Source organism: Phaseolus vulgaris, chromosome 8 (assembly GCF_051622355.1).
Source record: "Phaseolus vulgaris cultivar YP4 chromosome 8, ASM5162235v1, whole genome shotgun sequence".
Lineage (NCBI taxonomy): Eukaryota > Viridiplantae > Streptophyta > Magnoliopsida > Fabales > Fabaceae > Phaseolus > Phaseolus vulgaris.
Genome location: NC_143505.1, coordinates 62075897 through 62196345, shown reverse-complemented (window position 1 = coordinate 62196345; position 120449 = coordinate 62075897). Strand labels below are relative to the sequence as shown.

At 33.1% G+C, this 120449-nt stretch overlaps 17 protein-coding genes and 2 non-coding genes across 30 annotated transcripts; 7 read left to right on the top strand and 12 right to left on the bottom strand.

Moving 5' to 3' along the window:
* Window positions 1–10756: 10756 nt before the first annotated feature.
* On the bottom strand, window positions 10757–11957 carry LOC137826391 (Ribosomal L18p/L5e family protein). The gene is made up of 2 exons (XM_068632349.2): window positions 11833–11957; window positions 10757–11266 (listed from the first exon to the last, which is right to left on the bottom strand). Exon 2 carries the CDS (start codon window positions 11262–11264, stop codon window positions 10920–10922), a length of 345 nt encoding a protein of 114 aa, XP_068488450.1. The 5' UTR covers window positions 11265–11266; window positions 11833–11957; the 3' UTR covers window positions 10757–10919.
* A 1965-nt stretch (window positions 11958–13922) lies between these two features.
* LOC137826554 (putative MO25-like protein At5g47540) lies at window positions 13923–17356 on the top strand. The gene is made up of 11 exons (XM_068632556.2): window positions 13923–14155; window positions 14316–14477; window positions 14655–14773; window positions 14865–14942; window positions 15089–15182; window positions 15697–15756; window positions 16233–16301; window positions 16591–16689; window positions 16778–16822; window positions 16915–17017; window positions 17102–17356. Exons 1-11 carry the CDS (start codon window positions 14033–14035, stop codon window positions 17209–17211), a joined length of 1062 nt encoding a protein of 353 aa, XP_068488657.1. The 5' UTR covers window positions 13923–14032; the 3' UTR covers window positions 17212–17356.
* Window positions 17357–17743: 387 nt separating this feature from the next.
* Window positions 17744–19663, top strand: LOC137826553 (Auxin-responsive family protein). Its single transcript, XM_068632555.1, has 2 exons — window positions 17744–18678; window positions 19045–19663. Exons 1-2 carry the CDS (start codon window positions 17931–17933, stop codon window positions 19497–19499), a joined length of 1203 nt encoding a protein of 400 aa, XP_068488656.1. The 5' UTR covers window positions 17744–17930; the 3' UTR covers window positions 19500–19663.
* Window positions 19664–22223: 2560 nt separating this feature from the next.
* On the bottom strand, window positions 22224–27181 carry LOC137823979 (RNA-binding (RRM/RBD/RNP motifs) family protein). Of its 3 annotated transcripts, none has more exons than XM_068629381.1 (5): window positions 26859–27181; window positions 26630–26753; window positions 26043–26269; window positions 24540–25743; window positions 22224–22783 (listed from the first exon to the last, which is right to left on the bottom strand). In XM_068629381.1, exons 3-5 carry the CDS (start codon window positions 26262–26264, stop codon window positions 22770–22772), a joined length of 1440 nt encoding a protein of 479 aa, XP_068485482.1. In that variant the 5' UTR covers window positions 26265–26269; window positions 26630–26753; window positions 26859–27181; the 3' UTR covers window positions 22224–22769. The 3 variants fall into 3 exon arrangements, with proteins under 3 accessions (XP_068485482.1, XP_068485483.1, XP_068485484.1); XM_068629382.1 differs by having other exon boundaries at window positions 26043–26426; window positions 26859–27113; XM_068629383.1 differs by having other exon boundaries at window positions 26043–26374; window positions 26859–27113.
* A 5851-nt stretch (window positions 27182–33032) lies between these two features.
* On the bottom strand, window positions 33033–36382 carry LOC137826902 (Phototropic-responsive NPH3 family protein). The gene is made up of 4 exons (XM_068633058.1): window positions 35985–36382; window positions 35642–35711; window positions 34315–35466; window positions 33033–33799 (listed from the first exon to the last, which is right to left on the bottom strand). Exons 1-4 carry the CDS (start codon window positions 36077–36079, stop codon window positions 33107–33109), a joined length of 2010 nt encoding a protein of 669 aa, XP_068489159.1. The 5' UTR covers window positions 36080–36382; the 3' UTR covers window positions 33033–33106.
* A 2377-nt stretch (window positions 36383–38759) lies between these two features.
* LOC137826276 (putative serine/threonine-protein kinase WNK11) lies at window positions 38760–41180 on the bottom strand. Of its 3 annotated transcripts, none has more exons than XM_068632183.2 (4): window positions 40743–41180; window positions 40018–40545; window positions 39477–39543; window positions 38760–39314 (listed from the first exon to the last, which is right to left on the bottom strand). In XM_068632183.2, the coding sequence occupies exons 2-4, from the start codon at window positions 40519–40521 to the stop codon at window positions 38992–38994; spliced, it is 894 nt and encodes a 297-aa protein (XP_068488284.1). In that variant the 5' UTR covers window positions 40522–40545; window positions 40743–41180; the 3' UTR covers window positions 38760–38991. The 3 variants fall into 3 exon arrangements, with proteins under 3 accessions (XP_068488284.1, XP_068488286.1, XP_068488285.1); XM_068632185.2 differs by having other exon boundaries at window positions 40018–40535; XM_068632184.2 differs by having other exon boundaries at window positions 40018–40540; window positions 40743–41177.
* A 1157-nt stretch (window positions 41181–42337) lies between these two features.
* LOC137823787 (DGCR14-like protein) lies at window positions 42338–44183 on the bottom strand. The gene has a single exon (XM_068629057.2). The coding sequence runs from the start codon at window positions 43967–43969 to the stop codon at window positions 42461–42463; it is 1509 nt and encodes a 502-aa protein (XP_068485158.1). The 5' UTR covers window positions 43970–44183; the 3' UTR covers window positions 42338–42460.
* Window positions 44184–46026: 1843 nt separating this feature from the next.
* On the top strand, window positions 46027–49867 carry LOC137824226 (WRKY transcription factor 1). 2 transcript variants are annotated; one of them, XM_068629761.1, is made up of 5 exons: window positions 46027–46320; window positions 47127–47835; window positions 47920–48085; window positions 48168–48326; window positions 49021–49867. In XM_068629761.1, the coding sequence occupies exons 2-5, from the start codon at window positions 47235–47237 to the stop codon at window positions 49610–49612; spliced, it is 1518 nt and encodes a 505-aa protein (XP_068485862.1). In that variant the 5' UTR covers window positions 46027–46320; window positions 47127–47234; the 3' UTR covers window positions 49613–49867. The 2 variants fall into 2 exon arrangements, with proteins under 2 accessions (XP_068485862.1, XP_068485863.1); XM_068629762.2 differs by having other exon boundaries at window positions 46200–46320; window positions 47110–47835.
* Window positions 49420–49481, top strand: LOC150025713 (small nucleolar RNA SNORD36). The gene has a single exon (XR_016515257.1). It is a non-coding gene; the product is annotated as a small nucleolar RNA SNORD36 (small nucleolar RNA).
* A 1046-nt stretch (window positions 49868–50913) lies between the features above and the next one.
* PAT1 (GRAS family transcription factor) lies at window positions 50914–54333 on the bottom strand. The gene is made up of 2 exons (XM_068629759.1): window positions 53967–54333; window positions 50914–52850 (listed from the first exon to the last, which is right to left on the bottom strand). Exon 2 carries the CDS (start codon window positions 52665–52667, stop codon window positions 51036–51038), a length of 1632 nt encoding a protein of 543 aa, XP_068485860.1. The 5' UTR covers window positions 52668–52850; window positions 53967–54333; the 3' UTR covers window positions 50914–51035.
* Window positions 54334–64795: 10462 nt separating this feature from the next.
* Window positions 64796–66992, bottom strand: LOC137824224 (Carbohydrate-binding X8 domain superfamily protein). Its single transcript, XM_068629757.2, has 3 exons — window positions 66306–66992; window positions 65962–66216; window positions 64796–65325 (listed from the first exon to the last, which is right to left on the bottom strand). The coding sequence occupies exons 1-3, from the start codon at window positions 66370–66372 to the stop codon at window positions 65288–65290; spliced, it is 360 nt and encodes a 119-aa protein (XP_068485858.1). The 5' UTR covers window positions 66373–66992; the 3' UTR covers window positions 64796–65287.
* A 64-nt stretch (window positions 66993–67056) lies between these two features.
* On the bottom strand, window positions 67057–77488 carry HK2 (histidine kinase 2). 3 transcript variants are annotated; one of them, XM_068629754.1, is made up of 14 exons: window positions 76044–77488; window positions 75338–75610; window positions 74193–74651; window positions 73026–73301; window positions 72334–72503; window positions 71991–72203; window positions 71721–71907; window positions 71455–71506; window positions 71144–71367; window positions 70950–71048; window positions 69803–70458; window positions 68797–69291; window positions 67590–68199; window positions 67057–67402 (listed from the first exon to the last, which is right to left on the bottom strand). In XM_068629754.1, the coding sequence occupies exons 1-13, from the start codon at window positions 76353–76355 to the stop codon at window positions 67947–67949; spliced, it is 3669 nt and encodes a 1222-aa protein (XP_068485855.1). In that variant the 5' UTR covers window positions 76356–77488; the 3' UTR covers window positions 67057–67402; window positions 67590–67946. The 3 variants fall into 3 exon arrangements, with proteins under 3 accessions (XP_068485855.1, XP_068485857.1, XP_068485856.1); XM_068629756.1 differs by having other exon boundaries at window positions 75437–75610; window positions 76044–77384; XM_068629755.1 differs by having other exon boundaries at window positions 75362–75610; window positions 76044–77383.
* An 8060-nt stretch (window positions 77489–85548) lies between these two features.
* LOC137825458 (fasciclin-like arabinogalactan protein 19) lies at window positions 85549–86291 on the top strand. The gene is given in 2 exon segments (XM_068631121.2): window positions 85549–86156; window positions 86159–86291. Coding segments are annotated over 2 exon segments (582 nt in total). The 5' UTR covers window positions 85549–85640; the 3' UTR covers window positions 86225–86291.
* A 57-nt stretch (window positions 86292–86348) lies between these two features.
* On the bottom strand, window positions 86349–89072 carry LOC137827048 (OBERON-like protein). The gene is made up of 3 exons (XM_068633247.2): window positions 88864–89072; window positions 87314–88387; window positions 86349–87181 (listed from the first exon to the last, which is right to left on the bottom strand). The coding sequence occupies exons 2-3, from the start codon at window positions 88347–88349 to the stop codon at window positions 86568–86570; spliced, it is 1650 nt and encodes a 549-aa protein (XP_068489348.1). The 5' UTR covers window positions 88350–88387; window positions 88864–89072; the 3' UTR covers window positions 86349–86567.
* Window positions 89073–89931: 859 nt separating this feature from the next.
* LOC137827050 (LOW protein: PPR containing protein) lies at window positions 89932–94029 on the top strand. 5 transcript variants are annotated; one of them, XM_068633250.2, is made up of 5 exons: window positions 89932–90285; window positions 91195–92290; window positions 92670–92784; window positions 93060–93162; window positions 93506–94029. In XM_068633250.2, exons 1-3 carry the CDS (start codon window positions 89980–89982, stop codon window positions 92690–92692), a joined length of 1425 nt encoding a protein of 474 aa, XP_068489351.1. In that variant the 5' UTR covers window positions 89932–89979; the 3' UTR covers window positions 92693–92784; window positions 93060–93162; window positions 93506–94029. The 5 variants fall into 5 exon arrangements, with proteins under 5 accessions (XP_068489351.1, XP_068489350.1, XP_068489352.1 ...); XM_068633249.2 differs by having other exon boundaries at window positions 89938–90285; window positions 93070–93162; XM_068633251.2 differs by having other exon boundaries at window positions 89946–90285; window positions 93070–93124.
* Window positions 94030–94978: 949 nt separating this feature from the next.
* HSP89.1 (HEAT SHOCK PROTEIN 89.1) lies at window positions 94979–100299 on the bottom strand. The gene is made up of 20 exons (XM_068629291.2): window positions 99989–100299; window positions 99540–99728; window positions 99384–99457; window positions 99067–99192; window positions 98896–98989; window positions 98713–98796; window positions 98487–98630; window positions 98270–98383; window positions 98069–98131; window positions 97873–97947; window positions 97679–97783; window positions 97362–97502; window positions 97174–97266; window positions 96995–97072; window positions 96530–96784; window positions 96323–96425; window positions 95982–96156; window positions 95793–95898; window positions 95611–95700; window positions 94979–95519 (listed from the first exon to the last, which is right to left on the bottom strand). The coding sequence occupies exons 1-20, from the start codon at window positions 100283–100285 to the stop codon at window positions 95352–95354; spliced, it is 2574 nt and encodes an 857-aa protein (XP_068485392.2). The 5' UTR covers window positions 100286–100299; the 3' UTR covers window positions 94979–95351.
* A 2231-nt stretch (window positions 100300–102530) lies between these two features.
* Window positions 102531–110423, top strand: LOC137823935 (putative disease resistance protein At4g10780). Its single transcript, XR_016514508.1, has 7 exons — window positions 102531–102650; window positions 102746–102814; window positions 104159–106960; window positions 107322–107895; window positions 108125–108634; window positions 109471–109774; window positions 109853–110423. It is a non-coding gene; the product is annotated as a putative disease resistance protein At4g10780 (transcript).
* Window positions 110424–112362: 1939 nt separating this feature from the next.
* On the bottom strand, window positions 112363–115506 carry LOC150025712 (uncharacterized). The gene has a single exon (XM_090293609.1). The coding sequence runs from the start codon at window positions 113015–113017 to the stop codon at window positions 112646–112648; it is 372 nt and encodes a 123-aa protein (XP_090149735.1). The 5' UTR covers window positions 113018–115506; the 3' UTR covers window positions 112363–112645.
* Window positions 115507–116174: 668 nt separating this feature from the next.
* Window positions 116175–117535, bottom strand: LOC137824221 (chlorophyll a-b binding protein 215, chloroplastic). The gene is made up of 2 exons (XM_068629753.2): window positions 117336–117535; window positions 116175–116928 (listed from the first exon to the last, which is right to left on the bottom strand). Exons 1-2 carry the CDS (start codon window positions 117479–117481, stop codon window positions 116277–116279), a joined length of 798 nt encoding a protein of 265 aa, XP_068485854.1. The 5' UTR covers window positions 117482–117535; the 3' UTR covers window positions 116175–116276.
* Window positions 117536–120449: the final 2914 nt, after the last annotated feature.

Sequence of the window (120449 nt, the reverse complement as noted above, 5' to 3'; positions counted from 1 at the left end):
CTCCTTTCAGCCCGGACACTGATGAAAAATTTTTTTATTGCGGACCTTGTGGGACGTGTCTGGGGCTCAAATCTCAGCCAAAACTCAATAGACACAATGACGAATGTCTGGTAAAAATTTCAGTGCAAATTACCCAAGGGGTAAGCCCCAGTAAGTCCCAGACCGAGAGTGAACAAAACCGATTTTCCGAAAACAAAACGTCCTGGCTTTTCTTTCCCGTATCTTCTTTCTGTGATTTGTTTATGGCCGTCCCTCCTCACCTGGATATAGACAACATACGAAAGTACTTGTGTGAATTTTTTCAGCGCAATACGGAAGCGAATTTTTTTTTTCAGAAAGTAGGGCGAAATTTCACAAGTTTTGCTAGAGGATAACCTTGGTTTGCACAAAATTTCAGAAAAAATCTCCCGAAATGGGTTTTTCCTAAAATTCCGCGTAAGAATCTCCACTGAGTTTGGGACAAAACGCGACAGATTTCAGGTCAAACGGATGAGTATTCACCCAGGAAAAAAATCAAACAGTTTCACACACAAGCGAATCTCCTTTCAGCCCGGACACTGATGAATAACAAATTTATTGCGAATCTTGTGGGATGAGTCTGGGGATCAAATCTTAGCCAAAACTCAGTAGACACAATGACGAATGTCTGGTCAAAATTTCAGACCAAAATACCCAAGGGGTAAGGCGCAGTAAGTCCCAGACCGAGAGTGAACAAAACCTTTTTTCCGAAAACAAAATGTCCTGGCTTTTCTTCCCCGTATCTTCTTTCTGTGATTTGTTTATGGCCCTGCCTCCTCATCTTGGTGCAAACAACATACAAAAGTACTTGTGCGAATTTTTTCAGCGCAATACGGACGCGAAATTTTTTTTTTTCAGAAAGTAGGGTGAAATTTCACAAGTTTTGCTAGAGGATAGCCTTGATTTGCACAAAATTTCTGAAAAAATCTTCAGAAATAGTTTTTTCCTGAAATTCAGCGTAAGAATCTCCATTGAGTTTGGGACAAAACGCGACAGATTTCAGGTCAAACGGATGAGTATTCACCCAGGAAAAAAATCAAACAGTTTCACACACATGCAAACCTCATGTCAGCCCGGACACTGGTGAATTAAAAATTTATTGCGAATCTTGTGGGACGAGTCTGGGGATCAAATCTCAACCAAAACTCAATAGACACAATGACGAATGTCTGGTAAAAATTTCAGACCAAAATACCCAAGGGGTAAGGCGCAGTAAGTCCCAGACCGAGAGTGAACAAAACCGGTTTTCCGAAAACAAAACGTCCTGGCTTTTCTTCCCCGTACCTTCTTTCCGTGATTTGTTCATGGCCATGCGTCCTCACCTGGGTGCAAACAACATAAGAAAGTACTTGTGCGAATCTTTTCAGCGCAATACGGACGCAGAATTTTTTTTTCAGAAAGTAGGGCGAAATTTCACAAGTTTTGCTAGAGGATAGCCTTGATTTGTACAAAATTTATGAAAAAATCTCCCGAAATGGTTTTTTCCTGAAATTCCGCGTAAGAATCTCCACTGAGTTTGGGACAAAACGCGACAGATTTCAGGTCAAACGGATGAGCATGCACAAAGGAAAAAAATCAAACAGTTTTACACAGAAGCGAACCTTCCTTTCAGCCCGGACACTGTTGAATAAAAAATTTATTGTGAATCTTGTGGGACGAGTCTGGGGCTCTAATCTCAGCCAGAACTCTGTAGACACAATGACGAATGTCTGGTAAAAATTTCAGACCAAAATACCCAAGGGGTAAGGCGCAGTAAGTCCCAGACCGAGAGTGAACAAAACCGATTTTCCGAAAACAAAACGTCCTGTCTTTTCTTCCCCGTATCTTCTTTCTGTGATTTGTTTATGGCCGTGCCTTCTCACCTGGGTGCAAACAACATACGAAAGTACTTGTGAGAATTTTTTCAGCGCAATACGGACGCCGAAAAAAATTTCATAAAGTAGGGCGAAATTTCACAAGTTTTGCTAGAAGATAGCCTTGGTTTGCACAAAATTTCTGAAAAAATCTCCCGAAATGGTTTTTTCCTGAAATTCCGCGTAAGAATCTCCACTGAGTTTGGGAAAAAACGCGACAGATTTCCGGTCAAAATGATTAGTATTCACCCAGGAAAAAAATGAAACAGTTTGACACACAAGCGAACCTTCCTTTCAGCCCGGACACTGATGAATAAAAAATTTATTGCGAATCTTGTGAGAGGAGTCTGGGGCTCAAATCTCAGCCAAAACTCAGTAGACACAATGACGAATGTCTGGTAAAAATTTCAGACCAAAATATCCAAGGGGTAAGGCGCAGTAAGTCCCAGACCGAGAGTGAACAAAACCGGTTTTGTGACAACAAAACGTCCTAGCTTTTCATCCCTGTATCTTCTTTCTGTGATTTATTTATGACCGTGCCTCCTCACCTGGGTGCAAACAACATACGAAAGTACTTGTGCGAATTTTTTCAGCACAATTCGGACGCGAAATTTTTTTTTCAAAAGTAGGGCGAAATTTCACAAGTTTTGCTAGAGGAGATAACCTTGGTTTGCACAAAATTTTTGTAAAAATCTCTTGAAATGGTTTTTTCCTGAAATTCCGCGTAAGAATCTCCACTGAGTTTGGGACAAAACGCGACAGATTTCAGGTCAAACGGATGAGTATTCACCCAAGAAAAAAATCAAACAGTTTCACACACAAGTGAATCTCCTTTCAGCCCGGACACTGATGAAAAAAAAATTTATTGCGGACCTTGTGGGACGTGTCTGGGGCTCAAATCTCAGCCAAAACTCAGTAGACACAATGACGAATGTCTGGTAAAAATTTCAGAGCAAATTACCCAAGGGGTAAACCCTAGTAAGTCCCAGACCGAGAGTGAACAAAACCGATTTTCCGAAAACAAAACGTCCTGGCTTTTCTTTCCCGTATCTTCTTTCTGTTATTTGTTTATGGCCGTGCCTCCTCACCTGGATGCAGACAACATACGAAAGTACTTGTGTGAATTTTTTAAGCGCAATACGGAAGCGAATTTTTTTTTTCAGAAAGTAGGGCGAAATTTCACAAGTTTTGCTAGAGGATAACCTTGGTTTGCACAAAATTTCAGAAAAAATCTCCCGAAATGGTTTTTTCCTAAAATTCCGCGTAAGAATCTCCACTGAGTTTGGGACAAAACGCGACAGATTTCAGGTCAAACGGATGAGTATTCACCCAGGAAAAAAATCAAACAGTTTCACACACAAGCGAATCTCCTTTCAGCCCGGACACTGATGAATAACAAATTTATTGCGAATCCTCTGGGACGAGTCTTGGGCTCAAATCTCAGGCAAAACTCATTAGACACAATGACGAATGTCTGGTAAAAATTTCAGACCAAAATACCAAAGGGGAAAGGCGCAGTAAGTCCCAGACCGAGAGTGAACAAAACCGGTTTTCCGAAAACAAAACGTCCTGGCTTTTCTTCCCCGTATCTTCTTTCTGTGATTTGTTTATGGCCGTGCCTCCTCACCTTGGTGCAAACAACATACGAAAGTACTTGTGCGAATTTTTTCAGCGCAATACGGACGCAAATTTTTTTTTTTCAGAAAGTAGGGCGAAATTTCACAAGTTTTGCTAGAGGATAGCCTTGATTTGCACAAAATTTCTGAAAAAATCTTCAGAAATAGTTTTTTCCTGAAATTCAGCGTAAGAATCTCCATTGAGTTTGGGACAAAACGCGACAGATTTCAGGTCAAACGGATGAGTATTCACCCAGGAAAAAAATCAAACAGTTTCACACACAAGCGAATCTCCTTTCAACCCGGACACTGATGAATAACAAATTTATTGCGAATCTTGTGGGACGAGTCTGGGGATCAAATCTCAGCCAAAACTCAATAGACACAATGACGAATGTCTGGTAAAAATTTCAAACCAAAATACCCAAGGGGTAAGGCGCAGTAAGTCCCAGACCGAGAGTGAACAAAACCTTTTTTCCGAAAACAAAACGTCCTGGCTTTTCTTCCCCGTATCTTCTTTCTGTGATTTCTTGATGGTCGTGCCTCCTCACCTGGGTGCAAACAACATACGAAAGTACTTGTGCGAATTCTTTCAGCGCAATACGGACGCGAAATTTTTTTTTTTCAGAAAGTAGGGCGAGATTTCACAAGTTTTGCCAGAAGATAGCCTTTGTTTGCACAAAATTTTTGAAAAAATCTCCCGAAATGGTTTTTTCCTGAAATTTCGCGTAAGAATATTCACTAAGTTTTGGAAAAACGCGACAGATTTCAGGTCAAACGGATGAGTATTCACCCAGGAAATAAATCAAACAAGTTCACAAACAAGCGAACCTTCCTTTCTACCCAGACACTGATGAATAAAAAATTTATTGCGAATCTTGTGGGACGAGTCTGGGGCTCAAATCTCAGCCAAAACTCAGTAGACACAATGACGAATGTCTGGTAAATATTTCAGACCAAAATACCCAAGGGGTAAGGCGCAGTAAGTCCCACACCGAGAGTGAACAAAACCTGTTTTTCGAAAAAAAAAACGACCTGGCTTTTCTTCCCCGTATCTTCTTTCTGTTATTTGTTTATGGCCGTGCCTCCTCACCTGGGTGCAAACAACATAAGAAAGTACTTGTGCGAATTTTTTCAGCGCAATACGGACGCAAAAATTTTTTTTCAGAAAGTAGGGCAAAATTTCACAAGTTTATCTAGAGGATAGCCTTGGTTTGCACAAAATATGTGAAAAAATCTCCCGAAATGGTTTTTTCCTGAAATTCCGCGTAACAATCTCCACTGAGTTTGGGACAAAACGCGACAGATTTCAGGTCAAACGGATGAGTATTCACCCAGGAAAAAAATCAAACAGTTTCACACACAAGCGAACCTTCCTTTCAGCCTGGATACTGATGAATAAAAAATTTATTGCGAATCTTGTGGGACGAGTCGGGGAATCAAATCTCAGCCAAAACTCAGTAGACACAATGACGAATATCTGGTAAAAATTTCAGACTAAAATACCCAACGGGTAAGGCGCAGTAAGTCCCACACCGAGAGTGAACAAAACCTGTTTTCTGAGAAAAAAAACGACCTGGCTTTTCTTCCCCGTATCTTCTTTCTGTGATTTGTTTATGGTCGTGCCTCCTCACCTGGGTGCAAACAACATAAGAAAGTACTTGTGCGAATTTTTTCAGCGCAATACGGACGCGAATTTCTTTTTTCAGAAAGTAGGGCGAAATTTCACAAGTTTTGCTAGAGCATAGCCTTGGTTTGCACAAAATTTCTGAAAAAAAACTCCCGAAATGGGTTTTTCCTGAAATTCCGCGTAAGAATCTCCACTGAGTTTGGGACAAAACGCGAAAGATTTCAGGTCAAACGGATGAGTATTCACCCAGAAAAAAAATCAAACAGTTTCACACACAAGCGAACCTTCCTTTCAGCCCGGATACTGATGAATAAAAAATTTATTGCGAATCTTGTAGGACGAGTCTGGGGCTCAAATCTCATTCAAAACTCAGTAGACACAATGACGAATGTCTGGTAAAAATTTCAGACCAAAATACCCAAGGGGTAAGGCGCAGTAAGTCCCAGACCGAGAGTGAACAAAACCTTTTTTCCGAAAACAAAACGTCCTGACTTTTCTTCCCCGTATCTTCTTTCTGTGATTTGTTTATGGCTGTGCCTCCTCACCTGGGTGGAAACAACATAAGAAAGTACTTGTGCGAATTTTTTCAGCGCAATACGGACGCAAAAATTTTTCTTCAAAAAGTAGGGCGAAATTTCACAAGTTTTGCTGAAGGATTGCCTTGGTTTGCACAAAATTTCTGAAAAAATCTCCCGAAATGGTTTTTTCCTGAAATTCCGCGTAAGAATCTTCACTGAGTTTTGGACAAAACGCGACAGATTTCAGGTCAAACGGATGAGTATTCACCCAGGAAAAAAATCAAACAGCATCACACACAAGCGAACCTTCCTTTCAGCCCGGACACTGACGAATAAAAGATTTATTGCGAATCTTGTAGGACGAGTCTGGGGCTCAAATCTCAGCCAAAACTCAGTAGACACAATGAAGAATGTCTGGTAAAAATTTCAGACCAAAATACCCAAGGGGTAAGGCGCAGTAAGTCCCAGACCGAGAGTGAACAAAACCGATTTTCCGAAAACAAAACGTCCTGGCTTTTCTTCCCCGTATCATCTTTCTGTGATTTGTTTACGGCCCTGCCTCCTCACCTGGGTGCAAAAAACATACGAAAGTACTTTTGCGAATTTTTTCAGCGCAATACGGACGCGAAATTTTTTTTTTTTCAGAAAGTAGGGCGAAATTTCACAAGTTTTGCTAGAGGATAGCCTTGGTTTGCAAAAAATTTCTGAAAAAAGCTCCCAAAATAGTTTTTTATTGAAATTCCGCGTAAGAATCTCCACTGAGTTTGGGACAAAACGCGACAGATTTCAGGTCAAACGGATGAGTATTCACCCAGGAAATAAATCAAACAGTTTCACACACAAGCGAACCTTCCTTTCAGCCCGGACACTGATGAATAAAAAATTTATTGCGAATCTTGTGGGACGAGTCTGGGGCTCAAATCTCACCCAAAACTCAGTAAACACAATGACGAATGTCTGGTAAAAATTTCAGACCAAAATACTTAAGGGGTAAGGCGCAGTAAGTCCCAGACCGAGAGTGAACAAAACCGGTTTTCCGAAAGTAAAACGTCCTGACTTTTCTTCCCCGTATCTTCTTTTTGTGATTTGTTTATGGACGTGCCTCCTCACCTGGGTGCAAACAACATACGAAAGTACTTGTGCGAATTCTTTCAGCGCAATACGGACGCAGAAAAAAATTTCAGAAAGTAGGGCGAAATTTCACAAGTTTTGCTAGAGGATAGCCTTGGTTTGCAAAAAATTTCTGAAAATTCTCCCGAAATGGTTTTATCTTGAAATTCCGCGTAAGAATCTCCACTGAGTTTGGGACAAAATGCGACAGATTTCAGGTCAAACGGATGAGTATTCACCCAGGATAAAAATCAAACAGTTTCACACACAAGCGAACCTTCCTTTCAGCCCGGACACTGATGAATAAAAAATTTATTGCGAATTCTCTGGGACGAGTCTGGGGCTCAAATCTCAGCCAAAACTCAGTAGACACAATGACGAATGTCTGGTAAAAATTTCAGACCTAAATACTCAAGGGGTAAGGCGTAGTAAGTCCCAGACCGAGAGTGAACAAAACTGGTTTTCCAAAAACAAAACGTCCTGGCTTTTCTTCCCCGTATCTTCTTTCTGTGATTTGTTTATGGACGTGCCTCCTAACCTGGGTGCAAACAACATACGAAAGTTAGGAACTCGACTGGATTTGGGACAAAACGCAAGAAATTTCAGGTCAAACGGATGAGTATTCACTTAGGAAAAAAATCAAATAGTTTGACATTCAAACGAACCTTCCTTTCGGCCCTGACAGTGATGAATAAAAAATTTATTGCAAATTCTGTGGGACATATTTGGGGCTCTAATCTTAGCCAAAACTCAATAGACACAATGACGAATATGTGGTAAAAATTTCAGACCAAAATACCCAAGGAGTAACGAATAGTAAGTCCCAGATCGAGAGTGAACAAAACTGGTTTTCCGAAAACAAAACGTCCTGGGTTTTCTTCCCTATATCTTTTTTTTGTGATTTGTTGATAGATGTGCCTCCTGACCTGGGAGCAAACAACATATGAAAGTACTGGTGAGAATTTTTTCAACACAATACGAACCCAGAATAAAATTACAGAAAGTATGACGAAATTTTACAAGTTTTGGTAGAGAATAGCCTTGGTTTTCAATAAAATTTCTGAAAAATTCTCCCAAAATAGTTTTTTCCTGAAATTTCACGTAAGAATCTCGACTGAATTTGGGCAAAACGCGACAAATTTCAGGTCAAACGGATGAGTATTCACCTAGAAAAAAATCAAACAATTTCGCACACAAACTAACCTTCCTTTCTAACAATTGTCTTAAATTATTATTAATAAGAAATTTATTAATTGTAATATTTTTTTTATAATTATTTTTATTTATTAATAATTTTATCATAATAATTATTATTATTATTATTAGTATCATTATTAAATTAATGTTATTTTAAATGTGATATAAGTGATTATTTATTATTAAATCAAAGTATTTTCCATAAGATATATTTTCCTCGTTAAACCACGTCATTTCTTCTGTAATAGTTATCTTATTTCTTTCTTATTCATAATCCTCCAAAAAAATTACCAATTTAAATTAAATCTTAAATTTTGTGTCGCTATACCAAATTTTGGAATATAGTTTATTCATTTTAATTTAAATGTGATTTTTCAATTTTAATACATCAGGTATCGATGGATGCATGCATGAAATATATATATATATATATATATATATATATATATATCATGAATGAGAAGATTAATTTTAAGTGGATAATTAATATTTTAATATTATGTAACTACGTAAAATATCGTATAACTTTTAACAGTCTTCTTAACATATAGAGATCATGTTAAAAAAGTAAGTTTAAAATATTTTAATTTATTCTAATAGTTTATGTTTTTGATCCAATGGTTGAAACACATGTCTTATTTATTGTATAAGGAAATAATATATTTTGTATTAACAATCAAGACATCTCTTATTATACATTTCTTAAATATGTAATTTCACCATTACTTATTACAAATTATGTTGTTCCTATGTATTTTATTTTGTAGAACTAATTATATTTAAGAAAAATCTTGCAGTATGCCTTTCTCCACGACACATGGTTTAATTAGATGGAACGTTGAATGCTGTTTAATTTAAATTATTGACACTTGACTGGTGTGATCCTTTAAAGTCTTAAGATTATTTAATCGATTCATTCAATAAAGGATAAGAAAATAAAAACATTTTTTGTATTAAAATTGATTTCAATGTGTTAAATTTGATACATTATAACATTGCTTAAGTATTGGCATGTTTTTTCAGTTTTAGTTTGATAATATTTTTTCTAATTATATGGCTATTTATTTTAACCATAATTTTATTAATATTAATTGAACTATTTACTTATAATAATATCACTTATCACTACTGCTGCAACAACAATATCAACAATATAGGCTCAAACACTCCTCTTAAATAATGTATCCATGTCAAATTCACGTATTGGACATCAACACTCGTAGAACACGTATCGATGAAGTGTCCAATTCAAAAAATAATTGTTTTATTTTTTATAATTCTAGCACGATTCTAACAAAATTTTAAAAAAGAGAAATATATTAATTTTTTAAAAACTCAAACTTATTGTATAAATTTTTAGTATGATTATAAAAATAAGGAACAAATCATTTTGAACCAGCCATGAAAAATATCTTTCTACTAGAAAAAAAAACGGACATACTTGTGTACATAAATTTTTGTTGTCAATTTATATAATTCATAATTATATAATATATAAATTTGTGTCCTCGTGTCGTACATTTTAAAGATTATACGTATTCGTGTCATATATCAGTGTCTTTGCTGCATCACCTAGTTTTACAGTCTGCACCAGTTGCTAACATTGCAAATTTTGATTCAAGAGGGAACCTAAAGAAGCTTACTACTAGTATGTAAGTACATACATCAGTAGGTGTTAACAATAGCAATATTAACTGGGTATGTTTGTGTTTAACATGTAATTTTTCAAGAACATTTAATGGTGATACAGCTACTCTATATGTATAGGATAGCTAACAATCTTCATATATGAATAATCTTGCCAGGGATTCAGTTCCTAACTACGTGTATGAAGAAAACTATATTAAGAGAAACAAAATTTGAATTGGTGATCTCTAACTATAGAAAAAAATTAATCTCCTATCATCAGCTGGGGGATATCTAAAAAATAATGTATCAAGATTCCACTAGTAGAAATCAAGCATGGTGACCCCGATAACAGGTAGTTCGCCATGGTACTTGACCAACTTCCTATACCAATGCAAAGGTCTTGGCACCTGACTCGCAGCTCTTATTTTTTAATGGTATTGAATAAAGGGTGTCTTGAATATAGGGTTTGTAACTGCAGGATTGTTGTTTTGCTAGTTTTAAGTGTGTGCCTAATTTACCATTGTTGATATTTTATGTACTGTTTGAATGAATAGCATCCTGTATGGTGGTGTAAGTGCATTGGGCAAGTCCAATGAATGGTCTGCTGGCAAATGAAAAAAGAATGCAGGGGAGGAGTTGACTATGAAACATGATATTGATTCCATTATACACGTAGCTATCTGTTTTTGTTTTTCCATTTTACATTCCAAATCTCCCTGTAATGTGTTCTAATAAACTTACCTTTGGGTTTAAGTAGGTCCAAGTAGCAGAAGAGCACTGCAACATCTTGCTGCAGAACATCTAGGTGTTAAGATCTAAACAAGAGCACTGCCCTGGTTAATCAATGTCTATCTGCTATTTTGGTGAGTGGATCACAGTTGATATATCCCTTAAAAGTAATTTTACGGTCTTAAGCAAAAGATACTAACTGTGCTTGGATTGGCATTGGAAACTGGGAAATGAATAAAATAAATCATACACACTCAACGTGTTTGTACTTCAGCTACCAATGACCATTGAGACATGGATTGGCATGGGAAACTGGAAAATGAATAAAAGCAAACTACTCCAATGTGTTAGTATTTCAGCTAGAAATGCTTCAATGCACGTCCATCTGACCTTCCTCTCACATGTTTTTCAGTTCAACTGACTTAGAATATATGCAAGCAATAAAACAAACACATATGCACATCAACACTCGTCTTATTTCTCAAAACGTAATTAACTAAGGTCATAGTGAAATATGTTCAATGATAACTTCCTGTTATGATGACAACTTAAGAATAAAAAGGAAAATAAGATCCAAACAGGACGGTCTCTGAGGTATAATTGAACACGCAATCATGACTCAAAGCAACTTAACACCAACATCCCTAAGAGAATCAATAACCGCTTTAACCTTACCATGATATTTCTGTTCTCTCTTCAAGTGAACAGAAACAGCAGGAATGTCCTTGAGCAAAAGGCGTTCGGCCAGTATCTTCCCAATCTTTGCAGCTGCAGCCACATCGCGAGTAGTTCCCAAGCTTGATCGCAAGGCTTTCTCCTGTGAGCTTGCAGAAGAGGCTACAGTAGCAGTTGGGGTGTGAATCACCTGGGCACTCACATACTTGTTGGTAAAATGCATCTTCAGAACATAAGGTTTGAGAAAATTTATAATCCTGGGAGGCCTCACTGGGGGTGGTATAACCATATCTGTTTCAAAAGATAACCCTAGCTAATATAAGCATAAAATTTATAATAAAAAAACACTTTTTTGTGTCAGTTTTTCGCATAACAAATATAACTCAAGAAACCAACACCCATAAAAAATTATCAACTCTCAGCCACATTCGAATGTTGTATATGAAACAAGAAACCAAGCATTTCAATGTATCCACAAAATACAAGTTCATTTCATGGTTTGAATATCTGGCAAATGCAGAATTCAAAATATCAACTAAATATAAACTTTTCCCCCTTTCAACCTCCGTCCATTCCCAAAAATTTGCGAGATAAAAGAGCAACAGAAAAAGGAAGGTAGGAGACGAACTTGAGGCAGTGTGCTAAAGATGAGGAACCCACAAGCGAAGCCAAAAACATTTAAACGTAAAAAATGAAAAGAAGCAATTTCTCTGAAAATATTGCATTGGGAACTTTGATCAAACAGTTGAAAGGCATAGTACTGGGTATTGCTTAACGGGTTAAACAACAATTAGAAGAAATTGAAGCAGACCCAGTAACACAAAATTTGAATTGAAAAGGAAAACGTAGAAACATACCTGAGGGGTGAGATTAATCAGATCCAAGTAAGAGACTTTAACAAAACACACAACACAAAAGTAAGAGTCAATTACCCTCGCTCGCGCTCTCAAACTAAATCCCTTCTTTTAATTCTTTGTGTTTTATATTCAAATTGGGAGATTTTTTTTTCAAAAAAATAAATACTCAATTCGTTTAAAGTATTTAAAATAGCGTAAATAATAATAATTTAAATATTCCATTTGTAGTTAAAAGAAGCATCACAGGAAAATGATCATAATAAAAATAAACATTATATATAATATAAAAACAATAATATTTTTTTTAAAAAAATTATCTTTACATAATTCAAATGTAGTTTTGTTCGTGATATATTAAATATATTTCTTTAGTAAATAAAATGTTTAGATTTTGATTATAATAATTTTTTTCTTTATTCTTCATTTCTCTTAAATTGGAAAGAGCTGTTGTTGTTCTCTAGTACATGTCCACCATAAGCATATAAAAGATATTTTATACTTTTAGAAACTATTACATAAAGTAAAGGTAATACCAATAAAAAACTTACATAAGTACACATAGTTATATTTAATCTAAATATATCAAAACAATATGGAAAATCCAACAAAAAAACTAATAAGAAAATCTTAGTTATCTTCATGATTAATCAAAACAATCACACAAAATAGTAAATTACTTAAAATTAGAAAAAAAATTAAATGAACAATAATAATAATAATAAATATGTGTTTTAATACAATTAAATATTCAATATATTATATCTCAAATATCTACTTCCAATAAACTTAAAAACACATATTAAATAACAGACCATTTATTTCAAAAAAAAAATCATAATATTAATTATATCTTATTATAAACTAACATCTAACTCAATCGAAGTTTTAAATCATCCTCACATTTCAAGAATCATATTAAGATGAGTTTATAACAATTGAAATGCATACATCATACTAAGTTTTGATCGCAAAATCTCTATCAACTTCTCACTCATTGATATCTTAATTTATGTTATTTAAATTATTCATAAATCAAATAATCTTTATAATATAACATGTTTTTTTTATTTAATATTGAAAAATACATAAATTCAATACAACATCCTCAAATATGTGACTTAATCAATTATAATTCAATTTATATCAACGGTTATTTCAATAATCTAAATACACACAATAATATGTAATTTAAACATTAAAATCTTAAATTAAAAATAATGCATAATAAAATATTAAAATTTGATCACGACTTTGACTAAAATAATGTTGAAAAAATATTATTTTAGATTGTTTTAGTAGAAATGTTTAACTTGAACAAAAATTAGGAAGAATCCAAACATTCAAACAAACATAAAACCTAACAAAATAATCATAAAACTTAAACAAAGCTTATAATTCAAATCTAGCTATTCTCAACCATTTTAATATAATTATGGCACTAGTATATGCATAATGTAAAATTCATAATATCAACCATTTGATTTAGATTCAATTCTCATCACAACTCAATTTCAAAGAACCAATTAGAGCATTAACTTATTTTACAAAACTTCCTAATCAGAATAATCTCTCCATAATTTTTTTGTAATTATACTGATGAAAATTTCTGACGACAAATATTCACTACAAGTTGACTATGTTCATTGATAAGACGAGGAGAAATTATTATTTACACGAATGATAAAAAAAATAATATTAATAATAAGAAGTGAAAGATAATGAAGAATAATGAGTTAAGAAAAAGAAAAAATTTAGTGTATTGAGACACGTGTCTTATCTGTTAGTTATGTTACATATAATGTTAATATAGTTAATATCGTTTGTAAAGGTTGAGATATTTTTAAAGGGTTTTGTTTTTATTTATTTATTTTTCAATGATAAAAAAAAAAGTGTAGTGAGAGGAAAAAAAGGGATGCTAGAAGTTTGCAGAAACAGAACATCTCTTCCTAATTATTATTACTTTCTATTTTCTGTTTTATTATTAATAATAATATAATAATATTATTATGATTTATTAATTTTCTCTACCTGTCAACAACTAACCTTCGTTTTCTGATGCCCAAAATAACGGTTTCACACATTCTACGCACGTACACAACATGCATGATAATAACATACTCCCTTCCCTCATTTCTCATGCAAAACCCTAATTCACATTAACAAATTCAAATCATTCAATCAATTTCATCAATTAAGAAAAATGAAGAAAGCCCTGTTCAAGCAAAAGCCCAAAACACCAGTGGAGCTCGTGCGCCATGCCCGAGAACTCATCATCTTCGTCGACTCCAAAACCTGCACGCGCGAAAGTAAACGCGAAGAAAAGGTAATTTCATTTCCGAATTTCGTGCCTTCTCCATATTCAACGTTCTTAATTTCGTTGTGCTTCTCATCATTGCGAAAAATTACAGACACTTCAGAATTTGCAATGTTGTGACGAAAACGATGCTGCGTTTTTTAAATTATGTGTTTGAAATGTGTTGCAGCTGTCAGATCTGAGCAAAACGATACTGGAGATACGAACGGTTCTGTACGGAAACGGTGAATCAGAGCCAAATCCCGACGCGTGCGCTCACATCACTCGCGAGTTTTTCAGAGACGATACGTTTCGGATTTTCATCCTCTATCTGGCAAAACTCAAACTCGGGGTAGCCATTTTTTTCACATTTTATGATTTTTCGTATTTTGATTCGTGTTTTGAGCTTATGGTATTGCTGGATGGTTTTTTCGGATCGGAGATTTAACGGAATTCTGTTCAATAAGGTTGAGGTATTCTGAAATATTTCTTTTTTTTTTCCTAAATTTGTAAAAATTGATTTATATAGGCTCGTCAAGATGCAACGCATGTAATTGCGAACTTGCAGCGGCAACGAGTTAATTCGCAACTAATTGCTTCTCAGTACCTGGAAAAAAACTTGGATCTTGTGGACATGCTCATATGCGGGTACCAATTCTTCAATCCACATTCAATTTTTTTTAAATTATGGTTTTGCGCGTTGGATAAATGGTTGATTGGCGAAACTTGATTTGATTAGTTACGACAATGAGTGTGACGTTGCTTTGACGTTTGGTGCGGTTGCAAGGGAGTGCATACGCCACCAGAGTGTAGCAAGGTACGAATTCCAATTCTTTGTTAATTAATTTTATACCTTTCCGGAGATTAAAAATATATAGCGAAGGATCATACATGGATGAACTTGAAATTTTACTTTCCTTTCCTCTTGTAAATTCTCACAAGTTTTATTTATGTTTTTTTCAGACATGTGTTGGAATCAGATAATATGAAGAAGTTCTTTGACTACATTCAACTACCAAATTTTGAGATAGCATCCGATGCTGTTGCCACTTTTAAAGTATGTTTATCATATCATATTTTTCAATTTTCGTCACCAAAATTCTACACATTTTTACTATTAAACTTTCATATTTATATATTTTTTTTGTCTGTTAAACGAATTTTTCATATTTCATAGAATTCCTTTAGTAAATTTTCTATAAACTTTTTCTTACAATTTTTTTCTTAAATTTTCAAAATTTCTGGAAACATTTACAGAAATAAAATATAAAAGATTCCGATAATGTTCCATGTTTATGATAAGTAGGCAGTAATATTTTGACAGCTACAATTAGGTACAGACAACTTATATAATAATTATAAATTATTTCTGAATTTGGAACTTTTAATGATTATTACTTTTTATACAGACAGGTTTGGGCAGCTAAAATCGTGTTAAAACTAGAAATCTGGTTTTAATTAAAATGTTGTTATATCATACGTTGCTACTGTATACGACTATTTTGCTCTTACGACAAATTCATTATAATGATGATAATGAACTTGATCCATTTCCCTGACTCATAACACAGGAGTTATTGACAAGACATAAATCTACAGTTGCTGAATTTCTTTCAAAAAATTATGACTGGGTAAGTCCGCTATACAAGTTTACAAATTCATTAGAATTTATGTAAGGCACAGGGTACATGTTTTTATCGTCTGCAAATATTAGACAATTTAAAAGCAATCAAAGAGGGATAGAATTTTCCCCTATTACTGTTTTATCATCCAACATGCATGTGAATTAAAAGTTTAGTTAATAACTTCAACCTGATTTACAAAGCTTCCATTGTCATGAGTTCGTGGCATTCTCGGTGGAATGTTAAGGTTCTGCACTTTGTAGTTGATGTCAACATGCGTGATTGTAAGGCATATGAGCCAAAAATTAATTCACTTGAAGTCTACATGACTAAATGAAGTCATTTTCTTTTCACTGTCAACAAATTTATTATACCATGAGTAATTTGGTTGTTTTTATCCAAAATTTCAGTAGCTTTTTAAGTTATATGTTTTCATCAACATTTTAAGAAGTATCAGTTAAACCGTTTTACTCTCTGCCTGTCAGTTCTTCAAAGAGTACAACTATCGGTTGCTTGAATCCACCAGTTATTTCACAAGACGGTACGCTATCAAGGTAAATTTCTTCTGTGATTCATTCCTTAAGTCCCAAGTTCATTTACCTCGAGCCATTTTTTTTGGTTTGTATTTGAAAGAACATCAATTGTCCATTTTAATGGTTTGCACCAGTCACAAACTTTTTTACCCATTTGCACAATTGTAATAATCTTGTATACATGAACAAATTTGAGTTCATTTCGATAAATAATTTAATTATACAATGAGAATTAAGCATAAATCATAACCAGTTTACTACGTGTTAAATTCGGGACTGTCCTAATCATGGTATATGAAATATGTTACAGTTATTGGGGGATATGTTATTGGATCGCTCGAATGCTGCTGTAATGGTTCGGTATGTGAGCTCGTTGGATAATATGAGGATCCTCATGAACCTCCTAAGAGTATGCTTTCTCCGATACTCAGATTAATTTTTCAGACCTGCAAACCCAAAATAAAACTACTTATTATTTTTGTTTTCTCAATTTGCAGGATTCAAACAAGACAATTCAATTGGACACCTTCCACGTTTTCAAGGTGTGGAATGGAGTTATTTATATTCATTTATTTGATATCTTAATTCTAAATGGAGCTTTGAATTTAATTACTGTAGTTTCTGGTATTGACAGCTATTTGTTGCAAATCAAAATAAGCCTCCTGAAGTTGTGAACATCCTTGTCACAAATAAACACAAGCTTTTGCAATTTTTGGAAAACTTCAATTGCGACAAAGGTATAAAGATCTTGCATCACTTCAATGTATGGTGTTTCTAATTTGAATTGGTGAGGCAAGTTAACTCTGTACTTAATATTTCAGCGGACGACCATTTTCAAGCAGATAAACAACAAGTAATTAGCGAGATAATCACCCTTCAATACAAGGATCATCCATGCACATCTTTGGACAATTGTGAAGTTCCATGTTGAATACTTCATCTTCTGCTTTCTCCAAGTCCCACATTTCTCTTGTGAAGTTTCTTTGTGTCGTGGTTCTTTTTTTTACCACATGTGATATTCATTTGGGAGAATTAAATATAACTTCAACGTAAATAGAAGATTGGATTTTGTCTAACTTATTATTTGAATTTCTTGTTTAATTTTTATCTTCTGTTATATTTATATTAAGCATTTTAACTTTGTATATATTGAGCATTTTAAAATTATACCACATAATTTGGTTTTACCTGTAAGCTTAGTATAAAAGATGATTTCATTTGCTTAAAACAAACTTGATGGTAAGTCAAATTTTCTGAAGTTGAATGATTATTGCATAGCTTCAAAGCCAAGCACAGTATGCAGAGATGAATCTACCGTATATCGTGAAGACAACGACTACAATCAAAATGGTCGACATCATAATATCTGGTTTGATACTATTTATCACAAATTTTAAAACCAATCACAATGTCCCATTTCTACCAAACGCACATATATATACACAACATTCTCTTCCCTTCAAAGTCAAGGAAAAAGAAAGTAAGCAGCACTAACGTTTTGCACTTATTACGTGCTCAAAATCCATAATGGCACCCTTAACACATCATTACAAAACACAGCATTGTTACCAAAAGAACTCAGCCATGAACCATTAACTCTCTCCCTATCCATCACTCATTCACTCCAATTCTCCCTCCATCAACGCCACCATGCTTTTTCTCTACCTCTCCCTTCTATGTTGCCTTCCCCACATTGCATTCTCATCCCACTGCACAGTCGAAACAGCCACCAAAACGTTCCAAAAATGCATGAACCTCCCAACCCAACAAGCCTCCATAGCATGGACCTTCCACCCTCACAACTCAACCTTGGAACTTGTCTTCTTTGGAAGCTTCATTTCACCTTCTGGGTGGGTTGGCTGGGGCATAAACCCCACATCACCTGAAATGACAGGAACACGTGCATTAATAGCCTTCCCGGACCCAAATTCAGGCCAAATAGTGCTTCTACCTTACATCTTAGACCCCACAGTGAAGCTTCAAAAATCTCCACTGCTCTCTCGCCCTCTTGACATCCACCTCCTCTCCTCCACCGCCGCCATGTACGGCGGCAAAATGGCCACCGTGCACAACGGCGCCGGCATCCAAATCTACGGCACCATGAAACTGCAAACCAACAAAACGAAGATCCACCTTGTTTGGAACAGGGGACTCTACGTGCAGGGCTACTCGCCCACCATTCATCCGACCACTTCCACCGACCTGTCTTCCATTGCCACCTTTGACGTGCTGTCGGGATCCTCTGCTCCTCAGCACACGGATCTGACTATGCTGAGAGTGATCCATGGCACCCTTAACGCCATCTCCTGGGGCATTCTCTTACCCATCGGAGCCATCACCGCCCGCTACCTCCGCCACATTCAAGCACTCGGACCTGCATGGTTCTATGCTCATGCAGGTCATCCTTACTATCATTCTTCCATTTCAATTCCACCATTCACATTTTAAATTTTACCATTCTCTTTTTCAAACAACCTTAAAATGATTCTTACATAGCCACCTATATTCTAGTACACCAAGACATAAATATAGAAACAACTTAAGAGTGCAAATATGACTACCTTTATTGGAAGGATTCAAAAGTATTTTTTGTGCACAGTTTTTTTCGTTGCAATTCTGAATTTTGTACACTACAACCTTAACTTGAACACCCATTTGCATTTCATGTTTCTTTTTATGTTGGTTTATCACAAAAACACGTTTGATGGAGAAATGCATGCACAATGAGAATTAACGTGGAGTGAGAATAATATGCATGATGCAGGAGTCCAACTGTTTGGTTTCGTTCTGGGAACTGTGGGGTTCGCCATAGGAATCCGGCTGGGGCAACTGTCGCCGGGAGTGGAGTATAGCCTTCACCGGAAGCTCGGAATCGCAGTGTTTTGCCTGGGGGCGTTGCAGAGTCTGGCACTGTTGTTCAGGCCAAACGCAAGGAACAAGTTCAGAAAGTACTGGAAATCGTACCACCACTTTGTAGGGTACTCGTGCGTGGTGCTTGGGTTTGTGAATGTGTTTCAAGGATTTGAGGTGATGGGAGCCAGCAGGTCCTACGCCAAGCTCGTATACTGCCTTGGCCTCTCCACTCTCATTGGTGTCTGCATTGCTTTGGAGGTCAATTCTTGGGTTGTTTTCTGCAGAAAATCCAAGGAAGATAAGATGAGAAGAGAAGGGTTCATTGCAGCTTCTGACAAAGGAACTTCAAGTGCCATTCACAATTAACTTTCTTCTTCTTCTTCAACCTTTTACTGATTTTTGTATCCAAACCCAATTATTTTGAATCATACATATATATATATACATACCTTTGTCACCTTCTATTTGATTGATGGTATCAATCAGGTTTTTTATTGAAAAATGATACATGTACAATTTGCTTCACTATACAACCATTTTTCTTTCTCTAAAATTTCTATTTTTTTATGAAATCACAAAAGTACCTTTTTTTATATCATTAATTAAGGATTGTAAATTAATTTTTTTTTACTATTGTGATGTAAATTTTTTTTTATTCAAGAAATTGGGGAAGACATTTTTTAAGAAAGGCAATGATACATAAACAATCCAAAATTTTTATACAACCACATTACAACTCTCACTACTATTATTTTAATATTTTTTCATATTATTTAATTATAAATTTACCCTTTATTATATATATTTATTTCTAAATTCATCACATAAAAAAATATATACTAACTTTTTGAAGTTTTCAACCTATATTTTTCTTATACTATTTATGATTTATGACATGTAAGAGTAAAATCGTACCAAAATCAAGATTTTGGAAACGTAAGATAAAATTGTGTTGAAATAACACAATGATTTTAGACACGTCAATATAAAATTGTTAAAGTAATATAATTTTTTGACACGTTAAAAGGAAGATTTGCCACCATTTTTTTGTAATTTTTTAAACTTAATTCGTGTTATATTTATGTGTATAAAAAGTAGGATTTGATTTCTACGTTAATTCAACACAAATCAATTAACAATTGATGATAAAAAAAAAAAAACTGCTTTTACTAATTAATGTGAGTTAGTATAATTTTTTTTCACAATTTTTTTTAACAGAAAAAATAATAATAAAAAGAATCATGTTCAACTCGTAAACAAATTATGAAATGTATTATCAGAAAGGAGCTCAAAATTATTAACCCTTACATATCACATTTATGTGTGCGTTTATATGTATAAATGTTTTATAATAACTTATTATATTAGTTTCTTTCAAAATAAATTATTTGTTAAATTAATTATATCATCTGTTATTGTGTGTCAAGAACCAAGCTATGTATAAGTACTCGTCACGTTACTGCTACACACAATTGTATTAATGAATTATATAACATACATATTTAAATAAAAAAATTAAAATATATATCCATATTGGTTTTCTTCGATAAATCATCATTAAAAGAATTTCAACCAATTAGTTATTGCTTTTTAAGAGTAATTTTACTGTATAATATCAAAACCATTTTAAAATTTAAAATAAACTTTCTTATAATCAATTCTTATATTGTAATAAAATTATACATCTTGCCACTCAATTAGTATCATTTCTTAAATTTTACTATGCATTTTTTTCTCATACATTTTATCATTGGATTTTTCACTTTTTGTGTGTGTGTATTTTACTAATATATTAGAGATATAAAAATTGCCAACAAGTTTTAATAAATTAGCGTTTTATTATTATTATTATTATCTTTTCTTGCAAAACCACATTGTTTTTTATTACCAATATGATAGTAAAATGTGTAAAAATTTAGAAAGTATGATAACAAAATGTATGAAAAAACGTGAATGATAAAATATGTAAAAAAAATGAAAACTAAACAAAAGTGCAAAATATATAATAAATTAGTGACCAAGTACCACAAAGAATAATAAAAAGACTGAATTTTTTTTAAAGGGTAAATATTAATAGTTAATATGTTAGTTTTTTTGTGAATAGATTCAAATTCTCTTGTTCACTTTTACCTCTAATACAAGTTAACCTAATATCTAGAAAAGCAGTACCAACCATGTCAATTCTTTTCCTTTGGAACTTGTATTTTATTCGATATTCGTTGCTCCCCACTATCCAATTTCGTGCCTTTTTTTTATTTCAGAACAGATTTATAAAGAAATAGGGAAATGAAAGGAAATGGTGTGCATGCAAATATAGAAATTAGATAAATGAAAAACGTGGGTAGGAGTAAGGGAGAAGAAAATTGGAGTTACTAATATAGAAGGTTTTCACTTTATTCCACTCCATCTCTTTAATATTACTTTCAAAATCACCCAACACAAATGCCACCATAAATCTTTCTTTAACTTTTCCTCATAAATATGTATATGTTTTCAACTATGCTTTAGAATAAAGTTTTTGTTTGACATGCAACACTAGATTCTCACAAAGTCTTCTGCTTTTTCAGTTGATAATCTCTCACAAAGTCTTCTGCTTTTTCAGTTGATAATCTCGTATAAACTAAATATTAAGATATTTCATCTTTATAAGTGGTGCAATCCTCCCCTTATAAACCGATTTTATAAAATTGAATTAGATTTAAAGTTCACTTCTTAATATGGTATCAAGGCAATTTTCGAGTCTATCTTAGCAAGTATTTATTGGACTAATCAAGTCACCCGCTAGGATCATTATCGAACCCCTCATAATATGTTGTCTCACGCACGAGTTGTCATTCTCAGCATGAGGGATGTGTTGAAAATCTCACATCAACTATAGATTGGGACATTTCATTCTTTATAAGTAGATGTAAATCTCACTTCATAAGTCAGATTTATGAAGTTGGTTTTATGATGTTGAGTTAGAGTTAAAATCTAATTCATAATATTCATGTCTCTCCTCTCCATTAAGTGAGTCAAAAGCTATAAAATGGTCCATAAAATTTGGAAAATGGAGAAAAATAAAAGCATTTATGAGATGTGGCTTGAATGTGTAGCATAAAATATTCCCCTTTAGAAAAGAATCAGAGCATATGGTAACTTATTCACGGGACCCTAGATGGGTATCCCTTCAATGTTTTCACACTAGTAATAAACAAAAACCTCAGATACAATCTGCTAAAACCAAACCAAAATGATGGATGAAGAAACAAACAATTCCAACTTTTGCAAGACATCAAAGACAAAAAAAATCTACCCCAAAAAAAGGAAAAAAAAAATGCTGTCCATCTTTTTATATTGCTGCCTCACAAGTGGTGCATGATACACTTCTGCTATATCCCGCAATCAGATTTTACATCTCACTCAAATCCCAAAACCTAAACAGTAACTCAAAAAACTCAAGCCTTAACATTCCCTTGTAATCTATCTCTATATCTGACTGAACCCTCAAAACAGGTACTCCAGTTAGCTCTAGAAAACCAAACATCTTGCTTCTTAAACCCAAATACAGTAACAACAGTGGTGTGCAAAATTCACAATTCACCTGCTTCACTGGATTATCTTCACCTACAAGTTCGTGTCATCAAATTCATCTTCCTATGTCGCGATTCCTGAAGCAGAAGACACAAGTTTGTCAGTGTTGGCATACAAAATGAATCATTGAAAGGACACATCACAAGTAAAATGTATCATCAAACTTAATAACCATCCACTTTATAAGTCCATGTGAAAAAATGGAGCATTGAAAAAAGTAGTGAATTGTAACCAAGTTTTACTGAAAGACAAATTCATATCAGACCCTGAACTTCTGAGTTACTTACCAAGACTTGAGGAATTGAGATTATATGTTAGAAGAAAGTCTCAACTAAGTATAACGTAACATAAAGAAAAAATAATGTAGAACAGATTCTCCACTGCTAGAAAGAACTTGGATTATAGCAGCCCTCTTGACTATTGAACACCAGAATTTAGGTGAGAAGGATCAAAGTAGAGCACCAGGAGAATAAGAGACAACAAAGCATTCAATTCCCATAAGGAAATGTATTGCACGCAACAGAATGTTAACAGTCCTGATTGCATACTCAAAAATCTAAACACATTCAGCAAAACAATCAAAATCAATCAGACGACTCAGAAGAAAAGGACATCGAAGAACTGGTTCTGGTCTGATGTTTAACATGGCATCTATGACGTCTAAAAGACAGTTTCAAGTTTTGTGAAAGACATACATGAAAGATGAAGCCAATACTGTTGAAAAGAGCCCAGAATATCTATTTATTTTATCTATCTATATCTATGTGTGTTTCTGCAACAAATTCTGATCCCAAATAAAAGGTCAGATTGTGCCCAAGCAATGCTAATCAAAAGTCAGATTATGGAATAATGACAACCATATTTCTATGAAGCTTAACATTACTTGTCTCAGTAATAGCCATCTTTCTGTTTGAAGCTTACTTTAAGATATGTATGGGACCTCTCAATTTTCACAGCCTAAAAGTTATACTTCCTACAAAACTAGGATAAAAAACCATATAAATATGTTGGGGAAATCCCTTCACACACAAAATAGATCACAAGGAGAAATAGAAAAAGGCACAAATTTTACGTAGTTTAACAACTCTTGCCTAAATTTATGGGAACATCTCAACAAATATTCACTGTCCCAAATCAAATTACAAGTTCTATAAACAAACCTATTAAAACCGTCCCATTACAACACGCACTCTCACTTTGGGTGGTAACCCCCTTCTCTAGGCTAGTTAGTTTTCTCGCATCACAAGGACCCCTTATATAATAAAGGTTCATGATTCCATTCATAAATGCCACTTAAACATTAACTATTCCACCACCTCTTCACCTACTTTCACATTATGTTAACGAGATTTTCCAAGAGTCAAGATACATTCACCACCTCTTATGAGGACATCACCTATGACAATGTCATCAAAATTTTGGCATCCCAATGACATTATGGCTGCCTAAAGATGTACTCGTGTAACAGAGATGTTAAGAATGGGACAAAAGTATACTGAACTCAAACATGGATAACTCTATAAATAGTAAGTGCACCTCCTTTCCATAGGAATAACAACTTAATAAAATAATGATCGTCATTGGATGTCATTAGAAACTGTTCTTAGAAACAAGACCTAACTATATAAATCTAAGTAAAAGAGAAAAGCAAAAAAATCTACTTGAAAAAATAGACAAAGAACTGATTACAATTTACAAGTGTTCCATAATAATAGTAAACTTAGCAAAGAAAAAATACATTAGTCAAAGATCAATGAAATAAGGTGCTGACATTCACTCAAAATCCAAAATATCAATAAGAAAAAAATTGTCAACAAAAATTGTAACTCTTACCCCTATTTGGCTGCCTCTTATTAACAGTATAACCACCAACATAACCTGGAGAATTCTTGGTAGAAACATCAGAAGCTGCTCCACCAAGTCCATAACCAAAGGGACCAGATCCATCCCTCTCGGAATTTGAAGAGCGCCAAGTGGGGTCCCCATAAACCGAACTATTATTGTAAAAGTCTGCAAAAGCCCCATCAACACCACCATTTGATGCAGAGTACGAAGATGTTGGTGCAAAAGCAGTACCAGTATTTCTTCCATAACCTCCAGTCCCCAAACCATAATTATTGTCACCACTTCCATATCCCAGGTTGCCACTACTTTGTGACATGTTGTTCCCTCCTCCCTGTCCAGAAATTGCGGAAGAACCACCCCAGTTGACTCCAGTGTTGCCAAATGTATTCCCACCAATACTTCCACTCCCTGATCCAATGTACGCATTGGAATTTGCAGAATTTGTCCCATAACTAAGGCCACCATTACCCCACAAATTTCGAGTCACAGAACTAAAGAAAGAATTGTTTCCACCATTGCCACTTTCAAATCCAACAGGACTGCCAAACCTGTTGGAGCTGCCAATAAAATAAGGATTTACTCCCCGCCCATAGCTAAGATTGCTGTTGAAATTTGCATTCCCCCCAAATCCAGCATTCAAACCAGGCTCAAAATTCATGCTCATTCCATAACCTGATCCAAATGGAGCAAATCCACTTCGACCACTGGCAACAGGACTGAATCTACCATCCGCTCGAAGTCCATAGCCCCCAAGAGAACTTGGACTATACCCCTGAGTGAAGCCATTTAAGAAACTATTAACCCTACTAAGACCATAGTTATATCCACCGAGTGGGGTACGGCTTGGTCCTGGTGATAATTCCTTAGGAACTGCTCGCTTGACCTCAACCATTTTACCATTCAATTCATGAAATGTCTTTAGTAAGACCTTGTCAACAGCTTCCTCAGAATCATAAGTGATAAATCCAAAACCTCTTGGCCTCTGAGTGTTGTGATCATACATAACTACAACATCTGTTATAGTCCCAAACTGATCAAAGTACTTCTTGAAATCGCTCTCCGTCACTGTTGATGCTAAACCTCCAACAAATATCTTTCTAGTGCGACCTGGACCAGGTGAACCATGGATGCTGCCACTGTTTCTATTCAATATGTTCTGATCATCCCTGGGAACAGCTTTCTTTGCCTCAACCTAGAGATAGAAGAAACAGTATTGAGTATGACCATAGATCAGAAAATAAAAAAGTTTTGAAGATCTATAATCCTTACAACAGATGCTTAGAGAAGGGAACAACAATAACAAAAAAAAATATTTTACTCCTCCATTGTAAAATCTAGATAAGAAATTTTGAGATAGTGAATCCAGCAAATTTAGCTAATCAGGGTACATTTCGATAAATAAAAAATGCTACCTTCCGATGTTTCATAATTCAAAAAGTGAACCTTAATCTCAAAAATGCAACTTAAAAGGGGGGAAATAACAAGAATTACCATCCTTCCGTCAATGTTGTGCTTCTCTTTTATGACTATTTCAGCGACAGCAGGGTCGGAAAAAACAACAAAACCAAATCCTCTGGCTCTACCTGTTGTCCGATCCTTCATTATCACTGCTTCCACAACCTCCCCATAAGTACTGAAATACTCCCTGAGTCGCTCCTCATTTGTGTCCCATGATATGCCACCAATAAATAACTTGCCATTATCTGATTGCATTTTATCTACAAGCAAAAGACACTTCATCCAATAAGCATTTCAGCTCAAAACTTACAAATGCAAGTGGAAGCAGCAGCATTGGAAATGGACAAAGCACCCTTCTTTAGCACCTAACCATAGGGTATAAGAAAAGGCATGTTCCTGACGGATCCAATCAAATTCCTTACACAACAACAGGCAAAAGCATAATTTTGATATCCTTTTTTTACTCACAAAACAATAAACAAAAAAAAATCCTAGCTGGGATGAAATGCAAATAAATCCGGGTAGGATAAAATCAAAGCATGATAGCATTATCCTTCATCAAATTGTTCAAATACAAATAGTCCCCAGCATAACAAAAACAGAAGCATTACAAACAATACCTTAAATTTAGACAAACTGAGAGACTGTATTAACGATGCAAAAATAGATATTGTCGGATTCAGTTACAAAACATCGGATCCTTCATCAACAATCATCAAGCTGCGAATCAAAGGCTAAGCAATCCTGGAAAAAAAAAAACCCACAAAAAAATTTCAATAATGAAAGATCCAAAGGCAGACCCAATTGAAGAAAGATCAAAACTTCAATCGAGATTCCTGCGAAACCCACCGATTGAAGGCGACCCAGATGGCAAATCTTAAGATCTGAGGGGAGGCACAATGAGAATAAGAACAGAGGGCAGGTTCATTATCTGGCTATGCCTCCCCACCCTTGTTTTCCTTCTTCTTTTTCAATTATTAATAATTTGATTAACAAATGAAAATTGAGTTGCTAAACCGATTGCAAAATTTTATAAAGAAAACAAAAATTTGGAGAGAGAAAGAGAAAAACACATCGGAAGTTTATATGGAGAAAGCCGAGAGAGAAGCTGCGAGATGTGGTATGACCATTATATAGGGCCTCTGCAAATCAAAGATCATCATTTTCTTTCTTTTTCTCTTTTTTTTTTCTTCCCTATTTATTATTTTTTTTCCCACTTTTATTTCAAACAAATTAGTAAAAATGGGAATCTAGTATTTCTTTTCACTTCATCCTCTTTCAATAAAACTATATTTTAAATTATAAAGTAATTTTTTTTCTTTTGGTCTGACTGCTTTTTCAATTTATATGATTGATCGATTGACTGAATCTCCATGTATAAGTAGATATTTTTAATATTAATATAATGTTAACAATTTTTTTAAAAAAATTAATTTATTTGGATTAGAATTTTAAAAGACTGTTTTATGTTAAAAAAAATTGTAAATTTAAAATACTATATGAGGATAATGGCTTGTAAAAATGTTTTAAAAGTTGTTATCAAGATTTTATATTTGAATTTCAAAGTTATTTCAATTTTTATTGAATATTTGAAATTGCCCATGAAATAACTTTATAAATTTTTCAAAATTTGAAAGTTAGAAGTTAGAATAAAAAAATGCAACAAAAACTAATGTTTAAATTAAAAAATAAAATTAATACTATTTTTTAATCTCTAATGATTGATTATGGTTTCTCCTTTGCCCTTTCCTTTATTAATTTGTTGTGAATCCTCATTTGAATTTCTAATCAATTACTTCGTAATAATAGTTCTTATATTGATAAAGAAATCAATTAACGATGATACTTATCATAAATAATATTATTTGCAGATAGAATTTTTTAATTTAGTTTTTAAAATTTCTTCATAAAGAAAAAAATACACACAATATAAGGCCATTTAAAACAGAAAAAATAGTGATCAACATCAATGTTGTAATGACATAAAAAAAACACAATAAGAAATATGTTCATATGTAATCAATCAACTTACAAAACCCTGAATATACTATATAAAGTAAAAGACTATTTTTATGTGTTTTATCTACTATTAAAAAATGGCCAAATTTACAAGTGAAAATGCAGTTTGATCCATGACATTTTAGCTCATTCTTATTTTTATTTAATTAAAATATGGCAAACTCTACAAATTTTAAAATGCTACAATTATCTTCCATCATTTTATTTGACATTAGGAGGTTCCAAGAGTGTCTATGGGTGGTGGTGGAGGCAATATTTTGGATGCAATTAGATATGTGAAAGTCGTTTGTGTATAAGTTTGGATATGATGTTTGAGGTAAATAGGTGTGTTTAAATAAAGTGTTGGAAAGAAACTACAGAAGAATATTGATTTGAATATCGGAGTTTGGATAAATATTACAAATGCAACTATTCATAATTGTTAATGTAAATGTTGTATTGAATTTTGGATAAAACTATGTGGAATGAGTAAAATCTGGGGATCTGCATCCAAAAAATAATTTAGTTTGGTGAGTGACTTTCAGATGACGATATTCATAATTGAGTTGGTTGGTTGGGTTAAGATTTATGGATGCAGGGATGTGGAAATCAAATTGGTCTATCCGGATGAGGTTATCCGGAACATATTATACATTTATTATTGATATGAATACATGGAATGAGTGAATAGCCAAACTTGTTCCGCCATAAGAAATTTGTAATCAAAGTAGCATCAAACTCATATTTCTTCAACAAATGTGTCTCCAAATAATCATCACTTATAAGCACTATAACTTGTCGCAAAATTACCACAACATACCTCAAAAAGATACACAAATGTTACTAGCCACTTAAAATGTAAAATGATTCGTCAAGACTCTACAATTATCAACAACTATCATCCAAACTCCCGCTACACATTATTATAAACCCCAAATTCAAATTCATTTAGGGCAAATTAGTAAAATCAATTTATTTATTGAATGCATGAAGTTGATTTGGTGTAAGGAGATTTTGTTCAATAACATAATAAAGTGATTGATTTATTTAAATTTTATTAGCTAGAGAGGATAAAAGAAAATAGAGAGAAGAACACATATTTTTTTTGTTGTTTTGGTGGAAAGATATGTCTAAAGTTGGAATAGAACAGGTAAAAATAATTAAAATATATGGTTTCCTTCGAATTATTCGGGTCTACATTAAATTGGATCTACAAAACCTTATCTAATATCTCATTCAATAATAACATTTGTCACTTGGTTTGGTTTGCTTTAGTTTTTCATTTAAAAGTTGTATGAACTAAACATGGATTAAATTTTAATTTAATAGAAAATCTCAACTAAATAAAACTAATATTTTATCATTTAGGTTATATTGATTTTAACAGATTTTATTATTGTAAAATAATTAAACATTTATTATAAAAAATACTTAAATATTTTATAATAAAGGTCATCGCATAAAATGATACATTATAATTTTTTTTATAACTAGTTTAATATCTATAGTTTTAAATTATTTCTTATAATTATAAAACAATTAGTATAATAATTTAAAATCATAATGCAAGTTTATTATCATATTTTGATAAACAAAAATATATTTCACTTAAAAATCTTCAAAATATGCATTTATGTCAAGAATATTAACTGCTTATTACTTAAATTTAAACATATAATGTTGTATTTAAGTATAATAAATAGTTTAATTATTATTTTTAAATTCAAAATATAAGCATTAAATAAAAAAAATCTACAAGTTTTAGTTTTTTGGATTTTCGATTATTATTTTTGGAATTGATTCGATTTTAATCACTCTTATAAATTAACCTAACCTATATTTAAACTAATTGTATCATGTTATGTTCACATTGAATATAAATGATTCCAAAAAAAGTTAAGAAAAGAAAATAAGAATATTTAATCATCGTTTGGTGTTGAAGGTTTTTTCTTTAGTTTAGTTGTTTACTTTCAAGGATAATTAATAATATAATACTATCAAAATTACACCCTTTAAAAGATCTCTACGTTTCTCATTTATTTATACTCTATCAAACAAATCATATTTATTTATTATTATTATTTTCATTTTTTTTATTGTTATTTATACTCTATCAAACAATTAAAAGTGCATCATGTCATAAATAATAAGAACATAAAGTATATTACATATTTCGTTTGATAGAAGATAGACAAATATTATCATAAGTGAAGAGAAATCAATAATGCATTTACACTTCAACATAAAAACACTTATTATTGTATAATATTTTTTCAAAACATAAAAAAAAGGTTGTTTTAAATTTAAATAATTATTTTATTTTATTTTTATGATGATTAATTTTAAATTTATTGATTTTTCACGTCAATATACTCTAATATATAAATATTATAAACCACATATATTAAATTTAAAAAAATATATTCTTAGTATTCTCAAGCTTTACTAATAAATTAAGAGACAAATTTTTGACAAATTACAAAATGTAATCATCATCAACAAAACTAAACGGTCAACATGTTTCACGAATTTTTTACGAGAATTTCACTTACTTTTCTTTTAGGTTATTTCCTCTAGATTTAAAATAAATATTTATATTTTTTAATAAAATGATATTTATATTTTATTTAGTTTTTAAAAGATACTAATCTTCATAGTATTTTTATTAAATAACACCTAACTTTCTTATATTTTTTATTTAAAAATATTACATTGATTAAATTTTAAATAAAAAGTATAAAAAGTAAAATTTTGAAATATAGAATTATATAGTTTTTAAGAATAGAAGGAAATATTATTATTTAAAAATCGTAAAAAAAATAACAATTATTATTTTATTAAAAACATAAAATATAAATATATATGTTTTAAAAGAAACTTAATCCGAAATCGTTCCCTCCCTTAATGAAAATCAAATGAAATAAAAATCCCTGTTAAAAAAATTAGGGTTATTTAAATAATGTTATACCTACCTGTTTTTTTTCTTGATGAGCCAGCAAAAGATATATATATATATATATATATATATATATATATATATTATATATATATATTTCCTTGCTTTGCATTACCAAATGTGTTGTCATGCAGAAAGATGATAACAATGGAAATTGAAAAGGTCATAGTTGACTTTCTTGTAATATGAACGGATTATATTTTTTCTAGAGTGAAAAGATGATATATATATATATATATTCATTTGATATGGGTAAATTAATCACATGCCATGAAGGAGTTTTTTGTTGCAGTGATGAAATAAACGGTGTCCATCAATTCAGATTATCATATTTGTAGGGTGGACATAACATGCAAGCAAATCAGAAACAGAGAATATAAGAATATATTGGAAACAAAAGAAATTGAGAATACCTTAAAGTGAGAAAACTCATAAAAGTATTCAGCATTAAAAAAATATGCAGAATGTAACTTTTGGTTGTGTGATGCCTGCGTTTTCTGTTCAATCATGAAGCTTGCAAGGTGGAACAATGAAAGGAATTATTCCTTGAAAAGTTACACTTGATTACTCTATTTGTATAGATAAAGTGAGTCCAGATAATATCATTGTATAATTGTTAACGTGTTAGTATTCGATAATTCTTTTACTCTTTAATATTTTAAGTGAGTATGAAGGTGCGATTTAAGGTCAATTTTTATGATGAAAAAAATTCTCTAAAGTGTCTAATAAATTGGTTTGGCCAAATCTGTGAGAAACTGAAAGTACACACTATGAATGAAGTTCGGTGATATTAACTTTTTGGTTATAATGCAGTAATGTACCGTTTCATATTGTAGTGATACTTGTGGTTCTTGGCCAAATTGCCATTGTACTAGTGTTTTGTTCTAGTGTTGCAGATAAGATCTATAACTAAATTTGTATTTATACTCTTTTGGAATTCAGAACGAGAATGAATATTTTGACAATTTAAGAGACAATTTTTGTCTGTTAGGATTTTTTTTTGTATGTTGCAATCTTATCAAGAATCCATCAATTCTTGTGATGATTATTTTTAGCCTTTATCAAACTTTGTTTGTGGTGCCTTACTCTATTCGGGTTTCATTGTTACTATTTTTAATTGATTGTATTTTAAATGCCCAATTCTGCTCTTAGTTTTATGTGATTGACACCAAGTAATTAAAAGTTAGTCATGGTGGACTGTTAAATGGATGAATCAGTCTGAGGAACCTGTTACAATAATATCAGTTAAGTACCTAAGCCAAGCTGAACTTTGTTACGTTAGTATCAGTTTTGCAAGTTATTTAGCCTAAGTTCCATGAGTCACAATCAAACTTGAAATGTTATAACTATTTTTTGCATAATCAAACAATATGCCGTATGTGTGTGATTAAACCATTCAGGTGAAGCTTTGGCTCATTGCTTCACATTACACCACTTGCTGATACTGTAACTAAGTTGACAGGCAGTAATGAATTATGAAGCAAACGTGCTTGACAAAATGACAGACAAAACTGATTTGAATAGTGGGTTGATGTCTACATGCCTGTCAGTGTCAACCACCATCACTATGTCATTGTCCAATATGCAAATCATGCAACGAAACTGCAGGTATTGTGGAATCTCACATGGCTTAGTTATGTCAATATTTTTATTTATTTATAGATGTAATGGTTGAGTTTCTTCCTGATCCTATCATGTCAAGTTAAACAAAGAGTGTTCTATACTCATATGACTAGCTGAAGCGTTCTGAACCCCAATCATTTTGTCAACTCTCCAGAATTCAATACCTTTGTATGATTTTCATAAACATATTGGAATAAAAAGTAGAGCATTTTATAGTATATAAAGTGACTGAAAACCTCACTTTTTAAGTCAGTTTTATGAGATTGAGTTAGATTTAAAGTCCATTTCATTCTATATGTTATATGTTATGAATGTTAAGGAAGCATAGTAGCCTATTGAATTGCAATTAGTACTTTCTTTGTTAGTTCCTTTTCTGTCTTCTCTCACTCCCTCTTTTCCTTGTTACTTGTTTTTGTCAATGAAATATGATAAAAGGAAAAAGAGAATTGAGTCTGCAACTTTGCATTGATTTTTCTTATCCACATTCAAACACATCAACAGTTAAGTTCACATGCTACATTTACTTGGACAGTTGACTAGGAGTTCCCGGTTTTCTCTTCAGTTTCCAACTTCCAAACAAAGTTATGCGGTGAAAGACCTTGAGTAGCCTGCTGGCATACCTTCTTTGTGAAGCAAAATTTACAGAACTGATGCAACTAGTAGCTTGTCCAATTGGGTTCCTCCTTTTGCTCAGTGATCGAGTTTCTAAGCCACAAGGCTTCATCTTCTGGCTTTTGACCAAATTTGGTTCTGCTTTTGTCACAATGTTGTGCAATTGAAGGCTTCTTTTCAAGGACATGACTTCTTGTTCTAGATTTTGAATCCTGAAGCTTGTGGACTCATATTCAGTGGTTGAGAACTTGAAATTCTGCATCACATTGTCCTTCTGCAGAAGGAAGCTTAAGGGCCTGCTGCTCAGCTCAGGTTTATCAGTGTATGGACTCTCTCCTAGATTCTGACTTGCAGAATATGGACACCTAGAGCTTGATAGGCTTCCTGATATGTCTCCACAATGTGCATATCTAAATGAATCTGAGCATTCTTTGAAGGCTTTGTGTGTGTTCAGTTGTTGAAGAAAAAGTGCTTGGACAATTAGACGTAGAGGCATCAATTCGTTTTGGACAGCTTCAATGCATGCCTCTTGTGATAATCTTTGACAGTCCAGATACTTGCACACTGCTACCTTATCGTCTTCAGATATACCCGGATGTGTCTATACAGTGAAAAAACTAAACATGTTAAAGCTGAAATTGTTTTTTCTTTGTTAATGATTTCCTTTTGTTTTTGGTATAAGATGGTGTTGGAGATCTCACTCAAATAGTATATATGTAGGTGCAAACCTCACTTCATAAGAAGTGGATTTTAAGTCTAACTCAATCTCATAAAACTAACTTATAAAGTGAGGTTTGCACCCACTTATTTACTATCTAAATGTCTTAATCTCTAGTCGACGTGGGATTTCCAATAGATGGGTAATGTACTATGATTAACTTTGCAAAGCCTGCAAATAGTATTTACTCATTATTTCTCCTTTTGCGAGGATCATGATTATTGTATCATTCTAGTTAATCATTCAGTTAGACCACCTGGTAGAGTCCTTAACATTCATTATAATATTCTTCCTAAACAGATAGTGATATTGGCATGTGTAATGAACTAGGCAATGTAGTTGAACTCAGATGTGACCTTTTTTAAGAAACTTTTGAGGAATGCTGAAAGCTTGCTTACCTTGAGAAAGCTGTTGGTTGTTTTGTAAAGTGGGTGATGGTTCTGTCTATAAGATGGTGGTACTCTTTCAATGAGTTCCATGAATCTCTTCGGTTCCATATCTGAATCTGCTGCTACATTGAATAGATATGCATCCCACAGTTCTGCAACCCTGAAACTGCTAGCTTCTGGGGCATGGTTTACATGTGAGTTAGATGCTACATATGCTGAAATTATGCTTTCCATAGTCTCCAACTCCATGCTAGAGGACTTCAACTCTGCTCCACTTTCTGGAAGAAGAAAATCCTCCACTTGGGAGAAGTGCAGAAGTGATGTAATCTGTTCTTCTAACTTTGCCTTGCTTTCAGTCCTCAACCCCAACTCAAGAGATCTAGAAAGCAAGGCAAAATAAAACCCCACTGGAATAACTTTTCTGGCCTTATCCCCCACTGGAAGAAGATCAACAACACCTTGTAGAATCACTGAAGCTTTGCTATTCATGTCACCTTCTCCAATCTCATCACAGGAACTCTCCCAAAATTGGCGAGTTTTCTTAGAGAACACCCATTTATTTGCATAGAAGACAATGATTGGACTCACATACTTCTCCTTCATTCCTTGTTTCCTTAAAGATCCTATAACCCTTTTGAAAAAGTCAAAGGGTAGAGCAATCAGATCCCTCATCCACAGGTCCTGGCTCAAAACATCCTTCATTATTTCACAGCTCCAAGCTTGAGAAGCCAACTCCTCCACTGTCACAACTGGGGTGTCTCTTCTTCTCTCTGGATCAAGCACCTCCATGCATGCCATGAAGGCAAGAGATTCAATGCAGCGACTCACTATTAACAGATATTCAGAACAAGGAAGCAGCATCTGGCACCTCTGAAGTGCAATAAGGGTGTCATCCCAACTTTGCAACACCACCTGATTCAGATAAAGATCAAACCTTTCACAAAGGTTGCCCGAACAATGATCTTCGGTCATTTCAAGAAACTCTGCTGCACACCTGAGTGCCACAACATTAAAAGGGTCAATCATGGTGGAGGATCCATAGATGAACATTGCTATCATCTCAAAGGTTTCTGGTCCTCCAGGAAATGTTTCCGGAAGCTCAACCTCAGATGTATCGCTCAACTGCTTCTTGAAGTATCCACTCTTCGAAGTCAAAGGAAACTGCAATAAACACAACATTCAAAGTCTTAGTCTCTTTTGTATATGGGTTGGATCCCTTTCTTTCTTATGTATATATTATTTCCTGTTGATAAAAAAAAAACATAACATTCAAATAATATAATTAAGGCAGTTTGCTATGTGAAACATTGTTGGATTCCAATTCTGTCAAACTCACTTTATGCAGGTTGAACATCTTGTCTTTAACTCGAACACGGACAGAAACAGGTAAACCAGTCTGTTGGCTCCTGTGACAAAAAATCGAAGTGCATGAGACAAACTGCAGGCATATAACAACACGTGGAAATGGAATGATCCATCTGTTGGGAAAATCAGAACTAATTCTCCCTTTGGTGTATATATAAAATCAGCATTTGAGGAAGCAATAATAAGATTAAAGAAAATAGAGGAAAAGAGAATAAGTTCTGATTTTTAGAACAGTGGTATCAAAGCTTGATTCTGATACAAGATGGAAGAGTTCATTACTCGTGTCAACACCATGATATGTGTACATATCTTACCACGTGATGACCTTGATCTTGAGCAAGGCTCCAATGTTAGGTGAAGAGAAAGGACTTGAAGAAACAGAATAATCTTTTGGACTCACAACCTCCATTGTTGGTGCTACTGCTCACAATGGCTGCTACCTATTATAGCTGTAACTGAACAAAAACATGTGATTCTGAGTCCTTAATTATCTGTTGAGGAACTGGAGCAGCAGCATTCAGATGTCAAAGAAATAGTGATGAATGGAAGTGAGATTTGAGGAGTTTATCCCCAAGACATTATTGCAAGCATGTACTGTACTATTTTGGTGCAGTCAAAGTCAACATGCACACGAGTGAAACTAGAAATCCAAATTTTAAGGCTTAAAAAACGTTCTTGAATGTTGGGAACTTGAATTCTTGGGCTGCAACTTGCGGCCTCGGCCAATAGAATATGGTGACTTATAAGGGTAACCATGTTACAAATTTAAAAGACAAATTCTATCATACCTTATATACTCTATATAGAACCAACACGGATACAGAAATACCTATAATCTTTAAAATGTAGAGCACGAGACACGAATTTATGTTTTATATAATTATGAATTATATAAATTAACAATAAAGAGATTTATGTGCACAAGTATGTTTCAATTTTTTTGTAGCAGATAGATGTTTCTCATAACTGGTTCAAAATAATTTGTTACTTGTCTTTACAATCATAATAAAATTAATGTATTTCACATTATTAAAATTGTGTTGGAATTGTTAGAAATCCAACAAATATTTTTTGAATTAGACATTCTAGCACTACGTGTTCTACAAGTGTCGTACGAATGTCGTGTCCGATACGAACACATTTTTTAAGAGACGTGTCCGAACTTCGTTGATTAAAATAGTATTGCCTCATATACACTGTAAAAAAAGAGTACTTTTGTAATTTTATCTGATGTTATTTTAGCATATTGAACATAATATCCAAGGGTTAGAAGTTTTGAGGGTGGATTGTTTTTGTGAAGATGAGGCCTTAATTGATGGGAGGAAACAGTTTACAGAAGTTACGTTGGATTTGGTTTAGGTTTGATAAAGAAGGTACAAAAGGGTTTACTGGGAAAGAGAAATGTAGGTATGAAATAAATGGGGAATTGAAAAGATTGGATTAAAAAAAGAGAAAGGGAAGAAGATGGTTAAGTGCATCTCAAGTTTTGTGCTTCCTTGGTAACGCCCAAGACGGCACGGCTACTCAAAATTGGGATGCATGCTTCGGTTATTGGGTTTTCCTTGCTTTCAACCCTCCCAATATTTTACCTTTTCACACCCTTTCAAAACTACATCATCTCTTGCAAAATACCACATTCTTTTGGCTTTTCTTTTATTTAATCATGATATAATTTAGTTTAATTTTACCTTTTCATATAGGATCTTCTGATAAGTTTTAACAAACTCTCAAAAAAGTGGATTTTAATTCATTTTTATAAATAAATTTTCCACTCATTTATATATTATTAAATATCTTTATTTTTAGTTAAATTATAAAAAAATAAATAAAAAATGAGTTGTGGAAATGACACAAGGTACAAACCTTTTGAGGTTGTCACAGCTGGGACTATATTGTTATTGTAGTGTTTTCTGCACACGTGTGCTTGTTTATTTTCATATTGATGAAGCTTTTTATTATTAATAAACAAATCTTGATTTGTGTTTTGTTGTGAGGTTAATACCTTGTTAAGCTTTTCTCTTAGGTGTCATTGTTGATGGCTTGGTTATTTTGTTGGGGTGATTTATGCACAAAGGTAGTAATTAAACTCCAATGAAGAAGAATTGAAGGTGTAATTATATCATAATTTGTTAAGCATACAATTATTTAAGGCATAATTATCCTCTTTGTTAATGAGTGGGTGGGTTGTATTGAAAAGTGGTTATTGCATGTGTATGATTCTCATGGTGTTTTTAATATAATTGAGTCTTACATCAAAGAGGTTGGCAATTTGATGAAGCTGTTTATATTTTGGTTTTCTATTCTTAGAAATGAAGCAATCATTTACTAAAGCTGTTCATACATGCACAACTCTAAGTTTTAATTAATATACTACATCTCTCCTCTCTCTCTCTCTTCTCTATTTTTGTAATTTGAACTGTGTATGACATTTCAACTGTTGTTCCTTTGCAACTTACTTATATTTGTATTTTTATATACCAAATAGTTGAAGGAGATTTGTGCTTCTAAAATTTGGTTAAATAGATATTTTTCTGGAAGAATTTTAAATTTAAAAGGAAAAATATATACTTTAAATTCCATTGGAAATCCCAATAGATAAAGACCAATTTACATATAAAAGTGGGGATAATTCTTACATTTCTAGGAAATTTTGTGGATGAGTTAAATTTAAAGTTATTTTTTTAACATGCTTGTATATACGTCTTGGATTATTTTACCTAAATAATTGAATGAATTGATCATTAATTTTAATTTTTGAATAATTGATTTTTTTATAAAGATAAAGTTATTGTGTGTTTTCTAGCCACTTTTTATTTTCCATGGGGATGTTGTGTATTTGTGTGTCCACTCTTTTATCATTTTTTTCAAAGTGTGAGAACAATGGGTCCATTTTATGTTTTTAATTAGTTAGTCCACTTTGACCATTGAACTATATTTTTAAAAAATAAAAATATATTTTTTATAGTATATTATTTAAAAAATATACATACCTAATAGTATTATTATTTAGATAATAATATGTAGGTACAGCTCAAGAAGTTAAGATTAGCTAGACGCAACCAATTTGATGAGAACAACATTGAAGCAGATAAAACAGAATATGGAAGAAATAAATGAGAGAATCAGCTGAAAAATGTACAAGTGGGTTGATGATTGGAACTTTCAGTGCACTGAGGAAGTTCTGTACAATACAGATATGGTGAACCTGCACCAGAAATGCATCTAGGAACCAATTATAGGAATATACTTTGATTGGAAGTAAAAAGCAGTTGAATTGGAGAAAAGGATGAAACAATGAACTCTGTGATGAAGGTAAGGGTATCAATTTATGGGCGTTGATTCTTCATCATCGTTGAGTTCATAAAAGAAAGGATCCTTAAGGAGATCCGTGGCAGAAGGTCTTGCCCTTGGCTGTGCTATGCACTTCTCAATGAATTCCTTCACCTCAGGTTCTGTCACTTTGCTCAAGGCCTGAGGCTTAATTCCCTTGGTCACCTTTTTGTATATCTTGGCCACACTGTCACATTCGCTGTAGGGTATCTCCATTGTAACCATTTCAAGCAAACACATTCCAAAAGAGTATATGTCCACCATCTCAGTGTAATCTTCCTCATACAGCTCCGGTGCCATGTATTCAGGCGTCCCTAAAATAGAAAGAAAATTATATTTTGACAATCTGAGAATTATAACAATTCTTGATGTGATGTGTTTATAAATAAATATATGTATTAAAAGGTAAGTTTGAAACTAAATGATATGAAAAAAGTGATTGGATAAAGAATGTGAGTTTTCAATATTATCATTACCCAAAATAGAATGTGCAGCATGGTTCCGTCCCACTATTGCAGCCAATCCAAGATCACCAATTTTCACCTACAAAAACCCAAGATAAAAAACCAAGGATCTGTTCATTTTCATTCTCACATTCTAGTTTCAAAAGCTACTTTCTGAAACAATTTCACAATATTTAGTAATCAATTTCGCATCCAAAGTCTATTCAGTTTTTAAAAATTGTCTCTTAAACAAGTATTCTAAAGTTAGATAACAAGAAATTAATTTGCATTTTCTTCTTCTGTTCTCGTTTTGTTAACATCTTTAATTCTAACAGTCTGTTCTATATGTATGGATAACCTTGTTTGATCACCTTTTGAAAATAGAATGCATCTTAAATTTAAAATATCTAAGCTGGGAAGGCAAACATGCACATAAATTAAAACTTGTTAAATCAGGAAAAGTAAACTTAACATGTGAAAAAGAAAAGAACTGCATGAGTTTGTAATGACAGTGTTGCATTTCTTTATATGATTTCAGTAGCATGAGAATGAACAATAAACAAAAGCAAATAACCTGGCCAATGTTGCCGTTAACAAAGATGTTGCTGCAGTTGAGATCCCTGTGAATGATGCATGGGTCATGAGTATGAAGATACTCCAACCCCTCAAGGACCTGTTTGGACCACTTCTTGAATGCCTTAATGGAGACATGGCGGTGCTTCCTGCGGTAATCCCTGAGGTTCCCGGAAGTGCAAATCTCAGTGATGAAATTGATGTTGTGGCGTTCCTCATCCTTCCAAACACTGTAACAGACGATGATGTACTTGTTGCTGAGGGTTCTGAGCAACTCAACCTCAGAATGAAGACGGTTGATGAGAACAGGATCTTCGCTGAAATTCCTGAGCCGAACCTGATTCCACGCCACCTCAATTCCTTCCTCCTGATCAAAAGCTCTGTAAACCTTCTTCACAGCTCCACAGCCGAGAAGATCGTTATAACGCCCAAACCTTCCCGTCGGATCAACCTCCACGAACGCTTCCACTTCGGCGTCGCAACTGTTCGACTTCTCCGCAGGCATTTTCAATCTCTCTCCTACACTAAACTAAACAAATTGAAAAAAATAATCATGAAACCGCATTATTATTACACCATTGGTTCCATAATTTTGAACAACCCTACTTTTTCGCCCTCTGTTTGTTGATTACATCATTTTTTTCTTGTATTGTTACAATTTCTGCTACTGCTGTGCATGAAATTTAAAATAGAACAGCGAATTTAGGCGGAAATTGGAAAGGTTACCTTAACAGGAAGCGATAGGAGAAATGCGAATTGAAGGTGTGAAATGGAGGTGTGGAGATTAAATAGGTGAGAGAAGATGGTGGTGGAATTTGTTAGAAGTGGAAACGAATGGATGAGGTGGCAGTGTGACACGAAATGGTAATCTGAAGAGAATCACTGCATCTGGATTGTGAAGGTGTTTTTCTTACATTCACGAGAAGAATGGGGAAAGAGTGGTGCACTCAGTGGTAAAGTTTTTCAGGCGAAGCCCGTGCTCGAGTACCTACAAATTACCAACACTCTCTCTCATTTTCTCGGTCTTTCAAACATTGGCTCAACAACCGCTTAATAATGCTTTTGCAAATATCACTGCCTCACCATTCTTCCAAATAATCTGTCTTCAAATACCACTCGCCCTATGTGTAATCTTTTTCTCAGATATGTAGCATAAACACCAGTGATACAACAACATCAACATGAAAATATATATAATATTTAAAATGGAAAATACAAAAAAATATAGATACAACTGTTATATAATTATAAATTTATATAATTATATAAATTGACAAATAAAAATTTATATTTAAAAATATGTTTCAATTTAAAAATATATTTTTCATGTTGAAAAAATTAAATCCTTATTTCTATAATTATAATAAAAGTTTATAAAATAAATTTAAATTTTTAGATAATTAATGCATTTTTTCCTTTAGATCAATACTAGAATTGTCAGAAATTCAACTAATATTTTTCGTTATTTTTATAATTATAATAAAAATTTATAAAAATAAATTTAAATTTTTAGATAATTAATGCATTTTTTCTTTTAGATCAATACTAGAATTGTCAGAAATTTAACAAATATTTTTCGAACACCGATACATATTCTATGAATCCGATACGTATTCTATGAATCCGATACGTATTCTATGAATCCGATACGTATTCTATGAATCCGATACGTATTCTATGAATCCGATACGTATTCTATGAATCCGATACGTATTCTATGAATCCGATACGTATTCTATGAATCCGATACGTATTCTATAACAATACCACGAACGTGAATGCATCTTAGACCTTTCCATAACATCACATTTTTCATTATACATTCATATAATATAATCTGCTGCTGGCAAATACCATTGGTCCATGCGTACAGTAAGCATTGGTGTAGATTTTAGCTACAAAAGTTTTTTAAAAAATTAAAATTTGGTTTGAATACAATTGCGCCAATTTCATTTCATTACTGATTCTCGCATATACTTAGACTCGTGCAATAAATAGCTTCAAGCGATTTCTTAGGGATCAATTGAAAAAAATGTTCATTCACACCCGCTCATCAGTTTCATGAGAGATTTGGGTACATGACAGCAACTGCACAGATGTATGGTGAAACCAGAAAGAACCTACTTTAAGCAAAAAGAGACGTGAAGAAACTATTCAATAAGAACCAAACCTATCAAATAAACAAAAAAGAGTCAGATAGTAACTTCATCGCTAATCCAATATACAGCAGTGCCTTCTGAAGAACTTTTATCAAGATTTTGGACACAGAAAACCAGTAATCAAAGAGTGAGACTATAACTAAAAGAATAAACAATCTAAGCTGGGGCTACAAAATCAGTATGCAAAGTCTATTATTCTCAGATTGTTGTTCTTTCTCTCCAAATTTATACAGTACTGCAATTTAAACACATTATCAAGGGGGAGGGGGGGGCACCTACAGCATATCACCAGAGAGGATTGGAGTCTTCTCTAACAGATGGAGACCTAGAAACCGTGCTCTCTTCTCTACCAACCCTTGACACACTTCTACCAACAGTTCTAGGAGTAGCCAATGCAGGAGTAGAACCACGGTAACTTGCTCGAAGCGTTTCATCAACAGTAGAAGAGGACTTGGCAAATGCATTCCTCATAAACTTCTGAGCAGCAGGAGACAGCATACGCATGCTTGGGCTAGCACTCCCTCCTCTGACCCGTGATGCCAATGGGGGCTTATGAAACATCTTTGACCTTTCCCTCAGCTTCCTTGCAGCCTCCCTTGAAAGAGCATGTGCCTTAGCATCTCGCACCGGTGCAGAAGGAATCTTGTAATGAGGTCCATCAGCACTGCCACCAATATCAAGCGGTGTATCCTCCTGGTCCAACCTCAATGGAGTCCCCTCAATTTCTCCCCAAGTAATGAAGGGGGATTCATCCACACCCGGTGCAGGGGATGGTGTCTTAACATAGCTATACCCATTCTCAGCTTTCTTCTCAGATTCCAAATAAAATGGATTCGGAGTCTTCCTCAGATCCTCCAAATCATACTTCTGTAACTTATCCCCATCTCTGAGACACATAGGGGCCGGTGTAGCACCCGCAACAGGCGTGTAAAACACCTCCACTGTTCCATCATCTTTCGGCCTAGAATCCATCATTTTACCAAGAAACCTAGTGTTCCCACGATTGATCTCTTTCGTGGCAGCTTTGATTCTAACAGCCATCTCCTCCTCAGTCAAGGGAACCTCACCCCGATCAGCGGGATGATACATCAACAAATTCTTGGCAGTGTAATTCCACCCTTCAAGGGTGCTCGGAGGCTGATAAGAGGTTCCATATCCATCAGTGACTCTATCCCTCTTCACATCCTCAATACCCTTCACATCCTCGTTCAAATACTCAAACTTATCCTTCCTCTTCCTATTCACTTTCTCTAAAATCTTGGAAAAGCTATGATTGTCCTCACTGGTGTACCTCCGAAGAAACTGATCGAGACCAAGCGAGGCATCAACTCCACCGTCACTGTTATCCCCCTCTTTAGCATCGGGAGCAGTGAAACGCGGCGTTTGGGGGGGCTTTCCGTCGAATTCATCCAAGGGTGTGAAATTCCTAACGAAGGTGGAACCCGGTGTGTGGGAGATGGTTCTAGAAGTATCGTTGGGATTGGTTACCTTCGATGCGCCGGCGCGGCGTTCGAGGATCTTCAACTGAGCCTCGCGAATGACGACGGGGTCGCCGGTTTTGATGGCTTCGAGCCAGTCGAGGCGGTCGCGGAGCTTCGAGATGTCGGGGAAGTAATCGCGCTCGATGATCTTCTCCAACGCCTCCACGTAGGTGTCCTCATCCAAAACCCTAGGGTTCTTCGCACTCGACGACGACGACGATGTTGGATCGTTAGGGTTTTGCGCCGACACCTGCGAAATCGAAGGAGAAGGCGACGACAAGTGCAGCGGCGAGTGCCCTGGGGATTGAAGCATTTTGCTGAGGGCAAACACAGCAATTGATTCAATGAATTTGTGATTGCAAGTTCAAAACTCGAAGCTTTTAGGTTAAGATTTGAAGGAATTGGGTAAAAGATGATTTTCTGGTTCAACAAGGAGACGAAAAGATATCGGAACTTGGAACAAATTTCCCAAAACGCAAAACGCAAAACGCGTTCTTCGTTTTATATACTTATCAATCAATATTTATCTTTTCAATCTTCACAACAACAAAAAATTAGGTTTTACTCTTTATCATAAATAATTTTAAATTGATTATAATATTCTAAATTTAGTTTTATTATATATATATATATATATATTTAAAAAATATATTTTAAATTGAACAGAGTTAATCATTTTCATAAATGTTATTCATAAAATTGAGATAATTTTATTAAGGATCACTCCCTCGTTAATAATCCGTATTAATTAAAAAAAGTTAAATGAATGTTTGATTATAGTAATTTCGTTTAAAGAATAAAAAAGTTGTGAACTACTCTTTCTTTTGACTTTGGTAACAACAATAAAAGAGTTATTACAAATATTAAAACTCTAATTAATTAATAACATTTTTTATTACAAATATCGTTTAATTAATTAATATAAACTATTTTTTAATTTCCTTTTAAGAAACAAGGCAAATGATTTCAATACATAAAAGATAATTTTATTTGTAATTTTTAAATGTTATTGACATTAATAGAAGATATTTAAATGTTGCCATAAAAAAATTAAATGAAATTTTGACAGGAAGTTGAAAGTGATTAATAAAAATGTTATTAATTAAGTAGATTTTTAATATTTGTAATAACTCTTTTAGTAGTTCATAACTGTTTATTTTTTAAATGAAATTAACTTAATCAAACATTATCACCTAACTTTTTTTTAATTAATAAAATTATCTCAATTTTATGAATAACATTTATGAAAATTATCAAACCAATTATTTACAATAAAGTATGAACTACAAAAGGAATGAAATATAATTAAATAAAATCTTAAACCAGAGATTACACGTGAATGACAAAACAAAAAGAGTTAATGTACCAAAAACAACAAAAATTCTTTTAGGCTCGTGCTATTTGCACTTGTTTTTTTCTAAATACACCGTATTTTAATTCTTTACCATGACATATATTCATTCTTAATTTTCTTTCTTGTTTCATGTGATTTAGAAAGTACATTATCTATAACATACCTTTTTTCCTTTTAGGTTTTATTATTTTTAATTTCTAGAACACGTTTTTAATTTTGTAGAAAATAAAAAAAAGTTTCAGAAAATATTTTTCAAGAAGGTAAAGAGTGTTTCAAAAAAAATATTTTTATTTCGTTAACACTGGAAACTAAACATGAATAAGAATAAATATAATATTTTAAATAAAAGAAATAACGGGGGTGCATTTAACAAAAGCAAGTAGTGTAGGCTGATTCTTCATGTACCATATCAATTCAAATTTGCATCGAAACGTAAAATATTTGTTTTACACTTAATGATTTAAAAGATTTTGTCTTTTAGATATTCATATCCATAATTCAAATCACAAATTTCAGAATTAATATGTCACTTCCAAATTTAGTCATCCGAAAGCTTACCTGAACAAGGTAAATGACTTTCCGAATGTCAAGATCTATAAACAAACATAAATGAGTTTCATATCTCGATTCTCAAAACCATTTACAACACCATTTTGAACATGAAAATCCAAAACTCATGACTCACTTCCAGAAATGACCATCTGAAAACTTAAATAAAGTATATCTTCCCGATATCTAATTTCAGAACCATCACAGCACACCATTTTATACATGAATCCAAAACCCATAACTCAATTTTAAATATAGTCATATAAAAACTTAAATAAAACATAAAAATGATCATTCAAATATCTAAATTATATAAAAACCTCTTATAATTTTCACATTCTTAAAGAAACATAAAGCCAATAACATGTTGAGTTTTAAATTTGATGTTAATGTAAAGTAGGCCCAATTGGTGAATGTAGCCCAGAGCAGAGAGAGAATAAGAACCATGGATTGAAGACTTGGCAAATGAAATGAAAGCACACAAAAGCATATTCTATGTTTGTGTGTGTCAGCGTGTCGCTTTAAAATTAATAACACAGAAAGAGAGAGAAAGAGAGAGAGAGAGAGTGGACTTTTGTTACCTTTTGCCTTGTTTTTTGGGTCAATTAAATAAGGATGTTACATTGGACTCACTCCCATTGCATTGCTTCCTTCCACCCAAACCCACACACCATCACCAACATTTTCTTCAACACTTCTTTTCTTTACTCAACTCAACTCCTTCTTCTCCAATTTCGACACCAACCCTTCTTCTTTTCAGGGTAAGTAATGTCTTCCCACGTCCACTCTTTCTCTTTATATTCATCCTTTTTAATCTCAACCCACTCAAATCGATGTGGGACTTTTTTTTTTTTTTTTTTTCTGGGTTAAGGGATGTTTCGAGAGAAGGTAGAATAGCGTTTTTCTGAGACCCTAACGAATGAATTAACCCTCTCTCCGCTCTCTTACCGCTGATTTGGTTGCGTTGGGTTGATTTCAGACACGGAATAAAGAATAAGGAATAAGCTAACTTTAAATGTTTTGTTTGCAATTGGATTGTTTAACTTGTATAATTAAGTAGAGTATGGTATGATCTCAAAGTAAGAGCTGAAAATTCAAGTTTTTTTGGGATTTGAGCTTCTGTCAATTGAAAATTAGCATGGCTTTAACTATGCGAGTGTGTGTTTTTATATGCATATTTGGCGTTAAGACTCCGATTTGGAATATTTATAGTATTTGGTTCATCATGGGTGAATGATGATTTCGCATGTTTAAAGTGAGTTTCGTGTTGCTGCTGCTTCTACTAATAAAAAGTTGTTTTTTTTTTAACATCTGCTGTTTAGCAAGTAAAAGTGGAAACAGGAAGTTTTTATTAGAAAAGAAAACATTTGTTAATTATTACATGGGAAAAACAAAAAGTGTGACTTTTCCAATGAAAACTTTCCGCATTTTTTTGCCTCAGAACAGGGTTGGCATTAACAGAACTGATAAAAAGTTCAACAGAAGTTTTCTGACCCAGTGTTCAGGCTATAGCTATTACTGATATTTCTGTCACATGGAACTTCTAATAGGTTTTCAAATGTGTCAGGTTTGAACAGTCACAAGCGCACATTGCTTAGCCATCATTGTGGACATTCATGGAAGCAGTTAATGAAAGTAGACCTATTTCCTTCTGATTTATAAGAAAGAGGTTCACATGGTTTCTTCAGACAAAAGTGTAGATCAAAATACCCCTTCTGATAAATTGCAGCATAGAGCGAGTTCTGATAGTGATGTTACATTGTCACAAGGTCATGATACTAAAAATGTTCTGTCCAAACCAGAGGGAGCAACAAGTACTCCTTCTGTTGTAGCTAAAAATGAAGAGGGGAAGGACTCTGATGCTACTGCTTGTGCCCTGGAATCAGATCAAGAAGGAAGCACGTGCTCCTTACCACTTGAGAAACATTTGCAGAGCCCTGATACTCTTTTGAATGAATTGCCTCCATTGCAATCCAGTCTGGAAAGTCCCTCTGTAATACGTGAGAAGGTATCTAAAGATGGCTATAACTGGCGAAAATATGGTCAGAAACATGTCAAGGGGAATGAATTTATACGCAGCTATTACAAGTGTACATATCCAAATTGCCAGGCAAAAAAGCAGTTGCAGCAGTCTAATAATGGGAACATCACAGATTGTGTTTCTATCGGACAGCATAATCATCCTAGGCCTCAATTGAACTCCACAGTATCAGTTGAATGTGTTTTGCCGGTTGTGGAACAAGCAGCACGCAAGCCCTTGTTAGCCAATGTGAAAGGTGAGCAGTAAACACTGTTAGTACTTTAGTTTCTATGCTTTCATAGCAAAGATCTTAATGGGTTTTATGACATCATTCATGAAGACAAAACATCCGTTGAGCAAGGATGCATTCCTCAACAGATCAAGCCTTTACAGTCCCTTCCACCTACACAAGTGTCCCCAGTCAATGAGTTGAAAGCTGCACATTCACAATTGTCTAAGGCAAGGAATCAGGTTCATGACAACGAGGATCCTGAGTCAAAGCGACTGTACGTTGTTATCACTATGTATTAAAATTTGTGTTGATATATATGGATGGCTAACCTTTACTGCCAAATTGATACCAAGCAGGAAGAAAGACAACAGTAATGCGGATACCACTGGAGTTAACATGTCAACTCGTGAATCTCGTATTGTTGTTCAGACTTCAAGTGAGGTTGATTTAGTAAATGACGGGTATCGCTGGCGCAAATATGGGCAGAAGCTTGTTAAAGGGAATGCAAACCCAAGGTACATGTTAAATTTTCATTTCAAATACAGTTTTATTTTCTGCCATTGTGTGGGTTAGAGTGTGTTTTATATTGATCCATAGTATCTCAAGTATCTCACTTTGCCCTGAATGAGCTAGCCTGAAACCTTGTCGCCGTAAATTAATTTCATTAGCTTCCAGTCTAATGATCTGTTTGAGTTATTCTTTGCCTGCTTGAAAGCAACAGGAAGTGGTTATAGTATTTTGTTCTATATTATGTTCAAAGTATGTTCCACATGCACTTTTTGTAGGATTTTAATTTGGTTAATACTTAAGTCCACACAACACAACTAGTAGTCTCAATATTATGGGCTTAACCATGATTTAGCAGTCCTAAACTGGTTTTGAAATGCAAGCCAAACTCTTGAATGTTTGAACATAGCTGAACAATTTTATGAGAAGTGCCGTGTTTCTTTAGCGTAAAAAGAAAGCAATGGAAATTGTGTCAATAATGCTCCGGTTCTGAATTAGTATATTGGGAATACCCATTCCTTCAGTCAAACTGCATCCTCTTCTCCAGCTGGTTACCCTTGTCAAGTTGCCTCTTCTCATTCTGGTTACACTGTTTTTAGATGTTTATGTGCTCTCTCTATTCCTCTATGCTCTGAGCTTTACATGGATACATCATTAAAAAATGTTTTAATTTAATGTGTTTGCATCTTCTCTCTACTGCAGAAGTTACTACCGATGCTCAAATCCTGGATGCCCTGTCAAAAAGCATGTGGAAAGGGCCTCTCATGATTCAAAAATTGTAATAACTACCTATGAGGGACAACATGATCATGAACTTCCCCCTGGAAGGACTGTCACTCATAATGCAGCTACAAATATGAACTCAACAACCATGAATGGCAAGGCAGGAACCAAATCTGAAGATACTGTTAATAGAGGGGAACAAAGTGGCTTGGACTCACCAAGCAAATTAACAGAGAAACTAAATGGCAAGTCAACTACTAAGTCAAAGGTCGGCGATATGGTTGACTTTGGCGGGTTCAGCCTTTCTAATGAGGGTCCTGAAATTAAATTAAAGGAGCAACAACAAAAAGATAACTTAGGTACTAAAGACGATTCTGTCAGCAATGATGTTGTATGCCATTCTAGTTCTGAAGTTCCATGTAGATCAAATGAACAGCTGAAAGGGGAGGTAAAACCTTTATCAGAAGGAACTAAGGATTGCCTTAGCAAGGTTGCCATTCATGATACCCCCAGTACAGAAAGCGAATTTAATAAGCAATCAGCACCTGATGCAGAACCGGTCCAAAGCTAAATTTGCAATATTTTTTGAAGCTGCTGATGGTTACAGAAGAGTATAAATATTTGACTATGACATAGGCTTGACAGATATATATTGTGGGATTATAATTCCTATTTCTACTCTAACCTTCACTTTACTCTTCTTCTAGCTCTCTCATTGTCTTTGGGCAGTTTGACTAAATATGCAAATTACAATTAATACTACATTGGATATCAAACTTGTATACCATTATTGTTAAGAGTTAAATAAGATTTACATTTTCGTACACATGTATCTAAGATTCCAATATATCGTTGAGCATACTCAGTCATTCGCATGTAATTCTTGTTTTGTGCCTACTAATCCTCCAATCTTCCTTTCTCGTTGTAATTTTAGAAGTGCGTTGCAGAATTGTAGTAGTTGAATATAGCTAAAGTTATTCCATACGCTAAAATGTGAGTGTTGGTGCAGTGGTTTAGGTTCATTCTTTAATGCCATGTTCAATGGCCTACTGGTTGGTATTTTATCATTTATCGAAAGGTGCAACAATGATTATTCTGTGTTATATAAACAGCCAATTCTGTCATACATTGTCCCATTACACGAGAAGACCAATTGGTGTCAACTTTGGAGGCTGCTAAAGAATTTTATGGGTCCATTACGTTTATGCTCATTCTTGAAGTCTATGGAGAGAATGTGAGATTTTATTCTTAGACATTCGTTTATAATTTATATTTTTTGACTTTCACCTCTCTTTCTACTGAATTGAAAACATAGAAAGACTTGCATCTTACAAGCCAGAGAAAACCTTCCTGAAAAAATTGTCAATATTTTATACGTCACGATACCCTTTCTAATTTATGCAATTCTCCCATTTGGCACTGATATTATTTTGTCAAATCCACCTTTACAAGTTATGATCGAGCAAGTCAGCTTGCAAGAAATTCGTCCTTCCTTTCACAAAGAGACACTTGCAAATGTTGAGGTCCTTAATGATGCAAGCCACATCCTCTTTTGTAGTTATGTTACTTTCTTTCAGTAAATCACTAGTTATCTTAAATGAAGCCACGTGGGGCTGTTTTATTAATTTAATCCGAACACTTAAAAGCAAAACATCTAATAAAGTATATGGACAACAATGTTTGATAACAAGACAGCATAGCTTCGAAATGGCACTCTCCTAATATTCTAGAAATTACTTTCCCCGTGACTAAGTCTAAGTATATTATTTAACCATTGGGGTGCTGAGAATTCAGGGGCCAGAAAAGAGTTTGAAATGACAGATTAATATTGCTGAAAAAGAAAATTTGTACCTACAAATTCTATTGAAATGCTTGAAACAAAGAAATGTCAGAACTTTCTCATTAACTTTTACAGTAATGGAACAGAAAATGAAGAGGGATAGGTTCTTCTTTGTACCCCCTCAAACTAGCAGGAGTCACATATTACCCAGGTCTCATTTCCATGCGCAAGAAGCAACCAAATCTCTATTCATCCAACCCAGATAAAGAGCTCCATCTCTCTCTTCAAGTCTATATCTATTACTGTAGTTCTCAAGCAATTTCTTAATGGTACCATTCACCAGTGAACTCAAAGGGTAAGGAGTGAAACCGGCCATTGCAAATCTTGACCTCCACTTCCCAAGCACCTCATGCCGTTCCACCCTCTCAACCCCTTCACAAGCTATGATGTTAACCAAATCTCTTGCCAAACAATGCTGCTCCACATTGATTCTCTCTTTATGATCTCTGGGAAGAGTCACATCTATTGACTCAAACATTGCTGTGTAATAGTCCAGAGTTTCAAGGAAACGTGGAAAGAATGCAGCAGTGTTTGTGTTAGATTCCTGCTCTACAAGTGTCACCACCTTTGGAGATAGGCTCCTAACCAACCTCAACAGCCTGTCCCTGTGATTCTGAGTACTCACACTTTCATCTGGCATGTGATGTAGCATGAAGGCAAAATTCACAGCCAGAGCTTCCCCCGGTCGAACTCCAAGGTTATGTACTTGAACATCACAACCAGAGATAGCTGCAGAATGAAATTCAAACGGCACCTTAAAATGCTCAGCAAGCTTTGATAACCTCCTTCCCACTATGTGCAGTCCACCACCCCGGGCATAAGCTGATTGTGAGTCATCAATACCTGTAATCCGAATGTGGGGTGGCCCTCCAGGTCTAGCTGCAAAAGCCTGAATTAAAGTGATCCACTGGCTTCCTTGACCAATTTGGAAATCAACTATGTGCACCCTGTCTTCATCTTTCATAGCTTCTGCAATGGCTCCATTTGCAGACATGTATCCAAATTTGAAGTAGGGGCAAACCTCATATAGTATGTGCATGTAGGAGAGAAGCTCAGCACTTTCTGGTTCTTTGCATCTTAAAGCTTTGTATATTGAACTCCCTGAAGCAGCCAATCGTGCAACTAGTCCTTCCAGCATGTATGCTCCCAATCGTTGAATTGGGTCGCCAGAAACTGACACCATCTGCCTTAATTCATCCATCAGCCACTGTGCCATGAGTAAATCATTGTCTGCAATGGCTTTGGCACATGCAACAAGGATATGCTTCAGGTTTTTGCTAGAAATTGCCACCATTGTTTGTCTCCAACTGTCCATCTCAGGTGAAGCAAAGTTGTTTCCATTGCTTATGGCACTGTCATAACTATCAAGATTATCAGAGTCAGGGCCAAGCATTATACTTTCCAACTCTCTCAGTTTGTGTTTGAAGTTGCTTAAATCATCGGTTATGCAGGAGCCACTCATTGGAGAGCCGTAGGTATTCTCAGGGGAATGATACTGGTCAGGTGGATATGAGTGAGAGTCTTGCTGAGATATGGGGCTACCATTCGGTGAGAAGTTAACAGTTGAAGGGGAGTTGTAAAGGGTGAAACTACCAGCTACAGAAGATGACTCCAATGTACAGTAAAGTTCAGAAGAACTTGGAGTTGAAAACTGAGTTCCATGGCCTCCATCATGGTAGTATAGCTGTTGATTTAGACTCCGATACCGTGGCAAACAGTAGGCTTCAATTTGTTGTAATGGTTGATAGTACATGCTTGAACTTCTATGTTGCTCTGATGCCTGCATTATAATTGTGTTGTGGTAGTTCAAGTGATCTCTTTCTTGTATCTTGAAGCAGAACAATTAACAATAGTGGCCTAGAGATATCTGTTAATTGATCGTCATGGCAACATAACAGATATGGTCCTGAATTGGTCAGGTTCTCTCTTCTGAGTGGAGATAAGCTGCAGATTTAACATGATCTTCTGTCTGCGTGGAAAAATCACAGCATCAGTTTTATCATATTCATTGCAACTTGCAACTTGCATACAATGAATAGAACAGAGAAAAAGCAACAGAATTTAAGGACAACTTTTTCATGTCTTAAAGAAATTAGGCGTTTGGAGTCAGCGCACTGTTAACATCAATCTACTTCTTCTTCTACCGTGTATTATCAACTTGACTCTCATACCAAGTCAAACAATTTATCACAAAAGAATGAAGAACTAACTGGGATCAATCAGTAGAGTTTCCAAGAAACATCATAATTGACCAATTCTGAAGATTGCTAATTTTTCTCTGCCAAAAAGAAAGAAAAATACTTTTGAAATTTCTAGAATTAAACAAAGAGAAGGGAATGATTATTCGGAAAGGGAAAGGGAATTATCTAAACATGAACATCAGATTTCCATAACAAGACGCGCAAAATGTACATGGCGCCACATATTGTTCCATTAGTTTTCAAAACAACTGCAGAATTTAAGGGAAAATCCTCAGCCAAATCTAATGAAAAATATAATGTTTATGAAACGCTGAGAAGAAAATTTCCAATTCTGCTTGTTTAATTCATTTGGGTGCTTCGGATTTGGCTGAGCTGAAAGAAAAAACCTTTGAATTTCGTCAGAACAGATGTACAAAACACAAAAGCAGAAACAGCAAACGTGAAGTATTTTCTTTTTGTAGTTTAATGAAATTACACAGATATTCTTTGGCCAATATTCACCTATACATGACAAGGTTAATCACACATAAATCATAATTTATGTCATAAGCACATAGATTAACAACAAAATGCACATCAACTCATGATTAGAACTGGAAATTAAAGTTCACATCCCATTGCATGAATTGGTTAAGAATCAATTAAAGAATAGAGAAAGAGAGAGATACATTTCTGCAAAAACCATTCACATCATGACATCAAAACAGAAATGCTAAAACACTGGAACTCAAAAAGTCCACTGCCAGAAGTATGAGCTTAATATACCTCACTTCACAAGCCCTTGTAAAATCAGAGAAGATACAAACAGAAGCAAATTTTCAAGGAAACTATGAAGCCAATGGCTTCAGTTTGAGAAGTTTTTTAACATTATAGCAGTTCCTTACCAAGATTTGATGAGAAAACTTCAGGGTTGGAAAAGCACAGTGGACTAGAATCTCACAGCATGAGGGAGTGCAGAAGACAAGGCTATTCCAATGAAGAAAAAACTAATGCAGAGGTTTATAAAATAATGAAGGATAAATCGCTCTTCCATTATTATAGAAACCACTCAGAAACCATTGATATGATGCGCAGTGACGACTCTTTTTTATTGAAATGACAAGAACACCCCCTTGTTATCAGTTTGCTTGGTCAAATACAGCCATCAATGCCACTCTTACAATTGTGTCTCACATCACACGTGGCCTTCTTTGGGTGAGCTAGCATTAGCTGCTTCACTTCACTTTCCTTTTCAATCCATCTACTTACCAATTCCTTTTTTCTTAGATCATTAATATCATTCTTTTTCAAAAGAAAAACATTATACTAAATGTAAAAAGAAACAAATACTGGTATAGTTTCTCTGATACTATAATAGTAAAATCTGAATATTTATTTGGATAGTAGTACCATAAAAATATAAATGAAACTAGTATCAAATTATCATTATCTCTGAGTATTTAACTGGATTGTAGCACCATCAAAACCATATCTTGTACATAATTTCTTGACCACACCACCTCCTATATGGTTTTCATTAATGACCTACCAACTTTGATGTCAATTTGGTGACTAAAAGGACATACACACACAGAAGCACAACTGTATCTGCAAATACCAGTTGTTTGTGTCAGTAATTTTGTCATTTAACTCTATTCAAGAATGCCATAACAAATCTATTAGCATGTTGCTCCTAGTAATAAAGTGTTAATCATTTAGTGGAAACCAATACATTTTAAGTCCTTCTCACTACTTAGACAGATGATTGACAAGATATTCATAAATTTCTCTGATTTCATATAGTGAAAATCATTGCTGAATAATAGGGTATTGAATACTTAAACAGTGTCAGTGAACTTTAATTTAATTTGTCAACTACTGATACAAGAAAACCTCCCCAACAAAATTAATAGTTATTTAAAGTAACAACCTCAAATAATAAGGATTATTATATAGATTAATGTTCAGTATTGTAGGCAAATAATATATGTAATTATGATAATGACTAGGTTTAGATGTGTATCCATCCAGGGTGGTTTAGCTGGACCTATATCTCTTGCACGACATGTATGGGCAATGACATCAGAAAAATGACATGCTCAACTCATCCTTCAATTGTAAATCACTATTATTTTAGTTACAAAAACTTGTATTGTTAGTGTTATTTATGAGAGTTTCTGTTCAAGTTTTTAAAAATTGGAGCATGAACTGCTTCATATACAATTTGCTACACAGCTGCATTAGCCCTTTGTGTGGAAAAAGATGCATCTACTTGCATTATATAGAAATTACCAGCAAAATCCAATCTTTTGATTTGGGAAATTTCAAGACTAATTGTTTAGCTGAAATACTGTTTCACTGAGTTGTTTTGAAAATCAAAGAACAAAAGCAGAGAAAAAGTTTGACATGAAATTGGTTTGCTTAATATCACATATTCAATTCCAAAGACAGATTTAACAAAAGTCTGCAAATGGAATGCAGGGGACTACAGTAGCATAGTTCTTTGCAGGATATTAGCAGATCAAAAGCAATAAATAAAATGAACCAACTTACTTTTTTTTAAACTTTAGAAGTAAAATGATTTTGACTTGTTCTATGTGATATGCAAACACACACATTGAAGTAAGAAAGAACCAAAGAGTATAGAACCTTTAGTTATGGGAAAAAACAGTGTAACACAGTAACCCCACTTGGCTGTAGATTAAATGTCTCTTCTTACTTTTTGTTTTGTGTTTTTTGCTTACCTTCCACACACAACAAACAGTGTACAAATCATGAATTTAACTTCACTCAAGTGAAAAAGTACATATGGTGAGAAAGCAAAGGTTTATCTACTCTTGATAAAAGTTGAAATACCATGTATTTCTAATCAAAACTGAGTAAATACACTCTTACTTTATCACTTTAGACACTTTTTCACTTTGGATGTCAATAATCAGAACCTGAGTTACACAAAGTGCATGTCTGCAATTGAAATCTTTAAAAGCATGCTCATCCTCCTGCCCAATCTAGGTTGGATCTTGTGTACATATTAATTTCATTTTATTAGATTCACTTTTTTATTCCAGGTGCTTCTATTATTTCTTTCCTTTATCTTAGCTTATGTCAAAGAAATAAAATTAAAAAATAAGTATGTGAGCAAATTCATAAGATGGTTTTCGTATTTTATCAAATGTTATTCTTCTAGTTAAGAAGGAGGTCTCTCAACTAAAATATTTAGTTTAGTCAGAAACAATGATTTTCAGTCGAGTTGTTGTTCTATCTTGATCAGATCATCTTCTTTGTCTTATACACAGTAGTGTTTCTCTCTCGTCTTCCTCCTTATACTTTCTAATTTGAATTATATTCTCAAATTAACTACAATCTCACATCTTCGGCTCATCCTCGTAATTAATTATATCCCCTCTTTATGAAAAGTAAATGAGATTTTGTTAAGATCGTTTCGTCCACAGTCCACGATCTCACTGTAACTTGATAAGTGCAATCAACAACAATATTTTAAATTTTTTTCATAAGTTCACATTTCACTAACATTATATTTCTTCTTCTAATTTTAAGAATGATACTAGAAAACAATTAAGTGTTGGATTATGAAGATATCATACCTCTTATACTAATTACAAGAGTAGAGATATGAGTGAATAATGGTTGAGATTGAAAAACATTGAAGAGAGAGAGAGAGAAGAGAAACTTATATTAAATTAAAAGCAATGGAATCAATGATGTAAGAAGTAGTGCCTTACACTTCAGCTAACATGCACTTGATCCCTTTCTATCTAATTTAACATTTATATTTTTTTTAAACCCTTACATTTATTTATAATATATATCTATTTTGCTTGTTGCACTTATTCTCTCTCACAATCCATTGAACTTATCTAGAAAACATCTATTAGAATCTGAAAAGCTTTAAAATAATCACTACCTCTTATCCCAATCCAATTTGAAGTTATAATGATGTAGTCCATGGAAAGTTACTAACTCAAATTATTTAAGTGTGCGCATTCTTGGACCATATCTTCATAATTGCGTCTTCAACTTATTAAACACAAAAAAGGATTGGAAGATAACTGCATTAAGATAGATAAAGTGAATTTAAATAATGGCTGATTATCATTAATTAGCTTTCAATTATTTTCTTGTTGAATACATTTTTTTAATGCAACATGAAGCCTTTTTTATATTTTTTTATCTTTGAAGTGATGTACCCAATAGAATTAATATAATAGGACTTAGGTAACTTTTTGGAAGATTGTTAATAAACAAGCTGCGTATAACTGACTTTGAATCCACGTTGTTTCGAATGCCAAATTTCAAATAAACTGACTAATTTAGAAGAAAAATAAAGCTAAAAGACAAAGCAAAGAGCTATTATTTATTAAGGTCCACCATACATAATACATATATATATATATGTTACTTTATACGCGTGCTGTTGTGATACTGTTGGATCATGTTCTCGATGAAATGCTGAAAAATCAACGGCAGGAAATGCAAGTTGGAAAATCAGAACTAATTCTGTCTTTTTGGTGTAGATATTCATCGTAGTGTGAGATCAGAAATCTTACTAAGATATTAGAGAGATTTTGTATTTCATTCTAATTATCTGAGATTAAGTGTTATCCTCACTTTTCTGGTTGTAATCCTACTTTCATATTGGAGACATTATCTGGACTAGGTTCCGTGAATTTTACTTCTTAAGTTGAGGATCACGTTAAAAAAATTCTCGGTGTCATTGTTCTCTTTTGCTTTATTTTTCTTTTATCTGTTTGTTGCAACTGTTTGTTGTTTCTGCAAGTGTACATTTTGTATCTACACCCAAAGAAAGAAAATTTGTTCTGATCTTTCTCCAAGAGCTTTATTTTTCTTTTATCTATTTGTTGTTTCTGCAAGTGTCCATTTTGTATCTACATCCAAAGAAAGAAAATTTGTTCTGATCTTTCTCCAAGAGAGCAAAATTGTTTCTCTGGAAACAGTAAATGAATAAAATCAGAAAGGGTTTTTGGAGAAACCAAGTATGAGATTGTTCTTGCAAAACGAAAACATGAAAGAGAGTGTTGATGTGATTTGGGAAGTGGTTTTCTCCTTTAAATATGCTAAGGGAATCAAATGTAGGAAAGAACTAAACAGAGAAAAGGAAGAAAAAAAGAAGGGAATCTTGGTAATACTTTGTCCACTCCAAAGTGAGTGTGCAGAATGGCCCACACCCTTATTTACTGCCTTTTATTTGCCAATTGCTCAAATTTGGAGTTTTGTGTTTATTCTGGTGTGCACCACCGATTGTGTGCAAGATCTTCTAAGAGAGCAAAATGTTGTTTATTTGGCATATTGTGGAGCATCTACTTAATTTAGCTTCTGGGTCAAGCCAACAACAAATATATTTTTTTATCAGTGAATTGATAACTCTGTATCCGATTATAATTGAAAAGAGAAATAACTGTTTATTAAAATAAATTGTTTCGTATATCCAATATAGTTTCACGTCACTTAGAAGTTAACATTAATGTCAATTTAAAAATACATATTTCTCCTTTCTAATGTTTTTTAAAAACAAAATTATGACGAAATTTTAAGTTGACAATACTTCAGATACATTGGAAAGTGATGTTTGTATTTGCTTTTATGGTTTGCATTTGTTGGACAACAAAATTGACCCCAGATGAAGTGAAAGGGACATAAGCCATTTTGCTATCATCCACTCTAATCATGTTTAGATCTTCATATCATGTCACTGATTGAATTGGCCAAAGGATTTGCATATCAACAGAGTTCAATCTTTAAAGATCCAAATTTGAATAAAAGATGTTGCAATACAAGTTTTTTCTATTGATTGAACACGTGTCACAGAGTATATAAGAACTCACACGCTTCTCAATTAAACTTTTGAGATTTGAAAATTTTGTCATTATTGAAAGAGTAAGAGAAAATGGCAGCACATAATTCATGCTGAATTGTTGGAATGGCCTTGTGATGTTAGGATGGAGTTTTGGATGTTCTTTGCTTTACGCCTTGGCTTTAGGCCATCAATCAACTTTCTTAAGTTGGGAAGTTGTTTAAGATTTGTTGGCCTTCATCTCAAAGTTTTGTTTATCAGAAAAAAAAATATGAATGATTTAATGAGTAACTTAATCTTTATACAGAATTATATATAAAAATAATGTAGAACCTCACTCTGCAGTTCATCCCAAACTTTCAAGAGAAATTACCAACAAATTCTTATCTCCAAAAAACAACTAAAGAGGTTCGTCCTTGACAGCAACGAGGGTATGTCATCACATCAAACTTCAAAATACATAAAGTAGTTCACCAAACTATAGCCTCCAACCATAAAAGATCTTTTCTTTTTTAATCCCTTATAGAAAAAACACAATACCTTAACAAATCACGAACACAAACAAAAAAAATATAATATTTGTATGATACAAATACACCTCCAAAGAGTCATATTAATCTAATGTAAGGAGCTGATGCTCCTATTGCAATGAATCTCTTTACTCCATCCAGATACTCGGACTGCCTACAATCAATCTGCAAAACACACAACATCTTTCTTCCTAAAATAAGGGTTTAGTAATACATACAAAAATAAAGCAAACAAAATTATTTAACAAAATTCATACATATCATCTTCATCTCTAATTTTCTTACCATTCATTCTAAATTTAGAACACATAATAATCTGTTTCATTCATGTGGTGGTGGAACTCTGAGTTCAAAAAGGATGAAGGTTTTAAATACTATCATAATTTTAACTTTTTCATCTTGTTAACAGTGACTTAATTTTGTTGCTTACAACATTGGTTAAAAAGATAAAAAAAGTAAAACAGTTCAACTATCCTTTTAATCCATGTAATGTACTTTAATCATAAAGTAGTACAATTCTAATCCAAAGATTAAAGTTGTCTAATAATGCCATGTTTCATCTTCTACTCATTTCACCAAGGTTCAGTGCATTTTTAACTGTTGAAGAGTTCAAATAATAATAAGGGACAGGTTTTTGGAATTTAGAATTATATCCAACACAACTTTTGAAATGTTAAATTTAACAAATCAATTACTCATCCAAACTACAGCATACCATTGTTCTTCACTTTTTTTTAATAATTTTGGACCAAACACTAATAATACCACATTATCTAGGAATTTAAATGAGTTGAAATGACAAGATTAGCAACATATATGAGAAAAAAATCCATAGATCTATTGTATTAAATTATTTGATTGAAAGGGGTGTCATGATTTCTTGTACGAAAATATTGTTTATGACTAAAAATAACATTAATCAATACCAACTAAAAAATCATCAATATTTGTATTTAGAATTATTAGAAATTATTCAATATTTAAATTATTTCTTTTGTATTTGATGGTAACCAAAATACTTTATTGAAATAAGAAAATAAAAATTTAAATTTAAATTGTCTTACTTGCCTTGTGTAGAATAAACTTGCATACATTTTTACCTATTTAATTAACATATTTATTTATCAAAATGGAATTCATATTTAACAAATCAAGGCTTTTGGTAATACAGGAGAAAAAGAAAAAGTACTTTTGTGTCCATATATTGTTGAATATTCATATTTACAATACCAAATGAGAGTATTCAAGCTTCCATTGACAATATATGTAAGACAAAACCTACATATTTGTTCATTTATAATTAAAACTATAGTTTTACTTTAGCAATTTGCTTAAAAAAAATATGTAAATTTTTAAAGTAAAATTTTAATTTTAATTTTAATTAAAGAATGGTACTAGAAACATTTACATGTTATAGTGTCCTTTTTAGTGTTATAGTATAATACTAAAGTTAAAGGACAATTAGACCTAATGAATTAATTATTCTATTAGCCACGTGACATATTAGAAATAGTTTTCAATAATTGACTTCAATTCATCCATATATGTGGGAGGGAGACATATCCCTTTATAATAAACTTCATATACTCCAATTATTCTTTTTATAATTTAAAATATCTTTAACTAAAAGATAAAGCCTTATCTTCTAATTAATGCATTGAAATCTATTTATTGATTCAACATCATTTATAATATAGTTGGTGTGATTACAATTAGAACAGAAAAATTAGAAAAATCCGTAAAAGAAAAGAAAAATAATAGTAGCAGTAAAAACTCAGAAGCTGAAACATTAATGATTACCAAACTCAAAAGCTTATGAAAATGAAGAGGAACTGAAGACATTATTAAGAGATGTATAATAAAATGTTGTTAGGTGTGATTTTTAACACATTCCTCCAACTTTTGCATCAGACTATATATTATGGGTGGTCTGATAGGTTCAACAAACTCTCGCTAGTATAAGCTCTAAATGACTCTCGTACGTGGGACTATATTTTATGAGTGATTCGATAGGTCTAACAAACTCTCACTAGTATAGACTATAAATGGTTTTCGTGCGTAAGACTAGCTCTAAATGGCTTTTGTGCGTGAGACTGTATATTATGAGTGGTCCACCAGGCCCAACAAACTCTCGCTAGTGTAGGTTCTAAATGACTCTTATACTATATTGAGAAGTGAACTTTAAGACTATAACTCAACCTTATAAAACCGGTTTATAAAGTAAGGTTTGCATCCATTTATATAGTATGAAATGTCCTTATCTCTAATCGATACGAGATCTTCAACACACACACCCCTCACACCGAGATTATTAACTCGTGCGTGAGTCTGTATATTATGGATGGTCCAATAACAGTCCTCCGGGTGACATGAGGTTATCATTGAAAAATGTTGATGAATGAACAAAAGGCTGTGGATTGTAGTACTTTAGGATGCAAATGTAGGGCTTGGTGGTAAACATTTGTCCCCCATTTCTAATACCTAGATGAAGCTGAACCTAACTTGAGTGAGCAATGTTTGATGAACAGAGTGAGAGTAGCTGGTACATGGGACAAGGCTTAAACTCGGTCCAATTATCTCTGAAAACGTTACCAAGTTTGAGGAGTGTGTTTCAAAGCTGAGAGCCATAATGAGAGATCTTGACTTTTGCATTCAGTTTCTCTGTCATGGCACCGCCCATGTAAGGGCTTTTGGGAGATACATTACCTTAATCTTCTCTCCTTTTTATCTGCACAATTTGTCCTATTCTTATTCTATCAGATACCAAAGTTGCAGGTTTTGTAAAATTTGAAAGGGTATTGTTCAACAACATGTTCTGCCAGGCATTTTAGCAAACACATGGGGCCCTCTCCCCACATGTGCCATTCTCTACTTTCGAACAAATTCTTCACACACTCCATATTTTAGGCTGCAAAATGCATTCTTGTTTCTTCATCACGCGCCAAATTCCAATTGGGAAGTGTGTGGTCCATGACTTCCCATGGATTCTTCTTCCATCTCTCATTTAGGGTTTACCCTTTTCATCACTCCTAATAATTAACACTTTTCATCATTTCCAATTAACAAATATATATACATATATCAAATAACACTTTTGTCTCTTTTTTTAAGTTAAATATGATTTTTTTTTATCATATAAAATGAAATTATTATTTTTTTAATTCAAACTTTAAACCTTTTGAGTATATGTAACAAGAAAACGATTGGAATAAATTTTTATCAAGTGTTTTTTTACGTAACAAATCAAATTTTAGCTTGACATATAGTATAATATTATAATATTTATATCAGTTATGAATTAACGTGAAATATTTTAACATTTTAATCTAATTAAAAATCGATTTTGTCACTTAAAAAAACTAACAAAAATTTATTTTAATAATTTATTTTCTCTAAATACCAAAAAAAAATCTAAATTAGGAACGAAAATTAATTTCGTATAAGAGTAAAAAAAGACATTTTTAATTTTTTTTTTATTATTATACTTGTTCTCTTGTAAAATAAAAGAATAAAGACACCATCTCCTATGAAAAGCATAGTATTGTCCAAAAAGTAAATGACACGTTTAATCCAATTTCTGAGGGATTAAGCATTTAGTACTTAATTGTAGGTTATTTTCTAGAATTTAGGTATTTGCCAATTGCAATTTAGAATTCTTCAAATATGAAGTCAGAAGTCAGGTATTTGATGAGGGCATTTCAACACATTAGACCAAGAAACATTGTGTGCCATGGTCTGTTTATTTCCTTCAAAGTTTTTAACATCTGGGAATTTCAAGTTCAAATTTTGGACTTGAAATTGTCAAACATAGTACCATGTTTTAGCTGGTAAAGCAAGCCAGTTTTAGGTTAACCTCATATTTCTTCATACTCAATTTTCTAATAAAAAGTTTCACCAAAGAGAAATAATTATTTAGGATTTGTAAGATTATGTTAAACAAGTAAAAATTATAATTTTACAAGAATGGTGTATTTAACTTGTGACATGATTAGTATTAGGGTTTAGGTGAGATTCTTGGACTAGGATTACTCCTCAATTAATGTACATTTTTTGTTTTATATGATGTCTTAATCAGAATGTCTGATTTATTTGATTTATTCAAATTGCAGAATTCAGCAATGACTTTGACTTTGGAGGAACCACTCTGTTATTCTAATTCCAAATTCAAAATAGAGACAGTAGAATGCTTCACCCCTCAAATTATTCTGGTTGACTCTTTTGTAGGGCTTCTCAATTTGGTTCCTTAAGTATTGGAGAAACCATTCAAAGTCCATAGATATAAGAGCAAAAATATTACACAGGAATATAAATGCTATATATTTTTTTTTATGTAGGTTTTATAAAATTTAGTTAAACTTAAAAATATATTTTTTAATATTTTCATATTTTTTAAATGCCAATGATGATTCTGAGAGAAAGAGAAATAATATTTAGGCAAGAACTAGTTTAGTATTGTTCTGGTACGCTCAATATAGTTTTACTTCGTTAAGGAGGTTAAAGAGTTGATGTCAAAAGCAGTTTATATACTTCTTCCTCCTTCAATTCACCAAGATGTCTATTAAAGATAAAACCGTGACAAAACACCAATCTCTAAAACAGACAATATCTTCGATACAGTAATTAACCCTAAGATGTCTCAGACTTAAAGTCAGACAAGTATAGAATGACAAGTATATAGAATGTTTAGTTTTTCTAGGGAGCCTTCTTTTTAATAGTTTTATTGTTATCAGCTTTTAAAATACTTTATTAATTGAAATGTTAAATTATTTCCACTCTTCTAATATAATAAGTATTTTTCAATAAAACTCTTCTAATTTATTTTCATAGCACCAATTTTAAATATTAGTGTTAAAAAATAATATTGAATATACTAAAAAAAATTGACCAAATGTTTCAACTGATATAATTAAATTGACCAAATAAATTGAGCTTAAACTAATTCACTTTCGTTGAGACCAGTTACTGTATGGCCCATTTACCTATTGATGGGCCGTACTTCTTCGTACGGAGGCCCATTTACCCTTTTACTTGTATTATTCTTAAAAAAGTAAAATTTATGGGGAAAAAAAGAGAGCTAAATTTGAGATATTTCTTTCAATATCTATCAGATTCTTTTGGGTTATTTTTCAAAATATAATTTTTACATTGTGAAATAAATATTTCAAAATAAAAAATGAGTGATAAAAAAAGGTTTCACACACTAAACATACATTGAAACAAATACATAATATGTGGATTTTAAATTCATAAACATAAATATTTCTAAAACATATTTCCAACTGTTATATGATTATTTTGTTGAATATTAATCCCAAGTAAGTCATGTTTTATATTTTCAAATTGCAAAATTCAAAAACATATTTCGAATTACAAATTTAAAAATACATTTTAGATTGTATAATATAGAATCTGAATATTTCATGGTCTCTAGATTACACAACTTCACTGACAGATCTACAAATTGTGCTATCCAGAATCATGGATAATTTAGACTTTTCTCCCAACTATGGAGGTGCAGGAAGAAAGTACATGGTCCTAAAAGAAATTGCCTTGTCTAGAGGTTTGACTGTTGGGCCAAATTAATTTAATTGGGCCTCAGGTCCAGTCCAGAACAATTAGTACTGTTTCACATTGTTAAAAAAAACTTGAAGTTAAACGGCACTACACATACATTAATATAGGAAAAACAAAGATTTTATGCCGTTTCAGCCTTCTACTGAGATAAAGTGCAAAGTAAAATTTCAGCTTTATCAATAGTATAAAAAAGGCCCCAAAAAAAGTGCTTAATTGGAGTTTGGGACCACAGAAAAAAGTTCGAGCTCTGGTTTTTGCTGCAGTAGTTTTAAGTCTTCATTCACAGTTGCTATCGTAGAATGAAGTCATAGTGACAAGAATCATGACCTGTGAGCAAACATTAAGCATAAAAAGGTTATAAATCACCATTATTCATACAAACATACACTTTGTTCAATGTTGCAGACTTAGAACAGTTTAAAACTAGAGCATCAGGCATAACCTATGTAGCACAGACACGGATACGGAGATACGTATAATTTCTAAAATGTAGGACACGGAACACGGATCTATATATTATATAATTATAAATTGACAATAAATATTTATGTACACAAGTATGTTTCAGATATTTTTTTGGAATAAAAAAGATGTTTTTCATGACTAGTTCAAAAGAATTTGTTCCTTATTTTTATAATCATAATAAAAATTTATACAATAAATTGAGTTTTTAGAAAATTAATGTATTTCTCCTTTTTACCGTGCTAGAATTGTCTTTTTTTAATTTGACACTTCACCAATGTGTCTTACGAATGTCATACAAGTATCGTTGTTCGATACGTGTGTCCGACACAGACATATCATTTAAGAGGAGTGTACGAGCCTCAAAATCTATACTTAACAGATTAACCTTCAAGCATCAGGTTCATTAAAACTGCACCTGTTGCCATGTGAACATGCATGTGTCCTAGTTAAACCAAAATAGGAAATCAGAGAGTGATTCATGAATCAGTTTGAACTTACTAGGATCCACTTCTGTTGTCATGGCAGCACCTCTGAAGTTGCAAGAGCCTCCACTGTGCTTGAACTTCTGATAGTAGCTGTTGAAGGCATAAGAAGCATGGTCTTTTAATGTGTTTGGAAAATAGCAAGGTTGGTTCACTTGAATTTTTCCACAATCTGCACCTCCTTTTCCACATGCCCAGTCCAAGGCTGCCTGCAATTCATTCTCAGTGGCCTGCTCATCAGCAACACACCATTGCTCAAACTCTGCATATGCTGCATGGATGCATTGCACTTTTTGAGATGAACACAATGCAACAATAAAGAGAAGGAATAAAAAGTTACAAGGAACATTTTAATGTTACCTGTTTTTGGAGGAATCATGTAAAGGAAAAGTAGAGGAAGCATCAACTTCAACATGAATGTTGCCATTTTGGAGAAAAGATAAGAGAGACTTTGGTGATTGATAGAGACTAAAGAGTGTATAGAATAAATACCAAAGACATAAGCAATGTGGCTGCTTATATAGTACACAGATAGCCAAAGAATAAGCAAGGAAGTTATGGTCTCTTTCTAACGGCTAAGAAGGAATTTTATGTTATTATTCCCTTGCAAGTGGATCATGCATGGTGGTCACATTGAAAGTGGCCTCTCCCTTCAGAATATGATTACCCTTTGACAGAAAGAACTGAGCTGTAACATGACAAGATTATTTGTTATTTCTTATGCCACTTCCAATTTTTGCGGTTATGTGATGCTTTGTCACGTGCTCAGCACTCACAGAAAGAAAAACGCACAGAAAAGACTTATATTCTTAACTTTCCCTGTGGTCAGAAGTTCTTCCAACTCAACAACCATTTACCTTTTTTCCTTCTCAATGACAAAATGATTGTTTATCTCACTTCCTTCTCTCTTCCTTACTTTCCACACACTCCTCAGCTTTAACCCCTTTTTTATCTTTTGCCCTTTTCAGTGGGAAAAAAGTCTTAGTTCGTTAGTGGTCCTCATGTTCTGCTGTCTCATCTGTCAAACCTGAGGCTTACTTGTAGCTCAATATTCAACTTTAATGAATTGGACATGTTTTAGCCTTGAGAATATTTGTGTGGAGAGAAACAGTTACAACTCAGTGACAAGTTGAAATTTCACAAGTCACGAAATATTGTTACATATGCCATTCTACCAGGGTCATGTAATGATAACTTTGCTTTACAAGTTACTTACAAAATTCAGAGGGTTCAAAGATCTTTCACCCTTTTCCATCTTGGCCACAAAAATTGAATCAATGATGCTGTCACTGTAACATTTTATCTTAATCTAATTGCTCTAGATAAATATTTACAAAGAATAATCAGAGATGGGAAGCAGGAACCAAAAACTGGTTATGTACACCAATGCAATTATGCCTTCTGTTGATCTCCTGTCCTGCAATAAGTGATAACATCTTGAACTCGAAATCAGCATCCTGGAAAAATATGAAAAAAGGAACAGAAATTATTAATGGGTGAATAGTCTTACAAGTAAACTCCTCACCATGGCTCATGATTATTGAACTTCACTGGAAATTTATAATTGTAGCACATGCATCATTACTAAGTGAATGAAAGGCACTTATAGTATAAAAATCCAGGGATGATGAACATGGTACTTACTATCACAAAACAAGACCACAGCTGAGATCCATGATGCAGAATTGATAGCTTTGATGCTGGCAAGCAGTCTTAATCAGGAACACATCATCTGGGGTATGTCCAACCATTACAATATCTGGCATAACTAGTCAAAATTAATCCACCCACTAGCTCTTTTAATGGAGAAACTGACACTTGACCTACATTGCTTGAATTCATAGTACACATCACTTGACCTACGTTGCTTGAATTCATAGTACACATCACTTGACCTACGTTGCTTGAATTCATAGTACACATCATGCTGGAGATCGGTCAACACTTGTCAGCAGGGTATATGGACTACTAATCAGTCATTTTAACCTAGGCACTTCCACACTATGAATCTGGCAAGAAGAACCGTGCCATTGCCGTATAGAGCTGCTCTTCTTCAAATGGCTTCGTCACGTAGTCATCCATTCCGCAATTTCTGCATTCTTCACTTGAACTCTGAGTTGCATCTGCTGTCATTGCTAGTACTGGAATGTGCCAATAAGAGATGTTACCATACATCTCTGCAGATGCTTGCCCACACGCAATTTTCTCATTTACCTCGCTCTCCAGTCGGCGGATTTCCCTTGTTGCTTCAAAACTGTACCATTTCAAATAAAGAAAAATACTTTTAAATTAGATCTCAGTCATGGATCCAGGTGTGTGAGATCATGTCTAGAAAAGCATTCAGAGTCTGAGATTTCTAAAATAAGTTAACTGGTCATATGTCACCCCTAAGGATAACATAATAACAGCATGCACATTGCAGGATTTATCAACTCCCTTAAATACAGTAACCGAGCCTCTGGCAAAACTGTGAAACTAATCCCAGAGGATAACCTAAAATGTGATAACATATTTTATATATTCTAATGAAATTAATTACAAGGCATGGAAATAATCTTAATATCTATTTATATAGACACAGAAACCTTAAACCCTAAACTCTAAATTATAATAGATTGAGTAGTAGACCCCCAGAAAAAATCAGTTGCGGTTAAAATATTATAGGTAGTAAGTTCTTTAGCAAAAGAAAATAAGCATAGGGGCCTGACTTTTGGCACCAGTTCTACTGATTATTATCTACTTACTAGACCAGTCATTGCTCCTTATTTCTATTCCTATAGGTGACAACAGTGTCTTAATTTGCAATAAAAATTCAGAAAACTTAAAAAATAGGAATAAGAAGATAAATTACCCATTCATTTCTGGCATTTGGAGATCCATAAAACAAGCATCAAAATTATGTGGCAGTTTAAGCACCTCCAGAGCAGCCATGCCACTCTCCACAGAAGTAACTTTTGCCTCGTATTTCTGTAGAAAACCTTTTGCAACTCTTCTGTTCACTGCATTATCATCAACCACCAAAATTTGTTTGTTCATTAATAAACTTCCAAGTTTGGATACTTTCTTCCTATTTACTTCATTTTTTTCAGTGCCAAGGGATTCTTTGTAAGATTGAACCAAAGAACTAAGCCAAAGAGGCTTCGTTAGTATATCATCTATGATACCAACTGACTTCAGCTCAGCATGTTCATCGATGCTAGGGTGGGCGTCCAGGAGATAAATCTTTGGCAAAATTGGATCCCTTTTGATGCCATTCTGTCTAAGCTTCCTGATTTTGCATAAGATAAGACATTCTTTATCCCAAGCTTCCTTGTCTATCAAAATCATGGCCAACTGGTTTGACGTACTGAAGAAAAAGCAAAAGTGGTAATTTAGTAAATCAAAACCTAATGTCCAGTACAAGTTTATGGACTAGAAATTGACAATCTTCATGTTTACTTCATGACCATTTACACCTTAAAGATGCTAGCTACTATTGAACTCGAGCAATTACCAATTTTGAGGAAATGTATATTATCTTAATGATAGAATTTATCAAACTGATTCAAAAGAACCAATAAATCCAATTTAATTAATACACAAACTGAGTTTTCCCCATAACACCAAGCACCTTAATCCTTTACAAGATCAAGCAACATTCATATTTCACGTGAAAGCAAGCATTGAGGTTCATCAGGTCAGTCTGGGAAAAAAAACTATTATTGTGAATGTCACCTATTTTTTTTTCATACTCAATTTCCCATAAAGCAGGTGATACTGATTTTTTATATTCTAAAATCCACTTTCCATTGTAAATGACTAGTACATGTGAAGTATTCTGAAGTCTAACAAGCTACACTGCCAAAATGATAAATTACCTCATGTTGCAAGTATTAGATAGACAAGAGCATGCAGAATTCAGACTATTAGTTATATCCACAGACATTCCTAATCTCTGCAGATGATATCTTGTGACCTCAGCTCGGATCTTTCTACTATCTACCACTAATGCTCTCAATCCTTGGAACTCTGAACCAAAATTATTATTCTGCCACATTGCATCTAGAGACGTGCGTTCTCCTTTTCTGAAAGTTCCAGTAAAGGAAAAAGTACTTCCAATTCCAGGCTCACTTACAAATCCAATTTCACCTCCCATGAGGTCAACTAAGCATTTACTAATGCTCAACCCAATTCCAGTTCCACCATATGTTCGGGAGGGGGAACTATCAGCCTGCATAAAAGGTGTGAATATTCGGCTTTGTGCATCTGTAGGAATTCCTGTACCTGTGTCCTCAACTATTACTAATAATTGAATAATTTCAGGATCATCTGTGCTACTTAACTTCTCAAAATTTGCCCAACTTTTCCATTTGTTGCATACAGGAAACCCGCTTAATGTATCATATGTTCTGTTTGATACGTCCTGATTGATGTTGAAGCCTTCGCTCAGCACTGCATCCATAATATGAAGTGGGTTCTTCACTTCATTTGCCAGATGAACAGAGACAAACACATGTCCTTTATCATGATTGAACTGAAATGCACCAAGTAAACTTATTAAGACATAAATAAGCAATAAGATTCATTATCTTTTATTCAGCGATAAGATACATTAATTTAATATGAAGTTAGAGAAACATATAAATCCTTTAAATTGCTTGTGTTATTACAATGTCTTATCATTGGCACGAATCACTTGCTGGTGAAAATTAAAAAAAAAATGAAGACAAAAAGGTGATACTGTAAAGAAATAGTGAATAAAGCTCAATATCACCAGGATTATGGATGAATTTACTTATTAACTCTGTTTTGATGTCTCAAAATCAATCCGAAAAGGGCACGCACACTTTCAAAAGGATAAGATCAAAAGCTGAGGGATTAATTGATAAGGTGGGTTACAATGCCTAGTATGCTTCAAAGGGAGAAAATGCAGCAGCGCCTAAAATTATGAGATGTTTCCAGCATAACAATATATGTGAAGAATAATGAATCACAGAAAAAAAAACAGCATGAAATACAGCAAACCTTGACTGAATTGCTGACAAGATTTGTAATTACTTGCCGGAATCGTTTAGGATCACCAATGACAACTTGAGGTACATGATTGGATGCATAAACAGCCAGCTGGAGTCACAAAAAAGTATAGAGAACAAAGTTCAAGTGAGACTTAATGTAAAATTGAGGTACAAAATTAAGGTAGCTGAAAGATAGAATCTCACCTCTATTACTTTAGATTTTTCAGAGAAAGGAGATAAAACTTCATCCAGAATAGCACGTGGGTCAAAAGCTACAGCTTCAAGCTCAAGCTTTCCAGCCTCAATCTTAGCCTGATCAAGAACCTCGTTTATGACTGATATGAGATCTTTACCACTATCATGTGCAGTTTGGGCATAATCCATCTGTCTTTTATCGAGCTCAGTGTCCATCAACATTTGCAGCATACCTGAAAAATGATTTTAAATGGCTGATAATTGTCACCACTTATTGACAGGTTGGGATTATCAATTAAAAGATCAATACTTTCAATTACCTAAAACACCATTCATTGGAGTCCTGATCTCATGTGAAACTGTAGCAAGAAACTACAAAAAGGGAAAGCGATTCTCAGAGGTGAAGTCCAAAATATTAATTTTAATTAAGTAAAAGAATATAAACTATTAGAAATAATTCTGATGTTGAATGATGATAATCATGATGCAATAAGCATCATAATTGTGTGAGAATTCCAAATTCTTGACACCAGGCTAACAATTATTCTGCGTAACAGAAAGTATAAACCACATAAATATACCATACCTGGGATTTTGCCACATCTGCAGCCTCAGCACGACTTTTTAGCTTACTCATTTCACTATAGCCATGCTCAACTTTTATTATTCTATTTATTGCTGCATAAAAAATATGACCCACAAGCAAAGTAATAACAAACACCCCCCCTGATGCATTGATTGCTGTCCAAGGTAATGGAGGCCTCTGCTTGAACCTGCAAAAGAAAAGGAAACGGAAATGCATTGATGATATGTCAATTATTGGACATCACACAATTATGATAGTGTGAAAGCAAACCTGCAGTGCATTTCATGTTTTCGTAGCGGATCCCCAAAATCTAGGCTGCTTATGCGTAGTAGGCCAGTGTCAGTAACATCAGTACCATACATTGTGATAGGTGCAGATGCATCAGTTGTGTCGTAAACATTTACAACAATGGTTTGCTTGCTGGCGAGTTGATGGAGAAGCTTGTCCACCAATGATGGAACATCATAAGATGCACCCAGATACCTGCATATAAATAGGTACCAATATACACATTAACACTGTTGTCATTCTCTTCTTAGGGGGAGGTATATCAGAGCACACATGAAATGCATATTTTAACGAATAGACAGTTAGCTGTAGCCTTTAAGATTACCCCACAGTCGCTTCAATACGTTGCTCTGGTGTAGCATCTAAAGGAAGATTAGTGTTATAGACAGCAAATGTAAGTACAACACCCAGGTGATTGGACTTTAGTAGTTTAAAAGGGGATGTGAGAACCCCCTTTCCAGATGCCCTTGCTCGCAAAATATTCTCACGGTCCTCCTGGGTAACAATGCAACAAAATATTTTCTTTTAGACAGCCAGATAAATTTAACAAATAATTCTATAGATAATAACTCCTAGTCGTATTTCTTCTTAGTCTATCACTGAGATGAGAGTGAATAAACTGATTAAGCATGAAAAACAGGAGATGACAGTGCTCACAGAGTCATCTTATTGATGTTCAAAAGTTTGTATGAAGTTGATTCTGTTTATGGCACATTTAGCTTTGACTGTTCAAAGTAAATTTTGTAAGATACAGTGTTAAGTGATCTCCAGTTCTATTATTCCATTCCATGTATACAAACTTTAAGCATCTAATGCTACTACCTTCCATGAAGAAATTACAAGGACAAAAGTCTTTCTAACTGATGACTTCACACTATAGTTTTCTCATGCTTGAGCAGAATACACAGTGAAGAACATCGACGGGAATGTAAAATTTGTAGATTTTAAGCCATTGCCTCACAATTTGCTAAATAAAAGTAAATCATGTTAGGATGACAGCAAGCTATGCGAACACACCTTCCCTGACATCATGTCAATAGATACAATATGGGAAACTGTTTCTTGAGCAAATATCACTGGTGCATATTCATCTTGAATGGGTGCTGGATCCAAATTTCCGGGAATGCAATCTTGGACTAATGCCTCATTCTCTGTTTCCATTTTCTTAATTGTCCACCCATGCTGTTTCTCAAAATGCATCCTATCTGAATGAAGAACTTTCAAAGCATAAGCAACACCACTAGTAAGTGGTCTTTCAAATGCTGTACTCTCGGTATATTCTCCAAAAATTTTCTGCAGTAAAACAGAAGCTCCAGTGTTATTTTTCCTTAGTTTTTTTTCTTTTCTTTTATTGTTTTCAATTAGGAAAGATAGCATTACAACAAGAACAACATAGGAAGGATCATAAATATAACATGATTTGAAAATGGAAACCAACACCATGCAATATTCACACATATCCAAACGTTACAAGACTTGGACAATTCTCTCCCCCTCCCTCAAGCTAGCTTTTGGGGTTGAGTAGACTTGGCTAATAAAAATATATAGCAATGACAATGAAAAATGCTGTCTTTCTCTTAGTATAGCTAGTAAAAGTACCAAAATGAATTTGTTTGATACCCTTCTAGACATTCTCCTTTGTGATTTAGTTTTAGCAACAACATTACCATAACGCAATGAAAGTGGAGAAGCCTCAAAAATTTATTTTAGGCTAGTTGTGGAGAAAAAAATAATCATAAAGCAACAGCTTAACTTCATTGTCTATACTTCTCAATAGCTTAATTTGTCAGACAAATTACAGATCAATAGCTCAACCTGAACTCCAATCTTTTTTAATATTATCATATTTTTTCAGCATTCCCACTTTTTCCCCTTACTCTTGCTCATTTTATTTTATTTTATTATATATTTATGCAGTTGTTACTACATGAAAGTGAGGAACTGTGCCTTTCCCCTAGTTTTACAGATGAGATTTAGAATCATATTTTGCTCTCCTTAGCGGAAAAAAAACAAAAAAACTTATACTTTATTCTTTAATATCATGAAGCCACACAAATATGACAGTTACATTCACATAAGATACACTAAGCAAAAGCATATATACGACATGCAAAATACTAGTCATTTACCATGCCATGAGTAAGTCTGCATAAGATGATGGAGCAAGAAAATTGAGTACAATACCTGGTCGATTGCAGAAGGATGTTTATCATGGTGAAATGTAGATACAAGGATAGCCAGAGCATGAACATGGTTCATGCTCACATTAAACTGATCTTGCAGCATACGGGCTCTCTCATCACACATATTGGTTAGCATTTCTTCTCTTCTCTGCATGATGTCCATATTTAGGTGCCAAAATAACCAAAAGGACCCAAATATTCCAAGTGACACAAATATAACTAGTAACTTTTTCCTCCACCTCCCAGCACCCCTTGAAGGACCCTGTGCAAAATGCTTCAGCCGCTTTTGTTGTGCAGCTGGATGCCCCTGAACTAGCTTCTGCTTTTGACTCCTCCATAGTAAACAGAAGTAGGACATTACAATTCCATTAAGGACCCACCAGAATCCTTTAGTTAAATCAGATGAACTCACATGACCCCAAATTGCAGATACCCTCCGTTCCAACGGTTGCACAATGTTCTGCAAATCCAAAATGAATTAGCAAATTAATTATTTAATGAAAGTACATGTTTCAAATAAGCATGCAAGGAGTGCACGTTTTAATGGTCATAACACGAACTTATAAGCAGAGTCTGTGGTATAAATCACAACATGGGAAAGGCAATATTTGCAGCAACTAACCCAAAATCCACTAGTTTTCCATCAATATGACTATATAATAATGTTAGGTTGTAGGTTGAATGATTTAAAATGCTAGACTATCACTGGTAATGTCATATCTTTTACACACCAAGACAAGATTTATTAATGGCATAGCCAAACTAAAAAGAATGTTATGATTCTGAAGGCAATTTAAGGGATTCTATTGATTACATTCAATTCAAGTGCATTCAAAATGGCACCACTGTAGAATCAGATGATGCATTATTAGTAGTTGCATTTCTCCCCTAGCTTCCACAAACTCACCATTCTCACAGAAAAGGAAAGCTAGGAATCCTAAAGTTCGTCACTATGCCCTTTTATCTCCATTCAATCAACTACCACCATATTATGCCCCCCTAGGATAGGTTGAGCAGTGAGGAAAGGGAATTGTAAGCTAGACTATAATTCTTAGATACTAACAAATTTTTAGGAGAACCAACAATTTAAATTATTGGACTATTGAGCAAAACAAATACAAGTTTTATCTTTAATAAAGATTCTACCTTTCCACGGAGGAAATAACTAACCAAATCAGTCGAAAGTGCAGTGCCCGAGGCCAATGATACATAATTTTTGAATGAGACTGATAATTCAAGTCTTGCCTGGACATAATCATTGAGAATTGGACATTGTTCGATAGGTTCTACAGTGTCTGCTACACATATACGCTCCTTTTTTGACTCCTCATTCTCTGGACACATTAACTGTGGAGTGCTGACCATGCCACTCCTTAACAGCATCCGAAGTCTTCTTTCATCAATACAGTTGAACAAAATCTGCAATATAGACAGGTAAGATGGAGGATAAAGACAATCACTTTGTTTACTGTTCATATTCATATCAGCAACAACTACTGTTTTGTTTTAAAAATCTAGGAAGAGGGCACCCGTCACTTTTAGAAATCAACCGATTCTACAACATAAAGTGATGCTAGAAAAACCTTGCGGAGAAAAGAATCAGAAGAGGATAGTTGATACCCTTTCATTAAGAGAATCTCTTGGTTTCCATTGTTTTACACCTTCCACTCAACTCAAATATACAACCCAACAAGATGGTGTTTGTTTAACGAAAATAACGCTCAACAGAAAGAGCAGTTAGTAATAGAAGAAGCCAAATAGTTAAAGTTTCTGAGCAAAAGTAAATAATTTTCCTCCACGACCACAATATATGAAGCTAGAAATTGCAAGAAAGGAGGAGAGTGTGATTCACCTGATCTGATCCAGGGAACAAGGAGGCCAAAGCATAAATCTGTTCCCTACTAACATTGTAACGGTGTAGCAAGATTCTTGCTCTTTTTTCACAAATTGCTTCATTCTCCTTGTTCACCAAATAGCTACTATTGAAGCTCAAGATAAACCAAATACTCCCTATGGCAACAAAGCCAAAGAACCAAAGGAGCAAGGGTTTTCGCCTACATGTCCTGGGAGAATTAGACCCATGCAGAGGCTCATTCACCTTCCAACACTTCATATTCGATGGTAATCTACCATTCGAAGCTGGAGGCTTTCGATTCACAGACATACTTGCCAAATTCACCAAAGTAATAGTCTTGAGGATTCAAGGCAAGCCCCAGATTGAACAGAAGATTCAAAAAACTGAAGCACCAGGCACCCCACCATGAATCTTCAACTGCAAAGCTGAATTGAAGCAAACCCCAAAATTTCTCTCACCAATCCACCCCTCAGGGCGCATAAAGTTTGGTACTTTAAGCTATTTCCACCAGGCAAAAGAGAAAAGTTGCTCAAAACCCAGTTGGTATATCTCAGGAAAGGAGCTCCACTATGCTTGAACTGGAGTGGTCCAACCAAAAAGTTTGTTTTTTTGTGGATATCCGTGAAGATTGAAGCTGAAGAGATAACAATAAGAAGAGGTGGAAGAGGAGCATGGGGTAATTATCACACCAAATCAAACCCACTGAGAGGAATTGTGAATGAGATGGGAAAATTTGTTCTTTTTCTATAACAGGTTGTTTCTGCCTCACTGACCTCTGAACACCCAAAAGAAACATCAAGAGTGGAACAACATCACACAGTGACCATCATCTTCTTGCAATTTTTGCTGATATAACCCATTTTGTTTTACAGAAACAAAACGCTCAGTGTCCCTCTCTCTCTCTCTCTCTGTCAATCTCTCTCTCTCTCTCCAGTTTGGTGTGCAGCATTAGCTAATTGAGGATGGATCATGATTATCTCATCATCTGGTGGGGAAGGTTTAACCAAAAGCAAACAAAAACCATGATTAAAAATCAATTTTTTAAAGGAGAAAAAAAAACACCAACATTTTTTTTAATACCAATTATTACTGTTTATTCTTTTATCACCAGCATAATTGAATTTCAGGGGTTTTAATTTAACCAACAATTTTTCTTTTAGTTTTCAACTTGTATTTGGTGTTTTGCTTTTGCAAGAGTTGAAAAAGACCACACCCTTCAGTGTTTAAAGAGGGAGTACTCCAACTGTGCACTGCAGAATACGGATTTAAGTGCCAGAAAAGATAAAGAGAGTCAGAAAAAAAAGATGTGAGAAGAAATGGTTCTGGTGAAACGGTGTGAGAGAGAGAGAGAGAGGGAATAAGAATTTGAAAGATAGAGAGAAAAAAAAAATGATCTTTTTTCAAAAGGGTACAATTGACAATGCACCAAGCTCATTGTCCCCTTCCCAGTTCCATCAGAAGTTGAAATTAACACTGTAATATTATGTTGAGATTGTACTGGAAGAAGAATGTGCAATTATTCAGAGGGGTGAAGGCTAATGTGCGCATGGTGCCAAAAGATTCTGGAATCAATGGTTTTTGAGAAAATTATATATCTGCTATATACCTCACCCACCCATGTTTAATAATCAAAGAAAGTCAGAATCAAGCCACCAACAATGCTACTAAAAAAACTCCCATTTACATTAAAAACTACCATAATTGCTTTCACCATCATTGCATGCCAATTATTATATTAACTCATTCTTTTTTATCATCTTAATTAGGTGTCATCAATGCCACAAAAAACCCTTAATCTATAGTTTAGATCTCTGAATTTCTTGCCTTCAGAGTTAACTCATTGTGGGATATGGAACTAGGCTTATGCTATTAATTAATCATCATTTATGATTAGTAAGTTATGTTTTTCTTTAGTTTTTCAAGTGGAACCCACTTTTCTCAGTTTAGCTATGGCTGTGATATTTGTCATTTCTGCCCAAAATAGTAACTACCAACACTGTTTCACACACAGACACATTATTGTTGTTAATGCCCTGCCACAACACTTCAAGAAGTGCTTAAAAAATAGGTTAATTATTAATATGGTTGTTGTATTGATTTAAACCTAACTCAATCTCGTAAAATTAACTTATAAGGTTAGGTTTGTATTCACTTTTATATTGTATGTGGGATCTCTAACACACCTTCTTCACGTCGAGAATAAGAGTTTGTACGTGGGATAATATATTATAGATAGTTCGATAACGGTCCGATAGCGAGTGATCTGATAAGCTCAACAAACACTTGTTAAGATAGATTCGAGATGGTCTTGATACTATATTAAGAAATGAACTTCAGCTTAACTCAACCTCATAAAACTGGTTTATAAGGTAAGGATTATATCCAATTATATATTGTATGTTATTTATAAGGTAAGATTTATATCTAGTTATATATTGTATGTGGAATCTTCAACAGAGTAACACAATACCAAGTAGGAAAGTTTAGATTTTTTTTTTAATTTAATTATAAAAGATGCCATGTTGTTTTTCACTTTCTTGTTGCTTCCAATCTTTTAATTTTATTTATATGTTGAAATAGAAAAGAAAAAAAAAAGACATTTTCTGAGAAACAAAGAGCTCCTTAAATACTGGTGTTTTCACTGATATAAATGTTCTGGTATGATAAATGATAGGAAACAAAAATCCTTATTATAAATGCAGGTGAATTTGATTTGGTGATATAACAAAATATATTGGAATATGATGATGCAAGCTGAAGTAGCTGTGTTTCCCATTGGCACCATTACTTTGTTTTTTTATGGAGAGTGTTCATAATTGGCGATTTGGTTTGGCACCATTGCTTTTCTTTTGGGTCTCTTCATTGTTGGCAATTTGGCACCATTAACTTGAAGTACGTTTATCAAGTAAAATCATAAAATATCTATTCACATTAATAAAATATCATATTTTTCAACTCTGTCGTTATTATCATTCTTATTATTATATAAATAAACAAACTTTGGCTGAAATATAAGTTGAGATCTTGCTTGAGATAAGTAGTGCTTCTATGTTTTACTAGAAAAAAAATTTTAAAAACTAATCTTTAGACCCTTGATTTATAGTTTGATTCCCTTAATTTAAAGAGTTTTATATGATAGTTGTAAGCTCGTGCGTGACATAACATATTATGGATAATCCGATAACGGTCCAATAGGGGGTGGCACGATAGACTCAACAAACACTCGCTAGGATAAGATCTAAATGACTCTGATATCATATTAAGAAATAGACTTTAAGTCTAACTCTACCCATAAAACCGACTCATGAAGTTGGGATAATATATTATGGGTAGTTCGACAACGGTCCAATAGCGGGTGACACGATAGGCTCAACAAACACTCGCTAGGATAAGATCTAAATGACTCTGATACCATATTAAGAAATAGACTTTAAGTCTAAGTCAACCCATAAAACCGACTCATGAAGTTGAGGTTTGCACCCACTTATATATAATAAAATATCTTCATCTCTAATCTCTAGTCTATGATAGTAGGATTCCAACACAGTTGTAAAAATTAAACTAATTTAATATTGATGAAGATATGATTTCAAAATTTGGAGAATATTGATATATCAACAACTATGTGCGATTATTTTGAAATTATATTATGTAAAATTATGTCATATCATAATTATAAATTACTTCCTTTTTATTGGGCAGCTACTGGGAAAGTAACATTTTCTTAATTCTTAATTTAAAATAATTAATATGGAGTAAGATGTGATTTCAATTAATTTGAGTTAAAACTTTTAGATAAAAATGTGGTGTGGGAGAAAAAAAAAGTAGTTTAGTGAAGAGTTAAGAGTGAAAAAGAAAGTGATTGGTTAGAAAAGAACTAATGGAATGATGAAAGGAAGAGTTAGATGGTTTAAACTTGTAGGGCCATGCTTCATTGTAATCCACTTGGGCATAATGGCATTGGAAGCTTTCTTACTTTCCCTTTCCAACTTTTCTTTTCACTTCTTGCAATGGAAACTTGTTTATTTTATTTTATTTTATATTTTTATTTAATATTTTGATTGATTTATTAATGTTTTTGGAGGTAAGTACTATGTTCATGTGGGAAGTGCATTAGTGTATGGGGCACATCAAGTAACTATGTGTAGGTTCAATAATTACAAAATCCAGTTGGGCATAGACCCACCACAATGCCTATTATTCTCCCTAGGAAGATTTCTCTTCAACAATATGCATTCTATTCCTAATTATTCCACCAAACCATTTCTTCATTATTTATTCTTTTAACCTTTAACCTAATTACACCATATATCAAACTTAATTAAGACAACAAATTCTTTAACCCCACTTATAATCATATTTTGAGTTAAAAAATAAAATATTAATTTATTGAAGTGTGAATTATATATTACAAAGTGAACTTTAAGTCTAACTTAACCCCCCGGCTTATGAAGGTGAAGTTTGCACCCACTTATATACAATGAAATACTCTAATCTTTAATCGATGTGCCCAACAAACATTCACTAAGATAAACTTTTTAAAATGATTCTGATACCATATTAAGAAGTGGATTTTAAGCCTAACTCAACCTCATAAAATCGGCTCATGGGGAGTGAGGTTTGCACCTACTTATATACAATGAAATACTCTAATCTCTACTCGATGTGACATCTCCAAAATGGTATGTTTTCATTTGACAATGTTAATATATTAGTACTCCTCAATTAATTTATAATTTTTCCATTTATTCCTTTCATTTATCTTTCTTCCTACAACATGTTCTTCATGCTTCTTCTTTTTTAAATTACTATGAAATTTATTTGCATTTTTATGGTTTTGAATGTAAGAGGGGATAACTATGAAGGGATGAGAGTAGGATTGTGATGTTCTATTTTTGCCTATTTTTGTGTATGCTTCCTAGAAAATGAGATGGGATGGGTTGGTTTCAAAAAAATTGACAACTTACTTTCCCTTATTTGTCTTGCACATGATTACAGTTTGGTAGATATTGACACTTTTTTTAAAATAAAAATTGTTTTATATAATTAAATTATTTATTATATTTTTATTAATTGTATTCTTGGATATTATGAAATTGTGAAAAGATATGTACTGATAAAAGTAGGAAACTTAACCGTCTATACGTCATATGCAACCTCGTGTAAATAGAATAAAAGAAATTAATAATAAAATATAAAATAAATAATTACATATTCAATACTTAAATTCTTTTACATATTTTAATTGAGTTCTTATTTTTTATTTTTTTATATAATTGGGTGGTTTAATTGTTACTATTGGAAAATTGTTGAATTATTGAATTCATGTTTAATATATTTTTCCATAATTGACACTTTTTAAAATATTGATTAGTAAATAATATGAAATTTGCTATTGAAAAAAAAGGAGTTTAGACTATTTAATAATCACACACTTTATGTTTGAATCTACAAGAATATTCCCTCTATCGCAAGAATAAATTATATTTTTGAAAAAAAGTAAAATATAATAATAATAAATATTATACATGTTTGAAACATTATGGTAACTATTAGTTGTAATGTTTTGCTGTGTGGTTTAATTTTGTAAATTCAAAATACATCTAAATCAAACATAAAAAATCATAAAATAAATTCAAACTAAATCAAATCAATTTTTACGTTTTATTTTTAATTGATTTTGTAGTTTTATTTATATTTTATTATTATTACATGTATTTATAGTTTTCTTCATATGGTGATGTAATGTTATATATAATAAATACTATATTTTTTATTTCACTATAATTAAATACTTATTCTGGTGTATGGTCTTAAACAATTCTTTTATATATAATGACAACTTTTTTTCTTTATTTTTGATAAAAAAATTAAAATAAAATATAAACGTGAAAAAGGTGTTTATTTACGTTGTTACATGACAAAAACAAAAAAAAAAAAGAAATGTCCTTGAATTTATTATTATGATATAAATACTATATCACGAAAAAGATCCTTTTATATTGTTATTTTTTTCGATTAATACTTTATTTTTCTTTAATGTCTTTTTCTTCGAATGACAACTTTTTCTCTACAAATTATTTAACATATTTTATTACTCTTCTCTTCAAATGTTTATAAGGATGAACCTTTTAAAAAGACATTTGAAGGAATTTTTTTTATATAAAAGTCATGATTCTTGAAAACTAACAATATTAAAAATCATGTTTCCTTAAAATAGAATAAAAAAAACTTTTGATTAATAATAAACATTCTTAGAAATATTTAGATATGTCTTATGGAAATTAAAGATGTATTCGATTCCTTATGTACAACATCTTTTTACATAATTACCCTTTATTAAATATTATTTTACTCAAACTTTATAATAAATATGATTCAATATATATACTTTTATTCACTATTATATGTAAAAAAAGTTCACCAAGATGAAGTGGAAAATTAATCAAATTATATAAGGTATTCACTATGATGCTCGGACACTTATCTTAAATGGGTATATCCGTGTCGGACATACGTATTGGTGTCGACACTCGTACGACATTCGTAAGACACTTATCGGTGAAGTGTTCAATTCAAAAAATATTTGTTGAATTTTTGAAAATTCTAGCACGGTTTTCACACAATTTTAAAAGGCATATATACAATAATTTTCCAAAAACTCAAATTTATTGTATAAATTTTTATTATGATTATAAAAATAAGGAACAAATTCTTTTGAACCAGTCATGAAAAATATCTTCCTGTTCCAAAAATAATCTGGAACATACCTTTGTACATTGTACTGGTAGGCACCGGACGAACGCACGTGGCCGACCAGCCTTATACACTAAATGGAAACGAACGCACGTGGCCGACCGGCCTTATACACTAAATGGAAACGAACGCACGTGGCCGACCGGCCGTATACACAATAAATGTAAGGGCATTTATGTGACAAGCTAAGGTGGTTAAGATACACCTCCGAAGAATAAGGAATATGCGTTTAGAGAAGATATGTTCCCCGGGTATTCCGGAGCACGACTGACAAGACATATCCATAACCACCCTGAGCCCAAGGGATAGAAAGCCCATTAGGCAATCCTATAAATACTGTGCTCAAGCCAGAGAAAGGTACGTTTTCATTCACTTACGAAACTGCGCTTAGAATCTCATACTTACTTGAGCGTCGGAGTGCCTTCGCAGGTACCCTCCCCCGCCCGACCGAAGTTGATAGCACGAAGGGACGACCGACCAAAGGAGACAACAAGAAAGGACAATCGACCAGAGGAGAAGAAGATCAACACGTCAGCAATTACACCACGTCAACCGACCGTGCCTGGGCCCCATCTCTCCACTCAGGTACACACATAAATATTTATTTTCAATTTATATAATCCAAAATTATATAATATATAGATCTGTGTCCCCGTGTCCTACATTTTAGAGATTATATATATCTCCATGTCCGTATTCGTATCGTGTCAGTGTTTATATCCGTATCTATGCTACATAGTATACAGGTAATAATGATATACGACAACTCAAATTTTTTATACAATCACATTATAATTATTAATATTATTATTTTAATATTTTTTATATTATTTAAAATTAATCTTTTATTATATATATTTACTTTTAAACTCATCAAATAAAAAATTATATACAATTTTAAAAGTTATATATAACTCTAAAAATTATCAAACATCATTTTCCAATTATATAATGTTATTTAAGAAGAGTTGCATGCAAATTATATATGACACACTTAGTGCCATGCCCAATAATGGGATGATAACTTTTTGATAAAGATAACATTGCATTTGTAAAAGGGGTAACATAGTCTTTTCACGTAATTATAACTTTTCTTCTCTGCCAGGAAAGTTGGATTCCCAATATTCCATGAGAATCATATTGAATGAAAGTGAGATCAAAATTATTAATGTAAAAACTAAGATTCTCAATATAAGATTCTCAGAAAAATAAAAAAAGTTTCCTCTGAAAAATAAATTATTTTAAAATTAAGTAAATCGTATCTGTAAAATAAAATTTGATATAAATAAAATTATATATAACTTTAGTTTAATATAAAAACTAAAATCTTATATGACAATTATGAGTTATCCAATTTTAAAATATTTTTTTTATTATCAAATGAAATTATAACATTATTTAAAGACATTAATTTTGTATCAGATAGATTAAAAGATATTGAATAATTATTTTTTATTATTGAAATAAGTCAATTTCAAGACAGTAAAAAAAAATTAGAAAATATTTTTCAGTATATATAAGTAAAAATATAAACAAGAAAAACATATTACACATTCAATTAAAAATACACTTATTCTTAATTATATTAAATATTTTGAGTTTAACATCGTTCCTCCTTTGTTTAAAACACAAATTATAATATTTTTTTTCTTCAGAAAGACACTCAGAAATAAAGCCTAAAGTAAATGGATGGATTCAAGTAATTCACATATTCTTCACTTTCTTATCTAAACTGATTAAAATACTCAAATAATGCTTATTACGAATCAAATTACTGTTTTTAACAATAACAACGATTCTGGGACAAAACATCATCAGTAATATTAAATTAAAAAATGCATTACAAACCCATGTGTTTTTGTTTTTTTTCTGCTTGTGTATAAAGTTTTGATAGAACTTAACCAAGTGCTTGGTGTGAACATTACGACCTTCTTGCACAACTCCAACTCACCCTTCTTTCGGAGTCTCTCAACTCATGTCACATTTAACAAAATAAACAAAATTAAATAGCAAGAACTCAATTGAAAAATATAAATTATTAAAATAGTTAATAGAAAAACAAATTTAATAGAAATCAATTGAAAACAACAAATCTTATCAGGACTTAAAACTTAATTAAGCTTAAGTGTGAATATAAAATAATCCGTGAATGTTTTTTTAAATAGATGATTTTTTAAGCAAATTCAAGTATATGTAGCTATGAGACTCATACACTTCCTTTAAATGGCTATCGGTGTCAGACACACGTATGAGTGTCGACACTCGTAGAACACTTATCTTTTGAATCTGTCATGAAAAATATCTTTATGCTCCCAAAAGAATCTCAAACATACTTTTGCACATAAATATTTATTTTTAATTTATATAATTTAAAATTATATAATATATAGATTTGTGTCTCCATATCATACATTTTAGAAATTATATGTATCTCCGTGTCCAGGCACGTTGCCATTTCTAAGCTCAACTCAACTTTTAGATAACTGAAAAAATTTGTAAATTAGGTTTTTATATTTTTTAAAAGTTATAATTAATTTGAATTCAATCTTCAAATTAAGTATCTTTTTATATCTTTTATTTTTGTTTTCACTAGTACTCCTTATTTTCATTTATCTGTTATACCAAGATGCCTAAAGCATCATCAGCTTCTGGACTAACTACTACATTCTAGGTACCTCTTCATGCACAATCGCCCTACGGCCTACCTTCCAACAGAGGAAAAAAGTGTGACAACATAAGCCTCAAACATTAACATGGATATATATATACCAAGCAAATTGAGATGTCATTGCATTCATCACACACAACACACAATAGTAAACATTAAAGTTTCCACTAATGGCTCTCTGGTGTGTGGTACTTCTTACCCTCTTTGCCATTGCTGAATCTCAGTCAACAATTTCATTCAACCAAACCGACCTACAGGTAGCCATGGCTGATATGAGAAGTCGCTCTTACCATGGATTTGTCATCCTCCTCAAAATACTCAACAGCCACCAAAATTCACTGCAAACCAATGATTTGACATTCCTAATGCCAAATGATGATGAACTATCACAGTTCTCCATATCTCTAGACCAGCTCCCTGATTTCATACTCAGCCATTCTATTCCAACACCGTTACTGCTCAGTCATCTATTACATTTTCCAAATGGCTCTGTGGTTCCCTCCAGCATTCCAACTAGGGTGATCAACATCACCAACATGGGGAGAACAGGTCTGTTTGTCAACAATGCAAGGATTGTCACACCAAATGTGTGCCAAAGCTCTTCAATAAGATGCCATGGAATCAGTGCCGCTTTGACGTTTACCAACATGGTATCGTTTCATCGAACTCCAGAAGCTAATGATCAACCCCCATGAATAGTAATGTGCCTCACCCAGCTGCATCTGTCAAAAAGATGGGTATCCCATCTTTCTAGTAAGGCAAGAAAAGCAGTTAGTTTGTACTGTCAGTTTCATTTTATCAATAACATAAGATTACTTCAACTTTTTCTCCACATCCTATTTGCTCTGAAGTCCAGATCCAACTCACACAAGACATACCGGAAAAAACTTATATTGCATCACAATGCTAAAGCTATTGATTAGCTAATTAGATTCCACAAATCAAGAGACATCAATAACTGTATTTCAACATATACCCCTTAGGATTTGTCTGGAAGGGTTACATTATCTGGAACCTAATGACACTGACTGTCCATCAATTATGTAATAAAATGACATTACTATAATATGTAGAAGATGCATAAACTAAACGAATGTTTATGGGTTTTTTCTAAAAGGATGACAGTCATTAGATGGACCATCTGCATTAGGAGGAACACTATAGAGAAGATCATGGATTTTGGAAAACATTAAGGGGTCACCACCACCACTGCTTTGTGATAAACGAGAAGTCTCCTGCATTTTCATCTTTTCATACAGATACTGCTTCTCAGCCTCGGCCTCACTTAATCTTTGCTTCAAATAATTGCTGGTATATTCTTCTTCTGATTTATCTGACTTGGCAAGAAGAATCCTCTGGAGCCGCTCAGATTCTCTTTTAGCTTCATTAGCCTTCATCTGGAACATATCAGCCTCTGCACTTTTAAGCCTCACAATCCTTTCCAGTTCTTCAATCTCTAACTTCTTTTTTTGCCTATCCATGTTCAGTTCTCCTGCTTCTCTGGCCTTTTCTGCTAGTTCACGTTCACAAGCATCAAAAGACAACCGAGCCTTCTTGAACATTCTCATCTTCTCATTGGCTACCATTTCCATATTTCTTACAGCCTCATGCACCACCTCTGAAATTCTATTGCATGCCTCCTGTGGAGCAATCAGTCTTTCACTTTCACTTTCAGCATTTTCCAGAGTCTTTTGAGAGTCCAGCTCAAGCTCTTCACATATGAAAAGTATTGGTTAGAACAAAAAGAAAGGAGAATGAATAGAACTACCAATATTTTAACAATAATGATGCCTCACTAAAGACTAACTACAATTTTGCAGGTAAAAAACTATAAAACTTGTACCTTTGAAAACCATCAATATTGCCTTGCATGCTGCCTTAGATTCCACTTTCCCACTTCTTAAATTTTCCTTGAGATCGTCAGACTTCCAATGGAGTTTCCTCCCTCGTGGGTCTTTACTTCCATGAAAGATCCTACTGACAAAATCAAGTTCCCTAATCAGGGCCTCTCCATCCCATGACATTACACAATGCTGGAAGACATCTTTAACCCAACCTAGCAGTTCTGAAGTCCTATTGCATGCTTGACACTTAAAAACCATTTCACTTGGCCCTGTTCCATTCTGTGTAGCAGGGCCCATACAAATGAGTTGCTCACGAATGGCACAATCAGTGTGAGTCCAATGAGAACACAAATCACATCCAATCCAGCGGCATGTGTTTACTTCAAAGTCAAACTTGCTGCAGATAACACACATGCAAAGATTGCAGAAACCATTTCCATTGGCGCATGTCTCACAGGTACAATCTTCAGCAGGAAGCTGGCTCCGACAAGCTAGGTTTCTGCATCTCTTATACAGAAATATCTCAATCAATGAAGCCTGAGATAGATTGATGCTAGGATGTAAAAATCCCTGAATCCCAGTATTTATGGCAACAAGGATTTCGAGCTGCACACGATGAGTTCTTACCAATGTCTTGGTTGTTAAATCAGCTCTACTCTGAACAAGTTTCTGCAAAATAAAAAATTCCTCTCTGTGCTGGGAGCCATTCCCTCCTTCAAGAATAACTCGAAGCCCATTTTTCAGTTCGTCAAGAAATTCGCAAGGTAGATGAAGCATTTTTTCATATACCACATCAACTCGTTCTCTTGCAACGTCATGAAGAGTAATTTTGTCTGCACCAGAAACACTCTCCTTTTTTATTGCTGCAGCCATAGGCCAAATTTCCCTAGAACTGGCACTTTCAGTAGGAGATTCACGGAGATTGCCAGTGTTTGATCTATGCTCCTCAAGGGAAAGGCGGGGATCTGAAGAAACCAGAGACAGCGAAGTTTGCAGTCCTTCACCAACTTGTGATTGCTGTCGTGGAGGGTGCATGGTTCTGCGGCAAAAGCTTCAGTTTTTTTCGTTAAACCCTAGAGACCATACCCAAGAAACAAAAATTAGTTTGTAAATAACTACACATATTCTTTGTCACAGTCAAAGGAACTTGAGAAAATTCATAATCTGCAAACAGGTGCAGGCTTTCATCCAACTCCATATAAACCTCCAAAATACAGAAACACGACGAAAGACAAAGCAAGAGGCAGAGATCGGAGAGAGTAAACACCAAACTATTTAGTAATTAATCAACCCTAATTTCTCCACAAACTGATGGCAAAAAACAAGTTAGCTCATAAACTCAAACAGCATATCAAATAAATCAAATCATAGACACAACTTCAACGACCCACAGCACAAGTTGACAATGAAATTCAGACTTAAAAAATTGCTACAAAGAATGTTTCAATTCAACAGTTGAAGGAGGTGCATCGAAATTCACAGAGTCAGAGCAAAGATATGCTTAAAACAATAAGAATAAAAAATTGAGTGAAAAGGAGAAGAAAATTACCAGAGAGAGGAGAAGAGAAGGCAAAGTATGTTCTTCACACAACACAAGGAATCAAGGAGAGGGGTTCGATAGGTCAAAGGAGAGAAGAAACGGTGAAAGGGCGAATGAAGAAGAAAACGGAATATGACCAAGAGAATGATCAAACTCACTGTTACTCCGTGACTGGGAGAACGGTGTTATTTATCACACGGTGACCGGTCCACGCGGTTGCAAAGACCGTTACGTTAACACTGTTATCTTTTCACCAGCCAAGTAAACGAGACTTATGTTTATTGGTGAAGTGTTCAATTCAAAAATATTTATTGAATTTTTAAAAATTCTAAAATTTTAGAAGGTATAAATACAATAATTTTTTAAAAAGTTAAATTTATTATATAAATTTTTATTATAATTATAAAAATAAGGAACAAATTCTTTTGAACAAGTCATGAAAAATATCTTTCTACTTTCAAAAAGAATCCGAAACATACTTTAGCATATAAATATTTATTTTCAATTTATATAATTTAAAATTATATAATATATAGATCCGTGTCCTCGTATCCTACATTTTAAAAATTATAAGTATCTCCGTGTCCATATCCGTATCGTATCAATATCCGTATCCGTATCTATGCTACATAGCAAGTCAATATCCGAAACCATTTTATGACTAGTTCAATAATATATTTCCGTATTTTTTAATTTTATTATTTATATCTAATTATATTCAATATTAAAAATTAAATAAAGAATATCATTATTACACAATATTGAATATCAATAACTTACACGGTTATATTTAACAAAAACACAAAATATATAAATTAACATACCGTGTTTTTCTAGCGAAAATATGACTAAAATTTATATGAATGTTGCCATGTTTATAAACTAAAAACGTTATTTCAATTTAAACAAATAAAACCGTTTTCAAAAATATAAATTTAAATAGTTTTAATGTTATATTCATTTATCTTATTATTGGAAAAATAGTTTTAAAAATCTTGAAAATTATCATTTTAAAGCAAAATAAAAAACTCAAAAACCTATTGTTCTAATACATAAATTAAAATTAAAAAATGGAATTATAAAAATGATTTTGATTTGTTGTGAGTGAGTGTGAGTGTGTCTGCAATGAACTTGACATGGTCGTGTGGTATCTCCTCCGTCACACCCTTGACTTCTGCAACCAACAACGCTCTTCCAAAGAGACGGCGTCGTTTTCACGTGGTGTCGTTGAAGCGGAAGGCGAAAGCAGGGAGTGCGGGGTTGGTGAGGGAGCCGAAGAAGGAGTTGTCGCGCATTCTCCGAACGGAAGCTGCCATCAAAGGCGTTCAGAACAAGGCCAAGTCCAACTCCCACAAACAGCTCTGGCCAAAGGCCCTTCTCGAAGCCCTAGATGACGCCATCAAACGCTGTCGTTGGCAATCCGCTCTCGAGGCAAAGACAATTTTGTTTGTCCAATTCTGAGTTTAGACACTTCCATGATGTGGGGATTTTCTGCTAGATTGGACCCAAACTTCATTGGTCGGAATTTGATAGAGTTTGTTTGTGTTGGAAATCCCATAGGAGACTAGAGATTAGAAAATTTCATAATAGATGTGTGATTAGCAAAACTCATCTAAAGTATCAGTGCCATTTTCAAAATTATTCTAGCAAGAGTTTGTGAGACTTTCATGTCACTGAACATCCACTTCTTAATAGTTTGTGGGATATAAAAAATAAATACACTTAAGGGGCATTGAGTTGTTGAAATAATCAAATTAGGGATAATTTAGTCCCTTCACCGGGTGTAAAATGATGGGTGATAGTTTTATCTCTCTTTAATTCATTTGCATGTTTTGAGAATTAATTTTTGGATTGAGTGCAATGCAATGATAAGTTGTGCTGTAAATAACTGGATTGAGCTGTTCTTGGGATTGTGAAATTTCGGAGTTACTACTGTTGGTTTTGTGGAGAGATGAAAGGAGTATGTCAAGTGTGATGTTCTGTTCTCTTCTGGAAATATTGCCATGTTTAAATGTGAACAATATTATGTGATGCTTTTATTTACTGCTTGACTTTTCATTTTGAGTGTGACCATGATTTTTCCAATTGGCATGACTTGGAGAGTTATGGACATCTTATTTTTCTAGGGAGAAATATTGATTCACTCTTTCACCTGGTTCATTTGCCTTCATGCAAGCACAAATTTGTTTTTCAAAAAACCTAGGGGTGCTTTGAATTTGAAATATTTCGTAGTCTATGAATGTAATACCTGAGTAGTTTTTGTTTAGGCTGAGGAACGTGACTGCAATTGATTTTAGGATTAACATTTGTGTCTGAAGTACAACCCATTTCTTTTTGCAGATTTTTGCACTTCTTCGAAAGCAAAACTGGTATGAACCACGATGCCAAACCTATGCAAAACTGTTGATGATGCTTGGAAAGTGCAAGCAGCCTGAAGAGGCTTCTCATCTATTTGAGATCATGTTTTCTGAAGGGCTTAAACCTACTGTTGATGTCTACACTGCTCTTGTAAGTGCTTACGGTCAAAGTGGTCTCCTTGATCAGGCATTTTCTACTGTTGAAGATATGAAATCAGTTGTTGACTGCGAACCAGATATATACACATATTCTATCCTTGTAAGTTGCTGTGCAAAATTTTGTCGTTTTGATTTGATTGAACATGTCCTTGCGGAGATGTCATTTCTGGGCATTGAATGTAGCTCTGTGACTTATAATTCCATAATTGATGGATATGGTAAGGCTGGCATGTTCGAAAAGATGGATAGTACATTGAATGATATGATTGAAAATGGCAACTGCCACCCAGATGTTTTCACACTGAATTCTTTTGTTGGAGCACATGGAAAGGATGGGCAAATTGATAAGATGGAGAAGTGGTATGATGAATTTCAGCTAATGGGCATAAAACCAGACATAACAACATTCAATTTGATGATAAAGTCGTATGGCAAAGCTGGCATGTATAAGAAGATGAAGACTGTCATTGATTTCATGGAGAGAAGGGTTTTTTCTCCAACAATTGTCACGTATAATACTGTCATTGAGGTGTTTGGCAAAGCTGGAGAAATTGAGAAGATGGATCAACATTTTCTAAAAATGAAGCATCTTGGAGTGAAGCCTAATTCTATTACTTATTGCTCACTTGTCAGTGCATATAGCAAAGCTGGACGTATTGACAAAGTTGAGTCAATCATGAGGCATGTTGATAATTCTGATGTAGTATTGGATACTCCCTTCTTTAATTGCATAATCAGTGCCTATGGGCAGGCTGGTGACCTAAAAAAGATGTGCGAGTTATTCATGGCCATGAGAGAAAGAAAATGTGAACCTGATAACATCACTTTCGCTAGCATGATCCTGGCATACAACACCCAAGGGATGACTGAGGCTGCTCAAAAGTTGGAAAACATGATGATTTCTGCCAAAAATAACTTGGGTATGTTGCAATTTGTGCTACTTGTTCTTTGATGCCTTTTCTATGTTTTGGTCCTACTGTGCTTAGTAGGAAATGCATAATCTAATAAGCATTCCTTGGTATTTGAGGCTATGCAACTTTTGTGCTGGACAATGTTAGATGCCTATTAGTGTTGGTCATTAGTGAGATAGTTCCTTTGTTAGTTTGGGCCGAGACTGTTAAAAAACAAGGAACATTGCTAAAATACGCAGAGGCTCTATAAATCTAAATTGGTATTTGCATTCATATAATTACTTTTCTGCAATAGTAATAGCCGAGTTTTGCTTTTCATGAATTGATTCATATTCCCTTGAATAATTTTTATATCATTGACACGCCTTACCCGATTTTTGTTCAACAGACATTAAGTTGATTGAATGCTAGCATGCATTATTGTGATTCAATACTTAACATTCTACTCAACATTTTCCATGGTGATCCTGACTCAGAAAGATTTGATTTGAGAACTTAAGCAGGTAAGCATAGATTCATCTAAGGTACATCTTATTGTGGGGGATACTTTTTCTTACCTGTTAATTTGGAAGCCATTTACTGTATTATGTTCAGGAAAAATATAGCTTCCTATTTTTATGCATTATTAATTGAATAAAAAAGAAACATATTTATTAAAAGCATTGCTCTCATTGAATTCTCTTTTTTCTTCCTATATCTCCTTACTATGCCTAAAATTCACTTTAAGATGGATGTATTCTGTAGTCTGAAATGTATCTCACTCACCTACACTTTCAAGTTCATCGTAGGTACCATAAAAGCCATGCTATACTGTATCAACAGCCAATAATATAATAGCAGAAGGTATCTTTTGACCCAATCAGGGTGTCCACATTCAAATGGTATTCCTTCTCTTGATAAATTCTGTGGAACACCCTGCTTTGTTCTTTTCATAGGAAGTTGTTCCTTCTTTTTTGTTTCATATTGAAATACTATGTTTCACTTTTTAAGATTATTACTTTGTTGGTTTTCAATCTCATCAGCATAGGTGTCTGAGCATCGAAAAATTTGAGTCTGCATGTCACCGAATTTTATCACCAGTTTCAATTGATATGCCTTACCCTTATGCGTGTGAAATGCATCTCTGCTTCCACTGTGACTTTTAGCCATTCAATTGAGTAACTTACCCTTATGTCTTCTGCATCATCACCCTTTACTAAATTTGAAAATTTGTGTGCCCTGCAGGGAATCTATATGTGATATAACATTGGAGTGCACGTTCCATATGCTGGGTTTATTTATCATCATCTCAAGAGTAGCTTCAATCAAATTGGGTGTTCTGTATACCATCATGCACACTACTCATTCAACCATCATCCATACCATCATTTTTGTCACTTGCCAATGAATTGCAGTGTGTCATATGGATGAGATGGTATAGCCCAAATTGCCAATATTACGTAATGATAAATACTAGCAATACAATTTTTAACATTTTTCTTTTGACATTCTCTCTTCAGTTGAGCAAAATTTATGCAGGTCCTATTTAATGGGTCTCATTTCTTATTTGGTGAGTTTCATCCCTAAAGTAGTAGGACCTACATGAATTTTAACAAATAGGAAATAGGTGTTAAAAAGAAAGTGTAAAGAGACTTGGAATGTTCTGTTAGCACTGTTTCTATACGCTACTAAGTGCCCTCCAACCAATGAGTGCACGCAACTTATCGCATCATGGTTTGTTAAAATATTGAAGTATGATATTCTTCTCCTCTCGTGAATTTAGCTTTGGCTTCAACTTATATAATTCTTTTTTTAATAATTCATGAGTAAAAACGATATAATGAAAAAAAATATTGTGTAAGTAACACTGTTCATAATTGAAAAATTCACAGAAATAAAAGTTGACAACTTTTAATGGAAAATATTGTTTGAAATAGATTTTTTTTTTAGTTTTTAAAGCAAAAGGCATAGTATTTTAAGCCATTATTTTTATTTCTATTAAAATATTGAAAGCATTTTCACAAATTGTAACTTTTAACTATTTTTAACTCGAGTAAAACACATCTACTTCTGATATAAACTAGTATTATAAAACACAATTTATCCATACCTGAATTAATTTTAAATTATTATTTTTTAAACTATGACTTGATTATAGAAAGTTCAATCACAATCACATTTATCGTACTAAATGATTAATATTCAATTTGTATTGGTTGTTGAAACGACAATGCATTGCCCAAAGACAACGCGTAATCTTTTAGAACGGAAAGTAGTTGGCAGCCCCCACAACCCAATCTAATAATAATGGAGCAGGTAGCATAGCACATCATCATATTATCAGCATTTTATAATTTCTAAAATATAAACGAGAAACAATCTCTAAAATCTAAAATGTATGAAATACAAATGTATATATTATATAATTATAAATTATATAAATTAATAAATTTTTCAATTTTTTGGCAGATTTTTTTCTCATTTTTTTAATTATAATAGAAAATATACAATAAATTTAATATTTAAAAAATTAATATGTTTTTCTTTTTAAAAATTGTTAGAATCATATAAAATTGTCAGAAATTCAATAATTATTTTTTAAATTAAACATTTTACTAATACATAAAATAAAACATTTTACTAATACATATTCTACAAATACCATATAATTATTTTTTAAATTAAACATTTTACTAATACATATTCTACCAATACTACAATAAATATACTCAACACGAACATATATTTATTCAACACGAATATATCACGAACATATCATTTAAAAGAAATAACATTTAAAAAAGACCTACCTTAACCTTATAAGTAACAGTTCTATGGGCAATCATTCTTATCTCAGATGCTGCCGTAAAAAATAATTATCCAAATAAATATGGCGATGCTTGATGTTTTTGACTAAATAAACAACTGAAAGGATGAATTACACGTGCTTCTAGATATAGCATTGCCACTGAATTCCTCATGATATCTATAAAAGGTTACTACCAAAACCCATGACCCATGTTCTTCAAGAATACAAAGAAAGAACAGATGGGATCGGGAAGAAAACAAAAATGTCCACATTACTCTCCTCTTACTTCTGACCAGCCTCAGTAGGTTCCACAACCTCAGCTTCTACAGTTTCTGGGATGTGGGGTTTGGTTACAGTGGACTCAAACTGATCAGGTTTTGACCATTTACCTGTGAGAGCCATACCCATCATCTCGTATATCTTCCCTCCAAGTTGTGCTGGATTCTCAGGCTGTGCACCAACAAAGAGCCAAAATATACAGCTTCAGGACTTCACAATGGAAACTTAAAGGACATAACAATAATATCAAGTATGAGCTCACCGTAAAACCACTGGAAACCAAAGCTGCATCATACAAAAGTTCGATAGCTCTGAGGGCATCTTCATCATCGGGATTTGTTTTGCATGCAGCCTGAAAAAGATTACCCATTTTGATTGCGTTATCTTAATTTCAATTAGTAATCATGACGAAGAAAGGAAATGGGAATTGGCCATTTATCTTACATCCAAATTCCTGATAATGGCATGGTCAGGGTTGATCTCAAACACCCTTCTGCTCCTCATGAAATCCAAGCTGGATGCATCACCCATACTTTGTGCCTTCATCAGCCTGCAGTAAGTTTGATTACATGCTGCACATTGTTACTTAAACGTTCAAAATACATGATCAATCTAAAGAGAAAAGATGACAACCTTTCCATGTTTGCAGACCAACCAAATTTTCCAGACACCAGAACACAAGGTGAAGAGCTAAGTCGGTTTGAAATTTGCACACTTGCAACTTTATCTCCCAGTCGTTTCTTGATCCAGTCACATATTTGGCCAAATTCCTGCTTCATTTCTTTTTGCCTTTCCTCATTCTTATCACCTGCAGAAACAACAAATGCGTAACAAACTTGAACAATAAAGAACAGAGCTATTAATTCGCACCATTGTAGACCAGAGAGAGACTAACAAATGTTTGATAGACAAAAATGTGAGTGTTTGTGTAATCAAATTATTGAGAGGAAGTTTAGAGAAGAAAGAAATTAAACCTAGATCCAAGTCTTCTTTGCTAATGTCAACAAAATTCTTTTCCTTGTACGATTTAAGGTTTTGAATGGCAACCTCATCTATTGGATCCACCAAAAACAGAACCTGAAAAATTACATTACAAAAAACACCAACATACGTATTAACTGATAGAAATAAGTAATTAAAAGATACAAAGTTATAAACACTAGTAAGAAAACAAAGATTACTTCAAGATCCTTCTCCGCAAGTTTCTCCAAGAAAGGTGTGTTCTTCGCACTAGTCACACTGTCAGAAGCAATATAATAGATATCCTTTTGATCAGGTTTCATGTTCTCAACATATTCATCCAAGCCAATCAGTTCTTCTTCACTTTGGGATGAGAAAAAGCGAAGCAATGGTGCAAGACGTTTGTGATTCTCACGGTCTTCAATGCAACCCAATTTCAAGTGTTTGCCAAAGTTCTCCCAGAATTTCTCATAGTCCTGCATACAGAACAAGTCAGCCAGTAAAATACTAACAAAAAGACCATCCTTTTATCAACAGCAGTTATAAAAAGAGACCTAAAATAACTGATAAGATATATATAATATTGATACTTCTACACCTAAATTTATCCTAGCTACTCTACAACTTCAAAAAATATTAAAAGAAAACTGTGTATACAATGAAAAATTTTCAGAATAATAATATACCTCTCTGTTCTCACTCATGGATATTCCCAGAATCATGTCAAAAGCTTTCCGAACTAAACGTTTCCTCATAATCCGCACCTTCAAGCAACAAGGAAAAAATAAGTAAGGCATAACTAGTATGATAAAATAGAGATCCAGATGTAAAGATCAAGCATATTCACATTGCCCTATGTACTTACTATGCGGCTCTCTTGAAGAATTTCACGTGACACATTAAGTGGGAGGTCATTTGAGTCAACAACACCTTTGACAAAGCTTAAGTAACGGGGGAACTGCGCAACAAACACATTAGTCCACAATAATACAATTTTGACAACACCAACCAGCTACTCAAGGTTGTAGAATGTAGATAGCAAAGTGCTTATACCAGTTCCCCATCAAAGTCATCTGAAATGAATACTCTCTTCACAAAAAGTCTTATATTCTTGGTCTTGGGATTGATTATGTCATCCTTCCCTGAGGGAGCAAAGGCAGGAACGAAAAGTATAGATCTAAATTCTACCTCACCCTGAAATAACAAGCATCACCACACTTATTACTTGTAACACTATGAATCTCCTCAGGAATATGGTGAAAAATTGACTTTATCAAGCTAGTTTTCGAGCCAAACTCTGAATTGTCATTAACAGATAAAAATATCCACTAAGCACAACAAGGGGGCACTTGAGACCATAAAATCCTTACCTCTGTGGTAAAGTGTGAGGATGCTAATGGCTCCAAGTATTCATCAAAAGTTTTCTTATAGAATTCATTGTACTCGTCCTTAGTGACTTCTTTAGGATTACGGAGCTGCATAATAGAATAATTCCACTTCATTCAAGTAATAATTTTTAAAATGTTTGAGTGTACCTCATGAAATTGGAAATCATAAAACTAACCCAGATTGGTTGGGTCTCATTTGTTAGCTCCCAATCCCAGTACCTCTCAACAACAGTTTTAGTTTTCTTCTTTTTCTGTCATGACAATTGGTCAAAGTCACTGGTCAATGAGTAAATTTGCAGCAGCTACACAATTCACATTCACATCAATGAAAATAATGAATTCATCACATACGCAGAACAATCAGAATGTTACCTCGGTGTTCTCATCTTGATTGTCCTTTTTAGCTTCATCTGTACCCTCCTCGTCAACCTCCACCTAGAATAAGATCAAAACACTATTAATGCTGAAAAAGTCAATACTAAAATCTAGCGGAGAATGAAATTAACTCAACACAAGTAATATTATAATAGATAGTGTCATCAAACTGAAAAGATCTGGATTAGATAGCCATACTTCTTTGGTGTATCCCTTTTCCTGCCAAGTGTATATTGGGAACGAGACAAATTGTGAATAGTTTTTCACAAGCTTCTGAATCCGCTCTGGATGAGCAAAACCTTTGTCATCCCTCTGAAAGGTAGCAATGGGCATAATGAAATCACATTTGTAAGCTTGGGAAAAAAGAAAACTAAAATAATTACTTAATGTTAAAAAAAGATGATTATCAACATACCTTGAGATAAAGTGTAAGATGAGTTCCCCTTGGAATCAGCTTCTCAGGATCTGTTTCCTCGGTTATGGTATATGAGCTAGCATTCGCCTCCCCTTCCCAAACATATTGCTTATCAGATTTTGGACTCTTTGTTGAGACAACCACCTTCAAACAACACAAGTTGTCATAACCAAATTAAAGAAAAAATAAAAGACCATGATATATTTACTTTTACACAAATGCATACCCGATCAGAAACCAGAAAAGCAGAATAAAATCCCACACCGAATTGACCAATTAAGTTGTTGTCACCACCGGCATCCTTGTTATCCTTTTAAATGATACACATTTGTCAGATGGTAATATATATGAATGCAAAAGCAAACAAAGACAGTAAAATCTTAAAGCATCTTTCAGAAGAAGTTAAGACCTTTAGAGCCTTCAAAAACTTTGCAGTTCCACTTTGAGCTATAGTTCCAAGGCAATCAACTAGCTCTTGCCTAGTCATACCAATGCCTGTATCACTGCATAAAACATAAGTTGCAGCACCAACTGAGATTAAAATCTTATATCAAATATTAATCACAGTCATTTCTCTTACGTAATAGATATGATCCCATTATCCTTATCAGCTTGAATTCGGATATCAAAATCAACTGCCTCCTTCAACAGCCCAGGCTCTGTTACACTCAGAAACCGCAGCTTATCCAAAGCATCACTTGCATTGCTGTACATCAAAATGTATAGATAAACAGATTGGGCAACACGGAATTACATACGTCCAATAAATATCAAGGACAAGGATTCTATATTGAAAATTTCAACTCTCTTCCTAGAAATAGTTTCCCGAAAAGACGAAAGAGAAACTTGAATAATTTATCAGCGCTAAAAAACATCTACAATTTCGTAAGAGCATACCTAATAAGCTCCCTAAGAAACACTTCTTTGTTACTGTATAAACTGTTAACAATGAGGTCCATGAGCCGACTAACCTGCCAATGATGCATATTATCCAAAGTCAAGTAAGCAATACCATACGCACTAGACACCATACAACATGAAAAACAGCCATACCTCAGCTTGGTATTCATATCTCTCAGCTGGTGGGGAACTAGACGCAGAAGATTCTGCAGCAGTTGATTCACATCGTCTACCCAAAAACAAATCTCTTCTCGAGTTTGGAAAATTTGCAGATTCAATCGTGCTGGATTTTTCCGATCCCATAATAGAAAACCATCTAGTTTGAGAGTCATTCTCACTCACCTGCTCCTCACAAACAAAACCCGACAATTACAAAATGGATGCAACACGTGTTTGTTATCCACGAACATCAGATAAACTAACACTACATAATCAATTAACGTGATCTACATATGCAGTATGCCAGTCCGCAATATTACAAAAACAAACAGAATCACTGTATGCAGAAGCAAACACAAACGAATAGCAAGCTAGGGATTATGGCATGAAAAATCGAAATGAAGAGAAATTTACAAAGCGAAAAAGGTGAAAGAAATGGAAACCTTGGCTAAGTGCGAAGAGGAAATGGGAGCAACCACGTCCCTTCGAAGTGCGCCGCCATAGCGCAACAAGGCGGAGACGGAAGAAGAGCGAGCAGTGGTGGAGAGTTTGTGCATGGTGAATTGATGAGAGAAGAAGATTGTGGCGAGAGAGAAAGAGACGAAGAAAGTGCGTTTGGTTAAGCAGAGAAATGGTAGGGTTTTAGAAGGGGTTTGAATTTGTTGTGTGATCAAAAAAATATGGCGAAGCTTCTCGATTCTACTAGTTCCCCTTTTCGGTTTTTTTAACTTATTTTTCATGCCCCCATTATTTTTATTGTAATAATAATATAAGAAAATGAACATTCTTGTAATGATAGCTTAAAACTAGTTTATACAGTGATTTATTACTAAAAAAATGTTATTAAATAAAAAATTAAATAATTAATATAATTAATTATTATCTTAATTAAATTAAATATTAATTTAATTAAAAAATTAGTTTAAATATAAATAATTTTTTAATTTATAAAATACTCTCTATTAATTTAATAAATAGTAACATTAAGCCGCATAAATTATGAGTTCTGTAAATACTTGGTTTTGTTGGGTGAAAAATATTGTTGAAAGTGTTTATACAAGTTTTATGAAATAAAAGAGTAAGTCTTTCTTTATTAAAATATTTAACTCATTACTACATTAATTTATAAAAAAAATATGATATTATTTTTCAGCAAAATTTTAATTTTAATTTGGAGAACAGAAAAGTTAGTTTTCTCACCTTCGTGAAAATGTAATGTTTCTCTTATAAGTTTGACAAAAAAAAATCACTTTCCGTAAATATGATTTTCTGAAATGTTATTTTCTAAAAGGTAACGAGAAATATATTACTCTAAGTTTAAATTTTTAAGGAAAATATTATTTTTTCTAACTGTCTTATTCACGGAGGTAAATAAAGTATTTTAATGGGACAAACAAAATTAATTTGCCAAAAAAAAAATAATGATTTAGATTTATTTACTTAAGTAATCACGGTAGTTGATTTTATTTAAAAGAAAATATCTTGTCATCAATGTATTTTAATTTTTTGAAAAATGTTCCTTCCTCTCAGTTGAACTCTTACCTTCTTGCTCTTCCTCTCCTCCTCCTTGCTAACTCCAGATTCGGATGATACATGCAAAAAGTATTTTAATACTCAAGTCAGATTTCAGCACTCGGCACTCAGAATTTAGGATTAGATGATTATGTACCTATCCTTTGGGATCTGTGTTAATTTATACAATTATTGTGGGCTCATTATCATTAATGAACCTAATAAAAGGATATTAACAAACGTTGGTAATCAGTCTCGTTGTCGTCATGTCGGTCGGTTTGAATCAAGTGTCGAGTCATAGTTTCGGTCGTGCAGATCCTATTGGTACACTTGTCCCCAGATTCGAAGATGGTTAATTTAAAGAGTCTTTATCTAAGATCGAAGTGACGATTGAGCTTTCCGAGGTGGGACGTGACTTTAGTGACACCAAACGCGTGACGTTAGCGACGCTCAGTCTTCCTCCTTCCTCAAAGGCTATAAATAGTGGTCTCCCACTGTTCTAAGTGACTGCTTCCCTGCTAAACCTACTCGTTATGGCGCACTGATTTCCTTACATTCTTCTAGGTTAATCATGTCTTCTTCGTCTTTCTCTCCTTCTTCTTCTTCTCCCTCTTTGTCTTGGTATGCAAACGAGGAAGTATACTAATGGCTTGAGAAACAAATTGCTTAGACGTTGACAACCTTGAGTTTATGGTGGGGCTATACTCATTGAATTGGAAACTTCTCCTTTAATGAGTCATGTTATAAGAAGCTTTCTAGTCATAACTGCTGTGCATTGAAACTATTCATCACTTGATAATATCTGCCAAAATATGGAGACGTGGAAGCCATTCATTTGATTGAGTTGCATGTGTATGTTCTCATGTTCTAAGTCAAGAGAAGTGGTGTCTAAAAATTCTGGTGTTAGCTTATGGAAACATACCATACATTCATCAATCACCTTGTAAACATCATTCTGAGTCATACATAGTTCTTTTAGGCATATCAATAATACCCATTTTTGCAATACTTTCTTTACTTTTCAAAGTTGCAGCCACGCATGAAATTGTTAGCATAACTCAACTTTTCCTCATTTGCTATTCTTTTAAAATATTTTTTAAAAGCATCTCCAATGCTTTTCATGAAAGCAACCCACTTAATCTTTTTATATGGCTTCAAATTACTTCAACTTTAACCAACCTAGTCAATTTTATTCCAACAAGAATAATTGTTTCCAAATTCTCACTGTCATTAGCTTTCTTCTTGGCATGGTTACAAGTGAAGAAACTTTTCTGAGAATCCAACAAGTTGCCTTTCATTTGCAAACTTCATGGATGCTCAATAACTGCCACAAATGGAGGATCACACAACTTATTGCTAACACTTTAGGGATAACTTCATACAAGGGATACACTTTAGGGATAACTTCATACAAGGGATATGTTCATTTTTTCTTTGTACAGCATGATATCCTTCATATGTTTATGCCCTAATTCACCTTCATTTCAGCCAACCTACTCATATAGCACTCAACAACACCTCTTTCGGATCATAAACTCACCAATCTCCACAAATATATAATTAATTCAGAACTCCTCACAATATTTTTAAGAGGTAAGCTTTCATATTTTTTCTCAAAATCCTAGTTGCAAATTTCTTTAGATCATATATTCAATATTCCTAATCAATAATACTGTTTCTTGTAGCAGACTTTGAACTGTCTTTCTGGGCAAGTCACTCATTATTGCAGATATAGCATCAATACTCTGAATAAAGAGGTAGGTGATTGAAGCTTTCTCATTTTTCTTTTATCTCCTATCTAGTTGCAATTTTTGTTAATTTTAATTTTTCCTAATTTCTCATCGTTCAAGGATTAGTTTTTCAATTTTATCCATTTTCTAAAGTGAAAGTAGGTTGAGATTTAGATATATAATGATAATTAAATCTAAATGATTAATATTTTAAATGAAAAATATTATGTTTTTATTATATAGCCAACTAGATGATATAACCAACTTAATCATTATACATATACATTTTTTAAAAGTTAAATTTTAAACTAAAGAAATATAAGTATTCATTTTGATGATTGTGAATACTTTGTTTACATATCCTTAGTTTTTTCTTATGTTTATAATTAATAATTATACATATATATGTTTTTTGGGCGTGATAAAAATTTCAATTTTATAATATCATTTTATTTAAATATTAAATATTTTACAAAAAAATTTATTATTAGATAATTTATAAATGTGTAAATACAATTATAGTAATAACATTAAATATTATATTAATTATATTTTTTAATTAGTTACTTTAAATGATATTTCAAAATAATAAGTGAAAGTAATGACTTTATAAATATGTGATTACGTTTAAAATAATTCATAATACTTTTTTCGATTAATAACTAATTATATAAAATATAAATTATTTGTATTATATATAATCTTAATTTTTTATATTAAAATATTCATTTTGTATTTAACTTAAACTTTGTTCTTTAAAAACCTGTCCTTTAAAATTATAAAATATCCTTACAAAATTATTTTCTTTTCTTTTTTAAAACAAACTTTATTTGTTCGGTAATTTTCACATATTTTTCTTCCTTATTTTTTCTCTTCTTCTATTTATTTTTTTCTATCAAACATATGATAAATTCCAGAATCAATTACATTAAATAACCTTTATTTCCACTTTGTGATTAAAGATTCACGAGTATTTGTACTCGACCTATTTTAAATTGATTATTATATAAACATGTTTAAGTTTCAATTGAGGACATTAGCCTTTTTTTACTAATAAAAAATGGTACTTGTTTAGTGAACAAGTATTATTAGACAACTTTTTAACGTTGTTACTTTATTCCTCTGGAAAGTCGGAAAATTTGTTTGACATTTAAGTATATTCATATTTTGAATTTCATTTTTTTGGAAGAAGGAGAAATATTTAAGTATAGAATTTTTTTTTCATAAAAAAAAAAAATACTCTCCGTCGTATTTAAAATTTTATAGTTTATAAATGATTTTTTTTTTAATCTAACCTATCTAAAGTTATGTTTTAATTGGATATAAAACTCATTCTGAAATATGGTCATCTTATTTGTTTTGTAAGATCAGGTTAATTAAGTTGAATTTAGAAGGGAGAATTAATGGACACCATTTTTGATATTTTGGCTGATATTTTAAAAGGTTTGGTATGTGAGACTGTGAATCAATTACATTACTCCTTTTGCTTTAATGGTTTTGTTAAAGAGCTTGAAAAAGAAAAAGATAAGTTTATCGAAACAAGAAAGAGTGTCGAAGATCGTGTCACACATGCTCGAAAACAAACCTTAAAGACTGCAGAAGTTATGGATAAGTGGGTGGAGAATGCTAAGATTGATGCAGAAGAAGTGAATCGCTTACTGAAAGAGGCAAAAACCAAAAAAAGTTGTTGTTTAGGGTACTGTCCAAATTGGAGTTGGCGATACCGTTTAGGAAAGAAGTTGGCAAATAAAAAAAAGGACCTTCAAAATATCATTCAAGAAGGTAAACAATATATACAACATGAACGCACTACTTCAATTCCTTCAAATACTCTTGATATTCTCACAGAAAAATGTATGAATTTTGATAGTAGAAAAATTGCTTTTGATCAACTAGTGGAAGCACTTAAAGATAATGGGGTTGCCATGATTGGATTGTACGGGATGGGGGGTTGTGGTAAAACCACATTAGCAATGGAAATTAAGAAGATGGCAAAAGATGAGCATCTTTTTGACAAAATTATTTTTGTGCCTGTGTCTAGTATAGTAGAAGTTCCAAGGATTCAAGAAAAAATTGGCAGTTCATTAGAGTATAAATTTCTAGAAAATGAAGAAATGGAGAGAGCCCAACGCTTGTGCATAAGATTAATCCAAGAAAAAAATATTCTTATGATTCTAGATGATGTGTGGGAGAAGCTTGATTTTGGTCGCATAGGGATTCCCTCCTCTAAACACCATAAAGGTTGCAAGATTCTCATTACCACTAGATCAGAAGAAGTTTGTACTTCAATGGATTGTCAAAGAAATATTTATTTGCCAATCTTAACTAATGAAGAAGCATGGAATTTGTTCCAAAAAAAAGCAGTTATATATGAAAACACCCCTGAAACCATCAAGCATTTAGCAAAATCAATTTCAGATGAATGTAAAGGATTGCCTGTTGCCATTGCAACTGTTGCTAGTAGCTTGAAGGGAAAAAAAGATGTGATATGGAGTGTTGCATTGAATAGATTGAGAAGTTCTAAGCCAATCAATATTGGAAAAGGTTTGCAAGATCCCTATAAGTGTTTACAATTGAGTTATGATAATCTAGATTCTGAAGAAGCTAAATCACTTTTCCTGTTGTGTTCTTTATTCCCCGAAGATTATGAGATTCCAGTCGAATGTTTAATAAGATATGCAATTGGGTTAGGTGTGGTTGGAGAAGTTAACTCATATGAAAATGCAAGGAGTGAAGTGATGGCAGCCAAAATTAAGCTTGTAAGTTGTTGTCTGATATTGGATGCAGATTATGAAAGTGTCAAAATGCATGACTTGGTTCGCGATGTAGCCCACTGGATAGCAAAGAATGATAATAACATCATCACGTGTGAAACGGAAAAGGATGTAACTTTGGAGCAAAGTCCAATAAGATATCTATGGTGTGTGAAATTTCCAGATGATATGGATTGTTCCAATCTTGAGTTTTTGTGCATAAAAGCAAAATTGGAAGTATCCGATGAAATTTTTGAAAGAATGGGAAAACTTAGAGTTTTGATTATTACCAATCCAAATAGAGATTATGCATTGCGGTTGTCAACAAGGTCTTTCAAAACATTAAGAAATCTTCGTTGTCTAGTCCTTCAATACTGGAAATTGAGTGACATCTCATTTGTAAGAGATATGAAGAAACTTCAAAGTCTTTCATTGCATGGTTGTTCATGGCCTTCATTCATTGATTTGCAAACTGATGTTGCATTTAGACAACTTAAAAACTTGAAATTGTTAGAGTTTAATGAATGTGACATTGAAGTGAAGAATCTTGAAGAGATCAAAAGCATCCCACTTTTAGAAGAATTGTATATCATTCAAACAAAATCAAAGTACAATGATAGAAAGTTCATTGAATGCTTTAACTTGTTTAGTTTTGTCCAAACACTACAAAGGTATGGAATTCTATTAGGACAACAATTTCCTCATATTTCAATATCATCAGAATTTATCTCTTGTCAAAGAACTTTAGTGCTTCATAATTTTAACATATCAAATGAGGTTATTAAGGGTTTGGCAAAAGAAGCAAAGGATCTCTTTATAGAAAATATTGAAGGAGATGTAAAAAATATGATGCCTGATATATTTGAAATTGAAGGGGGTATGAATGAGTTGAATGATTTGAGAATAATGAATTCTGAAGAGATTGAGTATTTGGTTGACACTAGCAATGATTTGAATAAGGTGAGAAATCTCTTCTCCAAGTTGCATACCCTGTTCATCATGGAGATGAAATATCTAAGAGCTTTATGGCATGGTTGTGTACCTGGCAGTGGGTCTTTTGAAAAATTAAAGAAACTATGTTTAAGAAATTGTCCAGAGTTGACATATGTCATTGTTCCAGGTGACTATGCAGTTGGGTGTTCCCTGCCATCCAAAATTTTCCAAAATCTTCAAGAAGTGTTGATAGATGATTGTGGAAAATTAAATCATGTATTCTCAGTGAGTACCATAGGAGATCTGTCTCAATTGAAAATGCTTTATATAAACAAATGTGATATGCTAGAACAAATAATTGGGGATGTTATTCATGAAAAAGAAGAAAGAGATGAAATTAGTGAGGAAGATAAGCATCAACATTTTGAATCTAACCACTTCAAAACCACTTCAATTCCATCACCAACCAGTGTAAACCGTAACGCAGGTATTTTTTACTCATTTCATCTTTGTTGTTACAAAATTTTATATTTTAGTGTATACAATTAAGACAATTTCATTTTAGTCCCTAAAATACTAAGCATTTTTTTATTTCTTTTAGTTTTATATATTATTTAATGAATAAAGTAAACTAAAAATAGAATCTCTATAGATTAAAAGAATACAAGTTTAGAACATAGGAACTAAAATTAAGATTAAGATGAAGTTTTCATCATTATCATTTTCTTATGTCTGGGTTTGTAGTTTTAACCCCTTTAGATCAATATTTTGAAAACAAGAGTATAAGATGTAGACATAAAGATTTATATAATTAACTCTAATATTTTTTATTTATAATTGTTTTTCAGGATCATTTACTCTATTTAACCTTGTAATTCTTCGCATATATTCATGTTCAATGTTGGGGTCTTTGTTTGAGACATCTGTAGCTAAGACCTTGACTTCATTAAAATATTTGAGGATAGATGATTGTCATGGTTTGAAGCATATAATAACTCAGGCAAGAGTCAAAAGAAATCAAAAGGAAAACAAGGTTGAAGATGGCCATGATTTCCAAAGTGATCTTTCAATGTTTCTAAATTTGGAAGAGGTATTAACAAATGTGATTTATTGCAACATATATTCCCAAAGTCTTTTGTTGGAGGCATGGTGAAATTGAATGAAACAAGAAATGAAGAAAGTTCTAATTCAAAAGACAACACATGTCATCAACCACAAAAAAGTACCCAAACTGAGCTTCCTTCTTTACAAAAACTCATACTTGATTATCTCCCCAACTACATAATCCCATATAGTTATTATGTAAGATGTCCATCTTTGGAAACACTATCATTGAGTGTGGGAAGATATGTTGAATTTTCCACTGTAAATTGTTCATCAAATGCTTCAGAAATGAGACACTCGGATTATATTAAAATCAAGGTATGATTAACTGTCACTCACTTTGCCTATCTCTCTTTGTTCATGTTTGTGCTATAAAAAATAAATGGTTTTACTTGCATTATGGTTTGCTGGTAGCTTGAATATATTAGATTGGTGGAGATTATTTTGAGAGAATAGCTATTCCTTTTGTTAAATTTCAGTTTTCAAAAAATATATATATTAAAAATTAATCACTTCAATGATTAAAGACAAATTGTGTGGATTGCAGATATCTAGCTCAGATTCTCTTCACTTGTTTGAAAGTGTTGAATATCTTTCAGAGCAACCACAAGGTCTGAATTTTCTCATCATGCGTAATATTGGAGTAATTAATCTAAAAGGTTTTGATAATGAAAAATACCTTTTTGATTTGTCTATTGCTTCATTATTGATGTTGCAAAATTTGCGTATTGAGGATTGTCCTAAACTTCTGCACATAATAGACATTGGTGATGAATATGAGAGTAAGAATTTGGATGCTATCTTTCCAAACTTAAGAACTCTTTCAGTGTACAATTGTGACCAATTGAAATATATGATTGGCCAATGCCATCTTGATAATAAAAATGATAAGGAGATTCATCTTCATTTTCCAACATTGGAAGAACTCTATCTTGATAAGCTACCAAACATTATTAGTATTTGTGCTACCAACTCTCTGTCCAAGGCATGGCCATCTTTGAAGAGATTTTATATCGATGGATGCTCACAACTTGATAATAGTAGCACAACTCGCAAGGTAATTCTTATTATTTTAATTATTAGTTTAAGTGAAAAGATATATGCATGTTTATGTTTAAGTGTTGTGTTCAATTCTCCTTTTGAACATAGTTCAACTTGTTTACAATTAATTATTTTCAGCTTAAACGTTATATGTCAGAAAACACTTCTCCTCTTCAAATGAACCAAGAAGATCCACCTACATCTGAAAATAAACCATGTTCTTCACCAGTTAATGATAACACTGAATCTATGTTGGGAAGCACAGCTGAAATCTTACATGAACATAAAAAAATAGAAACCAAAGCACTTGTATCTGAATCAGAAAAGTTGAACAAAATAGACAAAACAAGTGAAAAGATATCAGACATACAAGCGATTGAGCAAAATTTGCCAATCATTTCTTCTTCAAACATGATTGAGGTATTTATATATTTTATTTTAATCTTCTAAAAAATTATACATTAGTAAACTACATGATGGAAGAAATTAAAATAACACCAACTTATGTTTTTAAGGTGAGAAGTCCATCCCAAACACTTGTATGGTAACTCTCTTGCATAAAATACATTTGCTTATAAATTTAAAAATGACTAGGATTGTAAACAAATCTCCTTCGATAAACACTAATTTTTGTTATGCTTGTTCAATATTTCAAATAAAAGTTGGTGCACAAAGAATCAAACAATGAAACAGGTCTTCCACACCAACATGCACACGAAGAAATAATGGTAACCACTAAAATTGCTCAGATTATTGTTGTACTAACACATGATGTATGTTATGAAACAAATGCTTCTCAAAGCTATAACTTAAAAGATACGCAAACATTCATTTTTCATTCGTGATGTACAGAATATTGAGGAAATAGGACGACAAAAGATCGAAGAAGGGTCTCCATTAGAGGGAGTTGTTACTAAAACTTTGTCAAGTGGTGTAGATAACATTAGCTTGGATAGAGGTGTTACAATTCACAAGTCAAGTGGTGCATATATACTTCCACAAGATTCCCAGCTTGTTAAACAAGATGATAAGATGAATGAAGACGAGGCAGGAATAACACCATATAAAAATATCAAAATCCAAGACGAGGGGAACTTGTTGGATAAAACAAAGGGAATAAAAATTGTTTTTGATAATGGAGTTGAGGTTACTCCAGGTATTGCTCTTCTCTTGTCTATTTTTCATCTTTTATTTATATGTCACCTACTTCTCAATCTTTTTACAACTTATACAGTAAATCGTATAAAACTGGAAGAGTATAAGCAGTTTGTTGATCTCGATGATTCACAAATTTCTCTACTAGTGGAGGCGATAACAGCATATCCTCATCTTTGGAATGCTTGTGAGAAGTTTAGTGATCGCTTTCAAGCTTGGATGTTGAAAACATTGGCAAATATGTTGTTGTTCCTTCGAACTGAAAGTGTTGATAGTGTTAATCCTGAGAGAGAAAAGGAGTTCCATAAACTATGTGATGAAGTTGTTCAACTTGGATTTGAGAGATCGTGGGTTGATGAAATGCGTCAACGTGTTGTGACAAGAAATAAGTTGGACCATGCAAATACACAAATTTGTGAGGTTCTTAAGACACTTGATCATTTAATTCGACAGTTAGATAACATAAAGAAAGAACTTAGGAGTCTTAATGACTTTGCTGATGCCCATACAAAATATTTTGACTTTTTGTGATATGGAAGTCCCAGCCAAACACTTTGGTTTTATGTATTTTCTATTTCTTCTTACAAATACATTTGGCATTATTTGTGATTATTCTAAAAATGAGTGTCACTCTCTAAATGTAATGTTATTTTCTGAATGTAATGTTATTTGAGCGGTAGAGCAAGATGTTTAAGTTTATTATATTGCATTTATCGTAGACATTAATGTTGTTTTCTGAATTTCTTCAAGCATGGTTTGATATATAATTTCCCCCTTATTTGTTTAATTCTTTGTTTAATTTATGAAACATTAAACCAGGTCAATTCTTGAATTAACTTACTCAATTTTAAGCAACCTACTCAATTTTATTCCAACAAGAATAATTGTGTACAAATTGTTCCAACTTATAGTAAATCACCCTTTACGTTCGTGATATTTTTTATTTTAAAATTTTATCATGATTTTGTTTTTTAAAGACGTTTCAAAAGTTTTGGAAAATTAAAGAAAAAAATTGTATATAAATTATCATTAATTTTAATTATTATATAAATAGTCGGGCAAGTAATATTTATCTGAATAATTAATAAGGAAGCAAAGTATTTCTTTTTTAATGAATTTTTTGTTTGTAAGGACTAGTGTTTATGGCTTCTTAATTACGTGAGTGCAATAATTTAAAGATGATAATTATATATATATACACATTATACTTAATCTTTAATTTTATTAATGTAGTGGATGTATTATATGGATGGTGTAAAATAGTATATGGTTTGAGAACTAGAATGGTTGGAGTTGTTTTAGATTTTGGTTGGTTTTAAAATAAGAAAACTTTTCATATGAAATATATTTAGCAGAAAATATTTGTAGATTTTATGGTGAAAGTTTTTCCACACGAAATACAATAGATTTTCTTTTGTAAATTAATGCGCAAGAAAAAAATTATAATTACTTGTGAATTTACTCATGTATATGTAAATTATATATAATTTTTTCTTGCGAATAAAACTTTGCAGCAAAATTATTAAAAATTAATAATTATTTATTTCAGGTTTTCTTGTAAATATAAATTTGTAAATAATAACATCGTAATAATTTGAAATAAACTGGTTAGATAATGTTTGCTTTTAAGTTTATGGTAAATTATTTGGAGCAGGAAAATAAAATAAAGTATGATTTTGATTTATTATTAGATATTTATAAATGCGTAAATACAATAACAATAATAACAATAACATGAGATATTATATATGAGATATTATATTAATGATTGTTTTGGCATTGCCAATATAGTCTCATATCACTTAGGATTCGAGGTTAATGGCAGTTTAAATACATTTTTCTCCTCTAACTCACAGATACGTCTTTTAAGGACAAAATTGTGAGAAAATACCGACCTTCTAAGTGGACAATACTTTAAATACAATGATTGATTGATCATATCAATACTAACTTGAGGTCGGAATAAGTATTTTATACATATGAATAAATTGGAGATATAGAAAAGCAATAAAAGATATTTAGTTTTGAAACTCAAAATTATTATTGACAAATTTTTAAATATTTTCAGTAAAAATCAACAATATGACATATAATATGATGAGAAATATAAGTTCAACAAACAACCTTGAGATAGTGCCAAATAAATAAAGAGCATAATATAATAATTGTCGTGTTTGTGTGTCCGAATGCACATGTTTATATGAATTTAAGTGCGTGATTTGATATTCGATAGAGCATGATGCATCCATGTCTTTGCATATTTCACAAAATTACTTTCATAAATAAATATAGCAATTTTGAAAGCTTTAAACGTTAATAAATATATAATCAAAATTGCTATTCTTAATATAAAATATTAAATATATTTTTGGTTCTCTGTAAAATTAATTTTCAATCCAAACTTTAAATACTCTATTACAAAAGTGAACTTTAAGCCTAACTCAAGCTCATAAAATTGACTCATGAAGTTGAGATTTGCATTCACTTATATATTATAAAAACTCTAATCTATCTCCAACATACTCAAGAAAATAATATTAGAAAATAATATTGAAACGACTTCAATATTAACGTGAATAATAATAAAGTAGACGATATAAATATCTAAGGTATTCAGTATAATGATAATAGTCATTTGCATATGATACAACAATACATATACAATACTACGGCAACTATACTATTTTGTACATATTATCTTCATATAGAAATAACTAAAATCGTATCAACCATGCAATTCGTCACTAAGATTATTCAAATTCGTGTCCATCACATAAATTTTTTAAAAACTGTTCATTTTGGTAAATTCTTTGCAAAATTCCATTTTCGATAAAAACTACTAGGAAGTTGACACAAGTAGTAGTGATGATATTTACAGATGAAGAGAAGTATCAACGTCTGAGGTATCAAAATTTGTTGATGTTGGTGCTCCCTGTGGCCATAAACTGGAGGAAGTGGGTGGTTTCACGTTCATGGTGTTGTGATAACTTTGTGTGAAGTTGAGGCCAAGAGAAAGAGAATCATGAAGAGGAGGCACCATTCTTGCGTGTTGTTGTTGTTGTTGAGAGTTTTGTGATGATGGATTGTGCATAATAGATGATGAGGTGCTGTGAGATGACAAGAGTTGAAGGAGTTGCTTCCCCTCTCTTCTTTCTTTGACCTTCTCCAACTGTCTAAACCTTTCTTGAAGAAGAGCAATGGAGGAGTTCACAGAGGCAGTAGGATCATTACCTTGCCTACCCATTTGGCAGTGAGTAAAAATGAAGTTGGGGTTTTCTTTATATTTTGGTGGGGTTTGGAATGGAGTGGCTTGGAAGTGGTATATAATACAAGGGAGTGCATGTATAGGAGATAATCATTTTTAGCTGTTCATAGTTTATTTTTTTCATTTGGGTGCATGTTACTGATTCCTGATGATAGCAACAGAGATTAGAATCGACTGGTGTTTGAGAAAATGCCAAGGAGAAAACTGCTAAAAGTTAGTATATTGCTGGATGTGTGGCCAAAGGGACTTTTTGAAGGAGGAAAAGGGTGAGAGGTAGAGTCCAAAATGATTGTGCTGAGTAGCATTTGGAAGGGAGCATTGTGGAGAATAAATGGTTAGGTAATGCAATGCTTATCTGGGCTTGTCAATTTTAGCCACTGTTTGCTTAGGGGAAGATGCTACTTCTTTGTTTGATCTTGTTGCTATAATACCCCCTTTTTAATAACCTTTTAACTGTTGAATGTGCTATTCTTGTTTTGGAGCTGGAAGGTGTGCACAAGAGACAAAAGGAATAGAGAAGGAATATTTTTGGACTTTTGCCCTCAATGATTAAATTAGTCCTAATGCAGTGCCCATGAAGGGAAGACATAGGATGAACTCACTCTACTGTGTAACATTAAGGTTTCTTTAATGATGCCCTCTAGCTACTTTCAGATTGTAGATTTAGTTGTGATTAATTTCCACAATTTTGCTTGTGGATTATGGATTGATGGAAAGCCATAAAGCTTAGTTTTGTCTAATTTGAATGTGCCAAGTTTCTTAGATACCCGGGGAGTGTAACTTGGTAGCCTCTGTTCTTACATAGAAGTTTGTTGGAATGAATTTGATTGCTTCTTGATCAAATGTTGGGTTGTTCATCATTTTTCTGTTTTCTCTAACAAGCTCAGTGGAACTAACAATGTATATCCATGATGAGATTAACTTTAAAGATGGGATATTTATGCAATTTGAATGGTTGTGGTCTTAGCAGAGATTAGTGATTTTTTTAATGATTTTATATGGGTTTTTGATTTGACTTGTGAAGTTGGCTAAAACGAGTAGGCTAAGTGTTAGAAGACAAAGTGATGGCTAGTTTAGTTGGATGCTAAAGTAGGATATAAAACTTCACTTAACTTTTATATGCTTCTGTTATCTTACATTATGACAGAAGCATTAAATTTCGGGCACACTAGAAAGAATGAAACATTATCTTTGGAAACACACAAGAACAACTTTTCATATTAAATAATGGAAAAACATAGAAGCTACTCTGTGAGTCTGTGTAGCTTGGAGCCTAAAGTGAGTCCAGTGCTTGAGAACGTGGAACCAAAAACACACTAAAAAACCTCTGCAGTATATAGTAAATGCAACAAAAGTTATTGTCTCTTCTATGCATTTACTATGTACTTGTGCAACTTGAAAGCAAGATGTTCAGATAGCATTTTTTGTGAAAGAAAACTTCAGATAGTAATATCCTTTTCAACTTTTAATCCTACATTTTTCCCACCTTATAATAAAAATGATGTTTCCTTCACTGTCATGCAATTAATATCAAAACTAGAATTTCTCACACATTAAGTCATCTTTAAAAATACAATGAATTTTTCCTGTGTTCATAAAAACGGAATTCATGCACTGATCTTTTCTAAAAACACATTTTTACCATTCAAAATGAAGAACAATAGCCTTTTAGATATAACATGTAGATAATAAAAACCATTTCTCAGATTATAAAAGACAAATACGTGGTTTGAAACAAAGATTTGGACAGGTCCAGCTTCTGCCAAAAATCCATTCTGATACAAACATAGCACAACAGTCATAAACTACGATCTCTACTCCCATCTGATACAAACATAGCACAACAGACATAAACTACAATCTCTACTGTTTTCTACTGTTAGAATCATCGATTAGAGATTAAAACATTTCATATTATATAACTGCAAATCTCACCTTTTAAATCGGTTTTATGAGATTGAATTAGATTAAAATTCAATTCTTAATATCTCAGGTTTATATAGTTTAATTACTCTAAAGAGAATGGAACTGCATAAGCCTTGTTCACCATGGTAGCAACAGCTTCTAAGATCTCCCCCTTAAATGGTCTGAAGACAGAACCTTGGTACTTAACAGGAAATGTCACAAACCCTGTTCCATCACGAATTAACCCTTTCCCTATGTTTTCTATCCCTATAACTTCCATCACAAATCCATGTCTACCACTGCAGAATATTTGAAAATTTTACATTCAACCAAGGTTCAGATCAGTCACTTACGGATAAATACTTTTCTCTGATCTAAATTATATACTGTTCAATCAAATGTACAACAAAATTTACTATGATAACATGTATGGGTAAAACTAAAACAGCCACTGTCACCCACTATTATCCAATTCCCCCATAAAAAAAAAATTATAGTTTATGTGTGAAAATTCAAGTTGTGAAAAATAGTTTAATGTAAACCAAAACAAAGCTGCACTGCAATTAAAGAAAAAAGAAAAACTCCTATCAGAAGGCAGGAATGAAGGGTTCTTAACTCAAAGGGAATTGAGTTCTTGTTACAAGATGTTGGTGACGTGGGTATTGTGACAGTTTCAGCGTTACTTTATTGCAATTGCATATGTTTCTATTTATGAAGATTTACGTTGGATGTTGCTGAATACAGCGCAAAACAGAGATAGTTACAACTTACAAAAAATGGCAGAGAAAAAAGGTGTTTTAGAAATGAAGAAAGAAAACCAATCTGGAAGAGAATGTATTTAAAAAATGGTTTTAGAATGATCTTTAATGCATTTTAGTTTTCTCCCAATATCTTATATATTTTAATATATCTTATCCATCTTTATTTTTAAATAAAATTTTAATATTTTAAAAACACCATCAATAATTAAAAGTAAACATGTACCATAATACAAATTATGTATCATAAATATGAAATATATTTTATCATTTCAGAAATAAATTTATGAATTTTAATTATGATACACTGACTATATTATTGATGCGGATTCATTCTTTTATGTTCTTAATCGTTGGATGGTGTTCTTGGTACATCACTGATAGATTCCTTCAACATGGTTTCAATGTTTGAACTAATTAACATTTAGGAAAAGTTTGTTCAGTTCAGGTTATGTGGAAAATAGAAAACCATATAACAACACAAGTCAAGAGTTTGATATTTCAGGGATATATATAATTGTTCTCATGCAGATTCTTCAGGAGCAGAAGATTGCATTGCATCTAAAAAGACATGATCATTGTCCAGGGACAAAGTTGGTGGCATAAGCCCAAGCATTGTTGGCAACAGGGTCAGCAACATGGTCGTAGAGGTTCTGAATAGGGCCCTTGCCAGTGACAATGGCCTGAACAAAGAAACCAAACATGGAGAACATGGCCAATCTACCATTCTTGAGTTCCTTGACCTTCAACTCAGCAAATGCATCAGGGTCATCAGCAAGACCAAGAGGGTCAAAGGAACCTCCAGGGTAGACAGGGTCTAGGCCTTCACCAAGAGGTCCTCCACCAACTCTGTACCCTTCAACAAACCCCATCAGCACAACCTGAACAGCCCAGATGGCAAGAATGCTCTGAGCATGGACTAGGTTTGGGTTCCCCAAATAGTCAAGCCCTCCCTCAGAGAAGATCTGTGCACCAGCCTTGAACCACACTGCCTCACCGAATTTCACACCATTCTTCTCAAGGATCTCTGGGAAGGTGCATCCCAGAGCACCAAGCATGGCCCATCTGCTGTGAATCACCTCCAACTCACGGTTCCTGGCAAAGGTTTCAGGGTCAGCTGATAATCCAGCTGTGTCCCATCCGTAGTCACCAGGGAATTCACCAGTCAGGTATGATGGAATCTGCTCAGAGAATGGTCCCAAGTACTTGGGACGGTCAGGGCCATACCTGTTTTCCACAACCACCCCATGCAAACAAAATCAGTCATTTTCTCAAACAGATAATATTCAACACCCCACTTCATGTTATAGCACATACTGTCATTTTATCTTCACAATACAAAATATAAATACAGTTCTGTAGATGCTTTTGTGTTGTGTTCTTTTATCAGAATTAGAGTTTCACATTTAATGCAGACCCTTATAAGGTAAACCAGTGAGGTAAAACTCTAATTTCAATTCACAAACAACACCAAAATCATGAAAACAAGAAATTGCATGTAAATTTAGTCAAATTATTCATCATGTAACTTCAGTATTATTATACCAAAACTCATAACTAGTAATACCAAACACTAACATTTTGCAGTATGACAAGAAGGTGCATGGATGCATTGTTGATTAGGGAGCACTTACCAGATGCTCTGAGGAGCACTCTTGACGGTACGGCGCATGTTGGTGCGACCTTTGCCGGAGCCACCGGTCTTGCGGACGAATTCATTGACCTGCTTCAGAGCTGTTTGACCAGCGAATGCTGATTGCTGGAAAGCAGAGGTGGCCATGGCTCTGTTGTGTTGGCAAAGGTTCTTCTTTCTGTGGTTTTGTGAGTGTGTTGTGGAGAATGAAGAAGGTTAGTAGAAATGTTTATAGAAGGGTTGTGGATGAGGATATGCACAACTCAGCAACACCTCATTGGTTATAGATATGGATGTGGATTCTCGTGCTGATATTTTGTGTTTCTGAACTGTCTCTCCTTCTGCCACGTGGATGCAAAGATCTTCTTCCTTAGATGTTTTCGAGAGGGTTAATGTAAGCCACACAAAAAGGGTCCACCGAAAGTCAAGAAAAGAAAACTAAAATATTAACTTGTTCTAATGCAGAATAGTGTGGACTGGGTTCATTCTACAGTGCAGACCTGTGACCCATCACATTTTTTTTTTGTACTTTTATTTTCAGAAAACCTTGAAGATTAATATAATTTTAAAATTAATCCATTTTAATAAAAAATATTTATTTTTCTTATTAGACGAGTCGGTCTCGATCTTGATGACTGACCTAACATGTCAAAGAGTATCTCAAAACACTTAATAAATGACACTAATGATAATTACAATAACACTTTATGAATCATATTCATGTCTTGGTTTATTCCAAAGACAAAACAGTTAAATACTGATTAACTGAAAATTGATACAAATATTCTTCAGATATATCAATATTGTTGGGTATGAAGTCAAGAACAATTGAATTGGACTGACAAGACACCATGTTTAATGAGTGAGCTTAATCATTGTGAAGCACATGTAAAGATTGTTTCGTGGCTTCAAGTGGGAGATTGTTGGTATGAAGGCAGAACCAATTGGGTTAGGCTGACTAGGCACCATGTTTAGTGAGTAAGCTTAATCATTGTGTCCCTTTTATAATCTCTATTTAAAGATATCATTGTACTTGTAATTGATGTGCAACATGATCGAATGAAAATGACCGTGTGAATGTAGGTTGCAGTTGGAGATCGAACTACGTTAAATCTTGTGTTATTTATTTTCTACAGTTGATTTGTGATTGTGTGTTGCTTCCGCATGCGTTTTTTCCCATATATATATATATCAGAGACTAAAATACACATCAGTGAACGACTGACATTCAACCCATCACAATAAGGACTCATGATCAACATTATAAATAAACACCTCACAGATGTGTAAGGTACGTTTTTATCAAACATACTCTTAAAACTTCGTTGGAGTACATTTTTCAGGTCAACCCTGACGCGTCAGAATTTGAGAAAAAAAAGACTTGAAAGAAGAAACGAGAATATCACCGACACATCAGCAATTATATAACTAATTTCAGGTATTTTTTAAACTCTCTTATCTATACAGATACATTTTTAATTATAATATAATACGTTATTCTTTTTCTAATTATAATCTGATGCACTATCAATATATATCTATATAAATATATATCTATATAACAGTTACTATTTTTATTGAGTCTGAAACCACACAGAGAATACTCGGCTACGAAGAGCTCAAGGTGGCAACTCATCTTTGCTAGATTGCAAATTTGGCTTATATGGGAATAAGATCATGGTATGTTAGAAGAGATATTCATCTTATCTTTAAGCAAACAGTTTGAAAAAAGAGTGGAAAAAATCACAAATGAATAACATTATGAAACATGAAAACAAAATGATAGAAGTTTTAGTTTGAAATTCATGCCATTTTTATTGGTTTTTTAATTAACCCTCATGTTGTATTTAAATGAGAATTAGGATACTTTGGAGAAAACAAATAAAGCACATTAACTAAGGTTTAAAACATCATAAATACTGTGGAAAATTTGTTTAAACCTTCAATACAAAATTAGATAAGGTTAAAATGAACAACTCACATAACTGATGGAAAAAAATGTCAAAAATGTGTTATTTTTCTTTAAAAGTAATATATATTTTAAGTTATTTATTATCGGTTTGGTTAATCTATATGCATCAGGGGTATAGAATTAAAGTTCTTAAATGTCTCTTTTAATGAATTAAAATATTAAAATTTAAGTGATTTTTTTATTATAATTATTACCATTTTTAATTTGGTGATGTCCACTTCATTTTAAGTTTCCTACTATATTTCTTCTTTTTTTTCACCATTCCATTTGCTTCTCATAATCAGTTTTTTTTCATATTCCTCTTCAAATAAAATACCATTAATTTTTTAAACACGTATTTTCCATTAATTTCATTATAAACTTGATGAATTTTTTTTTGTCAAATTTAGTAAAAGCTCTTAAATAAATTATTGTATCGATCATTATTGAAAAATAAAGCTGTGATGAAATGTTTTATCAATTATTTCAACGATTATTCACTATTTTAAATATGAATTTAGTAAATTATATATACAATAAGAAAATGAGATAAACAAACAAATTAAAATCAACATAATTGTACTGGAAATAACACTTAAATATTTACTATTTTTTAAAATTTTGGTTCATTAAAAAGGACATTTAAAAGCTAGCAAAACTGATATATTAGGACATTTAAGTTTCATATACATGTGATAACATGTTCATTATAGCATTTTATAATACATAACAATTTTAATTTATCTTTTGAATAGTTTATATATTTTCATGTATATAGAATTGACCATGTCAAAAGTCTATACAAAGCACAATTCTTTAATAGACTATGGTTGGTGATAAAAGTTTAATACTGCCATATAATATTTTTCACAGAAATGTCAAAGAAGTTTCTCAGAAATGTGAAAGAAGTTTCACAGAAATAAGAACGAAGTTTCACAGATATTAATAAAAATAAATATAATTAGCATCTCTAGAATTATTTGGTTTTAATGTGTAATCATTAACATCATTTAAAAAAAAAAGTGTCTTCTTACTTTAAAAAGTAAATATTAAATAATTTTGTATTTTTATCAACATTTTATTTTTTTTCTTTATCAAAGTATACTGATACGCATTTGAAAAACCTGTGATATTAATTATAAATTATTTGGACATGAAATTTAT

Bases quoted from the DNA above. Each gene is read 5' to 3' on its own strand.
- LOC137826553 (XM_068632555.1), top strand. From the start codon at position 17,931: ATGCTTTTTCTCTACCTCTCCCTTCTATGTTGCCTTCCCCACATTGCA. The intron at 18,679-19,044 runs GTCATCCTTACT...TGCATGATGCAG, and splicing joins ATGGTTCTATGCTCATGCAG to GAGTCCAACTGTTTGGTTTC.
- PAT1 (XM_068629759.1), bottom strand. From the start codon at position 52,667: ATGCAGGCATCAGAGCAACATAGAAGTTCAAGCATGTACTATCAACCA.
- LOC137827048 (XM_068633247.2), bottom strand. From the start codon at position 88,349: ATGCACCCTCCACGACAGCAATCACAAGTTGGTGAAGGACTGCAAACT. The intron at 87,182-87,313 runs GTACAAGTTTTA...TCATATGTGAAG, and splicing joins AATATTGATGGTTTTCAAAG to AGCTTGAGCTGGACTCTCAA.
- LOC137823979 (XM_068629382.1), bottom strand. From the start codon at position 26,291: ATGAAGTGTCTTTTGCTTGTAGATAAAATGCAATCAGATAATGGCAAG. The intron at 25,744-26,042 runs GTAATTCTTGTT...TTCTATCTCTAG, and splicing joins ACAACATTGACGGAAGGATG to GTTGAGGCAAAGAAAGCTGT.
- LOC137827050 (XM_068633250.2), top strand. From the start codon at position 89,980: ATGAACTTGACATGGTCGTGTGGTATCTCCTCCGTCACACCCTTGACT. The intron at 90,286-91,194 runs GCAAAGACAATT...TTCTTTTTGCAG, and splicing joins GTTGGCAATCCGCTCTCGAG to ATTTTTGCACTTCTTCGAAA. The intron at 92,291-92,669 runs GTATGTTGCAAT...TTTGTTCAACAG, and splicing joins TTCTGCCAAAAATAACTTGG to ACATTAAGTTGATTGAATGC.
- LOC137826276 (XM_068632183.2), bottom strand. From the start codon at position 40,521: ATGCCTGCGGAGAAGTCGAACAGTTGCGACGCCGAAGTGGAAGCGTTC. The intron at 39,544-40,017 runs GTTATTTGCTTT...GGGTTTTTGTAG, and splicing joins TTAACGGCAACATTGGCCAG to GTGAAAATTGGTGATCTTGG. The intron at 39,315-39,476 runs GTAATGATAATA...TTTCTATTTTAG, and splicing joins TGCTGCACATTCTATTTTGG to GGACGCCTGAATACATGGCA.
- LOC137826554 (XM_068632556.2), top strand. From the start codon at position 14,033: ATGAAGAAAGCCCTGTTCAAGCAAAAGCCCAAAACACCAGTGGAGCTC. The intron at 14,156-14,315 runs GTAATTTCATTT...AATGTGTTGCAG, and splicing joins AAAGTAAACGCGAAGAAAAG to CTGTCAGATCTGAGCAAAAC. The intron at 16,823-16,914 runs GTGTGGAATGGA...TGGTATTGACAG, and splicing joins ACACCTTCCACGTTTTCAAG to CTATTTGTTGCAAATCAAAA.
- HK2 (XM_068629754.1), bottom strand. From the start codon at position 76,355: ATGTCTGTGAATCGAAAGCCTCCAGCTTCGAATGGTAGATTACCATCG. The intron at 75,611-76,043 runs GTGAATCACACT...TCTATATTGCAG, and splicing joins TGTTCCCTGGATCAGATCAG to ATTTTGTTCAACTGTATTGA. The intron at 69,292-69,802 runs GTAATTTATCAT...CTTTTTCTTCAG, and splicing joins TCTAATACTTGCAACATGAG to TACGTCAAACCAGTTGGCCA.
- LOC150025712 (XM_090293609.1), bottom strand. From the start codon at position 113,017: ATGGGTAGGCAAGGTAATGATCCTACTGCCTCTGTGAACTCCTCCATT.
- LOC137824224 (XM_068629757.2), bottom strand. From the start codon at position 66,372: ATGGCAACATTCATGTTGAAGTTGATGCTTCCTCTACTTTTCCTTTAC. The intron at 66,217-66,305 runs GTAACATTAAAA...GCATCCATGCAG, and splicing joins CATGATTCCTCCAAAAACAG to CATATGCAGAGTTTGAGCAA. The intron at 65,326-65,961 runs GTAAGTTCAAAC...GTTTGCTCACAG, and splicing joins GACAACAGAAGTGGATCCTA to GTCATGATTCTTGTCACTAT.
- LOC137824221 (XM_068629753.2), bottom strand. From the start codon at position 117,481: ATGGCCACCTCTGCTTTCCAGCAATCAGCATTCGCTGGTCAAACAGCT. The intron at 116,929-117,335 runs GTAAGTGCTCCC...TGTGGAAAACAG, and splicing joins AGTGCTCCTCAGAGCATCTG to GTATGGCCCTGACCGTCCCA.
- LOC137824226 (XM_068629761.1), top strand. From the start codon at position 47,235: ATGGTTTCTTCAGACAAAAGTGTAGATCAAAATACCCCTTCTGATAAA. The intron at 47,836-47,919 runs GTGAGCAGTAAA...TCATTCATGAAG, and splicing joins CTTGTTAGCCAATGTGAAAG to ACAAAACATCCGTTGAGCAA. The intron at 48,086-48,167 runs GTACGTTGTTAT...GATACCAAGCAG, and splicing joins GATCCTGAGTCAAAGCGACT to GAAGAAAGACAACAGTAATG.
- LOC137826391 (XM_068632349.2), bottom strand. From the start codon at position 11,264: ATGGTTATACCACCCCCAGTGAGGCCTCCCAGGATTATAAATTTTCTC.
- LOC137826902 (XM_068633058.1), bottom strand. From the start codon at position 36,079: ATGGAGGTTGTGAGTCCAAAAGATTATTCTGTTTCTTCAAGTCCTTTC. The intron at 35,712-35,984 runs GTAAGATATGTA...TTTTTGTCACAG, and splicing joins AAGATCAAGGTCATCACGTG to GAGCCAACAGACTGGTTTAC. The intron at 35,467-35,641 runs GTGAGTTTGACA...TGTTTATTGCAG, and splicing joins AGATGTTCAACCTGCATAAA to TTTCCTTTGACTTCGAAGAG.
- LOC137823787 (XM_068629057.2), bottom strand. From the start codon at position 43,969: ATGCTTCAATCCCCAGGGCACTCGCCGCTGCACTTGTCGTCGCCTTCT.
- HSP89.1 (XM_068629291.2), bottom strand. From the start codon at position 100,285: ATGAAAAATAAGTTAAAAAAACCGAAAAGGGGAACTAGTAGAATCGAG. The intron at 98,631-98,712 runs GTATGCATTTGT...TGTTGTTTGAAG, and splicing joins CTTTTCTGGTTTCTGATCGG to GTGGTTGTCTCAACAAAGAG. The intron at 98,384-98,486 runs GTATGTTGATAA...GCTACCTTTCAG, and splicing joins ATCTTACACTTTATCTCAAG to AGGGATGACAAAGGTTTTGC.